Here is a 121,896-nt window from a genome sequence, read left to right on the forward strand (position 1 = left end):
AGTCTGCATAGAGATAGCAATGGAAGATTTTCCCACAGGGAATGATAAATAGCCCTAGCTTGTGTCAATATTTTGTAAGTCAGGCATTGGAAATGATACATAAACAATTTCCTGAATCTATAGTTTACCATTACATGGATGACATTTTACAATCTGATTCAAATGTAGATAATTTAGAAAGAATGTTTGAAGAAGTAAAGAAAGTTTTGCGTTGTTGAAGATTGCAAATTGCTTCTGAAAAAATACAAAGAAGAGATTCTATTAATTATTTAGGCTATAAAATAGGTTTACAAAAATTAGAACCCAAAAGGTGAAAATTAGGAGAGGTCAAACTCCACTACTTGCAGGAAGTAACTGATGTAGGAGGCCCTTCTGTCTATGCTTTCATTGGCTAATAACGAACTGCTTTGAACCTATGGCAGGGAAGAACAGAACTAGGTGGGGAAAGCTAGGCTGTATGCTGGGGGAAGAAGGGCAGAGTCAGAGGAATGCCATGGAGCTGCCAGAGACAGATGCTGGAAATTTTACCTGGTAAGCCACTGCCACGTGGCAATACACAGATTACTAAAAATTGGTAAAATTAAGATGTAAGAGTTAGCCAATAAGATGCTAGAGCTAATGGGCCAAGCAGTGATTTAATTAATACAGTTTCTGTGTGATTATTTTGGGGCTAAGCTAACTGGGTGGCCAGGACAAACAAGTGGGCCCTCCTCCTACAAGTAACCCTAAGGGTTCTCAAAGGAATAGAATCTGGCAGATGTATGTGTTCCATTTTGTAGAATTTGGAAAATTAAAATATATACATCACACCATTGATACCCATCCAGGGTTTCAATGGGCGACTGCTTTGAGTTCTGAAAAGGCTGATTCAGTAATTTTACGTTTTCTAGAAGTTATGGTCATCATGAATATACTTGGACAAATTAAGTCTGAAAATTCTCCAGCATATATCTCTAGTAAAATAAAATATTTTTTGCTTATTACAATATATAAACCATACTACAGGCCTATCACGCAATCCTACAGGGCAGGCAGTTAGAGAAAGATCAAATTGAACTCTAAAATATATGCTAAATAAAGAGAAAGGGGTAATAAAGATCCTCAAATAGATTGTATAATATTTTAGTAACTTTGAATTTTTTTAATGATAATGAGAAAGTAAAAACAGCTACAGAGAGATATTGGATAATAGAAAAAACAATGGAATTAAGTCATCCTATATACATTAAACATGGTTGACTTCAGAATGGAAACCAGGATATATGTTACATTGGGAAAAGGGTTTTGCTTGTGTTTCCACAGGAGAAAAAAAAGCTATGGGTATCAGCAAAATTGATACAGATTTGATTTGAACAAGAGAGACCGCTTGATTAGAAGAGGTGATAGTTCATCAACCAGTGTGACCATTCAGTCATATGACTAGCAAATGCTTCTCATTTGATCAGATATAACTTGCCAAAAGGGAACCTCCCCAAAATTAGGGTTGGAGCAGGGTTTTGTTTCTGTCTTTTCAGGAGAATAAAGGCATCCAGCTAAGAATCTGGAGACCACTGGACAAACGAGACATCTGAAGAAAAAGGACAAATCATGTTGGGGACTGCGGACCCTCAGACTCTGAATTTTCTATGACCCATTGCTTGCTTTCCTGTGCTTACAGCTGCTCTGGGCACAAGAACTTCATGAGTTCCTGATGGCAGGGGAATGGGTTCTGGTGGGCTTGCAGCTGAAAAATCCTGAGAACTAGGGCATGGCCATTAGTCAGGGAGAGCCCTATATAAGCTGCCCTGGAACACAATAAAATTGGCATTCTTGTTTCAAGAGTGACCCATGGCACTGTGTGTTTTTTAATCCCCAGACCCTTGCCCAATCACGGTTCCAAGTGGTGCAGGCACCACAGGTGGAGGCCCTGCTGCGGTTGGGAACTAGGGACACTCTGGGAGATGCCCTCTAGAAGACTGGCCAGCAGGAAAGTAATAAAGAAAAGACGAGAAGGTGAATTTTAAGGATGGGGGCGGATTCTTCCAAGTCTGTTTTCGTAAAGGAATTGCAGGTACTACTGAAAAGACAGGGTACAAGAATTAAACAAAGTTTTAAAGAGACAGTAAACTTGCAGAAAAAGTAATAGGGAAAAGAAAAATAAGCCACATAAAAATGAAATATACACAGAAAGACATTTTAATTGTATGGGCTGCTAAGATAAACCAGCATAAAGGTATCTTGACTTTAAGGTTTGAGTCTAAGGATATGTTATAGACCAAGACCCCCCTGAAAGGTCACTGTGAACACCCCCAAAAATTACTTTGCCCAATAAAAATCAGGAAGTAGTTTGGAGAGAACTATGCCCAAATTCCCTAAATGATTGTTTACTGAAGGTTGTAGGGTCAGGGAGAAGCTTGGGGAGGTCATTGAGCTTATTCCATCAGCCACAGCCAGCAGGTACGATGGGTCCTGGTCAGGAACCTGCCAGTGCTGATGCCGGTGGGCCTGGATAGTCCCGTATGGCTGTACTTTTTTTCCATTGATTGGGCTATGAGACAGTCAGCCATTCCCATTAATTGGGTACACAATAATGTTACTGGTATGTGGAACTTATCTGGCAGTTTGTGTTTTCAGACCTTTGGCTGTGCAGGATTCTACCTTGTTTAATGGCACAGCAAAATGGAATGCCACGAATATCTTTGAAGATACCTTACAGTTAAACCAGACCGAAAATAAGACTTCTCATGCAGCTGTCTGTAACTAATCATACCTTGAATGATTCTGCCCTTAACTGCTCTCAAGTTTCATGTCATTTAAGCAGCTGGAATGAGACAACTGCCACTGTGGTCCGGGTTCCAGATTTGGGACCTATCCCAGTGAATCATCTGGTGCTGAGCCAATCCCCGCCGAGACTTTGGGATCACTACAGCTATAGTGGCCACTATTGTCACCACTGTGGCCTGCACCACAGCAGCCAGAATTGCCATCAACCAGATGGTGGCTGTGACTAGCACTGTTGATCCCCTAGCTAGGCAGGTTAATTATATAGAAAAGAGGGAGCTGTTGGGGACTGCAGACACTCAGGCCCTCAGACCCTCAGACCCTGAATTTCCTATGATTCCTTGACTGCTGGAGTAAACAGCTTGTTTTCCTATGCTTGCAGCTGCTCTGGGCATGAGACCCTCCTGAGTTCCTGATGGCAAGGGAGTGGGTTCTGGTGGGCTTGCAGCTGAAAAATCCCAAAATCTAGGGCAAGGCCATAGGTCAAGGAGAGGCCTATGTAAGCTACCCAGGAACACAATAAATTGGGCATTCTTGTTCAAGAGTGGCCCATGGCACTGTGTGTTTTTTAATCCCCACACCCTTGCCCAATCACAGTTCCAGGTGGTACAGGTGCCACAAAATCATCCAGAAAAAAAAAGTCCCAAGAGAAAGAGTAAATTGGCCTACTGGTATATCACATTTCCAACAGAATAAAATTTCATAAATTATCCCAAATATTTGTTTCTGCTGTTCTCTCCAGACATATAATGCAAATGGTCTTTGTCCCAGTCCAATTAAAAATTAAAGCTGTCTTTGGAGTTGGAGTGTGGCTCGCTCCTTCTCTAAACCAAAGCATACTTGTTAAAGTAAAATCCGGAATCCCTGTTTCCTGTCAGAAGAGCCATCTGATGTGGGACAGAAGAAAAATCAAAATAAAGGGACTATTTTATTGCCACTAATCTCATAATCTTTTTTTTTTATTTTGACTCTTTAACAGTTTTTCTTTAGGTATAAATGTTATCTCAAAATTTATAAATATATATATATATATATATATATATATATATATAAATGGCCATATAGAATACAAACTAATTCCAGAAAAAGTCTTCATCTAGCTTTTGCACATGATTTCAGGTTTGAGTCTCTATCAGATAACTAGGAATTAAGTTTTTGTATGCTGGATGTACTTAATAAATAATGGTCCTTTAACCACTTTGAGATCTGCTGCACATGACATTTAAAATGTTTACGTTTTCTGCAGTGAACCAAGACCATGCCTAAAGTGATCTTTAAAGTCTCCAAAAGGAGGATGGAGTCCCACAATGATGATTTCATCAGGACTATAATAGCGCCACCAAGCTGACAATCATCATCTAAAGATCAGCTTTGGACTACACACTGCTCAGAACGATTTTGAGGTGACCAGCTGAGATGGTCCAGCCTCACAGACTGCTCTAGCCGGGACTTGAGACAAGCCCTGCACTTTTTCATTGTGCAGCAACTTGAAACAAATGATACAGCTACTTCTCCTAGGACTTGCCAATTAACCCATTTTTTTTCTTTTCAGATATCATTGGCCCCAGACAGTAGAAAATAAGTTTAAGAACATGATACCCACACTCCCAAGAGGTTGGGTGACTGCTTTTTGGCCTTTCATTGAGTTATGGATATTTGTCATTGTTTAGGGGTTTGATCACAAGTTGTTATTGGTAATGGTCAGGAAAAAGTTGAACAAAGGAGATTAGATTCAGGGTTCTTGTTTTGAATAAAGAAAGGGGAATATAGACATGATAGGATAAGGGTAGATTATTGAATCCGCTTTTAAACCAAAAAGCAACCAATAGTCTTAAATATTTTACATTGATATGGATTTTTGTATATTGATACAAATTTAAGATTATTTTTGTTAGAACATACTGTATATACATTTCTACGGCCGGGCGGTGGTGGCGCACGCCTTTAATCCCAGCACTTGGGAAGCAGAGGCAGGCAGATCTCTGTGAGTTCAAGACCAGCCTGGTCTACAAGAGCTAGTTCCAGGACAGGCTCTAAAACCACAGAGAAACCCTGTGTCAAAAAAAACAAAAAAAAAAAAAAAAAAAGAGAGAGAGAGAAAAAAAACATTTCTACTATTGTTCAAGGTATTGTACCTGTTCAGCTCATTTAACAATGTAATGCAAATTTCTAGTCCTTGAAAGTTATTATTAACAACTATTTAGGATAATAAGAAAATGCAGTTTTGTAATTAGTCACTTATTACAATCAAACTTATAGTCATATTAGGCATATTTTTTAAAAGATTTATTTATTTATTATGTACACAGTATTCTGTCTGTGTGTATGCCTGCAGGCCAGGAGAGGGCACTAGATCTCCTTACAGATGCTTGTGAGCCACCATGTGGTTGCTGGGAACTGAACTCAGGACCTTTGGAAGAACAGGCATACCACTAAGAACAGGCTTAACCACTAAGTCATCTCTCCAGCCCTATTAGGCATATTTTGAAGGTAAACACAGATAAATTTTAGAGAGGTAATCTTCAAACACTTCAAAGATCTACATAATATGGCATTTAAGATGTTTTAATAAATAGGTTCTAGTTTATGACAATGAGACATGTCTGTTCCTGGCAGTACCAATCTACTTTAGAGAAGATGATGGGCATCAAAGAGTCTCCATATGGAGTTTACTTTCTTGGTGGCAAAAGTAAGATATTGGGTAAAGAGAGTGCCCTTGACTTGACTGTCAACAGTATGCTGTCCAAATTGGACAAGCAGGACACAAAAGAAAGGACTGTTGAACATTGCCAAAATAAGGTAGGACAGCCCTTCAGAATATCCTGCTTCACAGAAAGGTCTGTTGGATATGCTAGGTCTGTAGATCAATGATGGATGCCCCAATATTGCAGAGAAAACTTGGGTGACTGTCCAGACAACCAGATGTTTCTATCATTTCTCATAGTTTTTGGAAGTCACTTACTTGTACTTCTTGCTTACTCAGGTAATATTTCTTTCTCGGGTCTCTGATGGAGCTGAAGACTTCATAGTTATAGCTATAGTTTTCCTTGTTACAAGATTCAGAAAAGAAATTCTCTAAAGAGGTGGAAAGTGTAGAAGGTTGAGGGACATTAAAAGATGGTTTTGGTAATGCAAATTAGGATAGAAGGTAAATTAGGTACAATCCTTTGGACTCACCAAGATAGGATAGATAATGGAGTTTTTTTTTCTCTGAATTTGTCAAATGCAAATACACTAGACATTGTGATGTATTTATTGCTTGAATATATTCTATATAGTTATTGTACTTATTATATATAGTTTTTCTTATATTAGTTATAACCTTTCCTTATTTTAGACAAACAAGGGGAAATGTGGTGATATTTTATTTGTGCTCTAACAAATAAGTTTGTCTGGAGAGCAGAGGGCAGACAGAGCTAGCCACTAGTTAGCCACAGAGGCCAGGCAGTGGTGGCACACACCTTTAACCCCAGCACCTGGGAGGAGGAAACAGGAAATGATATGGCTGGGTGGAGAGAGGAAGTGATAAGGCAGGTTGGAAACAGGAGCTTGACCCCTTTTCGGCTAAGAAGTTGACGAGGTATGAGGCCTGTGTCTTTTTCCTTTGTCTCTGATCTTTCAGCATTTACCCCCAATATCTGACTCCATGGGTTTTTATTATTAAGACCAATTAGAATTTGTGCTACAGTAATTCTTATTTGATAATTGTTCTTACTGTATGTAGTTTCATTTGTTAAAGTTAATACCTTTCCTTTCTATTTAGACAATACCTGATAATTGTTCATATTGTTGTTTGGCTGGGGGCTTCACTGCAGCCCCCTGGCATCCATTTTTGAATGTTAGGTGGCAAGCTCCATTTCAAAGCTCCCTTCCCTGGGAGTTGCCTCAGTCCAAACTCCACCTCCAAGAAAGCCTGCCAAACGATGACCCCTCCCCAGGGAGAGTCAAGAAGCCTGCCAAAAAGTGGCCCTTCCCTAGGGAGGGTCAAGACCACTCCCACAGACTATTTAAACTGCCCCCTCCCCCAGAGAATGAACATGAGGTCTCCCTTTTTCCTCTCTGGTGGTCTCCCGGTTTCTGTAGTCTTTTGGTTTTCTGTTCCCCTCTCCATGTTCTTCCAGGGGGTCACCCAGGAAGGCTGCCATCCATGAAACCTGGGCATCTTCTAATTTGGTCTGATCTGGTCTGATGGGCTTATTGCATTGGTGGAGAGGTTTGTCGGCCAAGGAAAATACTTAACAATTGTATGTAGTTAAAAACCCTTCCTATTTGTTTAGACAAAAAGGGGAACTGTTGGGGGAGAACTGTTTGTGTTGATTGATCAGAGACCACCAATAGAGTCCAACCTTGTTTAGAGAGTGGAGTCCATATTCTGCTGGCTGAGATGGACCATAGAGTCCCCTGTCGGACTCATCAGGAGATGAAGGACATGGGGAGGAGGAGGAAGAGGAGGGCTGAGGGGTTGTGTGGCCTTTCCATCTGGGAAGTGGAGAGAGGTAGGGTTTTGTCTTCATTGCTGTCTGGATCTCTTAGGTTTATTCCCTATTATTTACTCCTGAGTTTTATTTTTTTTAATAAAATGAAAAGAGGATATCACAATAGGCAGCTTATTGGTTTTTTTTTTTTTTCATTAAATCACTGCTTGGCCCATTAGCTCTAGCTTCTTATTGGCTAACTCTTACATATTAATTTAACCAATTTCTATTAATCTGTATATCACCATGAGTTTGTGCTCTACCTGCAAAGTTTCAGCATGCCTGACTCTAGTAGTGACTCTATTGTGTCTCTCTCTGCCTTCCTTCTCTCAGCATTCAATTCAGTTTTCCCAGTAGGCAGCTTATTGGAAATGTGAATTTTAGGACCTGCCTCAGACCTACTGCATGAGAATCAAGAGAGTGGAGCAATTCCTCATTTAATGTCTCTTTCAAATGTTTTTGAGAGCCATGGGGTTAGTCGAATTTGCTGTGGTCTATGTAGTGGGAACACTTGAGGACTCAACTGAGCTGCTTGGCAGAATGTCTTAGAACCAGCACTCTGGGAACTGGAGAGATGGCCCAATACTTAGGGACCCTTGGTAGAGCACACAAGTTCTGTTCCTAGCACCCACACAGAAGCTCATTATCACCTGTAAATACAGTTCCAGGGGATCTAGTACCCTCCTCTGGCTTCTAGACATGATCCTGCATGCAAGTAGAATACAGAAACTCAGGCAGGCACAGACATAGAAATAACTACATTTTAAAACAAACAAACTCCAGCACTCTTCTTAGTAAAACAGGTTAGAGGCTAGAGCAAACATCATCACACACTTGGTAGGGACTCTGGAGCATTTGCAGGCTTTTGACTCCTCTCCCCATCTTCTATCTCAGTGGTCTCAACTTTTCTAAGGCTATGATCCTTTATTATAGACCCTCATGGTGACCCCAGCAACAAATTATTTCATTGCTACTTTACAATTGTAACTTTGCTACTGTTATAAAATACAATGTAAATATCTGTGTTTTCTGATGGTCTTAGGCACCCTCTGTGAAAGGATTGTTCACCCTTCAAAGGGTCGTGGTCCACAGGTTGAGAAAACTGTTACACCAACCCTTTGCTTCTTTCCTTCACAGCACCCCTCTTCCCACAGCTAATTTAGCCACTTGTTCATTACTTGTTACTTATTTGTCCTCCAGGGCAATAATGACAACTTATTTATTTTTGAGACAGAGTCTCTCTATGTATTCCTGGCTGTCCCCGAACTCACTATGTAGACCAGGCCAGCCTTCAGATTCATAGAGATCCATTTGCCTCTGCCTCCTGAGTGGTGGAATTAAAGGCCTGGGCCACCTGCAAAGTTCTTTTTAAATGGGAGGTTAGAAATTGTTTTTGCTACAATGTACTTCTCAATTGGGTCACAGGAGAACTAAAAGAAGGTTCAAAGCCTGGCATCTCTGCCTTCATTTTGTTCTGTCTTTGTTGCTTTAGGATGTCCTGTTCCAGATGGGAGTATCCCCCCCTACCCCCAAACCTGCAGTTACCATGGATTCCAGGAAAACTAGAATTGTCATAAACACCTTTACACAAGGAGCTGAAATTATCACTAAGCAATCACAGGCCTCAAAGGACAGACCACTCCCCTACGAGGGTAATTATCTGTGATAGCAGGGCTGCTCCCGGAAGGGAAGACATTATCTCCAGGGAGACAACTCTTTTCCCTAGAGAGGAAGGTCCACCACTTCCTCCAACCTTGCAGAACCAGGACTGCTAAGATCCACCAGGACCACACCTTGACCAAGACTGCCTGATTGGGAATACCTCTCGCCCTTTGCCCCATTCTTCAACGAAATCAAAAGCTCATTCAGATGTTTGAAAGAATGGTGACTTCATTCAGGGTCTCACCAGACTTCCTTATCTGTTCCTCTTCCTAAGTGTGGCTAATGTGCTCAGGACAGCTCTGAGTGTGGCCCAACACAAATTGTACACTTGTTTGTCATGGGGGTTCTTTTGCATGTTTTGTTCGTAATTCCACCATGTGGCATTCCAGCATGAGTTTAGTGGATTAAAAACTTCATGCTGCAGGGCTGAAAGCAGTGAGTGAGTGATGTTCCGTGTGGTGACCAGGTTTATGCCTTGGTGGCACACACATCCCTAATTCCATCCCTCAGGAGCCAGAGGCAACAAGATCTCTGTGAGTTCAAAGGTCAGCCTGGTCTACAGAGTGAGCATCTGGCCAGCTGGGGCTACATAGTGAGGCCCCTGTCTCAAAGACTGAATTCCAAACCCAAACCTTTGTGCTGTGGTGTCGGTAGGTTGGACCTGCATGACAGCTCTTTTGATTAAATCTCCTCTCTGTACTGTTCTTTACTTCTCTCTTTAATTGGCTTATTGGGGGAAAAAACTCCATAAAAAACCCCCCAAAAAAACAACCTCTCCTAACATCTGTAGTAGACCTCAAGAGACCATCTTAAACATCAGATTAGATTAGAGTTACTGATCTCAGACTGTGTAGGAGCGTGTGTTATGACAGGGTCTCAATGGCCCAGGTGGGCCTCAAATTCATTTCAATCCTTCAGCCTCCTAAATGCTAGGTCTCAAAGTCGTGAGCCACCATGTCTAGTTCAGGGTTTTTTAACTTCATGAGAAATCATGCCAAATTTCTCAAGTAGATCTCTCTCTCTCTCTCTCTCTCTCTCTCTCTCTCTCTCTCTCTCTCATTCCTCCCTCTCTTACATTTATTTATTGTATTCAAGCGGGTGCAGTAAAAAAAACCCACTAAAATGGCCACTCCATTATGGGGAAGGTTTTTTTGTTTTTGTTTTAGTTTTTTGTTTTTTCAAGACAGGGTTTCCTTTGTGTAGCCCTGGCTAGGACAGCTAAGGAACTAGCTCTGTAGACTGGGCTGACCTTGAACTCACAAGGGTGTACCTGGCTCTGCCTCTTGAGTGCTGGGATTAAAGGTGTGTGCCACCACTGCTCAGTGCAGGTGGAAGGTTTTTATTGTGAATAAGAGAGAAAATATCTAGAGGCATCTGGAAGAGTCCAGAGCAGAGAGAAAATGTAGACTGGACATGACCAGGGCTATCTGCAAGAGAAACAAGAAAGTGGGGCAGGCTCGTAGGTGGGGAATGGAAATATCACGTGGCTTACTAAGAGGATGAGTGTCTGGGGGTGGGAAGTGATCCATGATTGGAACAGGCCTGGGGGTTTTAGGGTAGAGGAGAAGGTGAGAAGGGCCAAGATGCTACTGTGGGGTCTTTGAAATGAGTAACAGGAGCTTGTGAGTAGGGACTATAGGGCCCTGGGGGTTAGCATGTGTATGCTGATATTCTCCACAGGTAGAAGTCAATGAAGACCCACAGGTCCCTTTTGCCAGCGGAGAGCCACCTTGATGCTAGTATGATCAAAAGACAATTTGTGGGAATCTATTCACTCCTTCACAACTGGGTTCTGTCTTAGTCATTATTTTATTGCTGTGAAGAGACACCATGACCAAGGCAACTGTTATAAAAGAAAACATTTAATTGGAGGCTTGCTTACAGTTTCAGAGGGCCAGTTCACTATTATCATGGCAGGGAGCATGTCGGAAGAGTAGCTGTCTTAGGGCTTCTATTGCTGTGAGGAGACACCATGACCATCTCTCTCTCTCTCTCTCTCTCTTTTTTTTTTTTTTTCGAGACAGGGTCTCTCTGTGGTTTTGGAGCCTGTCCTGGAACTAGCTCTAGTAGACCAGGCTGGTCTCGAACTCACAGAGATCTGCCTGCCTCTGCCTCCCAAGTGCTGGGATTAAAGGCGTGCGCCACCACCGCCCGGCTTATGACCTCTCTTATAAGGAAAACATTTAATAGGGGTGGCTTGCTTACAGTTTCAGAGGTTCGTCCGTTATCACCAGGGCAGGGAGTGTGGCAGTCTGCAGGCAAACATGGTACTGGCTACATCTTGATTAGAAGGCCAGAAGGCAACAGCAAGTGGACTGTCTGTCACACTAAGTGACGCTTGAGCAAGAGACCTCAAAGCCTGCTCCCACAGTGAGGCACTTCCTTCAACAAGGCCACACCTACTTCAACAAGGCAAACCCATAACAGTGCCACTCCCTTTGGGATTATGGGGGCATTCAAACTACCACAGTAGCTAAGAGCTGCATCCTGATCCACAGAGAGACAAGAGACCAGGTCTGGCATGAGCTTTTGAAACCTTAAGGCCCACCCCCAGTGACACACTTCTTCCAACAAGGTCACACCTCCTAATCCTTCTAATCCTTCTCAAAAAATGCCGCTATCTGATGATTACACATTCAAATATGAGCCTGTGGGGACAAGTCTGTGTAGTCTTAACTATTCTGGAACTAACAGACCAGGCTGGTCTTGAACTCACAGAGATCTGCCTGCCTCTGACTCCTGAGTGCAAAGCGCTGGGAATGAAGGTGTGTGCTTCCACTCCCTCTCTCCCTCTACGAGGGCCATTCTTATTCAAACCACCACAGGTTCTGAGGATTGAATCCAGATCGATGGTCAGACGTTGCGGCAAAGCCTTTGCAGGTTGAATCATGTCACTGGCTCCTTGCTCCCATGTCCCTTAAAAATTAATTTATATGTATGTTTGTGTACCTATGTATGTGTATGCCATGCGGGTGTGGGTGTATCTTGGGAGTCCAGAAGAGGGTGTTGAATTCCTTGGTGTTGGAGTTACAGGTAGTGGTGAGCCAACCAAATTGAGTTCTGGGAAGCCAACTGGACTTCTCTGGAAGACTCTGGATCCTGCAGCCTCCACCGTTGTCACATCTGGCTCATACCAGTTTTGTTTCTTTTAAATCTTCCTAGAATTACTTTTAACTGGATGATAATAACGCAAAAGTAAGCTGTTACACTGTTGCTTCTCTTTTGTCCCCCTGCCCCGACTTTGTAAGTACCTTCCATACGACCCGTGGTTTGTGTCTGCTTTCTCTAGGCCTCTTTTCATCGATCTATGACCGCTTTTTGCTACTCTGCTCATTGGAACCTTTGTTCTCTGTTTTGTTCTATTAAGTATTGTCTGACTCTACAATTGAGGATGAAGCCAATTAAGATCGTGACACTGTTTCTATTTCGTCCTGTGACACTTTCTGATCTTAGTACCCAGAGCAGTGGACTGAACGAATAGAGGCCCCAGGAGAGTACAGTCCAGCCCCGCGGAACTTCAAGTCCGGTACCAGGGTTCGGAAAGGCGCTCAAAAATGATTTGCGGAATGAATGAGCGACAGAAACGAAAGGGAAACCACCCCTTTACCAAAATGGCCGCGCGTCCCTTTACCAACGCGGCCGTCCACGGCAGCTTGGGCGGGGACGAGGTGGGCGGGGCCAGCGAACCGTCAGGTGCGGCCCCGCCCTCCTCTGCCCTCACTTGATTCCGGATTGGTCCGGTTCCAGCGCCGCAGCAGGCCGCGGGCTGAGGCCGCCTGGTGCTCGCCACTTCCGGCGCGCAGGGCTGTTGGCTGGGGGTGGCCGCGCGGGGCTAGCGGCGGCCGCGGGCGGCGCGCAGGGATGCGGATCGGGGCCGTGGCGAGGGCAGAGGTGGCGAGGACTGCGCGGGCCCGTGGGCCTCCCTCCTGAGCCGGCCGCGCCGCCCAGGCCCGGGCAGCCTCCGCCCCTTCAGCCCCGTCCGGGCCCGTCGCCGCCTCGGGCCGGGGAGGCCGGGGAATCCCTGCCTGGGCCCGCAGCCTCCTTTCTGGGGGTCGGGCCCAGGCGGGGGGCCCCGCACAGCTGCCTCCTTACCCCATTTCCTGCTTTTGCGTTTGCCTGGGGTGGGCCGAGGTCTGGATGAATAGCTTCGGGGGTCCTCGATGAGGCCGCTGTGCTCCTTTTAAAGGTGCCGGCGGGACCCGGGTGGGGAACGGGTTGTCTTTGCATGGGCGGGGGACTCCCCGAGCCTGCCGAGACCATGACCTGAACTGTGCGAACGGGACGCGTTGGATCCCAAGAGCCAACTCACCTGAGCCACCCCCTCCCCGGCCAGCATGGTGAGTGGGGTCAAGGACCCGGTTGGAGGGGTGGTAGTGGGCCTCGGGGCTACTGAGTTATCGCTTCTCCCTGGGGCGGGGAGAGGCGCGTGCGAGCCAGGCCGGTGACACACGCGTGCCGGGTGTGCTACCGGCTGTACGCTCCCTTCCCCCCCCTCCCCCGACTGGGTGTCTGGTGGGGGGGAACCTTGTGAGCGCCGCGGGTACAACCCCCTGCCTCTGAGTTTGCTGTGCTCCTAGTGCAGCGAGTCGTGATTACCCGTATCAATTTATTGATGGCTTACTGTGTGCCATATCCTTTGCTAAGTGATTGACATATGTTTAGTTATTACACCACCCCCGGAAATGGGGGAGACTGAGGCACGGAGCTGTTAATTACTCTGCCCAAGGTCAAGCGACTCCTCTGGGACAGTGGTGCGATTTGAACATCAGCAGTCCGTTCTAACTGGCTGAATTTTTGGAGACCATTCTGCCCATCTGTAGGTTTGCATTTGGAGAAACCTAGAGTGCGATTTGCAGAGGTTACTGATAGAGATGATGGCAGAGTCAGCAGTGGGATCTTTGGACATCTTGGCCGCCGTTCTTTCTGCTTTATGTTCTGGTCCTTTCCCTGGAAAACTGCATCCTTTCAGATCCAGCTCAAAAACCTTTGGAAGGAAGATTACCCCTCTCCCCCACTTCCAGGCCCTCTAGCCGTCCATACTCCTTTGGGTTTGTGAACTCACAGTAGTTTGCTTTCGCCATTGTACTGTTTCTGAGTCTTATCTGCCCATCACAGTTGGCAAGGTGAAGTTAGTTGTCTGATTCCTTATCTTCCTCAGTTTGGCATCTAGCCCATGATGAGTGGTTGATTGCCCAGCCAGCATTTGAGCATCTCCAGGGATAGCACCCTACCCCTCCCCATTGCCTGGCAAGTTAGTGGTGTAGTGGAAATGTAATCGTTGGCACAGTTTTTTAATGCACGCTGGACTAGACTGTCAAGACTAGACTGTCCTGAGGGGTGGGTGGGTAGTGTGTAAGGTCCTGGTTTTGGAAAAAAATCTAAGGCACTCAAGTAGTCCTCCTGGCTTTACAAGCAAGCTGGGTAAAATACACCATCAAAGCTGAGTGGCATGGTGTAATTTGTACTACGGGTACTATATATGATGTATATGTTTATATATGGTGTATACTATAAAAGGTGGCAGATCTGTTGAGCTCTGAGTTCATTTGTACAATGTAGAGATGTTCTATAAAAACGTTCTCTAAAAATAATTCAAAGATGAGACGTCTATGAATTCTTAACATTTCTTCAATAATTTTATAAAATGTTTGAATTCAATCCCCCTCCTCCAAAGACAGTCTAACTATGTAGCTCTCACTGTCCTGGAACTCTCTACATAGACCAGACTAGAACTCAAAGAGATCCACTGACCTTTGTCTCCCAGGTGCTGGGATTAAAGGTGTTGGCCACTGTACCAAATGTTTGAAGTTTTTAAAATTTGTTTAATTTTATGTGCATTGGTGTGAGGGTGTCAGATCCCCTGGAACTGGAGTTATAGACAATTTTGAGCTATCGTGTGTGTGCTGGGAATTGGACCTGGGTCTTCTGGAAGAGCAACCGGTGCTTTTAACTGCTGAGCCATCTCTCCAGTTCCAAGTGTTTGAATTTTTAAATTGTGATACAATATACTTAATCACTTAAATTAACTTACAGTTCACTGGCATTATGTGCATTATATTGTGTAGCTGTCATGGTCTACATTTCCAGAACCTTCCCCAACTGAAACATTGTACTCTGAAATACTAACCCCTGCTCCCTCCATTAGTAGCTCTGTTCCCTGGACTCCCAACCACCATTTCCCTTTCTGTTTCTATCCTTCTAACCCCTGCACACTTTTTTTTTGAGGGGGGGTAGAAGGGTATTTTCTTTTTATTACTGCTTATTTCATTTAGTGGAGTATCTTCAAAGTCCATACGTGTTGTAGGGTGTGCAGAATTCCTTTCCGTCAGCATGAGTGCACCATTCTGTAAGTGTTGTAGGGTGTGCAGAATTCCTTTCCGTCAGCACGAGTGCACCATTCTGTAAGTGTTGTAGGGTGTGCAGAATTCCTTTCCATCAGCACGAGTGCACCACTTTTGCTTGCCCATTCATCCCTCAATGGATACCTGATTTGCTTCTGCTACGGTATGAATATGAATATATAAATCTTTTTTAAAATTTATTTTTATTTGATGTTCATTGTTGTTTTGCCTGCATGTGTGTCTATGTCAGTGTGTCAGAAACCCTGAAACTGGAGTTACAGACAGGTGTGAGCTGCCACGTGGATGCTGGGAATTGAACCCTGGTCCTCTAGAAGAACAGCCAATGTTCTTAACCTCTGAGCCATCTCTCTGGCTCTGAGTGTACAAATCTTTTGGTTAGTTTTAAGTAGTCTTTATATGCTGCACCCTAGAGAATGTCCATCTTTCTAGATAGATCAGTGCCTTGCCCTCAGGGAACTTTGCATGTTGCTGGGACAGAATTTTGTATATAGCAGAGCTAGTAAGTTGCCCTTGTGCTCAGAAGGCATTAAGAGCATGATTACCTTTGAATAATTAATTGTGAAGCTGTTGATTTTGTATGTAGAACTCTATTTAAGCATGCAGAAAGAAGCCACTGTGGGTGTGAGACCAATAGGGTCTACTGTCATAACCCTAATGGTTCATCAGCAATTGTTCCAGAAGAGGATTGGGCGGTGCGGTCTTTGTCTACTAGCCAGGGAGCCATTGCCTGGTTTGTGCCTGACAGAACAAGGGTCTTTTATTGAGAATCGCAGCCCTTTATTTCAATAATTATTTTTCTCTTCATTCATACCAGCTTGCAGTGCGACTCTGTGGAGATTGAAGGGTGGTTGTATACCAGGCAGGTCTTTGATCTCACTTTGTTGCTCAGGTTGGTCCTGAACTCCTGTCCCTCCTGTTTGAGCCTTCCATAGGTGTGTGCCAGTAGGCCTGGCTACATTATGGCCTTTAAGATAATTGTTGATCTAAATCTATGTGTTTTAAATGTCTTTTTTTTTTTAAATGTACATTGGTGTTTTACCTGTGTGTAAGGGTATCAGATTCCCTGGAACTGGAGTTACAGACAGTTGTGAACCGCCATGTGGGTACTGGGAATTGAACCAGGTCCTCTGGAAGAGCAGCTAGTGCTCTAAACTACTGAACCATCTCTCTAGCCCCTTAAATGGCCTTTTAAAAATGAGTAAAATGGCACAACAGGTAAAAATTACATCTCTGATCAGGTACAGTGGTGCATACCTGTAATCCTAGTATTTTGGTGGCTCAAAAGGATTGCCAAGAGTTTGAGATCATCTTGGTCTGAGTAGTGTGTTCCAGGTTAGCCTGGGCTCTTTGTGAGACCCTGCTTTAACCTCCACCTTCCACCCTCCATCATATGCCAGTTATTTTTATGTGCTGCTTTTACTTGTTCAGTATTAGTTAACTACAACAATCCTGCCCGGTTGTCACTAGCAGAGGGAAGGCAAACAGATGTAAGGTACCTGCTAGCAAGCTGCAGAGCTCTGCTGGAAGGCCTCTATACTTTGTTGCACTCTGAGCGGCATCATGGGAAGGGTAATTGGGAGTGTCACCCATCCTTGCTTTGTTAGCCTCTAAGATTGGCAGGAGTGGGACATGGGAATAACTGAGTTAAAAATAAACAAAACTATCACTGTAGCTGGAAGGATCTTGAGATGCACATATACTACCATCCATAGTTACAGAGCAGAGTTACTAAATGGCTAGATGTATTCAACTCCCTTTTTAAAAAAATTAACTTTTGTTTTATGTGTGTGAACTTTTTGTCTGCCTGTTTATCTGGATACTACATGTGTGCCTAAGGCCAATAGAGATCAGAAGAGGGCATCAGGTCCTCTGGAACTGGAGTTACAGACTGGTGTTAGCTACCATGTCGGTGCTAGGAACTAAATCCAGGTCCTCTTCAAGAGCAGGCACATAAGTGCAAAGACTGAGCCAGCTCCTTAAACCCTGTTTTAAATGACTGAATCATTTTTGGTTGACTTCTGAAGTTTAATTTATTGACTTTTTTTTTCCTTTGCTGAGAGTTGAACGTAAGCCTCACACATGCTAGGCAAGCGCTCTACCACTGAGCTATATTCCCAGCCTTTATTCTGCAGTTCTTGAGAGATGTAACATGTTAGTGGTTCCTATTAACCTTTCTGAAAACTGGTTTTCAATATTGAGTGAGTTGCTGCTTTATATAGAAATTTTGTGCAAGATTGAGCCCTTGCTTAAATTATCAACCTTTTTTGTAGAAGTGTGTGTGCGTGTATTTGTTTGTGTATCTTATGTATCCCTAGTACTTGTTAAGTCTATGTAGACTAGACTATGTAGACTAGTGGCCTTGAACTTGTAGTGATCCTCCTGTCTCTACTCCTCAGTAGAGTACTTAGTATTTAGGAGTAGAGACAGGTGTATGTCACCATCTAACTGGCATGTTTTCCCCTCCAATTACTTAAGATGGCTTTAGTGTGTGAAAGTACTTGCCTTGAAAGCCTAATGACCCAGCCCAATTCTATTCCTGGAACCCAGAGAAGAAGGGAAGAACCAACTCCACAATGTTGACCTCCACATGTGTGTCATGAGAGCATTTACCCACACTCTCACTCACACCTCCCTCCCTCTCTCTCTCACACACACTGGAGTGGGTTTAGGAAGATTGCTTAGTTGAAAGAGTACTTGCTCTGCAAACATGATACTCTAACTTTAATTCCCAAAATCCACTTTAAAAAGCAGTTGTAGCTGGACAGTGATAGTGCACACCTTTAAACCCAGCCAGCACTCAGGAGGCAGAGGCAGATTTCTGTGAGTTCGAGGCCAGCCTGGTCTTTAGAGCGAGTTCCAGGACAGGCTCCAAAGCTATAGAGAAACCCTGTCTTGAAAAACCAAAAAACAAACCAAACGAAAACAAAAACAGTTGTAATCCCAGTGCTGGTGATGCCCAGATCCTGGGCCTGCTGGCTAGCCACCCTAGACTTCTTAGTAAGCTCTAGGCCAATGAAGGACCTTGTATCAAAAGCAAGGGATCCACTGATGAATGACACCTGTGTTTGATATATGCACCCCCCTATTGTATAGATTAAAGGTTGTTTTTCTAATGTGGTCCCTGCAATGAAGACAAAATTAGACCTTTCACATGTGATGTGTTGTACTGTACACCGTGCTGTGGGAGGCACCATGTGACAAGACAGGAAGCAAGCAAAGTTCAGTAGTGCTCAGAGGTCCCATGTTTGGCTGTGCCATTGGAGACAGTCTAGAGAGGCAGTTCAATATCAAGAAATGACTAGCTAGGCTTTCAGTTCTTCTAGCCATGCCTTAACAAACTTTTTTACTTTATAATTTGTATGTAAGTGTGGGTGTGTGCACGTCATGGTGCATGTGTGGAGATCACAGGAAACTTTCAGGAGCCCCTTTCTTCTCCCATCTGATGGAGGGAGGGTCTTTCTGGGTTCTGCTGCTGTGCTGTATGGCCCTTGATCTTCTGGGTGAGTCTCTTCTCTTTGCCTCCTATCTCAGTATAGGAGTTCTGGGATTATAGATGTGTGCCACCATATCTAGCCTTATATGTGAGTTTTGGGATTTGAACTCAGGTTGACAGGTTTGTGGGATTGGCCTCTTTACTCTCTTGAGCTATCATTTCAGCCCCAAACTTTTTTCCTCTCTTCCTCCCTTTCTTATCTATCTATCTATCTATCTATCTATCTATCTATCTATCTATCTATCTATCTATCCATCCATCTCTATCTATCTATCTATCTATCTATCTATCTATCTATCTATCTATCTATCTATCTAATCTATCTAATCTATCTATCTGTCTGTATTTGTATTTTGAGGTAAGTCTCATTATGTAGACCCTGTTGGTTCCAAGATCACAGAGATATGTCTGCTTTTGGAGTGCTGGGATTAAAGGCCTGTGATACTACTTGGACAAGCTCTTAATTTTCTTAACCTTTTTTCTTTTAAAATTTATTTAATGAGTGCTCTATCTGCATGTATACCTTTATCATATCCCACTATATATGGCTGTGAGCCATCATGTGATTGCTGGGAATTGAACTCAGGACCTCTGGAAGAGCAACTAGTGCTCTTAACTGCTGACATCTCTCCAGTCCTTCCTTTTCCATTTTTTTTTTTTGGGGGGGGATTTTCGAGACAGGGTTTCGAAGCTTTTTGGTTCCTGTCTTGGAACTAGCTCTTGTAGACCAGGCTGGCCTCGAACTCACAGAGATCCGCCTGCCTCTGCCTCCCGAGTGCTGGGATTAAAGGCGTGTGCCACCACCGCCCGGCCTTCCTTTTCCATTTTATAGTTTGCATTCAAAGCATTGAAAGGTTAGGTATCTTCTCAAAGTCACACTGCAACCAAATGGTAGATAGCTGGGATTCAAACCCTTGCTTGCTGGGGTATAATTCAGAACATTTGCTTTTGGTATGCATGAAGACTCTAGTGCCAAAAAGAGAAGAAAAAAGATCTAGTCTCAAAACTTGTACTTTCATGGCAGTGTTCTACTTGCCTTGGAGGCGAGTGAGTGTAGTGGGGAGATGAGACACATTCTGATAGCTAGAGATGGCGATTGGAGTGATAGTAAAAGATCGCTTATGTGCAGAATCTTTTTGCCCAAGGAATGGCTGCTTGAGATTAAAGGAACTGGGAGAGGGCATGTTTGAATCTTAAAGCTAAGGGAGGCAAAAGGTCCTCCAGGTAAAAGTGCTTGCGTATGGTTTCAGGATCTCTCTCTCACACACAAGGAAAGAACGGTAGGTGTCAGGAGACTGGAGGGAGAGTTGAGTGCTCTAACTTTCTAGGCTCCCAAGGCATTACCTACACGCCTCACTCTAACACATAGTTTCTCTCATCTTTAAAAATCATTTTTGCCTTTCACTGTTTGAGATGTCTAAGCTATCTAAGCTGTTCTCAAACTCCTAATCCTCCTGCCATGGCCTCCCAAATGCTGGATACTTGGCATCTATCACCGTGCTCAGCCTGTGTTAAGAAAGCATCAGATAGATTGATTGACCCATGGTGCCGACTTGTGTGAAGCAGCTGGACAGTATGATGCTTAGGTCTTTTGTAGCTAACTAGTTGATGGAAGATTTCTAGAACTACCCTAGAGTAACTGGCGATTTCCCTCAAAGGAAAATAGACCATCGCTGTGTCTTGATTTCACTGGTGAAATAGATAATATTGTCTGTAGGATGTGCCAAAGGCCTGCTCTTGGATGTGGGATTCAGAGTGGCCTAGAATTTACTATGTAGACTAGGCTCCTGAATTCTGGGATTAAAGGTGTGTGCTACCATGCCCTGTGAGAATTGTCATTTTAAAATCTCTTCATTGATCAGTGAAGAAAGGGGAAGAAACTAAACTTAAGTTACTTAGGAAGCTGTTAGCATGGATACTGGGAATAATTACAAGTTTGAGTCAGTTGGTGATTTGGATTTGTAGGTGTGAAGGGTTGAAAAATAGAATTAACAGATTGGCCATGTGCTGACAAAATACTTGATTTGGCCTTGTCTATAATAGATGGGAGGCTGTGATTGAGGTGATTGGCGCCTTGCAATACAAGGTCTAGTTGAAGACAGCTGAAGTTGTGGAGAGTGTGCTGGTATAGGCAGGGGTGAAGAGGAAGTGTAACTGTTTCTCTGTTGTTTTTCTTCCATTGCTGATGTAGCTCAGAGCTTTAGGTGACTTAGGCAAACACTACCATATAGTTGAGTTGTGCCCCCTGTCATGTGTCTGTTTTAGCCTTCTTCTCCCCATTTCTTCATAATTCATATTGTAGATTAACCCCCTGCCCCTGAGACAGGGATTCTCTGTATAACAGCCCTGGCTGTCCTGGAACTATCTCTGTAGACCAGGATGGCCTCGAACTCACAGAGATCCGCCTGCCTCTGCCTCCAAAGTGCTGGGATTAAAGCCACCACTACCTGGCTGTAGATTGACTATTTTTAAAAAATTTATTTATTATGTATATAGTGTTCTGGGCACCAGATCTTATTATAGATGGGTGTGAGCCATCATGTGGTTGCTGGGAACTCAGGACCTCTGGAACAGCAGTCAGTTCTCTTAACCTCTGAGCCATCTCTCCAGCCCTAGATTGACTTTTAAAGGTATTCTTAGTATTTTATTTTGTCCAAGATTCTTGCTTTTTTTCTTTTTTTATCTTTCCCGTCCCCTCCGCTCCCCTCCCCTCCCCTCCCTTCCCTTCCCTTCCTTCTTTCACAGGGTTTCTTTGTGTAGCCTTGGTTGTCCTAGAACTAGCTCTGTAGACTATGTTGGACTTGAACTCAGAGATCTACCTGCCTCTCCCTTCCAAGAGCTGAAATTAAAGGCATGTGCTACCACTACCCAATATTCAAGGTTCTTGTAACACAATCATTGTACATGTTTATGGGGTACAGTGTAATATTGTACTCAGCATGTCTGTTACTTCTAATTACCATTTCTTTGTAATGAGAACTTTTAAATTTTTATCTGGCAGTGATTTGAGATGTACAACAATAAATTGTTAATCAGTAGGCAGACTTTTGGTCTGCAACTACTTTTTTAAACCTACCTATAACCTCAGTGTGTTGGGTCCAATATAAGGAACTTATGGTACATGGCTGTGGTCCCGCACTGAGGATACTGAGGATGGTGAGTTTGAGGCCAGCTTGGGCTACATACTATTATGTCTTAAAACAAAAACAAAAACAAAAGGAAAGAAAAGAAAAGAAAAAACTCATAACCTGTTTTTAGTCCTTATGTTTCTTAATTATTTATGGCCTCTGGTATTTGCTGTCTCCTTTTCTTGAAATAACTTTTTTGTGGCTCCCTTGATGTCTTTGCTGTTGCCTTCTTCATTTTACTAGAAAGCATTTTTTAGTTTGCATTTTGTGTGTGGGTATGTGCACATGAGTGCAGGTGCCTATGGAGTTGGAGTCATGAAGGTTGTGAGCCCAGTGTGGGTGTGGAGCATCATGTCCTTGGGAGCTGAGAATGGTGAGTTGTCTCCAGCTCTGCTGTTAAATTCTTGACTTAGTCTCCCTTGTTCTTTTCTGCCTATGGCTTCATTTGTGATCTGGTTACTGATTGGAATTAAACCTTCTTTGGACATGGATGTGTACTTTAGCATGCTGTGGCCATCAGTTAATAATATCTAAACCATATCTGTTATCCTTCCCTCAGAGTAGTGTTCTTTCCCCATGGCCTAGTTCTATTAATGACCTCATTCGTCCACTGTATACTCTTAATGTTGACTCATATTTTACTTCCTCTTCTTCTGTACCTGTGATGATATTGCCAGTATGTTTGTGTCTTAACCATGGCCTTCTAGTCTGCTTGCGTCAGGCTCTCAGCCTGTTTTCTTCCTCCCTGCCTCCCTCCCTCCCTCCCTCCCTGCCTCTCTCTCTCTCTCTCTCTCTCTCTCTCTCTCTCTCTCTCTCTCTCTTTCTTTCTTTCTTTCTGTAGGAACCTTGTATCCTGGCTGGATTCAAGCTCTGCCTGAGTGCTGGGATTACAGGTGCTCACCACACCAGCTTTGTGATGGTTAGTGTCAAAAACTGATAACTTGTCACACTCAAGTCATCTGGGAAAAGTCTCAGTGAGGGATTGTTTAGAACAGGCTGGCCAGTAGGCATGTCTGAGGAGTGATTGACTGTGTTAATTGATGTGGGAAGACCAACCCACTGTGGTGCTATTTCCTGGGTTTGAGTCCTACACTGTATTAGAGAAAGTGAACTAAGCACAAAAACACATGCATTTGTTTTCTCTGTTCTTGACTGTGGGTGTGACTAGCTGCTCACGTTTCTGTCTTGACTTCTGCGCAAATGGGCTATAACCTTGAATTGTAAGCCAAATACCCCAGACTGCTTTTTGTCAGGTATTTTATCATAACAACAGAAATGAAATAGGATAGGCTGCCTCCAGCTTCCAGGTTCTTCCATCAGTCCGCTACCTCAGGGAGCTCAAGGTGCCACATGATGTAATTCTGAGTAAGGGGAGGTTCCCTTGGTTGTTGGAGACCAGGCTTTTATCAGGGAGAGTAGTTAGAACACATGTGCTCTGGATTGATTCCCACAGGCAGTATGACTTTAGACTTCTCAGCAGGAAAGAAGATGACTTACTAGATGCAAAAAGTGATATCTAGAATATCTTTTAGACTTCTCAAATCATACCTTGTTCTCTGGTCACAGCCTCCCACTCATCAGTCTCAGAACACTTGGGACATTTTGGCCTTTTCCCCTTCTTTCTCATCTTGCCTGCTGCTTATGCTTGTCCCTTTCATTATTTTTGCAGGTAAGACCATCTTCAGTAAGATAGAGCATCACTTTTTTGAGGCGTTCTAGCTCATTAGTTTAATATTTTACCTTTGATTATAGTTTTGTTTGCTTTTATTTACCTTTATTATGTAATAATTAAAAAGGCTGCATACAGCCTTGTAAGTGTCAAACAGTTCAGAAGGTTGAAGCTCAACTTCTTTGTGTACTCACTCCTCTTTGCTGCTGCTGTACCTAGTAAGATCAGCATTTTGGATACTTGAGTCAGGAGTGGAAATAAACACAAGAAGGTTGAGAGATTAGAAATGGTAGTAGTAGTACTTGAGCTGTGTGGTAAGGACTGAAATAGAGTGTGGCTGAGTCAGTACTTGTCTAGAATCCATGTAATCTGTAAGCTTTGCCCTGGGCAAGTGAACATGTGTAGGAAGTGAGTCTGGGGAGTTAGGACCAGTGCTGTGTGGATCCTCTGATAAAGCCACAAGGCAGCAGAGTGAGGGGACTAGGAAGATGCTAGTAGAAAGGGAAGGTGACTGGGGCTTAGATGGAGAGCGTAGTGTATTTCTTACTTACATTTGGTGTACCCATTGCTTAGGGGCTCTAACTACTGCAGACTGCTTCCTCATGTAATCTGTCTTTGTGCTGTGTAACTATTGTTGTTCCCATTTTATAATTGAGGAAGATAAGAACTTTGGCTCAGGAGTAGTAAGGTTAATAGCTTGTCTAAAATTACATGGTGATTGACAGAGCCAAGTTTCAGAGCTGGTTCCAACTTCCAAAGCCATGTTGTACAGAGATTACTAGATTTCTGTAGTGCACAGTTACTTAAATGTAGCCTGTTCTAGAAAACTAGTGCATCTTGCCAGCTGAACTTAAAACCTGAGAACATTTCCTCCATAGTGGACAGATTGAAGTGGTCAAATCTGCCGACATCTTATCATTTCTGGCTATCCCATAATGTGACAAGAAAACAAACAACTTGTCTCTGTGTGAACATCTTCTTTCATGTTTCAGGTTAGATAAACCCATTAGGCTTAGCAGATACTAAGCATGAATCTCTCCCTCTGCCTGCCCCCCCCCCTCTTTGAGACAAGGTCTTTTTATATAGTCCCAGCTAGCCAGGAATTCACTGTAGCCTGGCTGGCCTCAAACTTGGATTAATCTTCCTGCAATCACCTCTCAGGTTCCACCATACTGGATTTAGTAGGCTCATTTTTTTTTTTTTTTTTTGGTTTTTCGAGACAGGGTTTCTCTGTGGTTTTGGAGCCTGTCCTGGAACTAGCTCTTGTAGACCAGGCTGGTCTCGAACTCACAGAGATCCACCTGCCTCTGCCTCCCGAGTGCTGGGATTAAAGGCTTGCGCCACCACCGCCCGGCTAGTAGGCTCATTTTTACAGTTAACAATGAACAAAAGAACCCTGGTACAGGACTCTAGCAGAAGTATCCAAGGGGTGTTTTATGAGTTGAATGAAGCTGGAATAAAAGATCCTTGCTTTGCAAATTAGCTGATCAGTCCTCGGAAGCTTGATTCCTCCTTGTCATCATTACTGTTTGTTGTTGTGAAGAGATACCATGACTAAGGCAACTTTTAAAAGAAAGTGTTTAGTTGGGTTGTATAGTTTCAAAGGGTCAGTCCATGACATGGTGCTAGAGTAGTAGCTGAGAGTTTACATCCTGATCCATAGGCATTAGTCAGGGAGAAAGTGAGAGACTGGGCTTAGTGTGGGATTGTGAAACCTTGAAACCCACCCTCAGTGACACACCTTCTCCAACAAGGCAACACCTCCTAAGTCCTTCTCAAACAGTTCCACTAATGGCTGATCAAACATTCAAACATATGCACCTGTGGGGGCCTCCTCTCATTCAAATCACTACTTCCCCCCTTTCTTTCTTCAAATAGAGTATCAGCTAGATAGATGACCTTAGAAGTGACCACATGCTTAATAAAACAAAAAGTGCAAAGAAGTTAACAAAAAGGGAGTGCATGTGATGTGTGTGCATGCTGCACATACAGAGAGAAGTACCCCAAATCAGTACTTATGTGGTAGTGATAATTTTCTTTCCTGTTTTCTTCACTTGCATTTTCTTCCTGTGTAGGTGTGTGTTTGTACCCACACATTTGGTAGGCAGAAGACAGCCTTTGGCACTGTTCTTCAGGCACTTTCCCCTAGTTACTGATCTGGAATTCATCTCATCTTGGCTGGGTCAGTTGTCTTGCTATCAGGGATCCACTTGTCTGCTTCCCCAATACTGCAATTGCAAGTGTGTGCCACCATGCCTAGCTCTGTGTGTATGTAGTGTGTGTGCGTGCGCGCACCTGCATGTATTTTGAAGATTGAACTGAGGTCTTCTGAGTAAGCTACCTTTCCAACCCTCTTTTTGGACAAAGCCTTATTATATATGTAGTTCAGGCAGCCTTCAGTTAGCTGAGCCTCCTGCCTTTAGTCTTGCCAATATCATTATCATAAAAGCTACAGTGCCTAGCTATGTTGGCTTTTTTGGGGGGGGCATCATAATTAAAAAAAAGTTACTGCCACTTAGGTTAAAAACAACCCTTTATTTTGAAACAATTCTGTGCTCACAGGAAGTTGCAAAACTGGTGCAAAAAATCCTGTGTCAGGCCGGGTGGTGGTGGCGCACACCTTTAATCCCAGCACTCGGGAGGCAGAGACAGGCGGATCTCTGTGAGTTCGAGACCAGCCTGGTCTACAAGAGCTAGTTCCAGGACAGGCTCCAAAACCACAGAGAAACCCTGTCTCAAAAAAAAAAAAAAATCCTGTGTCTACTTTACTAGGTGCCCCAGTGGTGTCCAAATCAGGAAATCAACATCTAATATATTCCAGTTGTTATTATATAAGTGTGTATGTATTTGCTTATGTATTCATGGGTGTGCAAGTGTATGCATTGTATGTATATGTACGTGCAGAATCCAGAGGCTGATGACTGGGTGCCTCCCCTAATTGCTTCCCAGCCTTAATTTTTGAGATAGTACCTCATTAAACCTAGAGTTCACAGATTAGGCTAGTCTGGCTGGCCAGCAGGTCTCAGGGATACTCTTGTCTTCACCTCCCAATGCTGAAATTATACATGCACATTGCCATGACTAGCTAATGTTTTGAATGAGAATGGCCTCCATAGGCTCATATGTTTGAATGTTTGGTTCCCAATTGGTAGATTGTTCAAGAAGGGTTAGAAGGTATGGCCTTGTTGAGACACACATTAGGGTGGTCTCTCTCTGCCTTCTTTTTGTGGATGAGAGGTAAGCTCTCAGCTGCTGCTCCAGTGCCATGCCTGCCTGTTGCCATGCTTCCTATCATGATGATCATGGACTCACCCTCTGAAACTGTAAGCCAGCCCCAATTAAAGCTTTCTTTTATAAGTTGCCTTGATCATGGTATCCCCTTACAGCAATCGAACAGTAACTAAGTTACCTGCTTTTCCTCCCTCCCTCCCTCCTCCCTCCCTCCCTCCCTCCCTCCCTCCCTCCCTCCCTCCCTCCCTCCCTCCTTCTCTCCCTCCTTTTCTCTCTCTCTTTTTTCTTTTTTTAAATATGAGTTTTAAGAATTGAGCCAAAGTTCTCCTCATGCTTATATAGCAAACAGTTTACCCATTGAACCAGCCCCTGTATTTTATATCTTGAAGGATTCAGTGTTCCTACTTCTCTGAGTTATCTATTTATTTATTTGGGGGCAGGATCTCCTGTATCTTAGGGTGTCCTTGGTCAACTATACAGCTGAGGATGGTAGCCATTCTGTTTCCACTTTCTGAGTGCTGGAATTACAGGCATACATAAACACACTTGGTTTCTGCATTGCTGGAGGTCACACGAAGGCTTTGTGCATGCTACTCCATAGATGTCATTGTTAGGAGTTCCTTAGAACTTGTTTTCCCTTGGTTTTTGAAGGACAGTTTGGTTAGATATAATATTGCTAGGTTTTAGTATCTAATTTTTTTCTTTTTTAAAACAGACTCTTACTATGTAGCCCTAGCCTGGAGCTTACTACATATACCTGACTGCCCCCCAACTCACAAAGATGCCTCATGCCTTTGCTTCTGAGTGCTGGGACAGAAGGTGTGGCCCATTATGCCCAGCTCGCATGACCTTTTATAAATGGTGTTAGGATTTTTGTTAACTCAGGTTGTCTGGAGCAGGTCACCTAGCTGAGCCAGGGAGTGTTCCTAGAGGAGAGTGGTCTCCAAGCTCCATTCACTGGGTCAGGGAAGAGTTACTGGTTAGTCAGAGAGTTGAAAGGAGTTTATGTCAGCGTAGGCGCTGGAGTGTGTGACATCTGTAGTTGGTTCCTAACAAGTACTGAGAATGTGAGAGCTCCCTTCCAGCAAGGCTGCAGAGCCTCACGGTCATCTCCTGCAGCTGGTAATGTAAGGAGGGGAAGATGAACAGAAGTTTTGAAAGTTTGAGTGTCCTGACAACTAGGTGGCACACACCTGTCATTCTAGTTCACAGACAAGGAAGGGAGGTCTGAAGTTCAAGGCCAGTTGAGTTCAAAGCCAGCTTGGCTAAATTGGGTGAGGGACAGTTGTAGCTAAGAAGGCTTCCTAAAGGAGAGGGTGTGTAGCTTGGACTTCAGAGCAGATATGGAGTCTCTAGGCAGATTTCAGGGCATTTGAAGCAGATGGTGTGGTGGGTACATGTGGAACAGGGAGCTAGATTGTGTGTTTAGACGTCATATGGATGAGTGGAAATGCTGGACAGGGTTTCTGCTAGGCAGCACAGACGTTTGATGGTGTGACTTGGGAAAATTTGTTAATAACTCAGGAAGGGAGCCTTGCTCCTCATGGTTACTCAGAAAGTTTTCTTCTTAGATCTGCAGTCTGCTTAGGAAGAAGAATTAAGTGTTCTGTCAAGGGTTTGCTTATTTTAGTTTTTTTTTTTTTTAAGATAATTTTAGACTTTAGGATAGTTCTTAAAGTCATTGAGGGTATCTGTATGCTTCTCTTCAGAGTCACTGAAAACAAAATCAGAGCCCTACAAGAAAGACACCTGAACGCTGGTTTGTGACCATCTTTAACTTGGTGTCTGGACCACCTTCACTCTAGTACTGATAAACAATTAAGCTGGTGCTGCGTGTGAACCTACGGGGGCTCTGCCATCTCTTGATTTTGCTCAGTAGCTATACCGATTGCAAGTTATTTTGAACTCTAAAATATTTGATAGCTAATTTAGAAAATAAGAAATTACTACCTCCTGATTAAACTTTTTGTAGCAGTTTGTTTGCTTCCTTGTCTTGTTTTCTGTATACTTTCTAAAGATTTATTTTTATTTTATGTGTATTAGTGTTTTGCCTGCATATATCTCTATGCTAGGGTGCCAGATTCCCTGGAACTGGAGTTACAGGCAGTTGTGAGCCATTATTTGGGTGCTGGGAGTTGAACCAGGTCCTCTGGAAGAGCAGCTCTCTGTTGACTTTCTAAGTGGTTACCCTTGTACTGTAAATGCACTTTTTCTACTTAACAGTATAGTAGACTTTTTTTTTTTTTTTTAGGTTGTTAAATGTGTCCCAAGTATTTATTATGACTGTGTAGCACTGCATTGCATGGATTCTTATGCAGTTAGGTTTTTCCATAATAAACAATGTGTGATTAATGTCTTTGCAAAAAGCTTTTTCTGAATTTTAGAAGTTGCTTTAGGAGAGATTCCCAGAAAGGCTCTAGGGTAAGGAGACTTTCCCCTCCCCCTTTCCTCATAAACCTCTTATTTTGGGAAAGTTTTAAGTTTCTGTTTTGTTTTGTTTTGAGACAGGATTTCTCTGTGCAAGAGTACTGGCTGGCCTGGAACTCACTTTGTAGACCACACTGGCCTTGAACTCACAGAGATTCACCTGCCTCTGCCTCCTGAGTGCTGGGATTAAAGGCATGCACCACCATGCCTGGCTTTAATTTTACGTGTAATGTAAACATTTTTAAGGTACTTCATTAAGTTTTCCAGAAGGTTCCAGTTCATTATTCCTTTCAGCTGTTAATGTATTCATGGCATTGATAATCTTAAGTGCTACAGCAAAGGTTGACGGCTTCTTACTGTTCCTCAGTATTGTGCATCTGTAGGAAAAGTTATTTCAAGTTAAAGTTTATTTTTCTGTTTATAGGAGGTAGCCATCCTTTTTTGTTTGCTCGCTTGTTTTGGAGATCCATATGTGTAGTGCAGGCTAGCTTTCATCTCACAGTCCTCCTCCCTCATCTCAAGTGCTGGGGGTTACAGGTGTGCACACTGTTATGCCTACCTTAAAACTTGACATCCTTTAAAGTGTGCCACATTCAGTGACATAGGACAAGGAGCACAGCTCACTAGTAGACCACCCGTTTGGATGCCTCGAGTTCAGTTCTCTATACCACAAACAACAGCAAATATGATATTGGGTACATTTTGAGCCATAGAGTTTCAAAGTTTTCATCTCTCCAGAGGAAGTCCTGTTGTTGTCTCTCTCTCTCTCTGTCTCCTCCAGGCCACTGACTTTTGTGTCAATGAATATACTTTCTGTGGATATTTTATATAAATGAACTCATACAGTATATGATCACCCAGTTTCTTTTCCTCTTTGGGGGGGGTCCTCACTTTTGTTGCCTTAGACTGGCCTTGAACTCCTGGAGCATTAGTCTCCCCAGCACCTAGGACTGCATAAGTAACTTTTCTAAATCATATAAAAGATGATTTTTAAGACTACATTTGAATCATACATATGTATTATAGTTAGAAAATTGGCAATTTGTCTCTGGCAGACTTAGTTGGGAAGGCTGCCTCCGGCTGTGTCATAAGGAAGAAGTAGGTTTTTACAGTTAGTATAAGAGGACCAACAACTGTGGGGCCTGAGGTAAGAAGGCATCTGAGACAGGGACAGATATAGCAACAATGTGCTGCTTTTGAGTGAAATGGCAGTACCTGTCATAATGGGGATAAGTAGGAACCTTCTAGACATTACCCTTGATTCAAAGTGTGGTTTGGAGAACTGGCAGGTGTTTCCTTTTGTGCCATCAAAAATAACCAACCTAAAAACAAGTGAGTCTGGGCCAGTGTCTAACACGTAAAACCTTAGAAAATGATGAACAAATTTTTGTCCAAGAATAAGAGTGGTCAGGTATGACATGGACAACCAGAGGTGGCCTCTGGTTTGAAATTTTCATGGGGGAATCCCTTAGTGGCATGAAAGGGAGGAGTATTATGTTTAAGGTGAATGGTTTTGTTCTTTAAGTGGATTCTTCCCCCTCCCCCAAATGGGAATGAGCCATCAGTTACATCAGCTTTGTAATACACTACTAAAATGGAGTGTTAAATACAATAGAGGGTTTTATTTCTTGAGCCAAATAATCACACATAGTGAATTCATATGTCATAGAATCAGTGTCTTTTGATTAATTCATTAATGGTTTTCTCAGAGCCTGATCCCCTGGGAGGTAAAGATGGAAAAGGCAGGTGTGAATCTGCAAAGCCAAGGACAGTGCTTTTGTAATGTGTGAACTTGGGATGCACCTTTAGTAAAACCCCAGGCATTTCACGGGATATCCCTTTATGTGCTAGCGAGTCTACTAATTGACTGGCTTTAGTATGGCCCTGGTCACCAGAAAAACCAGGCAGAATTAGAGGGTTGGGAATTTAAATTAAAGCCCTCAGCCTTGGGTCTGGGGCTGAATTAACAACAGTGGCAAGTAGCTAACCAAGTGGATCTATCAGGAGGGTGGTGCATGGGGGCGGGGGAGTCAAGTTTTGCATCTCTTCTTGAATACCTCGTTTAGTGCATGTCTTCACTTGTACCCTTTGTAAGTTTTATATACTATACTTCCAAGTCCCTGAAAATTGTCCTATGACCTTTATACACACCGTGGTAAAATGTGTACATGTGTACACACACACACACATACACACACTCATAAATAAACATAGATGTCCAGTTCCCAAGTATTTGGCTGTATATTCTCCATAAATTGCTTTCATACCTTTGTGAAAAATTAATTCTGTATTTGTCTGTATTGACTATTACTAGACTGTAGCATCCTGCTGAAATGTGAGTCTGTCCTTTTTCGTTGCTGTACTCTTCGAGGGCTACTGAAGATTGTGATTTTTCGTGGGAAAAATACAGCTGGTTAAACACTAGCATTTTCCTGAGTTTGGTGAGCCTCTTTTGGAATATTACTCAAACTGAAGGAAGTGGTTAGGGGAACCTAGATTTAGAGCCAGATAGTCAAAAGTACTGAAAACAACAGGGTGGGTTGCAGTGAGTAGCATAAGAGGTGGTCTTTTGAGATTAGCCCTGGCTCTGTGGAATATGATGCAGGAGGTGTGAGTGAGACTGAAGAGATGGCTCAGCAGAGTCTTTAGTCCCTGCAGCCTACGTGGTAGAAAGTGAGAACTCCATAGGTTGTCCCCTAACTTCCACGTGTGTGCTGTGGCTTGTGCCCATCATCCAGTAGATATCATTTAAAATGAAAAGCAAACAAAAAAGAAAAGTCAAACAGCTTTTGTTTTTCTTAGAATCATGGACACTCTACTATGTCAAACAAATGGAATTCTAGAGGGTACGTGCTGACATTTATATACTTAGTTTTTAACACTGGTGGGTAACTAAAAATGACTGGAGGGGCTCTGTGTGTAAAGGTGCCTGCCAAGAAGCATGGTGGAAGGAGAGAATGGCAAGCCTCCATATGGACCTTATAAACAGCCAAGTGAAGTGGAGCAAAGAAACATGTATAATGCCAATATTACAGTATAGTTTTCTATATTACATAAGTTATAGCTTTTTTTAAAAAATTACTGTTTTTTTTGAGACAGGGGTAGCCCAGACTGGCTTGGGATTCATTATCTATTTCCAGGCTGTCTTTAGACCTGTCTTAACCTTCCAGTATTGGAATTACAGGTGTGAACTTTCATGTCAAGTTTAAAAAGTGTAGTTGTCAGGGAGATGGCTTAGTAGGTAAGAGTGTTCTGCTCGCATGAGGATTTGAGTTCAAAACCTCAGCACCCACATTAAAGCTGTTCATGGCTTTGCCTGCCTATAACCGCAGCACTGAAAACAGGTGGATCCCAAGAGCTCCCCTAGCCAGCCTAACTAATCCAGTGAGTTGGTTCAGTGAGAGACACCATGACCACCACATCTCTTAGAGAAAGCATTTAACTGGGAGTGTGCTTACAGCTGGACTATCATCATGGCAGGGAGCATGGTGGCATTTGTGGTCCTGGAGTGGTAGCTGAGAACTACATCCGGATCCAAAGCCTGACTGGGTGTGGCATGGGCTTTTGAAACCTCACAACCCATCCCTAGTGATACTTGTCTTCCAACATGGCTACACCTACTAATCCTTTTAATACTTCCAAAAAGTTCCACTTCCTGGTGACTTAGCATTCATATATATGAGCCTATAGGAACCATTCTTTTTTTTTTTTTTTGGTTTTTCGAGACAGGGTTTCTCTGTGGTTTTGGAGCCTGTCCTGGAACTAGCTCTGTAGACCAGGCTGGTCTCGAACTCACAGAGATCCGCCTGCCTCTGCCTCCCGAGTGCTGGGATTAAAGGCGTGCGCCACCACCGCCCGGCCTATAGGAACCATTCTTATTCAAACTACCATAGCCCCTGACTCAGGGCAATAAAGAGGAGGACACCAAGTGCCCTGTTCTGCTTTGGCCTCTGCATGTGCACACCTGGGTGCATTAACGCAAATGCTCATGTGCATGCAGTGACCCTAACACATCACACTCCTTTCCCTGTAGTTCTAGTTTATTGCTTTTTGAAACCGGGTCTCTTACTGATCCTGGAACTCATCTTTTTGACTAGGCTGGCCCGTCAATGAACTGTCTATTTCCAGTTCCCCATCCCCACTGCTAAACTGAACTTGAGTTATAGACATACAACATTGTAGCCTGCTTTTTACATGGGTGCTGGGAATCCAAACTCAAGTCCAAGTGTGTATGCAGCATGCACTTTGCCAACTAAGCCATTTCCCTAGTTACCCTTAAAGTCATAGTTCATTTTTTTTTTTTTTTTTTTTTTGAGACAGGGTTTCTCTGTAGCTTTGAAGCCTGTCCTGGAACTAGCTCTTGTAGACCAAAGTCATAGTTCTTAATGAATAAACCATTCAGCTAGAACACATGGATTCCCTGGCTAGAATCTATGCAAACTTGTCCCTTTGTGCTAATGGTGATCTATGTGATGGCAGGAACTTCAGAGCCCCCAGCCAGTTCCTATTGAGTATAAATCTCTGCTCATGCAGCACCCCTCTTATTTCCTGTGGGGTGGCATCTAAGGGCTCTCAGCAGCTGCTACTGTGGTGTCATGGTCTTGATATGAAGCCTTTGCAGACGTGACTGAGCATCAATAAAAAACAACTATTAAGGTGGTGATAGGTGTAGTCAGAGGAATAAACTGGCAACAACTTTGTGCATTTTCCTTATAAAAGCAGTGGAGTAGTTCCTGCTGTATGTTAGACTCTGGGTTCAAGCAGATGAAATAAAGTGCAATGAAAGTGTTCATATGAAGTTCACATAAACAAAATCTGCAGTGAGGGAGATATTACACACTGAGGTATACCCCTGATTGTCATCAGAGTGCTCTGGAGGCATGCGGAATTTCCTCAAAAGTTACCCAGGCTTGAATCAGTGGACTGACTTTTTCTCCTGCATGCGTCTCTTTGAGAGAAGCAATGGTGCTTTTCAAACCTGCTTGCTGTGTGGACCGCTTCCTTTCTGTCTTCTTTCATTTTTGCTGTGGTCTCCATTTAGGGGTGGCCTTCTGTCCCTTGTGTGGGAGGAGCAATGGAATATATTCTTGTGGGCGGGCTCTTTCTTTGTTCAGGAGTGATTGCTTTTGATGTACTGGGGAAAGCGCCACACTGTGGGTCCACTCCTGGTCTGCCAGGTATGAAGTCATGCATCCGTGCACCAGAACCCTGCCTAGCCTTGTGCTAGAACTCTCACTGCCCTGTGCTCAGCTGTGCCTTGCATCCTTGCTGAGGTTAGAGCCAGCCCTCTTCTCTAGGATTGGGGGTGTGGCAGTAAAACCAGTTCCTATGGAAGAGGAGGCAGGTGGCTCTGCCAATGAGGAGAACAGTAGACTTTGACCTGCACTTTGGATCTTGAGATATAAAACCACTGGGTAGATCATGAAAGAGAAAGGACGTGATTATGTCCCCCAGTTCATAGCAGTCCCTTAGACCATCTGGAGGCTTTTGCCAAAATCAAGCAGGTTATTTACAGTATGAGGTTTGGTAATAGTTTATGATGACGGTATATGGGTTTAAAAAAGAGTCTTCTGTTAGATAGGACAGTTGGTAACAGTGATTGAAATTGTTTGCATGGGAGCAATGTTCTTGGTAGTTTTTCTTGATTACAGAGTTGCAGTGTGCTGTTATTGTGGTGATCTGCTAATGTTGCATTCATTACCTGATTGCATTCAGTGCAATGCCAGCTTGTTTATCTTCAGGCCCTTGGAGGAACTATCACTGGGTAGGCACTCTGGCATCCTGCTCCATATTTTGACTTCACTAATAACTAGGTAATCTTGGGCAAACAGCAGTCTGGACTTTATTTTCTTTCTTCCAGTACAAGGTTGAACTTGCTGCTCCCTGGGGACATTTTTTCTGTTTTAAGATTTTAAAAATTGCTGGACAACATCTTTGAGTTAACATGTTAGTAAATGTGATTGGAATTTAATTCATTAGACGTGTAGGTACATACTTCTGTCTTCTGGAATATGTATCTGGGAAAGAGAGGCAGAGGGATGATGAAGAGTGCCTATTGGTGATCTCTTACTTCTTTTGGACAGTTTTCTTACTGAATAACTTTTTATCATTCTTTTGTATGTCTAATTGAAGCTCTCTGGGTGGTATATAAAAAATAAAATTTATGCAGAGTATTATATTTAGTTTTTAGTGGATATGGTTGTTGGTTGTTACCCAATCAGCAGATATAACATTTTTTTTTTAACATTTAAGCTGTGTAATATCTCTTTTTCAAAAGCAGTGAGTGAAAATCTACCTGGTATCTGAGGAAGTTAATCTCTTCCTATTGTACCTTGCATGCCTTTCTTTTTCTCTTTCTCATTTGCAAAGCCATCTTGGAGCAGTGAGGAGTGAGGTGGAAGATAATGGTCCAACAGAAAATTAAAAGCCTCGTTAGTGGGACTGGAGTGAAGGTTCAACAGTTAAGAGCCTTGACTGCTCTTCCAGAGGACCTGGGTTTGACTTCCAGCACCCGCATGGTGGCTTATAACCATCTGCAACTTCAGTTCCTGAGGATCTGATGGCCTTTTCAGGCACTGCATGCATGTGGTACACAGACAGACATGTAGACAAAACACCCTCACACATGAGATAAAAACAAAACAACAAAACACCTGTAGTCCTTATTTTGGCAGTACATACACTAAACTTGGAATGATACAGAGAATAGTGTGACCCCTGTGCAAGGAGGTATGCATTCCTGAGGCATTTCATATAAAAATAAGTACCTTCTTAAAGATATTGGATAGCGTGAGCAAGAGCTCTTGCTGCTCTTCCAGAGGACCCAGTTCAGTTTCCAACACTTATACCATGTAACTTACAATTGCTGGAAACTTTAGTTCCAGAGGATCTGACACCTCTTCTGGCCTCCTGTAGGCACTCTGTTGTGTGTGTGTGTGCGCGCGCACATGCATGTGTGCACATGCACACACACACACTCGTGCACAGCAGCAACAATAATAATCTTAACAACAGCAACAACAAAAAGCATCCCATGGGTTGGGAAGATTGCTCAGTGGTTAGGAACACTTGCTGCTTTTGTGGAAGAACCAGGTTCAGTTCCCAACTCACAGAGTGACTCACAAATGCCTGTAACTTCAGTTTGAGGGGATTTGACAACATCTTCTGGTCTCTGTGGAAACCAGGCACACATGTGTATATTCATACATGGAGGCAAAACACTTGTACATAAAAATGAATCTTAAAAATGATCTCCTTGCTAAAGCTAGGCATGTTTGTGTACACCTGCAGTTCCACTGCTTGGGAGGCTGATGCAAGAGGGTCATGTGTTCTAGGCCAGCCTGGACTACATAGTGAGTAGTAGCAAACAGATCCTAGCACTAGGGAGGAAGAGGCAGGTGGATTTCTGAGTTTGAGGCCAGCCAGGGCTACAGAGTGAAACTGTCTCAAAAAAGACACCTCCACACAAATGAAATAACCCTTGTTAGTTGGAAGTTATTTCAGACACCTCCAAACAAATGAAATAATCCTTGTTAGCTGAAAGTTTTTTACAGTTAAGATTGTGACTAGTAGGTCCAAACTAGCCTAGTAACACTTTTGATGTTTGCTTTATTGTAACATGAGGACCAGCTTGTTGGGGTTTCTGTCCTGCCTGGTACCCCACAGCCGGCAAGTCCCAAAGAAAATCACACAGAGATCTCCATAAGTTATAAAACTGATTGCCCATTAGCTCAGTCTTCTTATTAGCTCTTGTAGTTTATATTAACCCATTATTCTTATCTATGCTAGCCACAGGGCTCAGTACCTTTCTCAGCCTGGCAGGTCACATGTTGCCTCTTTGGTGGTCTGGGCTGGAATGGGAGGAATGGGCTTCCTCCTTTCCAGCATTCTCCTGTTCTCATCGCCCCGCCTCTACTTCCTGTCTGGTTGACCCGCCTATACTTCCTGCGTGGCCAGTCAACGTTTTATTAAAATACATGATTGACAGAATACAGACAATTCTCCTGCACCACTTTCATGGTTTGTTCTCTCTGCCTCTGTCACAGGCACATGTATAAATATATTTTGACACATGCTGTTTTTCTGAAGTATGTAGTATAGTTCTTAGTGAAGATAGTCTGTTACAGTCGTATGACTATACAGTTATCAGCTTCAGCTCATTTAAATTGGTTTAATACTTTAATCTGCCAACAGTGGGGTTGAAGAGGCTCAGTGGATAGAGTGCTTGCCATGGACTTGAATTCAGATCCCCAGCATCCAGTAAAAGTGTGGTGTGATAGTGTGTGTGTATGTGACCCCAGTACTAAGGAAATGGAGAAAGGAGGATCCCCGTGGCTTATTGGCTAGCTTAACCCAAACAGCTGCAGGTTCAGTGAGAAACTGTATCAAAAAATAAGGTGGAGAACTGGCTTAATGTACTTGCTGCCAAGCCTGACAACACGACTTCAATCCTTAGATTCCACATAGTGGAAGGAGAAAAAGAATTCCTCTGGCCTCTTCATGCATATTAGAACATGTATGCACACATGCACACATACATGCACATGCACACACACACATTTGAAAAACAAAAAGTACTGAGTGTAGAGAGTGATAGAAGATACCTCATATTAACCTTTTGTCTCAAAATGTATGCTGGTACATACATTTGAACCCATGCACCACACACAGTCTCTCTGTCTGTCTGTCTGTCTGTCTGTCTGTCTGTCTTTCACACACACACACACACACACACACACACACACACACACACACACACACACCTGCAATCACTATTTTGGTTTTGTCAGTAGACCCAATATAACTATTTTCCCTCTAGTTCAGGATCCAGTCTTTTGGATCAAGTGTAGCATTTGCTTCTCATGAGTCTTTAGTCTTTAGTTTTTTGCTTTGTGTGTGTGTGTGTTTAAAGCATACATTTGTGCATTGGTAGCTAGTTGGTTACTCTTGTTTTTATGTATTGTCCAGTAGTACACAGGCAGGTTTTCCCAGTAGAAAATATACTGTCCTCTGTCTACAAACACCAGCTCTATTGGTCTCTGTGGGGGATAGATTATGTCACCTTGACTTTAATCAGTCCCACAGTGGGACCAGTGAAACTTTCTAGCTCAGACGCTTGGCATTCTTGTTTCTAGCTTCTGGTTCTCAGCAGTGATTGATCTCTTCTGTTCATGGAAGAGACAGAGAATCTGACTGGGCACTTTGTATAAACCTAAGAAGCACTCGAGGAATGGTCTGCTGCTTAACGTCTTTGTAGATGTCTTAGTCTGAAGCTGAAGAGTAAGTTTAGATGAGGTCAGAGTGTGTGCTTTAGTCATATGGATCCACGCAAAGATTCTGTGTGGTATGTCTGTAATTGTTCCTGAAGGGCAAATACTGTTGAGCTTTCAACTGTAGGCAGACAAGGAGCCTTCTGAGCAAAGGTCACTTTGCTCTTTGATTCCAGGTGATGTTCATAGTGTGGTGTGCAAGCCTTTGTCCTGGCTGAATCTTTTTTTAACTGTTGAAACATTGGTTCTCTGCTTTAGTAGCTCTTGTGCCTGTTTTACATTGTCTGTTCTACTCTATCCGTGGCCTGTCACTACTCTTTTTGCTCTGATCATGTAGCTGACAAAAGGAAAGAGAAGGATTTATTTTGGCTCACTGAGGATACAGACCAGCATGATGGGGAAGACATGGTGACAGGAGCTTGAGGAGGCAGTTGGTTTTATTGAGTTTGCAGTTAGGAAGCAAAGAGGTAATTGCTAGTGCTCTGCTAGTTTTCTGCTTTTTTTTTTTTTTTTTTGGTTTTTCGAGACAGGGTTTCTCTGTGGTTTTGGAGTCTGTCCTGGAACTAGCTCTTGTAGACCAGGCTGAACTCGAACTCACAGAGATCCGCCTGCCTCTGCCTCCAAAGTGCTGGGATTAAAGGCGTGCGCCACCACCACCCGGCTTAGTTTTCTGCTTTTTATATGGTCTGGAAGCATAGCCCATGGAATGGTACACTCATATCTGAGGTGGGTCTTCCACCCTCAACCTATTCAGATAATCCTTCACAGCCATGTGTTGTGGGGTATTTGTACACTATCTGAAAGTGTATCGCTCTGATTGGTGTAATAAAAAGCTGAACAGCCAACAGCTAGGCAAGAGGTATAGGCAGGATTTCTGGGGAGAGAGAAGAAAAGGAGTCTAGGTGTGCAGGAGATGCCAGGAGACACGGAAAGGAAACAGGAGGTTCAAGTTGGAAGAGAGGTAGAATATAGATTCATATAAATGGGTTAATGTGAGTTATAAGAGTTAGTGGGACAAGCCTAAGCTATAGGCCGAGCTTTCATAATTAATAATAAGTCTCTGCCGTTATTTGGGAACTGGCTGGTGGGACAGAATACTTGTTACAGCCATGTCCAGAGGTTTATTTCTGTGATAATTCTAGATTGTTAAAGTGTCAATGAACATTGCCACTGTACTCTTACAATACTTAAGAATCCACCACCACCTACAGTGCTGGCCATTCCTCAGCAGAAGGCTTTTGAGTGAGTCCTTCAGAGTCTCTGAGTGAATGAGAGCTCCTCTGACTTCCAGATCAGCTGGTTTCGACTTACTTAGAAAGAAACACATTATGACTTCTAGTTCAACAAGATGCAAGTTCGGGTTTTAGAAATGAAAGTACTAGGTTCTGACATAGAGGAACAGTGAGGCCTGAACGTAGTAGGAGTTTGGAGGGTGTGTCTCTTGGGACTAGAGCTTCCTTCCTGCTCTTTGCTACTTTCTAGCCTTTTGAGCCTGGTGGCACTGCAGCACTGGTGCCAGGGAGGGGCACCCTCACATCGATTGCCATGTTTTACTTGAAGCTTTGGATCTTAACTTACAGTCATACAGCATAAGACACCCTTTTCTTTCCTGCTTTATTTTCTGTGATGAAAGTATAAGGAGGGAGTGTTCATTTGAGAGTGGAGACGTCTGTGGTGGTTATGTTACTGTTGAAAGTTTTCTTGAGATTGAACGTCCTTGCTAATTCTGTATATTTTTGAACCTTGGTTGGCAAGTAGTGTGGAAGCAGTACAATATCAGTGAGACTGTGAGCTTATAGGAAGGGTGTCTGTGGTCCACTTCCTAGTGGGGTGCACAAGGTATAGCTCCTAGGAAAGGAAGCTGAAAGTGTAAATCTGGAGATTCACCAGAGAAAAATCAGTTCCATCATTTTGGCCAAATTTAAGCAAGCTTTTATCAAAACTTTATATACTGACCAAGATGGAATTTGGTCAGGACCACTCCTGGAAACTCTCTAGTTGAGTGGCCCCAAGACACATATTATTGGGACTTATATGGACAAAGTTCATAAGGCCACTGTACTTTCCCATGAAGCTTTGTTGTTATTTTCCAAGAACTACAACTCCCAGAATGCTAGGAAGTTACCTGGTCCTTGGGCAGATGGGACTTACAGGTTAACTTAGGGTCTAACAAAAATATGATAAAGGTTTCTTTTAAAATCAAGGGTTATGTTATAGAGAGGATTACTTTAATTTCTCTTCATGCTTATTTATGTATTTTGTTAGCATGTGTATGTGTGGGTGTGTGTCCCATGGTGCACATGTAGAAGTCAAGGGGCTATTTGCAGTATGTGGGCTTCAGGGATCATGCTCAGGTAGCCAGGGTTAGGCTAGCATTTTACCCAGTCTCTCCAGTCTGAAATGGTTATTTAGAGGCTATTAGGCGAAACAGTACAGATTTAGTCAGGGTTTGAAAAAAATGTATGTATTGGCTCTGTTGCAGAGGCAAAGTCTCATATAGACTAGGGTTTGAAAAAAATGTATGTATTGACTCTGTTGCATGGGCAAAAGCTCATATAGACTATCTACCATCAGGGCTTCTGTTAGACTTTGTTAAAAATAGTTTTAGAAAGTATTCACATTTTTTTTCTTTTAAAAAAAGATTTGTTGTTGTTTGTGAGCAAAGGTTATACTTAGAGCTTTTTAGGGGGAAATTGCTATCACTTGTGCCTCTTTGGGGCATCAGCAGTCTTCCCAAAAAGCTGAAAGTGATAGTAAGTCTTGTTCTTTTTACTCACCTGGATTTGATCTGCAAACTATTTGAACTCTACTCCTCAGGCATAATTTCCATGTAGTTTTTTTTTTTTTTTTTTTTTTTTTTTTTTTAAACTCTGTGCCCTTTGGGGGCCCACGACCCAGCTCCCAAATAAATACACAGAGATTTATTCTTACTTATGAATGCCTGGCCTTAGCCTGGCTTGTTTGTTTCTAGCCAATTTTTCTCACATTATCCTGTCTCCCTTTTGCCTCTAGGCTTTTACTTTTCCCTATTCTATATACCTCTCTTTCCTTCTTACTCTGTGATTGGCTATGTGGCTGTGTGGCTGGACCCTGATGTTCCCTTCTCCTCCCCTCCCCTCCCCTCCCCTCCCCTCCCCTCCCCTCCCCTCCCCTCCCCTCCCCTCTCCCCTCCCCTCTCCCCTCCCCTCCCCTCTCCCCTCCCCTCCCTTCTCCCCTCCCCTCCCCTCTCCCCTCCCCTCCCCCCTCCTCTCCTTTCTTCCTAGTCTTTCTATTTACTTCTCTTTGCCTGGCAGCCTTACCTATCCTTCTCCTGCCTGGCTATTGGCCGTTCAGCTGTTTATTAGACCAGTCAGGTCTTTTAGGCAGACAAAGTAACACAACTTCACAGAGTTAAACAGATGCAGCATAAAAAAACATAACACATCTTAAACTAATATTCCATAGCATTTCCTCCTTTTTGTCTGAATAAATAAAAAAATGAAAGGTTTTAACTTTAACATAATAGAACTATATACAACAAAGTTATATAAGAAATTACATTTACAGTATACAGTCCATTTGTTCTTAGCAAATTCAGAGAAAATACCACCACCATCTTAGTGATTCCAAAGTTTTACACTAAATTTACTTTCTATCATAACTAAGGAAAACTACAACTCCTAATTTAGTCTTTAATGCCGTTAAAGACCTCAGAAGGATATAATATAACTTAACAGAGATATCTGGCTGCCTGGACAGTAACCCAAAGTACCTCTGCAATGCTGGGGCAGCCATCTTTGGGCCTACAGGTCTAGACTATTTGGGAAAGTTTTCAGTGAACTAAGAAATTTGAAGGGTGTCCTGCCTTGTATTGGTAAAGTTTGTCAGTTGCCTTCCTTTGTGTCCTGCAGAATATCTTACACACTCTTCTCTGAAGCAGGAATCTTAAAGGACTGTTCTGCCTTGTGCTGGCAAAATTCAACAGTTTTCCTATGTCCCACTTGTCCAGTCTGTACAGCATGCTGCCAGTAGTCAAGGCAAGAGCATTTTCTTGCCCAAATGTCTAGCTTTACCACAGTGAAAGCAAACTCCATATGGAGTTTCTTTGATGCCCATCATTCTTTAACGAAGTAAATTGGTGCTGCCAGGAGCAGATGTGTCTCATTGTCATGAAAAACCTTAGGTTATTAAACATCTTTCATGCTGTAGGTCTTTGAAGTGTTTAAAAAATCATCTCTCTAAAATATACCTTGAAAATATACCTAATGTGACTACAAGTTTGATTATTATAGCTATTAACCTCATTTCTTAATTATACATTGCATTTTTAAATGAGCTGCATAAGCACAATACCCCAAATGAGAGTCGAAACAAACATTCAGTATAACAAAAATAAATTCAAGTTTGTATCAAATACCAAAATCCATGCCAGTGCAAAATATCTAAGATTAATAGTGTCTTTTTATTCTATATTCCTGTAGTCCCCTAAATGATAACAAACATCCATAACCCACCAAGTAACCAACAACCACCCACCCCACTTCTTGGGAATGTGGATGTTGTGGTCTCCAGACTGCTTGCTGTTGTCTGTGGGTGAAGGCCTCTTTAGGGGCCTCTGATAAAATTCAGCTCATGACCAAGTCCTGGGAAGACCAGATGTAACCTTCATTGATTTATATCACCTGTCAAGATGCAGGCGGTCTCCCTAATGGGGGGACTCTGTAATAACCCTGATCCATGTCAACCCTGAATAAATCCACAGCCCCTCTCGTTTTCTATGGAAATAAAAGCAAAACCTCTTCTCTGAAGCAATGCATTTTTTTTTTTTTTTGAGTTCCATTTTAAAGTTAAGGCATTCTTCAGATATCCAGGCTGGCTTATTTCAGCAGTCCTTTCGATCCCAGGCCTTTTTGCTTATCAGCAATCAAAGAGTTCAAAATTAACATAACACTATACAGGATCCAGACTCCCTGTGTATTTTTAGTCATTACCTGGCTTTTTTTCTTTTGTATTACTTTTACTTTCTCTTTAAAGGCTATTATTTTTTAAACTATTTATGGTTTTCTATGTCTATCTATATCCTTCCTCTTTTATTTCTTAAACCTGTGCACATTGTAAAGCATACTGGAACCTGTTTAGAGGGTTTTTTTCCCAGGCGAACCTACTTAACTGTATATCTCTATCCTTTTCTGACCACATGCCCACTTCTGGGGTTCTGAGAGCCAAGCCTAAAGTTCGCAGGCTAGGTCGGGAGGTGTGTTTGACCAGGAACTGCACCCAATTCTCCAACTTGGGAATGCCAGTGCCTTGCACTGTAATAGTTGTTTTTTACTTAGTTCTTTATTTCTACTTAGCGTGAAAAAGGCTGTTTAAGTGCTCTGATGTATGGCAGAACTTCTTAAAGGAGCTGTGTCTGCTTGTTTGTTATTTTAAACTTTCTCAGGCAGGCCCTGTGGAAATTCGAGTCTCACATTGGAATGCCAAAATGTAGTTTGTTTTTTATTTTTAACTTTTTTATGGGCCTGCCACCCAGCTTCCAAATAAATACACAGAGACTTATTACTTATGTCCAGTTTTAGCTTAGCTTGTTTCTAGCCAGCTTATCTTTTTTCTTCTTTTTTTCTTTCGTTTTGTGAGACAGTGTTTCTCTGTAGCTTTGGAACTTGTCCCGAGACTATCTCTTGTAGACCAGGCTGGTCTCGAACTCACAGAGATCTGCCTGCCTCTGACTCTCGAGTGCTGGGATTAAAGGTGGTCACCACCGCCTGCCCCCCCCCCTTTTTTTTGCTAGTAAGCTTATCTTAAATAATCCACTTACCTTTTAGTCTCTGGGCTTTACTTTCCTCTGTTCTATATACCTGTCTTTCTTACATCCATCAAAGACAAAAGATGTAAAAAGGGAAATAGAGGAGTCCAGCCTATAATCTTTGTGAGAAATTTCATGAAGGCTGAGCTGTAACTTCTCTTTCACAGCAGTCGGGATGGAAGTCCCCATGAGTCCATGAGTGTTCAGATACCAGGATGGCTTTTCTCTTAGGGAGTCTTGAACTGGAAGGCTTTCACCTCTTTCCCTTTCTCCCTGCAGGACCTGTGCACAAGTTCATATATGCTCATATATGAGCACTGCTGTAGGATGGCAACCATCAGACTCCACATTTCATTCCTAGCTCTATTCTCTCCACCCTAGGCTGCTTCTGATTCTTTTTAAGTCAGGAACTCTTATTTATCTTCACATTCCAGGAGAATCAAGCTCATTTGTCAAATTAACAACTCAGTTTCTCAAGTCAGCCTAGATTAAAAGGCTCTGTAAAGCTAGAGTTAGAGGAGCTGGGGTTGAGAAGTCTGCCTTTAGGGGAATTTATTTGTTTAGGAAGAACAGATTGGATCAGAGTTGGGAAAGTAGGTATCAAGATGACCAACCAACTAAAATAGAGAGTGGTAGAAATTGTGCTGAGGAAAGTCTTCACACAGAGAAAGAAAGTCATGTGAAACGAATCTGCAGGCCCAGTGGAGCCATAGACAATATCAGAAAATTCTGTGACCTTTCTCTTCCTTTCAGGTTTTCTTTGATGAGGTGATTCTGAGCCTTGACTGGCTTTGTGGTTCTTTAATAAGTGAGTCAGAAGCACAGGTCTTTGAACTAACTGCTGCTTATCCAGAAGCAGAAATAGAAATCCAGGCAGGCAGCTTTGTACACGCTATCAATTCTGCAGCACAGAATGTAGGTTTGTCTTAGAGGATTCTAAGGCAGCCATAATTCATCATCCCATTTTGCTCAAAGGTTTTTTTTTTTTTTTTTTTTTTGGTTTTTCGAGACAGGGTTTCTCTGTAGCTTTAGAGCCTTTGCTCAAAGGTTTTAAGTGTGTGTTCCTTTTTTTGTGAGGTGAGCCGGGTGACCTCTTGATGACATAGGCAAATGAAGCAGACATATATGACATTGTAGTGGTGGCTGTTCTGAACATATAGGCAACAGTGTACCTCACAATCCAAGGGGATCAGACTGAGACTGCAGGTCTCTCTCTACACTGTAGTGAGTAGTACTAACAGATGAAAATGCAATTTACAACTCATGGTCTAAACTTGAAGATGCAGTTTGGAAGCTCCAAGTACAGTGTGCAGTACACATACTAACAGAAAAGTAGTAATAGCGGTCGCAGTGTGTAACTCCTAAGCCAAGAGTAGAATATTCTTGGAGTGCCAAGGTAATCCCTTTTTCCCGAAGTACCCACTGCTCTGATTATAACAGCATAACTTAGTTTTGTTTGTTTAAAAATTTTGATATATTTTCGTTCCAGCACTTGGGAGGCAGAGGCAGGTGGATCTCTGAGTCTGAGGTCAGCCAAGGCCATACAGAGAAACCCTGCCTAGACTGGGATTGTGTGTGTGTGTGTGTGTGTGTGTGTGTGTATAAACAAATAATGAAAGGGTTTGTTTTGACGTCTTTGATTTGTTGTGTTTGAGATTCTTCACTGTTGCTGTCAGATTGGTTCATTCATTTTGTATTGCAATATTCTGTCGAATAAACAAACCACAACTCACTCATTCCATTGGTGATAGACATTTGAGTTCTTTTTATTTTTTATTTTTTAAATTCTCTGTAGTGTCTCTGTGAGTATGTGTGTGCATTTTATTTGGTATACATGCACAGATTTCCACTGGTTAATTGCGTCCATAAGACAAAATTTTCTCAAATGGTGACACCTATTTATGTTCCTGTGAGCAGTATCTGCATATCTCAGTTTCTTAGCCAACACTTGGTCTGTCAGTTTAATTTTTCTGTGTATGGATGTTTAGCCTGCCTGCATGTCTGTGCACCATGTGCATGTCTGGTGCCTGAAAGGGCCAGAAGAAGGCATTGGATCTCCTGAGACTGGAGTTACAAATGATTGTGAGCTGCCGTGTGGGTGCTAGAACTGAACAGCCAGTGCTCTTAATTACTGAGCCATCTCTCCAGCTCACTGACTCTTTCTGACTTAGCTATTCTGATGGCTGTGTAACAGCCTCTTATATTTTAAGTTTGTTCTCTTTGAGGAGGTGAATACTTATTTAGGTCTTTCTTTTATAAGTAACTTTGTTCAAAGGTTCTTGTCTTTTCTTTGTTAAGTTACTTTATACTCTGCTGTGAATTCTGTTGGTTAGTTACAAGTGTCTTCTCCATTCTGCAGCTTTCTTGTGCCATCGGAGGAGCAGTCAGGGTTGTCATTCCCTTTCTTTGTGTTTAGTGCTTTATGTATCCCCAACAGTAGGAAGAAACTATACCTCGGTCATATAGGCATTTTCCTCTGGAAGCTTTATTACTTGACTTTTCACATTTTGTGGCTTAAATTTAAGGGTTTTTCTGATCCATCTTTTTTTTTTTTTTGCATTTATGTCAATGTGTCTCAGTGATTTTTTTTTTTACTTTTAATACATTTAAAATTGAGTTTATTTTAAATACATTTATTTGTGTGTTTATTCGGGTGCACAGGTACATAGACACCACAGGACATCTTTTGGGAATCTGTTCTCTCTGTTGCATGGGTTCCAGGGGTTGAACTCAGATTGGTGGAAAGGTCCTTTAACCACTGAGGCATCAGGAGAGCCCCTCACTTAGTTTTAAATTAGTCTTTAAGACCTGAAGCAGAAATCTCGGCATAAGATGTGAAGCTAGAAGATTGATCTTCTGAATCCTGAGATATTGTCTCTCATTACTTGAAAGTATAGTGTTGTGTGGTGTGTTAGTACTTTCTTACTGTTGTTAGGTCCTTAACCCATCTGTCTGGATCTGGCCTTGCCACTTGCTTCAAACAGCTGGTAAAGGTTCTAGTGGCCTTCCTGCTAAGGGGGTTGGAAGATCTGCAGTATCCTTTTGACCACTCGCAGGTCTGAACATATCCTGTTTGTCTTCTACTGTTCTGAATGTTTACTCAGGTGAAGCCTGGGACTCCTTTTTATCCACTGTAAATGAACACAGTTTGATTTTGGACTCTTGTCTGAGAAGCCGAAAGTATGTATGAGTATAGTTTCAGAGGTCTGACGACTTTTGTTTTGAAATGTTCCTGCCTGTTTTTGTTTGATACCAAAGACCAAGTAAAAATCAGGGTAGCCATCTTTGCTAGGTATATAATTCTAGTTATCTAGTACTTGTACATATATCATCCTCTTTGACACTTGCAGTGTCCTGTGAAACATTCCAGCATTAGTGTTGGGGTTATTGAAGTGATCAGAATGTAAACAGCCTAGATTTGTGCTTGTTGGGAAGTGCTTGGGGATGTGCTCAGCTGGTTCTAGCACTGTCTCCTGGAACAGCCACATGTCTTTGTAGTTGCTAGAGCATCTTGATTTACACCTTAGCCTCTTTGGTTAGGGTGGAGTGTGCTGGGTTGGTAGACTGACAGTGGAGACCAGTAGGTTCTTGGGAGAGGCTGCCAATGATCGTTTAGATGTCAGAATGGCAACATATTGTGCTATGCTTGGGTGCTTTGAAGGGGGTTTCTCTAGGACCCACTTCTCTTTCCCTTGAGCTCTCATCTTCCCTTCTCATGATTCCCTTTCTGCTTTCATGTCTTGTATCTTGTATATGTGTTTATGCGCATGTGTGTGCACACACATCCACAGACACACATGATACTTATTTTTTGGGCATTGAATTACTTTAATACATTCTAATTTAATTTTTTTCTCTAAATTTTCCTACAACCTTTAAATTTTATTTTTTTCCATGCTGAGCTTTATTCCCTTCTATCCCCCCACCTCCCCGCCCTGTACCTTGTGCCATTATTAGCCTGACTGTTCAGGCTGGTCTCAACCTCTCAGCCTCATGAGTACTGGAATTAAAGGTGTGCATCACCATGTCTAGACACCCTGTCTTCTACTTTTATTTATTGTTTTGTTTTTATTTTTTGTATTGTTTGTTTTGAGATGATCTCATATTACCTAGGCTGGCTTCAAAGATGTAATTTTTTTTCATTCTTCATTTTGTGTGTGTGTATGATGTGTACAGTATGTACAGGTGCCTGAGGAGATCAGAGAGGTCAGATCCCTGTGCCACTGTAGTTATAGTAGTTATATATAGTTGTGAGTCACCCAGCATGGGTGCTGAGAGCTTAACTTGGGTCCTCTGCATGAGCAGTACGTGCTTTTAACCATCGAGCCATCTCTCCAGCCCCCCAGACTTCAAACTTTGTAGCTGAGGATGACTTTGGATTTCCTTCTGCCTTCATCTCTCTAATGGTTGGGATTATAGGCATATACTACTGTGTCGTGGGGAGGGGTGTTGGATATCAAATCCAGGGATTCATGCATGCTAGGCAACCACTCTACCAACTGAGGTGCACCCCTAGCCTTTACTCCATTTTGAGATAGGGTCTCACAAGGTTGCCTAGGTTAGCCTTGAACTTCCCACCCTCCTATTTTAGCCTCTAGAGTAGTGTGGGTGATGACTTGTACCAAGGCATGGCTATAGTTTAAATTTTAAATAGAAACACTTCTCTCTCTCAAATGCAATGACATACCAAACTTGATTAATGAAACAGACCAAGACAGTGTCCATACAGTCTCAAACTACTGGGCTCAAAGATCACTCCTGCCTTAGCCTGTCAAATAGCTGGATGTGTACCATTCACCTGGCATATAGGTAATTTTTATAGAACAGGTTGGCTTGCAAGCCATAAAATTCAGACAAGAATGTTTCTTTGAGTTACAAGTGCTAATACTATTAGGGAAGAATTTATCACTCAGCAGCCCAGTTCTTTTATCATCTTACAATCAGCCTGGTGTGGGATGTCCTTCTGTACACTGTGAATATGTGTTGTTTTTATTGGTTGATGAATAAAGTTGCTTTGACTTCTAACAGGGCATAATATAGCTAGGTGGGAAATCCAAGCAGAAAAAATAGGAGAAAAGAGGCAGAATCAAGGGAGATGCCAGCAACAAGATGTGAGGTAACAAACCATAAGCCTCGTGGTAAAATATAAACTAATAGAAATGGGTTAATTTAAGTTGTAAGCGCTAGTTAATAATAGGCCTGAGCTAATAGACCAAACAGTATGTAATTAATATTAAGCCTCTGAGTGGTTATTTTAAAAGTGACTGCAGTACCAAGTGTGGTAAGAAACCTCCAGTTACAATAGTCTACTGTGCCAGCAGTATGAGAGGCACAGCTATGCCTGTCACTGCCTGTGCATGGCCAGTGTTGCTATTGTACGTGGGGCTGTTTGTAAACTGACTTAAGGAAGATGATTGAAGTTCCTCAGTCTCCACAGAAGTAAAGGACTGGCTGGAGGTCTGCAGACCTCTCACAGTTAAACACAGGCATGTTTAAATGTGATCCTGCTGTCCTAATACTCTAGGGATAAAGGAGGAGGTTTGGGAAAGGGAGGCATGTAGGAAAAGAATTAAGAACTTACTAAAAGCCGGGTGGTAGTGGTGCTCGCCTTTAATCCCAGCACTCGGGAGGCAGAGGCAGGCGGATCTTTGTGAGTTCGAGGCCAGCCTGGTCTACAAGAGCTAGTTCCAGGACAGGAACCAAAAACCAAAAGCTATGGAGAAACCCTGTCTCGAAAATCCAAAAAAAAAAAAAAAAAAAAAAAAAAAAGAGCTTACTAAAATAACAGGAGTTTCCAGATAGATAATGCCAATGATGGTTCAGATTTGTCTGCAGATACTCACCTTTTTGCTCACAGGCTTTATGGAGTGTTTTTTGTTACTATTATTACTTAAAACTTTTTATGAGACTGGGTGTATAGTCAGGGTTGGTCTACAGTCATCTTCCTGCTTCAGCCTCCCCACAGGCATGCAGCACTTGACTTTGTGTGAGTTTAGACTCAGGCTCATTGCTCAGGCAGCTGTTTTCTTGCCTAGTGAAAAGGAAGTGGAGGTGGGAGATCCATGTGCAAGAGGGAACCTATTAGTACTCAGGATCTGTCTCTCTCTCTCTCTCTGTCTTTGTCTCTCTCTCTCTCTCTCTCTCTCTCTCTCTCTCTCTCTCTCTCTCTCTCTCTCTCTCTCTGCCTTTTAGACAGGGTTTCAGCCAGGGTTATCCCTGGCTGTCTTGGAACTTGCTCTGTAGACTAGGCAGGCCTCAAAAAGAGATCCGCCTGCTTCTGCCTGCTGGGATTTAAAGACTTTAATAAATGGCCTTACTCTTACTTTGGGCATCCCTGTTTAGTTTGTTCTCTGCTGGTCAGTGGAGGTTGACCTTGAAGTGCCTGGCAAACTTTGTTCTCAACTGCAGATTCATCTTTATTGGCTGTTTCTGTAAGACTGAAAGCTGACTGCATGCAGGACTCCTGAAGCATCTTCAGAAACCCCAAGAATTCATGTGGCTTGCGTTTCTCTGGATTAATTTGGCTAATTAATCAGGCAAGGGGAGCCCAGATTATGTGTGGAGGGTCTGTAAGCCTCTCAGAATCTGTTTGTTCTGCCTATTCAGGCAGGACCAGACCATTAATTTGCTTTCAACATCTTTCTACAGTTGTATTTTGAATTGTTTTTCTCCATAGCATAAATAATTAAAATCACATGGCATGCATTTGTAGAAGATAACCAAACTGGATTTTAAACCAAATGGAAAATTCTCTTGTTTTTCTGACTTGCATTGTGCATTTGAAGAAAGTTGATCCAAGGTGTTTTGGAAAGTTAATTACTCTTCTTGGGGATGGTACCTGGAAGGAACCAAGAAGGAGAAGCTGTTTATTGATGTTTTCTCAAATTCTTTTGTTAGGCATCTGAAGAAGCCTCCCTCAGGGCACTGGAAAGTCTGATGACAGAATTTTTCCATGATTGTACAACCAATGAAAGAAAACGTGAGATAGGTAAGTGAAATTTGGGGAAGAAGGAATTGATACCCTTGGCTGGTCAAACCTGCATGTGCCCCTTGAAGTCTTGGCTTTGCTCTGGTTTTGCTGGTTGGTGGCAGGTAGGGCCTGCAGACCTAGCTGCGAGGGCATAGTGATTGGTTTTCTTTCTTTCAGTCAAGTGGGAAAGCCTCTGTTTTGTTTCTAATCTCAGCAGTGTTGTTGAAAGAAGCCCACAACCATTAATTTTAAAACAAGAACAATTTAAAATGTGTCAGGATGAGCCTGAGGCAGAGGTTTTTTTGAATTCCTTACCTGGTCTTCCACTGGAGACTTCTAGCCTTTTTTTCCTTTTCATCGCTGAAGAATGTTTTCTCATTCTTCAGTTTTCATGAATAAAGGCTCTGCCGCAGAGAGAACATGTAGGAGTAATCATTTGCTGTCTCGGGGCCTCAGCATATTTGAGAACCCACGTTTGACTTTTGTGTTCATTAACACAATTATGTTAATCAAACATACTAGGAAGAAGATAATTTATTTAAGTGTCACGTCCTGCCTCAGGGACATGATCCACTGTGCTGCTCAAGCAGTCTGTTCTCTTTTGGATCCTCTCTTAACCCTGAATTTGAATGAAAGGCGCTTTCTTACGTGTGTGTGTGTGTGTGTGTGTGTGTGTGTGTGTGTGTGTGTGTGGAGAGAGAGAGAGAGAGAGAGAGAGAGAGAGAGAGAGAGAGAGACTACTCTGTACTCTGTAACTGTACTTGTTAACTTCCCTTTCCATAAGGTTTTCCATAAGGTTTTCCTCTGGCTCAGAACCCTAAAGGCCATTTCTGTCTCCATTGGCTTGACTCATGTTAGCCAGTTAAACCTCCTGGTGTAGTCTGAGTGCCACCCAAAGTCCGTCTGGGGTTGAGACTTTTCCGGATAGCTAGGACATCTTTGGCTATAGCCAGTTTTTACTAGCCTCCTTGAAGCATCATGTCATCTGATAACTGGTACTCCCAATAGCCTGCACCCTTCATACCTTTCTTTGCTGAGGGAGTACGTTGTAGAGTAGTGGAATAGATGAAGGACCACTGACGGTTGCTGAGATTAGGAGATGAGCAGAGCCTGCCTAGGAGACTTACCTTGCTTGCTACTCTGGTTCTCTATACTGATTATCCTCCTGACCCAGTGTTATCTCCTCGTTAGTTTTATGGGTCTAGTGTACCTTATATTTATAGTGAAAATACTAGACATATTTTTTTTGCCAAAATGGTAGATCTTCCTCTATGTTAATCTTCTATAATTGTCCACTCTGATTTCTTTAAACTCTTGTCACTGCAATAGAAATGCCTTTGATTTTTCTTTGAATATTTGATTTGCTCATCAAATATTGCTAACATTTGTGCATTTGTGGGTTGAAAGTGGAATCTTGTATAAGGTATTCATATCTGAATCAAGCTTTTATGCGGAATGGGGGTATAGCTCAGTCAAAGAGCACTTTCCTAGCATGGACTTCATCATTAGCAACACAAAGAGTCCATAAAACAACTCATACTGCAGATGTTCAGTTGAAATGCTGGCTAATTGGAACCGTTCTCTATCAGTTGGCGGGTCTTTTGCTTCTCTTTGTACCTGGTCTTTGTTGTGGCTTAATTTGAGTGCGTGGCTGGAACTTTTTTTGTTATTTTTTTGTTGCCTCGGGAGAAACTAAAGACTTTGCCTATTGAGGTAAGGGAACAGAAGGAAGCCATATCTTACTTTCTACCTACCTACCTGCCTGCCAGGCAAGTTACAGTGCTCGAGAGATTAATAGAGAGTGGATGGTGGGGACTAATGAGGCCAGCTGTGTTTCACCAGTGGAGGAATGGGCAGTATGTAGAGCAGTGGCTTGCTGGGACCAGCTTAGGGATCAGCTGACTTGAGCCCAGCATGCCATTCCCAGCTGTAACTCAAATTGTCTGGTTTGCTTGTATCCCTGGGTTACATAAAAACTTTTGTTTAATTATCAAGACACGCCATCATCTTTCACAGATTTTTTTTCTTGAGACAGGGTTTCTTTATGTAACAGTCCAGTCTGTACTGGATCTCGCTTTGTAAACCAGGCTGGCCTCAAACTCACTAAGATCTACCTGCCTCTGCCTCCCAAGTGCTGGGATTAAAGGTGTGTGCCACCATCGCCCAGCCTTTTCACAGAATTTTTAAGACTTAAGAAAATTATTTTTATTTTACATATATGAGTGTTTTACTTGCATGTATGTCTGTGTACTATGTGCGTGGAGGAGGTTAGATGTGGGTGTGGGATCCCTGGAACTGGAGTTGTAGAAAGTTATGAGCTGTCATGTGAGTGCTTGGGATTGAACCCAGGTCTTCACCAAGAGCAGACAATGCTGAACCATTTCTGTAGCCATTCTGTAGAATGGCTAGTGAGGCTGTCTTGTTGCACTTAGTTAGGTTTACAAGACAGGCATGATGTGTCTTCATGGTGACCGTGCACAAGCCAGCCTTGCTGGCAGAGGTCCATGGCTAGCACATGGATCAAGGTTGGTTTATAAGCAACATAATAGTGGGTAGCTAGACAATTAATGCTTGCTAATTGTGGCTTTTGGCTTATGCTGTCAGTAGTCTGAGAGGAAAAGAGCCATTTTTAGTTGACTGAATGTACTGGCAACTCTTAGGGTTCTTACTTTTGGTTTTTTACTTATTTGCATATTTTGTGTTATCATCATCATCATCATTTTGTTTTTTCAAGACAGGATTTCTCTGTAACAGCTCTGGCTGACCTGGAACTCACTTTGTAGACCAGGCTGGCCTCAAACTCACAGAGATTTGCCTGCCTCTGCCTTCTGAGTGCTGGGATTAAAGGTGTGCACCACCGCCACCCAGCTATATCTTATTATTTTTAAATCTTATTATTATCTATCTTATTATTTTTAAAATATATTTGATATATTTTTATTTTATGTGTATGGGTGTTTTGCTTTTATGTATGTACACTTTCATGCCTGGTACCTACAGAGACCAGAGAAAGGCGTTCAGTTACCTGGAACTGGAATTGCAGACAGTTGTAATCCATCACATGGCTGCTGGGAATGTTAGTTTTCTCTTCCCGATTCTCTAGCCTTCATGTCGTATGAGTGCAAGCAGTATGAATGTCACTTAAGACTGGTAGAACATTGTGGTGTGTATAGCTATGCTTGCAGGGACTGGTTGGTGTCATTTACATTTTAGATAGTATTGCTGTCCCATATATAGCTTAAATAAGAGCTTGAGCAATAAGACTCTGTTCTCAAAAAGTATCTTTAGAAAAGTCAGTGGCCTTGAGATGTCAGGGTGCACTGCCTGTGTTGATGATCACCCCAGAGTCAAGTGTACTAACTGTATAATCCATTTAGCCGCAATTTGTGCTTGTTTTTTTGTTTTTTTTAAACACCATTTGCATTATATGGGGAGGTAGGTATGTTTTCAAAATGATGGCATCCTGGGCTTGTATCAATTTCATGTATTTTTATAGTTGTTTTGTTACTATTTAACTTTTCCAGAAGAGCTTCTTAATAACTTTGCCCAGCAAGCAGGAGCCTGGAGATTCTGCTTGTATTTTCTGTCCAGCACAAGGAACGACTATGTAATGATGTACAGCTTAACGGTTTTTGAGGTAAGTTGTTGGGTCATTTCATATTCCTGAAAACTGCAGTGAAATTGTACACCACGGACACCAGTCTTTCCCTTTAATGCACAGATGACTGGGAAACAGTAGCTTGACCCACCCACATTGGCACCTCTGTCTAGTTGCCTACTGTCTGGGACACCTTTCTGTCCACCACTCCAAAAGGATCTGGTTGGTGGTTGGCTTTCTGGCACTGTTAGGTCATGTTGGTGACTTAACCTTTTACTTTTATCATTTGAAAGACAAAGCTAACTAAATATTCTATATGGAGAGTGGTTGTCCTGCCGTCATCTTCCAACCACAGACAGATTCATGCTAGCTCTCGTCCAAACTTTGTCTCCGGTGTAAGCTCACATCAAACTCTTTCCCACTATCTTCTCTGCTACATTCACACAAGTGACTGCCTTACTTTTTTTGTAGTAAAGAGTAGCATCTTGGTTATGTACCTCAGGCTGGCTTCAAACTCACCACCCTGCTGCCTCAGTTTCCCAGGTGATTGGATTACATGTGTGTGCTGTCATATATGGCTTGTTCACTTATATTTGCCCTAAACTATTAGAGGAATGTGTGTGTGTGTGTGTGTGTGTGTGAGAGAGAGAGAGAGAGAGACAGACAGAGACAGAGACATATTATAGCTAACTATAGAATAAAAACCAGTTGTTTTGTTTACAGCTCATTAAAGGGTATGTATTTGTTTTTCAGAATCTGATCAATAAAATGTGGCTTGGGGTCCCATCTCAGGACAAGATGGAAATCCGTAGCTGCTTGCCCAAACTTCTCTTGGCTCACCATAAAACCTTACCTTACTTTATACGGAACAAACTCTGCAAAGTTATTGTTGATATTGGTCGCCAAGATTGGCCCATGTTCTACCATGACTTCTTCACTAACATTTTACAGGTAAAGATCTACCTGGGGAACTATCTTATAAATTGTTTGTTTGTAGAAGTGATTATACCCCTTGACTTGAGTTTATAGTTAGTTGTTGGGACTGCAGTAGTAAATGCTGTGGACTGGATTAGTACTTTGGCTTCCTTTATGCTCTTGTACCTTTGCATAGTGAGGAGAAGGAAGAAGAGTAAGCCTGGCTGCTTTGTTAGCTCCTGTGACCTTCTGCTCAGCAAGCCTTTGAAAGCATGGCTCCTGATAGATACCCTGGGTGTTGAGGTGAAGGGAGGGTTCCAGTGGTTTCAGAATTGATTCAGGAAATAATCTCAAGCAGTAACTAAGCGTTCTTAGGAGAGTCACTGTGCTGCTGAGCTTGTCACACAGTCTAGGGAGCTGTGGGAGAGTAGTAAGGCGTGGGCAGGGCTGGGTCTTGCCGTGCTTCTATAGTTCTTTCTTTGGACCTGAGGAAAAGTAGTTTCTGTTTTTCTTTTCCTTTAGTGTTGTAGCTTTTAAGATAGGGTCTTGTCAGGCAGCACTGGAGGGGTGGCTGGGTACCTCTTCCCTGATGGGGCGTGTAGTGAAAACCATTGAACCTTTTCAGGCTCACTAGAAACCAGAGGTGCTTGTCTGCTACGTCAGGTTCAAAAGCTGCATTAAAATAAAACACAGAAACTGAACTGTGTTTAGAGTTTTAATTATATATTTAATTAATAGCCTTTCTGGATACAAGAGCAATGAAGATGAAAAATTACACATTTTGAATTCTTTTAAGTAAAGGATTGTGTGTGGAGGGCAGTAATTAAAGATCACCTTAGTTTCTTAGTTTATTCAATTGATCCTGTGTTGCTCTCTTGTTCTTGCTCTTTGAGACAGAATATCACCACAGGGCTGTTTAGCCTGGAAGTCACAGAGATCTACCTGCCTCTGCCTCTGCTTCCCGAGTGCTGGACTCAAAGGAGTGTGCCACCTCACCTGACTCCTTTTCAGTTCTTAGTTATCTGACAACATTCTCATGTTTTAATCTTGATTATATTTTAACTTAAAAAAAAACCTAACAAACATCAATGGAAACTTCCTGGAAAGAAAACAAAAATGCCCAAAAACCATTAACAGTAAAATTTGCTTTGGAATGGTTCCTCACCGAAGTATCAGGTACTACCTGCAGTTGTGTCTTGGAAACGGAAACTCCAAATGTTTGACAAGAACAAAATAGAAGCAATTGCATTCTACTGTAAACCAGCTAGAGTAGCTGACAGGAAAGAAGAGGCCAGAGAAAGCAGCTGCAGCTATAGAGATAGCTGAGCAGTCTACAGGAAGTGCCCTTTCTGTTGAGGAGGGGGAGGGTCACACACCCATTCTTTGAGCCTCAGGAAGGAAGAAGTTAAAAGTCAGTTCAGCTTTGGTTTGTAAGCCAAGCTAGGGGGCATAGGAAGGTGGAACCTTGGGTTAGCTTTGGCGGAATGAGGCCCAAGATCAACCCTGGCTAGAGGTCAGGGGTCAAGGCAAACAACTAGGCCCAAATTCTTAAGCCCTCAGAGGTGAGAAAGGTCTCAATAGCAATAGACAGGGAGCTTGAGAGCAGCAGGAGCAGGACCTCTGTTGTGGCAAAGGGTTTAACCAGCCTCTTCTCTGCTCTGTAGGCTATGTAGAGTCTGGCTTAAAGGCCCCTGGATGATGAAGTAAGGAAGTAAGGAGAGAAGACAAGAGTGTGTCTGTCCCCTTCTCTGTTCTCTTCAGAGCCTGGTAGAGGCTGGTTAGCATTTTCACCCAATATATTAATGTGGGGGGCAGCTAGGGCAGTGGTCCAGTCATTCTTATTATTATTATGATTTTTAAAAAGATTTTTTTTTGTGTGTACAAACACACACACACACACACACACGCCCCGCCGTGCCCTTCAGAGGCCCTTGGATTCCATGGAGCTGGAATTACAGGGGATTGTGAGCCAGTGTTGTGGGTGCTGCCAATGAACTCAGGTCCTCTGGAAGAGCAATATGCACTCTTTTTAAACTTATTTGTTATTTTTATTGGTGTATGTGTGTATGTACCTGTGTGGGTCTATATCACTGTGTGCATGCAGATGCCCTTGGGTGTTGTCACATCCTCTGGAGTTGGTGTTACAGGCAGTTAGGAGCCACCTGATATGGGTGCTGGGAATCAAGCTGGGTCAATTGCGTGAACAGCGAGTAATCTTAAGCGTGGAGCCATTTCTCTAGACCTACAATATATATTCTTAATTGCTGAGCCACCTCTCTTGCATTCTTACAATTTTTATTGAGGATTGGTGGCCATTGGTAGGATCTGCTCTTTGGTTCTGTCTGAGCTGCATCCTTCTCGTCCTCCGCTGAGCTTTTCATCTTCTACCAGCTTTCTCATTAGGAATTTGTGGGCTATGTGTAGAATGAAGGAGGCCTAGGAGCACAGCCTTTGTCATCCTCATTGTGATACTAATAGCAAAAAAGGTGAGAAAGAGAGTGTTTCATTGAGTATGCCAAGGTTCAGAAGCCAGAAGGGCAAGGAAACCAGCCAGGCGATGATGAAAACAGTGGCAAAGATGAGATAGGTGGTTTTCCATGGCCTGTAGTTAAAACATCTTGGCAAATGCTAGCAGATAATCAGAAAGTTTGATAAGATTCCCCACTCAGACAAAATTGACAGACCAGGAGAGGCTAAGATGGTGGTGGCCAGTTAGTGGATGATCTGTTCCTTAAGATCCATTTGCTTGACAGTAAAGGCACCCGGAGAAGCAGGGACCAGTAGAAAGGCAGCTGAGAAGCGTTTCCAGTACTGGGGATTTGGGTGATGCTCTAGATGGGGTGTCCTTCCCAAACTTTGCCCATGCCTTAGAGCTAAGGTTTAGCCATAAGGACTATAATGCCAACAACAAAAGGAACCAGGTAAAAATGCTTCTGAGTACTTTTTGAGAAAACTGGGCCAGTACTGGATGGAGCAGTGGTGGAATCATCATTATACTTCTGACCTGAGCGCTCTCTTTGCCAAGACAGAAGCCTTATCTCCTGCTTGAGCTGCTTCTGGTGGTGAGGAGAAGTGTCCCAAGGTGGGCTGCTCACAGCTAAGCTTATTCACCATTCAGTAGGGCAACTGATAGCATAGCCACATAAGCTCAAAGAGGTATCAGAAAATGAAAAAGAGCAAGGTGGGGGTAGTGTGATATAGAGGTCCGAGACTTTGGAACCAACTCATCCACCACAGTCTTTGGGATCAGTACAGGTTAATTTCACACGCAGGGTAACCATTTCCATCAGATGTAATCATATATGATTTGGAGCAGAGTAGAGTAGAGTAGACTAGCCTAGACTAGGCTCTGTCCTTGTCTGAACTGTATAGGCCAAGTGTTCTCCTCCCTGTTCTGTCCTCTTGCCAGCTCCCTCATTCTTTCTTCCTCCTGCAGCTAGGGAGAGAACCAGAGCTGAGTATAGCACAGTCAGAGAGAGAAAGCAAAAATGATTACTTTCTTCTTTATTTTTGTTTATTTGAGACAGGATCTGACTGTGACCATGGTTGGCCTGTAATTCTCTATGCAGACCATTTTGTCCTTAACCAGTGGTTCTCTACCTTCCTAATTCTACGACCCTTTAATATAGATCCTCATGATGTAGTTATCCTCAACCATAGAATTATTTTCATTACTACTTATAACTATAATTTTGCTACTGTTATAAATTGTGAATATTGGTGCTTTCCAATGGTTTTGGTCAAGACCCACAGGTTGAGAACCACTGCCTTAAATTCACAGAGGTCTGCCTATCTGCCTCTTGAGTGCTGGGATCACAAAAGTGACTTTGTCTTTGTTATGCTTCAGGTCCTGTGTATTTAGTCTCTAGCCCTACCCTACCCCTGCCCCACCCCAAGAAGAAAAAGAAGTCAGGAAGAGTGTCTTCCTTCTACCTACCTGCCTACCTACTATCTCCTCCCTCAGGATGATGGACCCTAAGGCCATGCAATGATAGACAAACCCTTTACCATTGAGCTGTATCTCCTGTTCTTTTGGGGAGGCAGGCAGGATCTTGCTGTGTAGTTCAGGATGCCCTCCAATTCATGATCTTACTGCTACCTCTACTTCCTGAGTGCTAACATTACAGGCATGTGCTATCATGCCTAGTGGTTGCTTTCTTTTTCACTTGATTTCTTCTCTCTCTCTCTCTCTCTCTCTCTCTCTCTCTCTCTCTCTCTCTCTCTCTCTCTCTCTCTGTCTCTCTCTCTCTCTTTCCCCTTCTCCCCGCAAAACAGCACAGCTGACCTGATAGAAAGATGGAATGAGCTGGCCAGTTAGGTGACATTGGTGTGGAGGGTTGGGGAAGGGGTCTCCAGAAGGCAGTATATGATATCACTTGATTTCTTACCTGACTTTTCTTCCCTCTGAATAAAGAGAGCAAGATTGATTTTTCCATATTGTAGGGTTTCTGTTCCGCCTGGTCCCCACAGTCGTTAAATCCCAAAGAAATCATACAGAAGTTTATAACATTAGTTATAAACGGATTGGCCCAGTATCTCAGGCTTCTTATTAACTCTTATAACTTACATTAGCCCATTATTCTTATCTATGCTAGCCACATGGTTCAGTACCTTTTTCAGCGTGGCAGTCACATCTTGCTTCTTCTGTGGCTGGGCCAGGACTGCAGAAGGACTTCCTTCTTCCCAGAATTCTCCTCTTCTTGTTGCCTGCCTCTACTTCCTATCTGGTTACTGGCCAATCAGCGTTTATTTAGAATATAATTGACAGAATACAGACCATTGTTCCAGCAGTAAGGTGTCCCACATACGTGAGTTGCACAGAGGCATTTCATAGCTGAAGGAAAGTGAACATCTGAGCTGGAGAAAGAGGCATGGCAGTCAAAGTGCTTACTATTACAGTAGAACACGGTTCATTCAGTTCCCAGTATTATCAGGTGGCTCACGGTTTCAGGGGCGATGATGGACTCTGCAGCAGGCACTTGGTCACTTGTAGTGCACATAAATTCACATAGTTGCGTGTACACACACACACACACAAATCTTGAAAGTAAACCTTGCCAAGTAGAATATTCTCAGCTGAAAGGATAAGTACTTAGGGACTGGAGAGCGGTGGCTGGTGGATAAGAGTTTTACAGAGAACCCAGCATCCATGTAATGGCTTACAACCATCTGTAAACTGCAGTTCCAGGGGACTTGATTTCCTGTTGTGATCTGAGAGGGCATCATGTTCCCAGATGGTGCTCAGACATTATTCACAGGTAAAACACTAATATACATAAAATTAAACTATTCCCTCCTAAAAAAAGAGTAAATTCTTAGTTCAAAATAGAGACAAAAGAGGAAAAGGAAAAAGGAAAGGAAAGTCTCAGAATAAGGTTGAGAACCCAGAAATCTTCACACAGACTTAATGAGGATCTTTTCTACTTTATTAACAACAAAAATTACACTGAGGCAGATACTGTTTGTGTTAGAAATAGTTGAATTTTGTATAAAAAATAGAGAAAATGTGGAGGTAGGAAGTTTTAGCATTCAGGAGAGCTGGTTTTTATAGGGAATACCTCCCTCCTTCCTTCTTCCCCTTTCTCTTCTTTGCCTTTTCTGATTGGCTCTTGGAAAGTCTCCTGAACTCCTGCCTCTGTCTCTAGATTGCTAAGATTAAAGGCAACTGTTGGTTGGCTTTCTTGAACTGCTTCTGAGCATAGTGGAATTGCCCTTGAATTTCCTTTACAACTTTCAGGAATAGGTTTCTCTTTCCATTGGATTTTAAACTTTGGCTATGTCATCAGTCTTGTGCAGCAAGTGCTCCTCCCCCACCCCCAGCCATCTTGTTATTCCCCAGATTTTTTTTTTCCTCTTTCTGGTTGGATGGACAGTTTCTGTAGTCTGTGATGGGAAAGGTGGTATGCCTCAGGTTGGTTGAAATGAAGAGTGTCTGGTTTGTCTTGATGCAATTCCTAAGTGTCTCTTTTTCTAAAGCTTAGAAACTTTATATATATAAGTAAAACAGTCAGGGATGAGCTTAATTTAAAGTGACTCTGGAAGTTGTTTGCTTTTTAGTTGTGGCAAATATTGTCGGTCTTTGTAATAAAAGTAACAGCTTACTTTTGTGGTGCTGTTTTGAGTCTTGTGAAAATAAGTAGGGCACTATAAGTAGCATCAGGCTTTGAAAGTGTGTCTTCCCATCTTCTGGAAGACAGTATCTCAGGAGACAGAAATAGTTACTGAATTTATTACATGGGTATTTGCAAAACTCTTAACTGTAGCCAGGCATGCGTGTAATCTCAGCATCTGAGAAACTGAAGCAGGAGGATGACCACAAGTTCTAGGACAGTCTGGGCTACATAGTGAGACCTGTGTTAAAAACTCAATGATCGTGACAGTTGTTTAATGTCTTGGATGTGTGTGCTCTGCCACATGTTTATTTTCTTTTCCTTTTTCGTTTAAACTTTTGAGACTACTATGAGTCTGGCTGCTCTTAAACTCTTTTTTTTTTAAATGATATTTATCTGTTTTTGTCAAGGGAATGATGACTAACATGTATGTAGAGGTCGGAGGGAACCTTGAATGAGTCAGTTCTGTTTCCACCAGGTGGGTTCCAGGAACCAAACTTAGATTGTCAGCTTGGAAGCACCTTTGCCTGCAGAGTCATCCTGCTGTCTCTTGCCTTAAATCCTTGATTTGTTTGCTTTGGTCTCCTCTGACTGCAGGGATTCCAAGTGTGTGATGCCATACCTAGCTTCACCACGTGTTTAATTTTAAACTTTCTTGAAATATGCTAAGGTCAGAAATGTAAGACTTAGAACTATAAAGTTGATTTAACTTAAATGTTGAAAAGAGCCAGGCGGTGGTGGTGCATGCCTTTAATCCCAGCACTTGGGAGGCAGAGGCAGGCGGATCTCTGTGAGTTCGAGACCAGCCTGGTCTACAAGAGCTAGTTCCAGGACAGGCTCCAAAACTACAGAGAAACCCTGTCTTGAAAAAACCATAAATAAAGGACATTGAGACTATTAAAAAAAAAAAAACCCACAAATTGATGTATATTGTTTATCACTGGTATGTACAATATTTGTATCACTAGCACTTACTTCATGGTCGGCAGAGCCTGCTCTATACCTAGGCTGTATGTTATAGCCTGTTGTTCCTTGGCTACAGACTTGTACCACATCTTAACACACTGAATACTACAGGCAGTTGTGACACTGTTAAGTTTTTATATGTCTTAAATGTCTCTAAACATGAAAAAAAACTACAGCAAACCTACCAGATGATAGGAATTTTTCTGTCCATGATAGAATTGTCTGTCATTCAGTATATGGATATCTCTGTATCTCTTGGTTATTATGCAAATAAGCAAACCTTGGTTGGGAATTGGGACTTGAATAAAAATTGTCCTGTCTATATTGGAGAGGATTGTTTCCAGCTCCTTTTTAAGTTTCTTCTGGTAGAATTTTACCCTAACATGAGAATAAAATTTGAATGGTTGGTAAAGCAAAGCTGCATAAATGATCTTCTAAATTCGTTTTCAAAAGTGTTGCTTGAGGTAGTCTGTCCATAGGAGGAGGTTCAGCACCTGTCAGTTGAATTTTACTAATCCTCTGTGTAGCTTCTTAGTTCTATGTTGCTTTAAATTTGTTTTTTCTTGTCAGTTGATCCAGTCCCCTGTGACAACCCCCCTTGGGCTGATTATGTTGAAGACAACTTCGGAAGAGCTAGCTTGTCCTCGTGAGGACCTCAGTGTGGCTCGGAAGGAGGAGTTGCGGAAGTTGCTGCTGGACCAGGTGCAGACAGTACTTGGGCTCTTGACAGGTGAGTGAGTGCCATGATGGTGCCTGGAGACAGGTTGGCTGCAGGTATGCAGAGCCAAGGCCTTCTATAGTCTGGTACAAGCTAAGACCTCACAGGGGATTTGTAGCTTAATTTTCTTTTAGTCTTTTCTTAATTGGTCCTCACTATGTGACTAATGAGGTATATATATAGGCCAAGTTGTAGGAATGTGATTCACATGCTGATAGTATAATTTAAGTAGGTAGGTAGCAAGCTCTTTATTTCAAATAATTTGAATTTAAGATTAGGAGAAATAGCAAGATAAAAAAATTCTCTGTGGAGAAGTGAGACAAGGTGATGTTGGCCCTTGTGCCCTAGGCTATAAATGTATGTGGCATCCCAGCTATCTGATCAGAGTCTCATGACAGTGTGTGAGGGGAAAGGAGAGGAAGCCTGTCACACAGTGAGGCAGGAAGGTTAGCAAGAACATCCCCAGAGACAGGGGTGCCTTGCTGTTGGCACTTACACAACTTCTAGACTGCTGGCCACTAGACCTTTGAGGTGCCTGGAAGTCACTGCTGCTTGAGTCTGTAGTGTGAAGGCGCTGTTATCATCTTGTGTCTTTTCTATTTGGATATTCAAGGTGTTTTTTTTCTTTTTTCTTTTGTATGTCTGTTTTATTGGTTCGCATCTGGTGGGTACTTTAAAATAGATTGAAAGAATGATTAATGACGGTGAACTTGTGTGCTTCTTTCCCTGGATCCCAGATAGAAATTCAAACCTTAGAATGTATTCATTCAAAGCAAACTTACTGCTATCAACTGGGCATTTGTTTTAGTTGGGACTATGACTTATGCACCTGCCCTGCCTTCTATGCCTACAGATACGAAACAGTCCAAGAACAGTTGTAAGACACATGCACATGTCCACTTTAAACTGTGGCAGTTTAGGGGCTTATGTTTTCTTTGAAAGTCTTGCAGCCATTGCCTTTATTCCAGAACATTTTTCATTAGCCCAGAAAGCAACCCTGAGTCCACAAGAGGTCACTATTATTCTCTCCTCCAGTCCCTGGCAATTATTCATCTAACTTTGGCTCATAGAGATGTGTCTGTTTTGAACCTTTCATAAAGTTATTATCTTATATCACCATATCAATGTAACCTTTTGTGTGTGGCTTTCTTTACTTAACAGGTTCTCTAGGTTTATCCATGCTATAGCAATAAATATTTGGAGGCAGATTTTTTGTTTGTTTGCTTTTAGACAGGATCTCACTATATAGCTCTCACTGGTATGGATTTCACTTATATATAGATCAGGCTAGCTTCAAACTCAAAGAGATCTACCTGCCTTTATCCCCCAAGTGCTGTGGTTAAAGGCATGAGACACCACACCTGGCCTTGGGGAATACTTTTATAAGCTTCTGTGGTGATATTGTGTGCTGGGCTCTGTCAGGGTACATGGAGGACCAAAACAAGTCCTGGCTTCTGAGAATCTGCACCCTAGTGGGAGAGGCAAGTGAACAGTTAAAGAGCAATGTTTAAGAGTTGTAGTTGATGTAATGTGTGGAGGCTGCCTGGGACAGCTGAGTGGAGCTGGGAGGGACAGACAGACAGCAGTTGGTGGAGGGAAGGCTGAGATTTAGAAGAGGGGAGCAGAAGGAAGGTGGGGAAGGAGGATGGTGTATATTGAAGGCACAGCAGATGGATGGGTCAGTACTGGAAGACTGGATCAGGTGAGCCTGGGAAGGGAGGTATAGAGGCAGGTGCCAAGTTCTGTGACTCTGCTGCTTACCCAGTAAGGAATGTATGGGGATCAGTGGTAGATTTGTAGGGGTAAAGAACTAAGTTTGGGGTATGCAAGTGTTACCACCCAGGAAGCATTTGGCTATTCTAAATCTGTGGCCGGATACCTTACCTTCTTTCTGAATGCCTGCCATGTAGCAATAGAGCTCATGTGTAGAGTTGAAATTAGTTTTGGGCTGGGAGACATTTGATTGAAGCAAAGCCACAGCAGTAGAGAGTTTCTCGAGCAGAGAGAGAGGCAGGAGAAGAATGGGAACTAGAGGAAAGATAAAAGATCTCAATGATAGCCGGGCGGTGGTGGCGCACGCCTTTAATCCCAGCACTTGGGAGGCAGAGGCAGGCGGATCTCTGTGAGTTCGAGACCAGCCTGGTCTACAAAAGCTAGTTCCAGGACAGGCTCCAAAACCACAGAGAAAACCTGTCTCGAAAAACCAAAAAAAAAAAAAAAAAAAAAAAAAAGATCTCAATGATGGATGGGCAGAGGGTGACTGTAATGATGGGAGACAGACTCAGAACCAGAGGAAAGCTGAGAAAGAACGACACCACATGTCAGAGAAGGGTTTGGGCAGTGTCCCAGAACACTGGAATGTCCAGGAGGATAAGAGACCCTTGGTAGATGTGGTAATCATGTGGCTTTGACAAAGAGCAAGGTTGGAGGAAGCAGTGGGGAGAAGCCACACAGCAAAATTCAGATGGAGCAGTAGAGATCCTGCACTGGGACAGAAATCTGCAAAATCTAGCTGGGAACATGGCTCAGTAGTTAAAGCACTTGCTGTACAAAATCTAGCTGGGAACATGGCTCGGTAGTTAAAGCACTTGCTGTACAAAATCTAGCTGGGAACATGGCTCGGTAGTTAAAGCACTTGCTGTACAAAATCTAGCTGGGAACATGGCTCAGTAGTTAAAGCACTTGCTGTACAAAATCTAGCTGGGAACATGGCTCAGTAGTTAAAGCACTTGCTGTACAACAAGGGGACTAGAGTTCACATCTCCAGAACCCACACAGATATCGGGTGGGTGTGACGCCCCACCTGTAATTTCCTCAACTTCCAGAGCAAGCTGGCTGGTGATACTCGGAAAGAGGCCCTGCCTCAAAAGAATAAAATGGAAGAGCAATTGAGGAAGATTGTCCACGTCAACCCTGAGCCTTCACATGCACATGCACACTGTATACATAAATGAATGAAAAGAGATAGCTAGACGTGGATTAGAGAGGCACAGCCATTAGCTGGAAGTAAATATACAGAGAGGAAGGGGGTATGTGAGTACTGATGTTGGATGAATGATAGTGGGAGATTTTTGTTTTGATTTTTGTATGTTGAACTTAGTATTTCTCAAATTGTTTCTTTCTTGTTAGGTATCTTGGAAACTGTATGGGACAAACACAGTGTTACTGCTGCCACCCCACCACCATCCCCGACTTCAGGAGAAAGTGGTATGCTTTGTATGGTTAGGGTCTCACCTGGGAATAGCAATAGCTAATCTGCATAGGATTCAGGTGTTTATTCTCCCTAGTCTGTTCTGTTTTTTCTGCCCATGTTTTTTGAGAAGCTGGCTTTCTACTGTTTTCTTCTGAGTACATGTATTTTCTAATACAGTATTTTGAATATCACATTTTGCTTCTTGCTTGTCTGTCATGAAGACGGCACCTTTGATCTTGTGCCATCCATCTCTGTTCTGCCGATTTATTATTGAAACTTTTCACACCTGCTTTTGTTGTACACACTGCCCATGTACAGGCCAGAAGACCACTTTCAGAAGCTGGGGATCAACTCAACTTGTTAGGCTTGAGACAAACACCTGCTGAGCTGCCAGTTTAATAATTGCTGTCCTTTCTTCTTTGTTATATATATATTTTTTTTCTTCAGGTTCCTTGGCTGTTTCATTTGTACTGAGTTTGTTATAAGCTAGGGATTTCAGAGGTCTGCTTTGTTTACAGAGCTGCAACCTGAAGGAGTGGACGTAGGAAGGGAAAGCTGTTCTCCCTGTTGATGGGACAAAAGTCATTATTGCCAGGGCAAACTGGGGACCAATGTGCAGTAGTTAGTGCTGAATTTACATTGTTCATGTAAATAATTGCACTTGTAAGAGTAAGTCAGTGAAGTCTTTAAATGGTGTGTAAGTGCTTCTGCTTACACCAGAGCCAGACAAGCTTTCCTGTAGAGCACAGCCTGGAGTAAGCACATACCTTCCTCTCCTGTAAAAGCTGATGTGATAATGAGAAATGTTTTTGCATTTCCTCACACCCTTGGGGAAGTGGACTGTTGAAATCAAACCTCTAAGCCTTGGCTATTCATGCAGCTTGTTGATATGAACTAGGGATTCTTGCAAAAGTCCTACAGAACTGAGAACCACGCCATGTGTTTGGGTTGAGGGCTGCTCACAGAATACTACTTATTCAATCTGCTTGTTCTCAGATAAAAAAAAATTTGTTATTTTTCACACTACTTAGTAATGGAATTTTTGAACCTATTTCAAGCCTTCAGTAATGTGTGAACTTTGTGTTTAGTGACAAAGCTTTCTTCTTGTAGGTATTTCTGGTGGCTCAGTAGGTATACATTTTGCAGTATTTGAATGATTTAAAAATTTGCAGATGTAAAGAGAACTGAAGTTTTGTCGCAATACTTGAATTTAAAAGTTTAAGCTATCAGTATAGTATAGGTAATGAACTTGTGCAGTTCGTAGTACTGAGTCACTTGGTATGTGTGTGTTCTTGTTCATGGGTGCATGTGTACCAGGCTGTACATGTGGAGGTCAGAGGACAACTTGTCAAGAAGAATCTGTTTTTATTTCCCCCTTGCCTGAGACAGGGTCTCTCTTATTTCTGTGTCTGTGCTGTGTATTCTAGTCTGGCTGACCCCTGAGCTTCTAGGTGATTTCTCCTGTCTCAGATTCTGTTCTTGCCATAGGAGTGCTGGAATTAGAGCTGTGTACAGTGCATTTGGCTTTTTATATGGGCTCTGGGGTTAGACTTAGGTTGTTAGGGTTCCATGGCAAATGCTTTTACTCAGTAAGCTGTTTCCATAACCTCTACCTCCTCTTCTTTATTCTTTCTCCTCCTCTTTTCTTACTTATTCCCTCTGTCTCTGTCTTTGAGTCTCTGTCTGTATGTCTCTTCTCTTCTCTCTGATTATCCAGAGGACAGTTTTACCATGTAGATTCTAGGTATTATATTTAGATTGTCAGACTTGGCAGAAAGGACATTTACTTTCTGAGCCATTGCATGCCCACTTCATCTTTTGTGTGTGTGTTTGTTTTTTCTTTAATTCTCTTTCAAACCTATTCTCCCATTCACTCTTTCCCATAACAGACAGAAATGTATATGATGTATGGCCTTTTGCAAAAAACTGATTGATATCCATATCTTTTCACTGTTTAAATAATGTGGTAGTGTTGTGTTCTGATGCTAGCCTTTCATTCAACCCTTGTCTTTTTACTTTCTCTCCTGCTGTGTGACCTGTGCCTTTAGACAGAAACCTCTGCTTGCTGCAGGAGACATATGTCCTCAGTGTCTTGATGATCTTCTGACTTCACTAAGGAACCTTGATTGCCTCCAGCTGCCCCTATACAAGAGCCTCTATCTGTCTCCTAGATCTGTATGAGGGTTGCATTGGAGTATTCTAGGAACAGAACAGTCAATTGTCAGAAGCAGTGGTAACAGGGTTCAGAATGCTTGATCTGTGGCAGAGCTCTGTGAGCGTTCTTGGTGCTTCTCTTGTCTGTGTGATCTTTGCCAACAGTCCTGTTTTTTTGTCATTCGTTAGATTGCATTTCTAATAACTGAGCTTGACATATCTTCATAAGCCAGCTGACCTGCATTTCTTTAGAAAACTTTATTCATAACCACCACTGACCTATTTGTATATCTGGATATAACTAGTGGTGGGCAATAGTTTTTCACATTTGAATTTTTAGTGTTAGGGATTGTGGCTATCTTATTGCTGTTTTCCTGGTTACAGTCCTTTTCATCAGTGAGAAACTATTATTTGGCAATGTGTTTCTAAACTCATCAGTATTTTTGTCAAGGTTTGTGTTCTGGTTGTTTGAATAAATCTTCTCTTTCACCATGGTCAGATTCGCATGTCTAATTTTTCTTATGAAACTTTGTCTTTGGTTTAAGTCTGTAACTCACTTGGGCAATCTTTTTTTAGTATATATGTATTTGGTGTTCGGTATTATTTGTAGTTGGTATTGAATATAGAGCATATTGGTTTTAGGTTTCGCTTTTCTAGTGACTAAAATGTTTTTGTGGGGAAAGGAGAATTCATTGCAGTGTTTCCAAGAGGTTTGGTACTGGGTGTTGTAAAAGCATGTTTTGAATTTCCAGGTGATTTACTGAGTAACCTGTTGCAAAGTCCTAGTTCAGCCAAACTGCTGCCCCCGCCCATCCCCGTGCTGGATGTGGAGAGTGAGTATATCTGTTCCCTGGCCTTGGAGTGTCTGGCCCACCTCTTCAGTTGGATTCCTCTGTCTGCCAGCATCACCCCATCCCTCCTCACCACTATCTTCCACTTTGCTCGATTTGGCTGTGATACCCGGGCCAAAAAGATGGCATCAGTGAATGGCAGCAGCCAGAACTGTGTTTTGGGTCAGGAGCGTGGCCGACTTGGGGTCTTGGCCATGTCCTGCATCAATGAACTCATGTCCAAGAACTGTGTGCCTATGGAATTTGAGGAGTACTTATTACGAATGTTCCAGCAAACCTTCTACCTCCTGCAAAAAATCACCAAGGATAACAATGCCCACACGGTGAAGAGCAGGCTAGAGGAGCTCGATGAGAGGTAATGAGAACAGGCGGGAGTCGTGCCCCGAGAAAGGGCCTGGCTGCTTGGCACACCATGTCATGTGGTGTCTGTAACCCCCTTTGGTTTCAGAATATGGGGCTACTGATAAATATAGAAAGGTAGGTGTTCCAGAATGTTCAGGCTGAATTAGAAGGGCTAGGGTGGTTAAGGGAAATGAATTGAGTGTGAAAATGTTGGTGTATTGTGTAGGCCTGCTGTCTCTTTTCCCCATTCATCCACCTCCTGTCCTCCTGTCCATGCTCTGTCCCTCTTCCTCACTGTCTGCCTGCAGGTCTCATGTATGCAGGAAGGGAGAGTGCGGCTCCTTCATAGTCGAGAACAGAAGCGGTCTGCAGAGGTACAGGGTTACATCACCCTTCTCACTTGGTACTGCTTGTTGGTTTTCACTATTGGACTTTTCCAGAGTGGACATCTTGCAGAGTATAGGAATGCTGTTAGTATTGTGAGCTATCACATAAATGATAGCTGTTGGTCCGAGATAGGAGACATGTTCGGGTAGGTATGATTCAGTGACACATACTTGAATTCCTTGGCTACTGTCCTCTTGGCCTAAAATTCCTCAGGCCCATTTTTCCTGAGTGCAAAAAGTGACATCAGTGAAGTAGGTTGAGTCAAGTTATTACCTTTTCAGGTGACATCTGTTTATCTTAGGGCTTTCTGCCTCTCCCCTTCACCCCCAGTGGTGCTAGGGTGGGGCCCGGGACCTTATGCCTGCCAGGCAAGTCATCCTGCCGCTGTCCACAGCCTAAGCCCAGCATCTATCTTCTTTGCTAAACATGGTGCTACTACTACTATGTAAAGGTGAAGGGCAACTGGCAGCTTTCAGTTCGAACAATCATTGGGGCTGTTGAAGTTTCAAAGCAGATGCAGCGTATTATATTAGTAACTAGTTTAGGCTTGCTGGTGCAGAGGCTGTTAACATTTTAGTGGGTTTTCAACCTGACTGTTAGTAAGTGACAACAGAGCTTAGCTCTTTGCTTTGTTTAGACAAAGTGTGGTAGGCTATAACGTCAGCTGCCCCAAGTCAGGATAGTTCTACTGCCCTTTTAAAGTGGGGAGCTTTAAGTTTTTCTGGTTAAAAATTGAGTGAAGGTTAGTTTGGTTTGGTTCATTATAAGTAAGCTTTGTGACATTTGCCTTTTATAATCACAAAAGTACTAATAATCCAATAGGATCTTTTCTTAATTAAAAACATTTGTTACATTTATTTATTTTGTCGTTGGGTTGGGGGCACATGCCATGTTGTATGTAGAGGTCAGAATTGCTGGAATTGGTTTTCTTTTTTACCATCTGAGTCCCTAGGATCAAGCTTGTATCTTCAGATTTGGCAGTAAGTGCCTTTTCCTGAGCCATCTCTCTACCCTCATTATTTAGTAATACCTTCCTATATGAATTTAAATGCCTCACAATTCACACAATTTCATATCCTTTCTAGCATTGATAAAGGCCATCTTGTCTTCATATGTTAATAAAAATGTATATAGCTGCTTAAATCAACTGTGTTGTTTTGACTTGTCCTGGATCCGAAGTGAAAGCTGAGAGGTGCCTGGAAGCAGAAAGGTGACAGAAACAGTGTGTGCTTGCTTCTTAGCTCTTGATCCCTGACTAATTATAAACCAATTAGTTTGTGTTAGTTGTTTAGGAGTTGCTTAACCAGGTCCTTGGCTTCTCTTCCTTCACGCCCTTTTCTAACTTTTTACTGTTTGTTAGCATCTGTACCAGGAAGGTGGGTGGGTGGGGCAGACAAATGAGGTGTAGGCACATCTCTAGTGTCAGCTGTGCAATAAGCCTTGTTCTTGTTTGGATGGTATCTCCCCTCCCCCCCATTTCTTTTTGGACAAGGTCTTTGTACTCTGATTGGCCTGAAATTTGTTGTTTAGCTCAGCCTGGCCTTGAACTTGTGGCATTCTTCCTTCCCTAGTTTTACTGGGTTCCTAGGATTAACAGCATGAGTCCCCATAATTAGCTTGCATTTTTCAGTTTGGGTTGAAGATTAAAATAAACTTGAGATTGCTGGGTACTTTTATGGGTAACAAGTATATCCTCCTTAAGATCAGTAAGCTGACTGGCTGCTGTCTCTGAACATCCATGTAAAACCATGGAGCAAGCAGTACATATGCTGAGTAAGAAATGAGGACTTGGTGTCCTCAAGGAGTCCCTGGCGATGGCAGAGAGAAAGTGCTTTGTACTTTGCTTTCTCAGAACAACCAGTTTTAATCCTATGCCTGCGGCTCACATTTGTAACCCCAGCACAGGGGAGGAACAGGAAGGAGAGTCAGGCAAGAGGGTCACTGAAAGGTTGAAGCCATCCTGGTCTACATAGTAAGTTCCAGGACACCTAGAGCTATATAGCAGGACCCTGTCTCAAGAAAACAGAAACAAAACCCAGTCAGTTGATTTTAATGTTTTACTGTGTGAGCTAGTTTTCTAGAGGCCAGGCAGGCGCTGGCTTCACTGAGAGAGCAGGGCTCAGGAACAGCAGGAGACGCTGAAGTTCTGGGCCAGTGGTTCTTTTGAAGGATGCTTGTCGTTTTCCTTTTATTATTTTATGTGTCTCTGCTTTTTCAGTCAATGATTTCAGGATTGCTTTTAGACGTTACTTAATATTCGGCCAAAGCCTAGTATGTCTAGCTATTTTTGTTGGTCTCTGAAATGAGATTTATGAAGGCAAGTCCATCTTGATTTCTGTTCTCTTTTTGGTATTGAGGGGGTTAAAATGCCAGTTTCTGAAATGTAAACATGATAATATACTGTGTTTAATAACAGAAACTTCTTCCCCTTGTAACTGACTCACTCTATTGTGCAGTGGCTTGGGGATTATGGGTCAATTGAGGAACTCCTGCACAGTGCACAGAAAGGGCACTGCATTACCATTGAGTGATGACGCCCTCTGCTGGAGGGTGGCTGAGTGACCTTGGTGGGTCACTTTACCTTCTGGAGCCTCATCTCTGGAGGCTTGTCTAGATCTTAGTCTTCCTCCCTTATATTTGGAAGTCGATTTTTAGAATGGAGTAAATGTGCAGTCCTTCATTAGTTCTGGGTGTCAGGGAGGAGGACAGAAATTGGATTGACTGTCCTAGATGCTGTCCCCTCTAGATAGACTTCGTCTTCTGTCTCTCACTAGTATATTTCAATTTAATGTCGGCCCCAGCCAAGACCTGGCTTTCTAAATTTGTCAGGTTTGTAGACACTGTCATCTTCCCAACACGTTTTAGCAGCAACTCCTTTCCTTTAATTGGGTCCTAACACTAATGAGTTAGAACAGAGGTGAACTTGAGTTTGTAACAAGTAGGGCAGATAGTGTCTGAGGATTAAAGCTGCTTCTCTGCTGTGTTTCAGGTGATAATGGAATGAAGGGTTGCCTGTCTCGTAGGTAATTGTTGCAGGCCTTTGTGTTTTTAACTGGAAATGTGTGTTTGTATAGTTCTGAACTGAGAAAGTGTTTGATTGAATTTAATTTTTTTCTGAGAAAGTGGCTATATTTCTTATGTTACCTTCTGTCTCCTTGTCTCATGTAGCTACATTGAGAAGTTTACTGACTTTCTGCGGCTCTTTGTGAGTGTTCATCTAAGAAGAATTGAATCCTACTCCCAGTTCCCTGTGGTGGAGTTCCTGACCCTTCTGTTCAAGTACACATTTCATCAGGTAAAGCACCCAAACTGGCCTTCCTTCGTAAGAAAGAAATCCCCCACCCCAGGCATTTACAGTAGTCTTTACTATAGGAAGATCGAGGAATTCAGTCTTTCTAAGAACCCAGTGTTGTTGCTCTTGCTGTGTTTGCATATGATCTCCATTTTATAGATAAAGAGACTGAGGCACAGATAGCAAGGTTTTCAGGGACATACAGTTCTGTGCATGGAGCCAGTATTGGGTTATACAGTCCTGTCTTTACCACGGTTGTGTTAGACAAGTAGGGTTGAGGAAAAGTCTAAGGTTAGGGGCTTATAAAAGATTTATTTCCTTTCTTCTTTTTGAGATTATAATATAATGACATCATTTTCCCCTTCTCTCCTATGCACCCTTTTTTGTTCTCTTTCAAATTCTGGACTTTCATTCCCCCCTTAACTGTTGTGGTTGTGGGGTGTGTGCATGTGTGTGTGTACTCTAAGATACATTAACAACTACTTCTCTCCAATTTTGTCACCATGTAACAGAGGTTCTTTGAGTTCGTTTTGGATTTTAGGAGCTAGATACCTAACCTTCTACATAGCCCAGAATGGCCTTGTATTTGTGGTAATTCTCCTGCCTCAGCCTCCTGAGGACTGTCTTTACTAAATTTGTATCCCAGTTGCCTACTACTGGGTAAACATACACACAGGTCTCTAAAAGACTGTGTTAAGGTGTAGTTTTACATGCCATGGAATCCCCTCACTGTAATTGAAGAGTTAAGTGAATTGAGTGTGTGTGTCCGTCACTACAGTCTGCCTTTAACACTGATAAGCTCTTCTTTTGCCTGTAGTGTGTTTTTCAATAGGCTTTTCATTCAAGTATGTTGTTTGTCTTAGCTACTGTTCTATTCCTGTGAGGAGACATCATGACCAAGATAATTTTCAAAGAAAGTGTTTAATTGGGGACTTGCTTACAGTTTCTAAAGGTTAATCCATGACATGGTGGCAGCCAGGTAGGCATGGTGCTGGAGAAGTAGCTGAGAGCTCGCATGTGATTCACAGGTTGTAGGCAGAGAGAGCAGGAGTGGGCCTGATGTGGGTTTTTAAAACTTTGAAACCCACCCTCAGTGGCATACCTTCTCCAACAAGGCCACATCTCCTAATCCTTCCTGAACAGCCCACCAAGTAGGAAACAAATATTCAAATATGGCTTATAGGGGCCATTCTCATTCAAAGCACCACAGCATACACACAAAAGAGCACATCAGCCATACAAGTACAGTTTGATGAATTTTTCTCAAAGGGACACAGCTGTTCAAACTTCTACCCAGGTTAAAAAAATAGTATGTACTAGCACACCAGAAATCACCACACATATTTTCTTCTCGACCTCTCCCTCCATTCTCCCTAGAGTAACCCTAGGCTTGGTCTTAACACCACACGCTAATTTTGCCTTGTTCTAGAGTTTCTCTAAAGGAAAGCATGTAATGTGTATTTATTTGGTCTGGCTTTTTTTGCTTGACATTGTGCTTGAGGTATGTCTGTTGTGTACAGTGGTTTGTTTCTATTTATTATATTCTAGTAAATGAAAACTATTCTGCTGATTTGACTCTTTCTGGTTTTGGGGAGCCATGAATCATGGATCAAATAGTCTTTCCTGTTTTGTTTTGGGTTTTTTGTTTTGTTTTGTTTTGTTTTGTTAGTAGAGACTCACTTAGCCTTGGCTGGCCTTGAACTTGCTATGGAGCTAAGGATGACCTTGAGCTCTTGATCTTCCTGGCCTCACCTTCCAAGTGCTGGCATTACAGTTGTGTACCACCATCCCATCCCCATTTTTCTTTCTTTCTTCTCTCCCTCTCTTTCTTTCAAGATAAGATTTTCTACATAGCTCAGAGTGGCCTTGAATTTGTAGTAATCCTCCTGCCTCAGCCTCTCTGGGACTGTTTATAGTTATGTAACCAGCCCACCTGGCATATTCTTGAACATACTTTTTGATGTAATTAGGTAGTTCTTTCTGTTAGTATATCCCTGAGATGGCACTGCTGGGTAGTGAAGGCATCTAATATGAAAAGTTGACTTAAAAAAAAAAAATAGCAGGAAAAAAAAAAGAAAAAAAATAGCTTTCCCGTTTATCGGGGCTAAAAGATTCAGGGGTCTAGGCTGGAGTGCTGTATGCATATGAAAAGAAATTGTTTGATGATCTGAAAAAGGCCTTTCTCAGAGAGGATCAAGGTGTGTAAAAATACCTGGAGGTAGCAGTGAGGTGAATCATTCCTGGGAGCAGACAGTGGAGCGAGGTCATAGGAGGAGCCAAGCTGAAGAATTGTCAGGGTGAAGGGGCCAGTGCAAGCAGAACAGGAAGAAAACATGCTGAATACATTAGACCTGTTGGGATGGGGAGAAGAGCTAATGAAGAGATTGTAGAAGGTGAGGATGGAGGAGAAAGGCAGTTTTGTAGTGAGAAAGAAGGAATAAAGAGCCAGTATAGAAAATGACTTCTAGGGGAAAAAGGAACAAGAATGTCTTAAACTCGCTTGGACTTAGTTCTCTTTGTAAGCTGTGGGTATTTCTGTTCAGTATGTGCCCTGGCACAACCCATTTCTGTTTAGGTTTCCTCACCTCAGAAGATGGACTGCAATGGGGATAGTGCAGGGCCATCCCCAGTGTGTATTTTAGTAGGCGTGTGTGTGTTTGCCACTGACCTGAAGGTGACAGTTCTCTATATGTCATTTACAATTGGGAAAAGAGTCCGACGCTGTCAAGAAGCAAACAAGCCTCCTTCCCTCCTTTTACCTGGAGATGGTTCTCACTCCAGCTTGCTTCTTTCTCCAGGCCTCCCATATGAGAACTTTCCTTCTAGATGTAAGCTGACCCACTGTAGGAGAGCTGCTGCTGTGGTAAACACCATGACTACAGCATGGAGAGGAAAGGAAACATGGGCGAAATAGGTTATATATAGTCTCATTGAAGGAGGGCAAGCCTAGAACTCAAGACAGAAGCCTGAAGCAGAAAGTACAGAGAAGTACTACCATTGGCTTGATCTTTCTATATAGTCCAGTCTCACCTGCCTAGGGATGGCATTGCTCGCAGTGAGATTGGTTTTCCTACATCAATCAGTAATTTAGAAAAGAGCCTTGAAGATATAGCCATCGACCAGTCTGATCTGGACAGATATTCATTTGAGGGTCTTCTTTTCCCAGGTGACTAGGTTTGTGTCAGGCTGACTACTGAAGCTGACTGACTCAACTACTAGGCTGTGCTGGCCAGTTTTTTGTCAACTTGACACACACAATCTCAGTGAGAAAATGCCTCCATAAGTTCAGTCTGTCTGTAGTAGGCAAGCCTGTGGGGTGTTTCCTTGATTGGTGATTGATATGGTAGGACCCAGCCTGTTGTGGATAGGTGGTCCTGGGTGTTTAAGAAAATGAAATGAGCAAGCAAATAAGCAACTTTTTTCCATGGCGTTTGCTTCCCTTCATGATGGAGGGAACTAAGAACTGTAAGCTGAAATAACCCTTTTCCTCTCCAAGTTACTTTGGTCATGGTGTTTACTACAGCACTAGAAACCTAACTATGGCACAGGCCACGTTAATCTCTACTCCAAAATGGCATCATGTTATGTTAGGAGGAAAGGGGCACCATACACTCGGTGTAGTCAAGATGAGGTAGAGTACAGCTTGGGGGATTAAGAAAACAAAATGAAGGCATCCTCAGGGTTTACAGTTTTGTGCCCACTAATGGTGTGTTCTTGCTTCGTCATAGGCTCCTATTATGAAGTCGGAAAGGTTTCTTGCTTAGACTGTATATTGGAGTATACTCAGTAGCTTTATCTTTTCCCAGATTCATGGTCATTTTGTTACTTTACAACATTTTGAGAGGAACAGTTTTTTTTCTTCCTTTCTTCAGCGATTTCTCCTTTTCTACTCCCTTCCTGCATTCTTTAATCTGGACTCTGCCGAGACACTCGCCTCCACTGTGACTCTCCTTGGCTGCCGTACTTCTTGGGTAACTCTGTGAGCCTGAGGTCCCTATCTTCCAGCCCCTTGTTTCACAGTGTTTTCACCAGGTCCCTCATGGCCTTGCTTGCTTCCTTTTACCCCTTCCCCTACAGCCCTGTCTAGGGTAGCACAAAGCAGGAAAAGGGCTCTGAACTGGAAGCTGAAGTTCTCATTCTGTCTCTTGGTTGTCCTATTATCTTGAGCAGGCAACTTCCCTTTTGAACCTTGGGTTTCTAAACTGTAAAATAGGAGAAACAAGTGTTCACTTTCTAAGGCTGCTATAAAGATCAGTGCAAATGAGGAATCACCACTCCACACCATGTGGAAGGCATGACTTGGTATCTCAGTTACAGAACCCTGGCAGGATTGTGAGTGATTAGTTAGCCTTAGGATAAGAAAATTAAGTCTGTATACAGTTACTTTTAACAAATGGATTAGGGAGGGTTGTAAAAAATTGAGTAATTCCAAAAGTCAGGTCAGCCTGTCTAACCTCTTTGTTTCCATGGCGGATGTTAAAGGCCAAGTGCACAGGCCTCTTAGAGTGGGTTTATCAGATGCAGGAGTGATGAATGGTGCTTCCAACGGTGCAAAGGTAGCACATGCACTTGTTTCTAGCCATAGCCGTGTATCTGCACGTTCATGAGTATAATATGTATATTGATGCAATGCAGTGCCATAAGTTTGGCTTGTTTGTTTTTGTTTGTAGTAGCTTTTAAAAATCATTTCCATGAAGCTGGGTGCACGCCTTTAATCCCAGCACTCGGGAGGCAGAGGCAGGCGGATCTCTGTGAGTTCGAGGCCAGCCTGGTCTACAAGAGCTAGCTCCAGGACAGGCACCAAAAACTACAGAGAAACCCTGTCTCGAAAAATCCAAAAAAAAAAACAAAAAATCATTTCCATGTACATCTGATCAGTCATGTCCTTTTGAGGGGACCAGTGGCTATTCTCAAATTACCAAAGACAGTGAGGTGATTTACTGAGGGAAGCTCAGCAAACCAATGCTGTAACAAGACTGCCGGTGTGTGGGCAGCCTCAGTGGCCGATCTACCAACGCTCTGTTACTTCCCTGTGGTTTGATAGTTGGTTTACCTGGTGGTTCTCTGGGATGGTTGTATGGATCGACCATCCTGGGTGGTGTTAAGGTCTTAACAGGTATCCCTTTAGCTTTCTTTGGGTTGTGAGGTGAATGGAATCTACATGGTTTTTATCATCTTGTTTCTTTGTGGTCCTGGGGCTGAATAAGTTGGACACATGCTCTGCTGAGCTATGCCCCTGTGGCTTATTTTAATTTTTTTATAGGTTACTTTTGTTTTTTTTAAAGACAAGATCTCACTTTGAGTTCCTACTGACTTGGAACTCTCTTGCCTCAGACTCAAATGCTGGGAGTTCAAGAAAAAGCAAACTTTCCCTGCATTCTAGTGGATTTTTAATTATAATTTTACTGCCTGAGATTTCAGTTTGGTTACCTCCTCCATGTGTCCTTCTTTATTTATTTATTCATTATTTGTTCCTTGAAAAAAATGTTATTGAAAATTTGGATTTCCTTGTGAATCAGAAATAGAAGGAAACTTCTCCTAGTTAGTTTTCTGTTGCTGTGATAAACACATGACCAAAAGCAGCTTGGGGAGAGGGTTTATTGGCTTGTGTATCCCAATCACAGTCCATCACTGATGGAAAGGGCAGGAACTCTGCAGGACCAGAAGCAGGAACCATGGAGGAAGGCTGCTTATTGGAGGTGGCACTGCCCGTAGTGACCTGGACTCTTCTACATCAGTCTTTAAGGAAATGCCCCACAAGATGTACTCACAAACCCACTCTGTTGGAGGCAGTTCCGTGGCTGAGTTTCTCTCTTCCTAGTATGTGTCAAGTTGACAAAAATTAACTAAATCTGATAGAAAATCTAATGTATTCTTTCCTTCAAAAAGTAAATTTATGTATTTATTTGTGTATATGTGTGTATGTGATGTGTGTATTTATGTGATTGTGTACACTCATGGCACAGCATGCATGTGAATTGAGAATTGGCTCTCCTTCCACCCTTGCTGGGGTCAGAGGATCGAGAACTCAGGTGATCAGGCCTGCACAGCCATCACTTTTACTTTGAGCCATCTCCAGCCCTGTTCTTTCTTTGCTTTTTCGGGTTTCAAGGATAGAACCTAGGGCCTCACACATACTAGGAACAGCCATGAATGACATCCCTAACCCTTTCTTTTTCTTTTGTTTTGTGGTGTGTTTTCTTTCTTACATAATCTCAGGCTGTCCTTCAACTTGCCATGTATTGGAGAATGACCTTGAGGCCCTTCCTAGGAGTATAGGAATGTGTTATCATGCCTGATTTAGGGTGTGCTAGGGATCAAACCCAGGGACTTATATATGGAAGGAAAATATTTTGCCAGCTAACATCCACCCCAGTCCAGATCTTGTTTTCATTTTCCCATTTTGGGACAGGGTTTGGTTAAGTTGCTCTGGCTGACCTCGAGCTTACTCTTTGGTCCAGTAAGGTTTGAACTTGAGAGAGATCCTGCTTCCTTAGCCTTCAGATCAGCTGGGATTATAGGCCTGTACTACCAAACCTCCTTCCCTCAAATATGGGGCATAGTGAGATGGTCAAGTAGCAGAACTGAAGGAAAGAAAAAGAACCATGGTGCCTAGATTTTGCACTAATAGAATCTTAAGGTTTTTAAGAAATTTGCCAAGGTCGACTGGCCAGGTGGTACCAGGACCCCACAAAGACATGCTTTTCTCCTCTTGTTGTTTTTGTTTGCTCCTGGTTTGAGGTTGCTATTGGCCTGTTTGCAAATGTCATAAATAGACTAGAATGATACTGAACAGCTCCTTCTCGGTCTTCTATGTAGAAAGACCGACCATTGTTAATTTCCTTATAGTCAGATGTGTGAACTGTTGCCTTTGAGGCACTCTGACTTCTATTTGCTTTTTTGAATTTGTAGTAGAAAAGACAGGTGTGGTCCTGCTCCAGTAAGTGACTGTGAATGTTTCCTGTAGAGCATAAGTTGCTTTCTCAAAAGTTGATGCAGAGTAGGCAGTTTGTGGGAGCCTCTCTGCACAGGGCTCAGACAGGTTCCTTGGCACATTCTGCAAGCCCTGCGCAGTTCCCTCACAGAGTGTCTCACAATGCCCTTGTCTGGTTAGATATAATAGGGTTCTCTGGTGAAGACTGACTCAAAGTCCTTAGTGGAGGTTATGAAGAACAGACTGTAGGCCTTTGGTGTTGCCATTCTGGTGTATGTGTTTCTAAGCACAACAGTTGCATTAAGTAATTTCATTGTCTGGATTTCTTTTGTATCATAGCCTACTCATGAAGGTTACTTCTCTTGTTTGGATATCTGGACACTGTTTTTGGACTATCTGACAAGTAAAATTAAAAGTCGTCTGGGAGACAAGGAAGCAGTTCTCAACAGGTAAACTTCAAAACCCTGATAAACAGAGGTAGTCACTATTGCCAGTTCCTCTTGTGCCCTGAGGGGCTGCCATGCTGCTGGGCCTCCTCAGTAGAATGAGGCAAGGAAGCTGCCCAGGCAGGAACGCTGTCTGAGCATTTTCTTTTTAAAAAAGTAACATTCGTTCAGAATTTTTTAGGTATATGCTTTTGTGGTTGTTTTTTAAGGCCCTAGTTTTAGAGACACAAGTATTTATTATATGAAGTGATATTACACCTGGGATTTACTTTAAAACAACCCACTGGAAGTGTAGAGTGCTTGAAACATAGAAGATTCAGGGCTGACCTCACAGCTGATGAGTGACATGGAAGGAGCTCAGGGTTCATTTTGTCCTTAAAACTAGAGATGTATCAAAATCTCTCTCTCTCTCTCTCTCTCTCTCTCTCTCTCTCTCTCTCTCTCTCTCTCTCTCTCTCTCTCTCTCTCTCTCTCTCTCTCTCTCTCTCTCAGATAGGTTTCTCTGTGTAACAGCTCTAGCTATCCCAGAACTCTGTTAGACCAGCCTGGCCTCAAACTCTGCCTCCCAAGTGCTGGGGTTAAAGGTGTGTGCCACCACTGCCTGGTGTGTCAAAGTTTCCTAAATTGGTAAGTAGTTGTCATGAAACAAATAACTAGGAAAAAAGCTGACCATGACAGAGCACACTGGTAGTCCTAGCACTAAGGAGGCTGAGGCAGAAGGCACAAGTTAGAAACCCTCTACTTCAGAGATAAATGCAAATCAACAACATTTTCCTTGCCAGGACAGAATGCCTACAGGAGCAGCTATCGAAAGAAAGATGTGCTGATTTGAATGTGAGCGGCCCCATGGGCTCATATATTTGTATGTTTGGTTCCCAAATGGTGAACTGTTTAGCAAGAACTAGGGGTTAGGGCCTTGTTGGAGGAGGTGTGGCCATGTTAGAAAAGGTGTGTCACTGGTAGTGAGCTTTGGGGCTTCAGAAGCCCATGCCAGGCCCAGTGATCATGTGAGCTCTCAGACTCTGCTCCAGCCATGATGGTCATGAATTTATAAGCTGCAATTAAATGCTTTCTTTTAAAAGTTGCCTTGGTCATTGTATTTCCTCACAGTGATACAACAGTAACAAAGACTAAAGGTTTGTTCTGATTCAATATGTGTTGAGGGAGTATGCATGTGTGTGCTTGCAGGTCAGGGCAGCTAGTCACTTTGTATCCAGGGGCGGGCAGGCGAGAGGGAGGGAGGGGGAGAGAGATGGGGGGGGGCGGGGAGTAGATGCTAATGCTCAGTTCTTCCTCTTTATTCAGCCTGGGACTCTGTCCCTGGCAGTTAGGGTGGGTCTTCCAACCTCTATTAGCCCAGTTGAGAAATTCATTTACAGTCATGTACAGAGGTTTGTTTCTTAGGTGACTACTATTATTACTACTACTACTATTTTGGCTTTTTGAGGCAGGGTCTTACTATATATCTCTGGTTGGCCTAACTCATAGAGATCTGCCTGTTTCTGCTCCCAGTCCTGGGAGTTATGGCATATGGCACTATGCCCAACTTTTATTATGGTTTTTAACTTGTTTGTTGCTTTTAGACAGGGTCTCACTATGTAGCCCTGGCTGTCCTGGAATTCACCGTGTAGATTAGGCTGGCCCTGATCTCACAAAGATCTGCCTTCCTTTACTTCCTGAGTGCTGAGATTAAAGGTTTGCTTTACTACAACCAATTCTTAATTATAATTTTTAAATACAGAAAATAGAGAATGTTTTTCTTGCTTTATAGACAGAACACATTTTTCTTGTCTAGTATAATGCTTTTGCCGTGGGCCAGAGAGAGGAAGAGAGAAACTTGTGAATTCATCATGCGAGCAAACAATGACAGGATCCACACACAGAAAAGGTCAAATGGCAGCTTTTCTTAGCATTAGAATCCATTATATTTTATATATTTTCCTATGGAGCTGTGTTCTACTCCATATGGAATTAGGTAGGTCCAAAGATGGCAGCTTCCCTTTGTTTTCCATTATGACAGTAGATCAGTGTGCCACCCTGTTTGTTACATTTTAATATATTCACTAGTTCATGACAGGCACGTACAGACGGGATACAGCTCTGGGTGCTAGTATGCTTACTCAGGGGAGAGGCTGCAGGTGGTGTTGGTTTGGCTTTAGCTTCTGTGTCGGCACAGTACCGATGAAAGCAGTCTCTGTGGTCACCAGGACACAACCCCTGGAGCAGCCCTGACTCTGAAAACTCATTCTGGTTGTGTTTAGGGAAATTCACTCTGGAAGCTTTTGTTTCTTTATGGGTGGTGATGGTTGTTGAGCCATTAAGTGGTTAGTAAATGGAGCTAGTGTGGTTGTGCTGATTCGCTGTCACTGCAGTACGACACCCGATTAAAAGTGCTTCAAGGGGGAAAGGGTTCTTTTGGCTCATGACTCAGAGGTTTTTATCCATGGTCACATGGTTGGTTCTCTTGTTTCTGGGCCGTGGTGAGGCAGAGCATAGTTGTGGGAAGTATGGGTGGAGCAAGACTGATCACATCATAGTGGCCAGGGAAGGGGTAGGCCAAGAACTGGTAGAAGGAAGAAGAGGCCAGGGACAAGCTGTACCCTTCCAGGTCATGTCGCCTCCCCGCCACAAGACCCCACCCCTAAATAGTATATCTTCCATGTCTGAGTCATTGCAGGATACTTCATAATAGTGGTAGAGGACGTGAGCACCATTTCCCAGAGTTAGGGCCAAATGGATGGAGGTGGGTCCTCTCTTCTGGGTAGACAACTGTGCTAGATCTCTAGAGCTCTTCTCATTGCTAAGGTCTTGTGGATTTTAAAATTTTACAGAATACTGACACTCGAAATTTAAACATTTGTTCTTTTGTTTACAAACATCTTTTGATGGCAGAATAGCTTCTGAGCTGCTTTAGTGTCAGCTTGATTGAGGTTATGGGTGCAGGGTGTGTTCATGCAGCAGAAACCTAAGGTCTGGTGAGGTTACTGACTGACAATTGTTTTTGAATGAGATTCTTCAAAGAAAAGCTATTTTATCAGAATGTCTTTCTTATATGCCAAACAGGCAAGCCCTTCGGTTCTGGGGTTGTACCCCACTCTCCCATGTTTAGTGATAGGTAGTCTTTTATATCTTGCAGTTTAGTTGAGAATGCCCTGGAAAAGTGATCAGTATGAAAATGCTCTTTAAAGCCCAGTAGACAGAAGGTGTGGAGGTTGTGACGCTGCTGAGGAGATTGCTAGCATTGAAAGTATGGGTTACAAACCAGTAGATGGGATGGTGCTATAGGGAGTTTAAATGCCTTGTCTGCTTCAAGGATTCCTTTTGGTTGGGTGCTAGACTATCACATTTCTTCCTGCACAGTGGATGTCTTGCAGGAAGGTTAGAATTTTGGAAGTCATGGATCTGAAATATAGACACAATGGTGAGATATATATTAAATATCCTAATGATCACAGTGATGACAATGAAAAGAAATAATGTAAAATGCTGCTGCCACTTGACCCTTGTGATGACCATAGACAGCTAAAGACGCTTTTTACCCACCTTCCTGTATGGCAGCCTGCCATCTGGTAGCACAATGCTTAGAAATTTTACTGACTCCTTTAAATGGTAGGAAATTTTCTCATTGATAGTTTTATTTTTCCTAAATGCAACCTTTATTTATGTGTGTGTTTAGTATACGTGCATGTATGTATGGAGTAGAGGGTGCCCATGGAAGCCAGAAGATGTTCGGTTCCCTGGAACTAGAGTTACATGCAGTTGTGAGCCTCCCGATATGTGTGCTGGGAGTGCTCTTACCAGCTGAGCCATTTCTTCACCACCCTCTTAACCTATATTTTTTGACATTTATTTTGTATTGTGTATGTGTGTGAGGGAGGGAGGGAGGAAGGAAGGGGGAGAGAGAGGGAGAGAGAAAGAGAAAGAGAGAGAGAGAGAGAGAGAGAGAGAGAGAGAGAGAGAGAGAATATATATGTGTGTGCAGGTGCCCATAGAAGCTAGAAAAGGGTGTCAGATCCCCCAGAACTGGAGTTACAAGGAGTTTTAAACTACTGCCTATGGGTCTTAGAAAGCAACTCAACTCTTCTGGAAGAGCAGAACCATTCTTAACTTCTGAGCCTTCTTCACAGCCTCATGATTTATTTTTTAAATATGTATATGTACACACACAAAGCAAAAAAATGAAATCCTCAAAACTGGTCTGACAGTAACTACCCCCTCCCTAGGATCTGTTTTTCTTGCTTAACACTCTAGCGGTTGAGGGAGTGAACTGGAAAGAAGAGCACCAAGATAGTGCACTGGGTGTACAAAGAAAGAACATTGAACTTTGGCTTATGCCATCCCTTTTATTATACGTCTCTACAAGTATGTTCGGTGTAAACGCTTTTAAATTAAGGGTTTGAAGGTTTGGAAGTCACTGTTCTGTCTGGTATATCAGAGATGTACTATTTATAGGAGTGGCTGATAAAGAACATTGGTGTTGGTAATTACCATACTTATTTTAACTCTGAGCATGCAAATGTGATCAAATGTTTGTCATCCGACAACATGGGCATGCTTTTGGAATCACATTTGTGGCTTAAGCCGGAACTTCAAAATTGACTGATCTGTAGGAAGTAGTCAGAAATTGTTTTCTTGGTGTCTCAAATGGGAAACGTAGGTGTGGTTAGGTCACAAAGGCAGCACTCATTTCCTGTCCCTTGTGGTTTTAGAGTTTTGCATCATTTGTTACAACAAAGTGACATTGCAGGCTACGGACTTCGAAGCACAAATGCACTCAGATTTATTTGTGGTCCTAGGAGCTTGGAAACTGGAGGATGTTGGAAACTGCATATTCCTCGCTCAGTGAGAATGTTCAAGTTTCTGCCTGAAAGCTGTTAGGACTTCAGTACTTGGTCCCAGTGTGAAGAGAAATGTCTGCATCATGCCCTGCTTAGCAGAATTGTGGGTCGAGTTGATTGTCCTGCTCATCAGTTAGAGATCATAGCATAGAGAGCCCGAATCTCAGGGTGCGTTTGCACCTTTGTGCTGGGTGTGGTTGTGCCTTCTTCACACTGTGGAGGAAACCAGCTGAACCAGCACGTGGGGCCTTGTCTTGCAGTTGGTGCCCCCTGAGAAAGTGTTTGCTGCCTGTTCTCCCCGTTTTCTTGGTGCTCATCCAGGGATCAGAGACTTGTGTAGAAACTTAGGTTTTTACAGGAAGAGGAAGAAACCAGTGTGTGAAGCAACCTAAAGTTATTGTGTCATGTCCTGGGAGCCTCTGTCACAAGAGTACTGGCAAATGCTGGCTACAGACTAGCACAGGAATTTGAGTGTCCTTAAGTCAGGCTGTAAAACAATGTGGATTGTTCTGCTTAATGAGGAAGTAAGTGTTGCTGTCTTACATGACACTGTATACAGTTAATAAAAAGTGTCAACAAGATAAAGGTCAGAGTTCAGTAGCTATTTAGCCCCTATATGGAGATATTTATGCCCAGACTGCACTATAGATGGAAAATTTATCTGGAATTTTGTATCCTTCATATGCAGTTACTGACTTGGAACTGTTTATTTTCTGTGTATTGACTCACTTACATCCTCACTTTGCTTATTTGTGTTTATTGGGCACCGACTTTCTAGCTGCTTTAACTTGGCTAGTTTTGTCTAGCTAAGTTTTTGTCTAGTAGGGTTTTTCTTCATTTATACACATACACTTTGTTTTAAAGGTTTTTATTTCGTGTATATTATTGTCAGCCTGTTTGTATGTGCACCACATACATGTCTGGTGCCCAGAGAGGCCAGAAAAGCATCATATTTTGGAACTGAAGTTACAAACAGTTGTTAGTTACCATGTAGATGTTGGTAACTGAACCTAGGTCCTATATAAGAGCAGCAAGGCCTCTTAACTGGGTCATATCCCCAGCTCAATATATATACATTTAATGTTATAAATTTACCCCTAAACACTACTTCAGCTTTATCAGAGTTTAATATATGCCATGTCACTTAAATTATTATCAAATTTTACTTTAAATCTCTATTTAATTTCCAAATATTTGGAGTTTTTTTTTATATATCCGTGTTAGTGTTTTCCAGTTCACTTTTGTTATCTGGATATAGTTGTATGATTTTTGGTTCTTTTAAGTTTTTTAAGGAGAAGAAGAGATAGCTTGGCAGTTCAGTGCACCGAATGCTCTGAGTTTGATTCCCAGCACTCGTGGTGGCTCACAGCCATCTGTAACTTCGGTTCTGGGGGTTCCGAACTTTTTGGTCTTCTCAGGTATCAGGTATGCATGTGGGAGACAGAGATAAAGGACCCTGTCTGTTCTTAGGAGGGCAGCAGTGCTACTGGGTTAAGATATCAACTCATCCTTTCTTACCCCTGGCCCCAAACACAGTTACATTGAGGGTAGTTCTTTTTACATGTGGGCTAGGGTGGGGAGAGACACAGTTTAGCACCTTTCATCTGAAGAACCTCATAGAGGATCATTTCGATAACACTAGTGACTACTGGTCAACTTGACATGGGGATCTACTTGTCGTCTCTCTCATGTCGGGCTCAGGCAGTGAAATGAGAAGTGGAGAGATTGGACCAAAACTACTTTTTAGAAACCCTACTGCCTTAGGTTTCTCTTGCTAATAAAAGACCATGACCAGAACCAACTTGGAGGGAAAACTTTATTTCAGCTTACAGCTCCACATAACACCCCATCACTGAGGGAAGTCAGGGCAGGAGCTGATGCAGACATCATGGGGAAATGCTGCTTGTTGGCTTGTTCTCATGACTTGCTTATATACCCCATGACCACCCACAGTGAGCTGGACTCTTCTACATCAATCACTAATTAAGAAAATACCCATAGACTTTCCCCACAGGCCAATCTGGTGGGGGCAATTTCTCAGTTAATATTCTCTCTCCCAATGACTGTAGCCTGTCGAGTTAACATAAAAATGAGCTGGTACACCTGAGTTAGTAATTTTCTTTACTATCTTTGTGTCCACTGGAAAATGTAGTGTTTTAGCTGTCTCAGTGCCAGCGTTCAGTTACTCAAGGTGGGAATGGAGGCCGTGAATAGGTATAGACAAGCAGCTATGGTGTCTTGTCTATCTTGTCCACACACCTCTTCCATGCCTGCCACACACTTTGGGAGATTGGATACTTGTGTGCCTTTAGCACAGTTCCTGATGGGGTTTATTTAGCAGTGCCAAAATCTCTCTGTGCTTTAGTCTGAAAGGGATTTTCTTTTTGTAAGAGTGTTTTGATCTTATATAGCAGTTTATAGCAAAACGTGTATAGCCTTATGGGTTATGTCACAGGTAAATGGGAGGTAATGTGCTCCAGGCCTGAGTGTTGATTATCTTCCTGGGACATCCACTTAAGTGTGATTTTCCCCACACATGTCAATTTTATTAATAATTTCCCCAGCCAGTATTCTTTCCTGTGCCATACTCAGTTTCTATTCTATTCTAGGCCAGTGTTTGCTATATTGTTAAATCACTTGAAAACAATGGTTCAGTCTTGTGGAGAAGGGGCAATGTGTACCCACAGGTAGGAAACGAGCTGTTGTACCCACCTAGCTGAAATGTGATAGCTCAGGATTGCTAGACGTCTGTAGACTGTCTCTACAGAGATTCATCTTACGGCTGGCAATGCTTGGACTAGATGGACTACAGTTGACCTTGGTTTGACTCTTTCAAGTTTGGCTCTCTTGGATTAGGTAGCAAAATGGTTAGGGTACTACTCCAAAAACAGAAGCCACAAGTATCCAATGTAGATGGCTGGTTAAATAGGTGTTAGAAGACTAGGAAAACGGTGAGGAAGGCAACACAGTTGATAACTACATGAAGCAGCTCCACCACTAAGTCAGGGGTAGGGAAAGGGGATCAGTGGGTTAATTAAGTTCCATGTAGTTGGTGAGGGCTCAGGATTTTAAAGATGTAGCCTCACCTCTTGTCACAGGAGCTCTAAGGAGGCCTGGGAAGCTGGTATTCAAGCGTTCCTTCAGGAGCTCTTGACTCACTGGGAATGCTTGTGAGACAGGTGCTGGGAATGTAGAATGAAGTTGGGGTGGGGGCGTGGGATAGCTGTTGCTGGGCAGCATTGTCAGGGAGCAAACCTACAGGAAGGATGAACCCTTCATCCTTCTTTCCACCTTGCAGTCTTCCTTTAGCATCCCAGCAGCGAGTCCAATAGTCTCAGGATCCCTGTGCTTTGTTGAGCCTCAGCCACACCCACACACTGACAAGTGGGAACCACAGTTTAACTGGTCTTAGATTTTCAGGAGAGGAAGCATTTAGGTGCATAATCTTTTCTTAAAAACAATAGTTTTTTTGTTTGTTTTCCCCCTACGTGATACCAAGTATCCTATAATAACTTGGTATCTTCTTTGCTAAGTTATTATTGTGGAAAGTAGCCACATGTGGGGCTTGAGGTATTTCTTCAATAAATTACTTTTAGATACAAACCAGAGGGTCAGGATTTCCCCAAGGCCCTTTAAATTTTCCCTTTAGTTTCTGAGTGATCTTAAAATTAATTGAAGGTTGAGTTTTAGGTTTGACTTAAAGCCACTGGTAGTTTATGTGTGGAGAGAACACGAGGCTTGAGTTAGGGAGCCCTAACTTCAAAATAGCCTTCTTATTGATCTTGAGCAATTTAATTTTAGTTTTCTCACACTTTACCTCTTACAGCTATTAAAAGTGTTAACCTGGATGTGGTGCACACCTTTAATCCCAGCACTCAGATGCAGAGGCAAGTGGCTCTTTTGAGTTCAAAGCCAGCCTGGTCTTCAGGACTACATGGGAAAACCCTGTCTCGAAAACAACAGAAAAGGTGTTATTTGTTGATACTCAAACACAGGACTAGTAGTTCCCAGAGAAATTATTTTTAAAAAAACCTCAAAAATATATAGTAAGAAACTTAAAATGTTGGTCTAGAAATATGTATTTGATACAAAAGAAGGTAGTGATTGAAGAAAAATGGCAGAAATCAGACTTACTTTATTAATAATTATATTAACTATAGTGGATTAGATTCTGTTGTTAAAAGGCAGAGATGGGCAGAATGGATTTGAAAATTTATGATTCAGTTACTAAGAAACTCATTTTAGATTCAAATAAGGAGAGGTTGAAAGTCAAAGGATGGAAAATTATATTCCATGCAAGCAATAACCACAAGAACTCTTAACTGTAGAAGAGAGACCATCAAAGATGCATGATGTAAGTAGTCAAGTACCACTTCTCTCATTTACGCCCATGCCAACTCAGAAACAGCACCAGAGTTGAGGTGTGTCCACAGCAAGTACTGTTCCTCCAGTCCAGGAGGCCTCTGAAAGCATGCTTTCCCTTGATGTTGGCTCTTCCCTCCTCCCTAGGTACGAAGATGCCCTGGTCCTCTTGCTCACAGAGGTATTGAATCGAATCCAGTTCAGATACAACCAGGCCCAACTGGAGGAGTTGGATGATGAAACTCTGGATGATGATGTAAGAGGCATTTCTCTTCTGTTGGTTTATCTTATCTCATTGCTTCTGAAAAAAATGTTTTACAGGCATTTTACCTCTACAGACTAGGAATACAGAGAGACCAGGTGTGCATGGGGAATGCTCTAAGGAGTACTGACTGTCTACCTAGCTGGGATCTGGTGGGAATAGTTCAGTAGGTATTTAAATGGGAAGGCTGGAATGATAGTCTATGTAAGGCATATGCCATAGGCTGTTATTTTTTTAAACTGAATCTTGAGTATATTGCTGCCGGTCTGCACAACATTAATAAGGAAAATATTCTTATGGAACAACTTTAGCGTATCTTTCCTTCTATCAAACACTTGAAAATTTTCTAATATTAATATCATACTCAAAGTTAGAGTGACTGGTGGCATGATCCTAACCTTGAGAGTAGATTCTTAGGATAAGAAAAAGTACACTACTTAGAACCAGGTGGCTTTCATTTGAATCTCTGCAGCTTTGGGCACAGAGATGTATTTTTGAGGTTTTCTGAGCCTTGATTCCCTCGTCTCCTTAATAGAAATGGCCTGTTTTGCTGACTTATGTTGACAGTTACTTGAGGCAATACAGTATGGAAGGGTGAGTTGTGCTACTGACTGACTGAGGTGGGATTCCTCACGTTAGCTCTTCTAAGAATCTCTAGCACAGCTTGTTGCAACGCATCCTGATTCTTGGACCAGAGTTTTATGTTAATGACTGGTCCCTGGGGACACTGATACTGCCTATGAGCCATGCCTTGAATGGTGATAATTGAGTCAGGTATATGTAAAGAAATGACTGCTGCCTATCAATGGGATAATAGAAAAGTCACCCAAACTTTTCACATAGAGTTTCTGAATTCTATGATCCTGGGAGGAAAAGTGAATTGTTCTATGTGAATTATTTGCTTTCTGAAGAAGTTGCTTATTAGGAAATGAAATAATATTTTAAATAAATAAATAACTGGGCCCTTTCAAAGTTCCAAATTCCTGGTTTCACTGTTTCCTATTTTCTCTAAAGTTAACATCTGAGAATAGACTTAAGGCTAAAGGGAGGCTGGTAATAAAGAGAACAGGGACCTACCTGCCTGTCTGGGAGAGCTAATACCTTTGTTTCTTCCCCACAGCAGCAGACGGAGTGGCAGCGGTACTTACGCCAGAGCCTGGAGGTAGTGGCCAAAGTGATGGAGCTCCTTCCTACACATGCCTTCTCAACTCTGGTAACTCACCATCTGAAGGGGAAGTCTAATTTGTTCCTGGCTTTTGTTCTGAAACATGGCTTTTGTACTTATCGGTCTGTCCATCTTTTTCTTTTCCCTTGTTCAGTATCTATACATAAATAATGATTTACTTATGCTCGTGTGTGTTCATTCATATGTGTGTGTGTTCTGTCCGTTAAAAGCAAGACAGGTTACTGGGGTCAGCTTCTGCACGTAACTGCAAGCCTCTACTTGGCATTCTGTCACAGGAACTGACAGGTCACTTTGCTACCTGCCTTTCTTAGGCAAATTTAAGTTGTTATCCCCCCCCCCCCCCAGCAGGTTTTTTCTGTGTAGCCCTAGCTGTTCTGGAATTTGCTCTGTAGACCAGGCTAGGCTTGAACTCACTGAGATCCACCTGCCTCTGCTTCCCAAGTGATGGCGTTAAAGGTGTGCACCACCTCTGCCAGCTAAGTCTTTTTTTTTTTTTGTTTTTTTGTTTTTCGAGACAGGGTTTCTCTGTGGTTTTGGAGCCTGTCCTGGAACTAGCTCTTGTAGACCAGGCTGGTCTCGAACTCACAGAGATCCGCCTGCCTCTGCCTCCCGAGTGCTGGGATTAAAGGCGTGCGCCACCACCGCCCGGCCCGGCACTAGTAGGTTTTATCTGTAGGTCTTGGGAGGTCACTGAAAGGGAACCATGCTTAGCATCTGTATGTGTATGTGACCCTGTCTTTCTCGTGGGTACTTAACGCTTTAATGTTAAAAAATAGTATCAAAACTTGCACTTATGATTTTTGTTTTAAACTTTGTCTCTTTGTTTTCAGTTCCCAGTTCTTCAGGACAATTTAGAAGTTTATTTGGGATTACAGCAATTTGTAGTTACTTCGGGGTCAGGTAAATTGGTCTTTACTTTCAAATTTAGTTTAGCATTAAAAAGACTGAACTATTGAGTTATTGCCACCTCTGCTGTAATAGTGTGATTTGCCTTGTACAACTTCTCTTCCCATCTCTTCAACTTCTAAATAGAAGTTTTTAGAAATTTCTACTACAAAGAAGCTGTGGGGGAAAGCTAATCAGGGCTCGGACTAAAAAGCCCTGGAGTGTTTCCTTATATTCCTTAAAACAGCGGGTATGTTAGAAATAATGGCTGTGGGATTTCACTAGGGCAGTATCTTCCTCTGACTTGTGATGTGAAGCAGCCAGGGTAGCAGCTCCATTCATTTTTGGAGTGCTCCTGCAGTTAGCAGTCTGCAGGAGGCTCTGCCCACAGCTGGCTGCAAAGACCCTTGCTGTCCCTGGTTAGAGTGGAGGGTTAGCACTTGTTACTCTTCAGACAGTAATTACAACCTCTTTGTAGAGCACACATTGCACGCCAGGCACTATGTTGTTTACTCTGTCATTCCTTTTTCTCCTCTGTACTTTGAGATAGAAGCATTGTTACTAGTTATTGTTATTTTACAGAAGAGGATAATGCTCTTCAGAGATGTTGATTTATCCAGGGCCACATAGCCAGCCAGTTTGTGCTAATAGCAAGATGGAATAATGGGGAATGATGGAAAGATGCCGTAAGCTGACGTTCATTTTTGCCAAGTGAAGACACCAGTGACCTTAGGTCCGTGCATCACCCCACCTTGCCCCTACCCTACCCTGTTTATCCCACTGTGTACTGCTCTTCAGCATTTCCCTACAGGCTGGTCTGACCTCTTGTCTGTACAGAAGGCAGCTTCATCCTGGGTGAACTTTCCATTCTTGATAGGGCCTCTTTGTGAGGCTGCCCTGGCAGCCTGGGCCTCAGGAGGGTGATGAGTCTTGGCATGCCTCAAGTTCAGGCTCTGGCTCTGTAGCCTAGATGAGAACAGTTTATGTAAACTTTGAGAAGGCACTTTACAAAATGAATATGTGTGTTTGCACTAATAAGATCATTTGATGTGAAATGCTGGATGGTTCCAGAACTGGTGGTCTCTCCTTGAGGGCCATTGCAATTAGAGTTGTACTCTAGGCCCTAAGAATGTTATCTTTTTAAAAAGAGTGTATCCAGACAGGTGGTGGCGGCACACACCTTTAATCCCAGCACTTGGGAGGCAGAGGCAGGTGGATCTCTGTGAGTTTGAGGCCAGCCTGGTCTACAAGAGCTAATTTCAGGACAGGCTCCAAAGCTACAGAGAAACCCTGTCTCAAAAACCAAAAAAAGGGGACGGGTATCCTGCCCTCTTCCATTGACCCATAAGGTCAATTCAGTGCTGTAGTTGACTTCTTTTGGTGGTGTTGATGGTTTATCATTTTGTAGTCCTGGTAGACCACAAATGTGCTATATAGACCAAGCTGCCCTGCCCTAGAACTCACTGAGTGCTGGTTTTAAGGCATGACTCCACCATGCCTGGCTGTCATTGATTTTTGTGTCTGGGTAAATGTCTGCATGGGTTTTTAATCCTTTTCAGAGATTGCTGGTACTCAGCTTCCCATCACAGAAGGCCGCAGGTAGTCTTATGTCTCCCTGCATTCACTGAAGCCCATCCTGGGCCAGTTTCACAGAGCACTTGGTTCTTCTGTTATCTCATTCTCTGTGCATATTCTAGTGGTAAAACCTCTCAGACCAGATAAATAATTATTTCTTGGTTTAAAGGGAGTTTTCTTGCCCATGGTGAAGCATTCCTCAATGCCTTAGCGACTTGGAAGCCAAGTTTCCAGTGGAAAGGTTATTTAAAAAATTAAAAATGTTGAACAGTTTGTTCTCTGGTTCCCATGGCTGCTTGCTGCTTCAAGTAACCTCCTTGCTATGCTGGTCAGTCTTGGTGGGCTGTGAAGCTCATGCCTTTCATTGCTTTCCCCTTTGTGGGGCCTTTACTTCTTCAGTCTCAGGGCTGGTGAGGAGTCAGGTACAATTTCCTTTTCATTTGACAATTTACAACACTTGAGTGTTTTGTAATTGGTAGCTAAACCAGTAAGGTTACTGTGCAGTCAGGGATGCTGCCCATCCCTGCCCCCCAACACACACTCCCGCCAGGCACGGTTTTGTTAGCATATTTGCTACTGCTATATTTCCTGCTAATGCTCTTGGTAAAACAAACAAACAAAGCAAAACACGTCCATGTCAGCTGCTGTACATCTCATGTCCCTGACAGGTCAGCTTTTGCCCTCGCTGTCAGTCTCTTCCTGTGTGTGGATGGTGACCTTCTTTTTGGCTGTTCCCTTATACCTATTTTCTATTTGGCTTCTTTTGTTCCTCACTGAGATTTTTCGTTAGCTCTGAGTAACTCAACTCTTGGTTTAGCTACACAAGCTTTTTTGCTGAAGAGATTGTTGCATTTACAGGATAGAAAACTTTCAATTTATGATTTTTTTTTCCCGAGACAAAGTTTCTCTGTAGCTTTGGTGCCTGTCCTGGAACTAGCTCTTGTTAAGTGAAGGTTGGTTTCTGATTTGTGTATTCTCTCACAGTAGAATACCTTAAATGTTCATATTTATACCTCTACTCCTTCACCTCTTGGTCAAGGAAGCTGCTTTTTAGACTGCTTCATGGTAGCTTGGTTTAGCAAGGAAAGAGGACTTTAAAAACTTGTCTAATTCAGTATGTAGTAGCATTTCCATTTAAAGGTTCTACCTCACAGACATTTAATGTTCTGTGTACTGGGTGTGGCTCATGTGAGGGATCTGGAGGCAGTAAAGGGATAGGCTTGCTGATTTTTGTGGAGTGACAGGGAGGAGGTGTGCCCATGACCTAGCCTTGGCCAAGTAAGAGAAAACGTGTCAGTGTGCACAGGACTCCCTTCCCCTGCATGCTGTGTGTACTTCTGAGATCAGGGACAGATTTCCTAGAGGAGTGGGACAAGGCTGGAGAGCATAATTGGGATACTTCGTGCTTCTGTGTCTGTCTGCCTTGCAGATGGCTCGGGAAAGGATCAGCTGCAGTGCTGACTGCCATGAACCTTGGGTGGGACATGTATTAGATTGAATTAGACAGAATTTGTTTTATTCAGTCCAAAAATAGTCAGCTGTCAGCAGTTTCATTTTATTCAAACCCACAGTGAAAAACACATATGCAGCCTGTCTGGGCTGTTTCCTATTCAAGGTGTCATTCACATGGCTACACAGATGCAGGTGTGCTTAACAGGGTTGGTGTTGAGGATCCTCAGGGAACAGGGAATGGAGGTGTTCTTCGGTGATCTGAGTTTAGGAGAAAGGTGCAGACACACAGCAGATGACTCATTCTTCCTAGTGTCTACGATAACTGCTGGGCATAGTTCCACCAAAGGGTTTCATAGCAAGACAACAGATGGTAGTGGAGCAGACACCAGCAGAGGAGGTTTGGTGAGAGGGTGAAGTCCAGGAGTGGCTCTGGGAGGACACAGATTTGAAAAGTGCTAAGGGAATGTGGGTTTGCAAGTGTCCAAACCTGGGTCTTAACTATGGCTTCCACACTTGATATCTCCCACGCGTGATAAGCATGGTCTTTCTCTAGACTGAGTCCTGATGCTCTTTGGTTCTGTGGGTGGATGTGAAGAGACTGGTCCGCAAGATCAGTCAAGGGTGTTTTGTCATTAATCGTAACATCATGCTTGCTAGGTTTAGTTTTATGTTGAAAAGTAAGAAAGTGTCAGGCCTTAGAAAACTTTTAACTCATTGTGATCCATAATAATTATAAAATGTAACCATGCCTGCAGATTGTAGGGTTTTAATGTGCTCTGTCTTATAGTGAATTAGGTGATAGTGTCTTTCCCATTTTAAGGTTGACGAGGCAAGCTTGGAAGGGTCGATGGTACAGTGAGAAAGTAGCAGGGATTGTCTGCTGGGCCCAAGTCCTAGGCCATCTTTTCCTGTTGTACTGGCCTAGATCCTGGGATGGAATGCAGAGCTGCCCTGGAAATAGGACCGTGGTGGGCATGTCACTTATTGGATTCACCCATTTGCATGGCCTGTATGTAGGTTGGTAATGTCATAACTGCCAATGTCAGAAGGAATCTAATCAGGGATATACCAGGCTGTTTGTCTTTGCCTTGGGTCCCTGGAACAACATGGGTAAAGTCATAGGTAGAGGCTGTTCCAGGATGTGCTGTTCTGTCCTGGAAAGGAACTAAAGATTTTTATTGCCTGGAGCATTAGTTTGCTCTGTTTGGCTTGTTAGGAATGGTTGTTTATTACAATTAAAGTTTGTTCTTCTCTGGAGAACTAAGAGATATTGTATTCCAGGGCACAGGCTGAACATCACAGCGGAGAATGACTGCCGGCGCTTGCACTGCTCGCTGCGAGACTTGAGCTCCCTGCTGCAGGCTGTGGGCCGTTTAGCTGAGTACTTCACTGGGGATGTGTTTGCTACAAGGTTCAATGATGCTCTCACAGTCGTGGAGAGGTAGGCTGGCTGGGCCCTGCAGCCCCTCCTTTTTATGGACGGGTGGTGTGTTGTGTGTGCTCTTGTCTTTTGCCATGTGTAGGTTAATATGGAGCAGATTGCCACTTGATGTACTGAGCTTTAAGGCCTCCATCTGTAAAACCGTGGGAAAGAGTTCTTGTAGTTTTACTGTAAGAATTGAATAAGGGGGCTGGAGAGATGGCTCAGCGGTTAAGAGCATTGCCTGCTCTTCCAAAGGTCTTGAGTTCAATTCCCAACAACCACATGGTGGCTCACAACCATCTGTAATGAGGTCTGGTGTCCTCTTCTGGCCTGCAGACAGAATATTGTATACATAATAAATAAATATTTTTTAAAAAAAGAATTGAATAAGGTACTTAGCATGGTGAATAAAACACATGATGGATAAAATAATAAGCCAAGCTGTTAGTTTATTGACAACCTGTATAATCCAGGCACAATCAAGCTCTATGTCTTTCCTGACAGGATAAAGAAACATCAAAAAAGCCCTACTGGGGCTGGGAAGATACCTTGCAAGAGTGACCTGGAGTTTGATCTTCAGAACCAATATTTAAAAACATAACAAAACAAACAAACAAAACAAAACAGAGAGGGGGAAAAAACCCAGGCACAGTGACACATACTTGTAATTTCAGCTTTGGGGAGGCAGAGACAGGCTGATCCCTGGGGCCTGCTGGACAGACAGTGGGCTTCAGTGAGAGGCTTGCATGCCCCCCTTCCCCACCATCCGCGGGGGGGCGGGGGGGTATAGAATAAGATGACAGGAAGGAAGAAAGGGGAAAGAAAGGTGGAAGGTATCTGAGGAATAACGCCCAGGGTCATCCTTTGGTCCTCCACACTGATATATAATGCACACACATGAATTATGAATGTGCACAGACATATTCATGTACGAGAAAAGAGGGAAAGGGGGAAAGATTTCACTAGAAAACAGCATCAAATTGAAGAATTCAATTCTTGTCATGTTGGCCACAGGTATTAGAGGTATAGGCTATTGATGCTTTGTCTAGTCCAATTAAACTCCTGAGAAATGGGGCAGTCTCCAGTCTTGGCTAGAGTTTGGGTCCCTGGAGAGAAATGCAGCTGTTTGCTGGGAAACATCTCATTTAGATGCCCAGTCCTCCCACTAAACATTTTAGACACTGAAAGTCAGGTGGGAATTATTGGGAACTTTAGACCTGTTAGTCTTGGATTCCCAGCTGAGTAGGTGTCTATAATGAAGAGATGTTCTAATTTGTATGATGTCTCATTACTGGTAACATGCTAGGAAACAGCCCCCAAGAACTGAGTTACTTGCATACCAAATTTCTTATTTATTTTGCTTGAGAGAGTGTCCCACTGTGTAGCCTGAATGACCTAGAACTCACTCTGTAGACCAGACTGGCCTCTAATTCATAGAGCTCCACCACACCCAGCTCATACCAAATTTAAAAAAAAAAATTACATCTGGGCTTAGAATGAAAGATAACTAAGAGTTTTAAATCTTAACAACAAAGTTAAAATTAATAGTAGTAGTATGTAGTATTAAGAATTTTACAAGTAGTTTTTTACTCCTTGTCTCAACTCATTTTTTACTTTGAGAGGTGAGTCTTGCTGTTTTGTTTCTCAGTAGATGTGGCTCAGAGGCAGTGGGTACTTTGTTTGGTTTATGTGCTCAGGAGAGGGAGCTTTCTCTAAACTATGGAATTTTGACTTTCAGAGTCTAATTTTCTTCCCGGTCCTGTACTAGGTCCATTTCTACTGATGACTCAGTAGGGATAGAATGCATTTTCCTGTCTTAAGTTAGATAACCAGTGTTTGAATTTGGTTCAGTAAACAATTTGGATATGTATATCAGTCCACTTTTTTTCTCCAATAAGATGACAGATCAGAGAGCCTGGTTTGTCTGAGGTCTTATGCTTACGTATTTGTCTGCATTTAGACTAGTTTGTAAAGCTGTGCTTGGTGGTGCATGCCTATAATCTCAACATTCAGGAGGCAGAGGCAGAGGGATCTCCGTGAGTTCTAGGACAGCCAGAGCTACATAGAGAAACTCTGTCTCAAAAAATAAACCAAGGGGGCTGGAGAGATGGCTCAGAGGTTAAGAGCATTGCCTGCTCTTCCAGGGGTCCTGAGTTCAATTCCCACAACCACATGGTGGCTCACAACCATCTGTAATGGGGTGTGGTGCCCTCTTCTGGCCTGCAGGCATACACACAGACAGAATATTGTATACATAATAAATAAATAAATATTAAAAAAATAGATAAACCAAGACTAGTGTATGAGAGAAGGCTTTCCCTATAGTTTTGTGATTTGACTAGCCATTAGCACTGTTGTCTGATATTATAGTTGCTGAACACAGATACATCTAATTACAGGTTTAGTGTAGAACACAACTTAAGGAGCTCAACACCAGAAGGTAGGGAAATGACTCAGGGTGGTACTGAGTGCTTGCTATATTATGGAGCCAGACAGGAGGATGACTGAGACTTGGTGGCTACCAGCCTAGACAGGTCTATCAAGAGATTCTGTTTCAAGGGAATAAGGTGAAGAAAGGTAGAATGGGATACCCATAATCCATCTGTGGCCTTTGTGCTTGCAGGGAACATGCATACCCACAAACATGTGATTTTAACACATGCTTAACAAATATAACACATGAACACACATTGTTGTGTCATAGTTCCTATTTTCATTCCTGTTTTACAGAAATTTTAAGGACTTGGGGTTAAGGACTTGGCTCTTTACTCCTGCTTTCTTGTCTCTGTGGGGGTGCCCTTCACGCTGCCCTCCAACCCTCAGTCCTTTTATGGTTTCCTTTTGGAATAAAGTCTTGCATTCCACACATCTGAGAGGAACATTTCCCAGAGTACAATCTTCCTTTCTTTAGTGTTAAGCTCTTTTCAGAGATTGTGACACATACACACACACCATGCCTTGGGTTAGGACCAAGCAGCTGCCCCTGTAGTGACCTCTGCAGTTGAGGGGTATGCTTGCAGGGTTCTATGTGGAGTTGGCCAGAACTCAGGCAGTGCTGCTCTGTTCACTCAACTCAGAAGGACAGAGAACAATGGACTTCTTGCTTCCTAAAGGAGCTCCCTGCTGTGCCTGATGCTGGACATACAACCATACACCGTGGGCCTTGAATAACTGGCACTCTCAGCCACTTCCCCTTCAATGTAACCATCTCAGTTTATTCTAGAAAGATTTACTCCTCTCTTTCTGCTGTGGGAGAATATTCTTGTACACTGCAAAGATATGTCACTCATATTTGTGTATTAAAAAGCTGATTAGCCAATAGCCAGGCAGGAAGGATAGGCGGGACAACCAGACTAGGAGAATTCTGGGAAGAGGAAAGGCAAAGAAGCAGTCACCAGCCAGACACACAGGAAGCAAGATGAGAATGCCTCACTAAGGAAAGGTATCAAGCCACATGACTAAAGATAGACAAAAATTATGGGTTAATTTAAGTTGTAAGAGCTAGTTAATATAATAAGTCTGAGCCAATAGGCCAAACAGTTTATAATTAATATAAGCCTCTATGTGTTTCTTTGGGATTGAATGGCTGCGGGACCAGGCAGGACAGAAACTCCTGCCTACATTTTTCTTCCAGCATTTTATCATCAACAATTTCTAATTTTCAAAGAAGTTGTGAGAATCATACAAGGAGGGAAGGAGTGGGGGGAGAGAGAGGATGAATATAAGTCCATCACCTAGATAGACTACAGCAGACATTTTACTCTCTTTTCTTATTATGTATTGATCCATTTGAAACATTGAAGTGATTTTAAATTTGTCGTGTGAATCTTAAGATAAATTGTCAAAAAGCAGGCTTGCTTTTTTAAAACATTTTCCCCCAGGGGCTTAGAGGTTAAGAGCACTGGTTATTCTTTTAGAGGTTCTGAGTTCAATTCCCTACAACCACATGGTATTTCATAGCCATCTATAATTGAGATTTGGTGCCCTCTGCTGGCATGCAGGCATACATGCAGGCAGAACACTGCATAATAAATTAAAAAAAAAGAATCTTACAAAAAAGGGAAACTTTTTTCCCCTCACATCTAAAAATAGTTTATATAGCTTGGCATAGCTCATGTGTGTAATCTCAGCACTAGGGAGGCTGAGACAGGATGATCAGAAGTTTAAGGACAGTCTGAACCACATAGCCAATATAATACAAAAGAGAAAAGTGTGCACACATGTACACAGTGTTGAATATTTATAATGTACGATTCAGGAATATAGAAAAGCAGAGAGGAAACAGTAGTCCATAATCTACCTACTCCATCCCACCTCTAGAGTAACTGGACCAACATGTTCTGGTGATCTTTTTTCAGAGGAGAGAGATATTAGAGAACAACTTACAGAAGGCTGTGTTCTACAAGAACAAACTCTGGCGACTAGACCTGGTGGCCAATGCCTTTACTCACTGCACCATCTCGCCAGCCTTTGTTTTTAAAATTTTTGACATAGAAGTGATGTGATGTTTTAGTAAGTGCTCTTGTAATTAACCTTTAATGCGCAGTCCTGGCTATTTTCTTGGGAAGAATTGGAGATCAGATTTTTGTTTTTGTTTTGTCTGAAAGTCTGACCTTGGGGTTATATTTTGCATCTTGTCCCTTTTGTTTGTTTTGGCTCTCAGGCTTAATGTCCTTTCTCACCTGCTCCTTTGTCAACAGATTGGTCAAAGTTACTCTGTACGGATCTCAGATAAAACTGTACAACATTGAAACAGCTGTGCCATCAGTGTTGAAGCCTGACCTCATTGATGTGTAAGTAGAGTATGAATTCAGTGTAATAAACAGCGGTGGCTGCCTCAAATTGAGGGAGAACTCTTGAACTCTGACCCTAGAAAGACAGATTATTGGATGTATGTCTGGGATGAATGTAATTGGTTGAACTAAAGAGACCAGGGATGAAGTGGGCTGTGAAGTTAGGAACTGGTGAGCACCATGGTGGAAGAGGAGGCTGAAAAGTACACAGGGGTGGTGTAGAAGCACCTGAAACATGCATCTCTCACCCTACACCGACAGAGTTGGTGCATGCGAGAAAAACCAGTCATCTCACATGAAACTGATTATGCTCTAATTAACCTCACTTCTGACATTACTTGTAGCATCATGTTGAGGGCTCTATCCCCAGGAGTGTCCCTTCTGCATCTCCTTTCCAATGGCAGCTGTTGCCCCCAGCTGTGCTTTTTGTGCTTCTGTATGATGACTAGAAGTTGGGATGCCCACATCTTCCTTTGAAAGTATGTGTGTGTGTGTGTGTACTAGATATTAGTTTGTAAGGTTTTAAGTGCTGACAATAGTAATACAGTTCTAGAGAATGGCTTGTTCCTAGGAGATACCTAAAGAACTCACAGGTGAAGTAACGTGCTATCTACAATTTATTTCCACTCACTCTGCTATTTATTTAATCTGCAGCTGTGGTGGCAAGACACATCTAGGTCTGTTAGACGAGTGCCGGATGAGATGAGTAGAGCAAGATGTTCAGAGCTTGCTGTCCTTCCTGGCATTCCCCTCCAGGAATCTATGCTTCGGAGGCTCCCCCAGCTTACCTAGTCCCCTCAGGATTGATATAGATGCATGACTGATTGGTTAAATCATCAGGGAAATCTTTAGTCCCTTTACTCTCCCCAAAGGCTGAGGGTGTGGCAAGAGTCACAACCCACAAAGCATATGACCCCATACCCTGGCAGTTTGACCATACCCTGGCAAACTAGGGACTTTGCAGAAGTTGCCTTGCTTAACATATGCTTAGGTGTGTTTGTAAGGACTGTTAAAAGTAACAAAAACTTTGGCTGTTCTGAAGATAATGAAAGACTGAGGGCAAAAGACCAAATGTTTTCAAGCAAAAGATGTCCTTTTCAGGGACATTGTAAAGACTGTGGGAGCTGTAAGCCAGCAACTGGTCCAAACCAAAGTAGATGTCCAAAAGCAACTGGAGCACAGAAGGCTTTTGGACATCTTCCTACAGATTTTAAGTTTGGAAGGATGACACAGGGCCCATCTGTATATTAAATAAGAATCTCAGGTTGCTTTGACACTTAACTCAAGATGCTCAGATAAAGTATATACATGGGGGAAGCTCATGAGAGAATGACCTGGAAGGATAGCATCTGGGGACTGTAAACAAGGCCTTATCCCTATTGTACTGCCCAAAAGGCTTGCTGTGGACTAGAGCAGAGGCTGATAAACCATGACTTGTGACACAGAGAGACACACACCTCCCCTACCTTAAGAAGTGGTGATAAGAAGACCAAGCTGCAACAGTTGAGAGACCTTTTCCCCTACCCTGGATTAAGCAGCAGTTAATGCAGTAGAACAAGTGTCCCAGCATAAGCAGAAGAGATTGACAAGTGTTGAATCTGAAAAGAAGGTGTGGAGTGGGTGGGGCAGGATGCTCAGCACCTAGTTACTTCAGGGTGCCTTCTGTGTAAAGATAAGGCAGAGGAAACTCAGACTTTTTGAAACTTCCCTCTGGGAAACTTGACTGTCAACTTTGGTTTTGCATCTTACAGACAGATAAACTGCTTTGTTTCAGCCTGGAGGGAGCCTTTTAGCTGAGTCTGTTGGACTTAGGACAGGACTTGGGTACAGACCAGTGGCCACCTGCAGTGTCAGCATAGTTTCCTGGAATACAGCCGTGCCCATTCATTTACATAGTAATTTGTAGCTGCTCTCTACACCACAGCTAACTAGGAGTGTGTAGTCCCGCAAGGCCTAAAATACCCACACTTTGTTTTTTATAGAAAAGGTGCATCCGGGTGGCGGCGGTGCACTCCTTTAATCCCAGCATTCCAGAGTGAGTTTGAAGCCAGCCTTATCTACAGTGCTGAGTTCCAGGATAGCCAGGGCTACAGAGCATCCCTGTCTCAAGAAAAACAAAACAAAACAAAACAAAAAGTGCTGTTCTCTTCAGCTGCAGATTAAATAAATAGAAGAGTGAGTGGAAATAAATTGTAGATAGCACGTTACTTCACCTGTGAGTTCTTTAGGTATCTCCTAGGAACAAGCCATTCTCTAGAACTGTATTACTATTGTCAGCACTTAAAACCTTACAAACTAATATCTAGTACACACACACACACACACACACACGCACGCACGCGTGTATGTATGTATGTATGTACACTGCTTAAGATTTAATTATAAACCTATCTCCTATAATGTAGAATAGTCCCTAATTATCCCTAATTATATATGATGTATGAGCAGAGATGTGTGTCAGAAAAGGAAGAGGCGGGGAAGGTGGAGGGAGTGGGAACTGGAATTGATATGTAAAATGAGAAAAGATAGTTCTCAAAGAGTAAATGAATAAATAAATAAATTTTTTAATGAAGAGGAAAAAAATCACATGCGGGGGTAGGGAGGGGAGGAAGAGACAGACACCTTGCAGCATCAGACTGTAAGTTTACTGTTTAAAGAACATCCTGCAGTCCAGAGCTGGCAAGTTTTTTCCACTGTGTCAGCCTATGTTACATGTTTGTAGCAAGGTGGCTGCATTCTGTGAAGTCTTTCCTCTTGTATCATATCAGTAGGCACTTGGATCGTTGTTGATGCTGTTTGATTGTGAAATGATGTCTGTCTACACCCTAGCACTGTCCCCAGTCAGGTTCTATAAGCCATGGCACTTGGGCTGCCCCTCACATTTAAGCCTTGCTATTTAACCACATAATCTCTCTAACAAAAGGAACCAGAACTCTTTTGGGAAAATGCACTGTTTTGGACAGGATGATGCTGGGGAATGCTGTAGAATCAGTAAATAAGGAAGTGGCTTCTGAATGTGTCTGGAATATGCAAGAACACACAGGAGCTGACTTGAAGGGAGCATTCCTTGTTAAGACTTGATCAGCAGTTAAAAATGACAGTGACTTATACTATTTTGAGTAAAAAAAATAATCCTTTTGACCATATTTTTTTTTTCTTTTTAAGAATCATCAGTTTACAGTTTAATAGTGACAGAGAAGGGGACTTCATAGTGACCACACCATGGGGTGGGTCATGTATATAGGTCATGTCAGGATATCAACTCAGATTGCTTAGTGGTGACTACAGGAAAGGAGCATTTGTGTATAGCTGCGTGGTCTAGTGTTTTGAACTAGACTGCTGCCTCTGTAAGACCGATTATTTATCATCTTGTTGAGCTATGAGCTGTTGGGGTTTTCTGTGTTCTGACTGACCTGGAACTAGCTATGTAGCCATGCTGCCCTTGAACTCAGAAATGTGCCTGCTTCTGCTTCCAGGAGCTAGGAGGATTAAATATGCATACCACTGTGCCTGGCGTGTTTTAGTGTTTTTGTTTGGTTGGTTTTAATTTTAAACAGGGTTTCACTTTGTAGTTAAGGCTGATTTGGGAGCTGGAGTGCTTATTTATTCTCATCTCAGCCTTGAGTGCAGGAGTCACAAGTGTGTGCCACCACACTTGGTTTCATTGTAAACTTTTAAGTGTGTATTTTGTTAATGTGTGATCCAGTGCAGCCTTTGCAGAAGTCAAACACCTGAACACTCCAGGCAGACCCTTCTGGAATCTTCCGTCAGAGCTGTAATATACCCATTTCTCATCTAGAATGTAGTTTGCAGCCAAGACTGCTAAGATTTTTACTTTTTTGGGTTTTTTGTTTGTTTGGTTGGTTGGTTTGGTTTTTCGAGACAGGGTTTCCCTGTAGCTTGTTCAGGAACTAGCTCTTGTAGACCAGGCTAGCCTTGAACTCAAAGAGATCCGCCTGCCTCTGCTTCCCGAGTGCTGGGATTAAAGGTGTGTGCCACCACCACCTGGCACATTTTGCTATTTTTAAAGTTAGCATATTTCTTCTTATGTTTGCCATCTTCTTAAATAAACTTGTGTGTCACAGAAAGAGTAAGATCTGCAGCTGTTCAGAAACTGCCCTGTGTGGTCTCAGTAGTGGTGGGCATGTAGAAACAATGCGAGCAGGTAACTGATATGTACACTGTCACCATGTCCTAGAATGCCCTGCAAGTGGATAGGGTTCTTGTTTTACAAGTTCATGCCACTCTGTTTGCCTGACCCTCTCAGATCACTTCTTCTGTCCTTCCTGCAGGCATGCCCAGTCACTTGCTGCTCTCCAGGCCTACTCCCACTGGTTGGCACAGTATTGCAGTGAAGCCCATCGACAGAACACCCAGCAGTTTGTGACACTCATCTCTACCACCATGGATGCGATCACACCTCTTATTAGCACCAAGGTCTTGCGACAGAAAATGCTGTACCTGTTTGTCCTTTCCATAGTCCTGCTTACCATAAAACTAAAACAGTGTCCTTACTAAGAGTGATACAACTATATTTCATGTTCCTTAAAAAATTTGTTTTATTATTTATTTGTGTGTGCATGGGCATGCACGAGCGCCCTAGTATGCCTGTGGAGATCAGAGAACACATAGTAGAAATTAGTTCTCTTTTTCCACTCTGCTGGTCCCTGGTGGCAAGGACCTTTCCCCTCTGAACCATCTTGCCAGCCCTCATGTCCCTTTCCAGTTGTAGTCTACACGTGTTCGAATATGATTTGGGTTTTGCTCATGGTAGAAGTACCTGCTCAGTTTTATTGCCTGAGAAGGTTTTTTGTTGTTGGATCTTATTCCTTGAAACAACATTGTTCTCAGGATGAGCATGGTCAGGATTGGTGTCAATCCTTTTAGACATGTTTCTGTTTTTACAGAAAGTTTGTAGATATAGAGGTATTGCTGTTCATTCCCACTATGCCTTGCTTTCTTCTAAATACACAGATCAACTTGAGTTGTCATACTACCCAGTGCTATCTTCTTATGAGGATGGGTTTGACTTTCTCATGATAGAAGGAGGCTCCTTTTACGTCTACTCTTCTACAAATGATAGAGGGCCTGTAGCGGGGTTCTGGAAGTGAAACTGCTAAGTGAAGGTTATAGTTAGATAAGATGGGCAGAGTCTCGTAAGTCCTCACCCAAGAAGACTGTTAACTTGAATGAGGTGCATCCAGGTGTTCTTACTATCTTTGCGCATATAGGAAGCCTGTTCGAATAGAGTTATGTTGACTTCCATAAACCTACTGTATTTGTAATGGTAGTTTCTAAAGGTTTTGATGCCCATAAGGAGTGTGTTCCATAATTCACCTCGCTCTTGCTCCACTTTTAGTTTGATTCCATTACAGGTAAAATTGGGCTGGGAATTTAACTGTATTAGTAGAGTGCTTGCCTCATGCAAATGAAGCCCTGGCTTCAGTCCCCAGCACCACATGCAGCATTCAGGGATAGAAATAGGTTATCTGGGTTATATGAGACCCTGTCTTTAAATTAATAAATACTTCTGAAATACGTAGATTAAAGAATGTTTATCCTGTTATGTCATTTTCTTAGAATAATTAGAGATTATGATGTTACAGGTAAGCAATATTTTATGATTACCATATTAGGTAAATATTCAGAAATTACCATAATACCACCTTCCTAAATAGTTCTGCAGACCTTGATTCTTTGGTGTGATGTTTGACCAGTCTTACCGTGTTTAGCCCTTACTTATAGGAAACTTTCTTGAGTTTAGGCCTGACTTCTTGGTAGAGTGTGTGTTTAACACAGTTAAGACTGAGGCCAGTTTCTAACTATTGTTTTCCAAGAACTTTTTTTTTTTTTATGGATTTGAAGCTGTCAGTAATTTGAAACAAGTTTTTTTTCAGGCATGTTAAAATGAAAGAAATAGGAGAGACTAGGAGATTGGCAAAATACAATGCAGGAAGGAAGGGCTGAGTGAGACCTTGACTTCTGGGGGAACCAGAGCAGGAAACTGAAGAAGAATACTATGGTGTTTGAGGGGAAGACTTGGACAGCATGCCAGCGAGGACACTGTGGGGTATCACAGAAATAGATGAGTTGAGGAGTGATTGGGAAGAAGGAGCAAGAAGTGATGCTGACTGAGGGCAGAAGCTGTAGGTGTTTATAGAAGACATTCATCTTGTTGGGAATTATCCTCAATGAATGGTATAGTTTAGCAGTCATTAGTTACAGCTGCTTTAGGAAAGTTTCTCTAATACCAATCTCCCAGAAGATCAGTAAGCCAACATGTCACATTTCTGTTTTAGGTTCAAGAAAAGTTGCTGCTGTCTGCGTGCCACCTACTTGTCTCACTAGCCACCACTGTGCGACCTGTCTTTCTTATCAACATCCCCGCAGTACAGAAGGTCTTCAACAGCATCATTGATGCCTCTGCCCAGCGCCTAGCCGATAAGGTAGGACACACTCCCTGGGGCATTCCCGAAGCTCTGTGGCTGAGACCTGGGGAAGCTAAGGTAAAAGAGGCTAGTTCTGCTTTTACATTCGAGTTGAAAGCCACCTCAGCTACATGGACTGCCTCTGTGGGTAGCACTGACACAACCCACTGGCTTGTCTCACTCAAAGACAGAATCCTGATTCAGATGGGAAAGCTCCTCCCCGTCCATGCACAGAGGCATCATTGCCCCCTGTTGAGAGCCCCTGTGCTCTCCTTGGTTCAGGCCAGCCTGGTTTACATTCTGGGTTTGAGATGCCACCTGGCAGACTCAGACTACTTATGAGCAGGAAGTTGGTGAGGTGCGTGGATTTACAGGCAGGTTCTTAGCAACCTGAATGTGAGAGTATGGTGGTAAGAGTGTCCTTGTGAGCCCATTCTCAGTGGCTTCTTGGGGGTCGGAAGGCAGTATCAAAGACTGTACTAGACTCCGTGTCCAGTGGGTTCCTCACTCTGTGAGGATTCAGATACCATATTGAGCAGGGTGAATACTAGCTAGGCTTCTTAAGGCTGACACTATACATTGAGACCTAGACTTGGGGTTACTTCTGTCTTTCTTTTTCCTGCCTGAGTGCCTTAAAGGTAGAGGATGGCCAGGCTATAAGAAAGACACATAGGACCTGAGGCAGAGTTAGTCTTGGCTACCAGCTTTTGCCTACCCTTTGACCTCTGATGGATGCCTTTGGGTTCCTTCCAGGCACAGGTTTTGGTTTGCCGTGCACTCTCTAACACCTTGCTCCTTCCATGGCCAAATCTTCCTGAGAGTGAGCAGCAGTGGCCCTTGCGTTCCATCAATCATGCCAGCCTCATCTCTGCACTCTCTCGGGACTACCACAGTCTGAAGCCCAGTGCTACTGCCCCCCAGAGAAAGGTGCCATTGGATGACAGTAAGTAACTCCTGTGTAGACTTTGCACCTGAAGCTCCTCATGTGACTTCATTTGCTTATAGTGACATGACTACTCCACAGAAAAACTGTTACATCTGCTGGACACCCCTCCTGAGTACGTTCCTCCTACCTGTTAAGTAACTGTTGGAAACCTAAAGGAAACATCTGTGGACGACTCTGCCAGTGGTGCCGTCCATCCATAAGCCCTAGGCTCACAGAACCCATTTCAGATGCTTCACAGGAACCAACCTGTATTTCAGATCTGTCTTCTGAGCAGCTTTAACTTTTTCCAAATAGAAACATTTCAGAGGTTTTAGAAGAACACATATCTTCACAAGGAATACATGAGGAGAAAAAACTGAAACAATTCTAGTTCATGTAAAAAGGATCAAATTTTCTTTGACAATAACAAATATCAAAATATTTTTAAAATAAAATCTTTCACAGTAAGAATGATGAAACATGGCCGGGCGGTGGTGGTGCACGCCTTTAATCCCAGCACTCCGGAGGCCGAGGCAGGCGGATCTCTGAGAGTTCGAGGCCAGCCTGGTCTACAAGAGCTAGTTCCAGGACAGGCACCAAAGCTACAGAGAAACCCTGTCTTGAAAAACAAAAACAAAAACAAAAAAAGAATGATGAAACACTATTAGATGGTGTTGCTTATGATGTCAGCAAGGATGCTTTGTGAAATATCACAGATGGTAATGGAGACTGTCCTTTTTGTTAGTTTGCTTGCGATAGGTCTCATTGTATATTTCAGACTGACTTGAGATTCAAATGACCCATCATGGGCCAGAACTTGTGATCTCTCTGTCTTCTGACCACTGGTATTACAGGTGTGTTTCACAGTAACTTGCTTTAACCACCATTTTTCTTTCGTTTTTTGAGGCAATTTTTCTAGGTCTCGCCACATAGACTAGGTTAGTTGATCAGCCTTTTTCAAGACCTCTTCATCACTGGGCCACGTGTGCTCCTCCCTGCTCAGCTTTTAGATGTAGGTTCTGGGAGATGGAACTCGGGGCCTCCTGCATATGTAGCAATGACACTGCCTCTCCAGCTCTTAGGCTTTCTCTTTAAAAAGACTTTTGTTTTGTTATGTGTTTTTCTTTAAACCATTTTGTATGTGTGATGAGAGTGTATATTCATGAGTGTGGTATGTGTTCCATGTGAGCTCAAGTGCACACTTGTAGAGACAGGAGGACACTGTCTTACTCCTTTAAGTTAAGATCTCTCTGAACCTGGAGCTCACTTGTTTTTCAGACAGACTAGAGGCCAATAAGCCCCAGTGATCCTATCTCCATCCTCTTTTTATAACTTTATTAGCATACTCTATATTAAAAATTGGAATAAAATAACTTAAAGAAAGAGAAGGGAACTCCTAAGTCTCGGCTGTGTCTGTGTCATGAAAAGCAGTTGTTTTAGCTGGGCTTTATGCTTGTATCCATATTTTTACTATGTAGAATTGTTAAGTGACAGACATAGACTCAGTGGCTGGTGTCTTGAGAATGTGCTATATACGAGGTTCTTGCCTTAGTTTTATATCTGGCATCAAACCTGGCTTTTCCAATAACAACTTTTAAACAAGTTTGATGCTTGTTTTTTTTATTCTAAAGTATTACGAAAAAAAGTAGTTTTTAAATTCTCATTTTAGCTTTATGATGGAGAGGATATTTGTTAACCTGATTTTATCTGGTGTAGTGGCTTGACACAAAGGAAGAAGTTAAGCCTTGCTCCTGTTGCGTGTCAAGCACATGATGCTCAGGACTGCAAGAGTGCTGAAGGCCACAGGCTGCTGAACTTCACTCCAGTGTACACTCTCCCTGGGAGGGGCGTGTGGAGCCTTGCCACACTTTAAGGCCAGAATAAGCTGTATGACCATGACTCAACCTCAGAGCAGATAAGGGGTTGTAAGGCTGTTAGCTGGTATGGTTTCTGTGCATAAGCTCTGGCCTTAAAACCTGGTGTGTGTAGTATCTTTGGCTTCCTCTTCTCTGGAACCTTCAGGCATAGTCTGTTGCCTTCTTTGTTCTTTAATGAGATTAATGTTTGGAAAAGGGTTCCCTTTCCTTGCTTTACATTTTCAGAGTTGAAATAAGAATTGTCCTCTGAGCTGGGCGGTGGTGGTGCACGCCTTTAATCCCAGCACTCGGGAGGCAGAGGCAAGCGGATCTTTGTGAGTTCGAGGCCAGCCTGATCTACAAAGGGAGTTCCAGGACAGGCTCCAAAGCTACAGAGAAACCCTGTCTCAAAAAGCCAAAAAAAAAAAAAAAAGAATTGTCCTCTGTGAGTTTGCAGTCAGCCTGGTCTATATAGTGCGTTTCAGGTCAACCAGAGCTACATGGAGAGACCCCATCTCAAAACTAACCAGCAACACAGCAGTAAGAACTGTGTATCTTATTAGTCACTCTGGGTTTAATCTCAAATATCAGGGGAAGAAGACAAGAACAGTGCTTGCCTTTCTCCTTGCCTCACCATCTGCTTAGTTTGCTACATTGTGTTCTCTTCCTCTAAAATACTTTTTATAAAAACCCAGGCAATTATAGTAAGTTGTAGACCTTTATATAAAACAAGGAGCTGACACTGTCTTCAAACCAAAGCACTGTTCCCACTGGCCAGCAGTGGGACAAAACATTTAACATTTGAACCACATTAACAAGTTACCCCAATGCTACCAAAAATGTTTTTGGTTTTTCTAAAAGCTCAGCATTGTATACTGTATTTGGCTGTCATTTCTCTTCACCCTCCTTCAGTATAGAAACATCCCCATCTTTGTCTCTCATGACCTTGGCATTTCCTTAGAGTCCAGGCTTGTTTTTTGGTAGACTTTTCCTTAATTCTGTTGTACCTGATTATTACCACCAGATTAGGTAGAGTGGTATGTGTTTCTTATTACATCACTTCTGTTTGTCTCTGACTTTCAGGCAATGTCTGGGGAAAGCTGTCTCCCCAAGGGCCCCTGAGAAAGTGAGGTTAGAAGTTCGAATCTGGGACCATGTACCACTTTTCCTCATTGTTTCTTGCTTTTTGAAAATAAAGTCTTAATGGTTTGGAATTGTTGTATTTATTATTATCATTATTACTGTTATATTATTTGACATAGAGACTCTGTACAACTCAGACTGTCCTGGAGCTCGTCTGCCTCTGACATGATGCATGTACAGGCACCTGCCTGGCTTTCATGGTTTATAATGTACTATTTGTGGACAGGTCACAGTAACACACGTATAGGGGTTTTAGTTTCTTTTATGTTTTGGTAAATAAACATCGATTCTTTTAAAAATTTACTTGAGTGTCAGACAGGCCAGATTCTTGTCTCTTGACTTCTGAAACTGTCCTTCGTCTCTGGTACCCTGTCTGTCTTAGTTAGGTTTTCATTGCTGTGAAAAGACACCATGACCAGGGCAACTATAGCTATAAAGGGAACATTTAATTGTGATGGCAGCTTACAGTTGAGAGGTTCAGTCCATCATGGTGGCGAGTATGATGGCATGCCAGCAGACATGGTGCTAGAGAAATTGCTGAGAGTCCTACATCTTGTAGGCAACAGGAAGTTGACTATTTCACTGAGTGAAGCTTGAGAAAAAGACCTCGAAGCCGTCCCTACAGTGACACACTTTCAAAAGAAAGTGTGGCCCAGATTAAAGAAAGGTACTGTCATCCAGTCTCCTCCAACAAGGTCACACCATATTTAAACTACCACACTGTCCTTCATCCCTGGTGCCCTGTGCTTCATCCCTGGTTCACTGTCCTTCATCTCTGGTGCCCTGTCCTTCATCCCTGGTTCACTGTCCTTCGTCTCTGGTACCCTGCCCTTCATCCCTGGTGCCCTGTCCTGTCCTTCATCCTTGTTCACTGCCCTTCATCCCTGGTGCCCTGTCCTGTCCTTCATCCCTGGTGCCCTGTCCTTCATCTCTGGTACCCTGTCCTTCATCCCTAGTGCCCTGTCCTTCATGTCTGGTACCCTGTCCTTAGTCTTTGGTGCCCTGTCCTTCATCCCTGGTGCCCTGTCCTTCATGGGTTCCTAGCCTCATCATAATCTCTGAGTTATCAGTAGTTTGTGGTGAGCTCTCATCAGTAGCGTGAGTGCCTTTTGTTTGCTTTCTTGCGTCACTGTCACCAGTCTTCAGAGATCAGCCTGTTGTGAGTCGTTGCCTTCGTCCTCAGTCCTATGAGGGGATATTTCTGGCCACAGTTTCAGATAAAGAAAGTAGAACTCAACAGCTAATTAAACCAGAGGAACAGTCTAACTTTGCACATTTCCTAAGCATGTCTTCTTTCTCCCACACCCTCCTTTGACTGAAGCTTTAGCTCTCTTCAGCCCCCACACTCCTCACCCAGGAGCCAGTGGCCTTTGTGAGGCTCAGAACAGCCCAGAGTGTACTACAAGTTTGATAGTGGTGAGTCTCAATCTGGACCGGCCTCTGGAGATCATCAAAGTTGGGCCTACTAGGCTTGGGCTGAGCCAAATATTCTTCATTCATACAAGAGGATTATGACAGCTTTCTCTTCTTAGACCTTGTATGTCAGGTGCCCTGTTGAAACCTCTGACCCTCACAACAACGTAACAAAGATGGACCTTTGGGGCTGACTAAAATCCTACCCAGGGTATGTGCTGACTACTGACCCTCTCTCTGCTGCAGTCAGGGCTCTCACTTCAAATATTGTCTGGTATTTGCCACCACATTCCCTGAACTGTGTAGAATCACAATGTGAACTCATATGTCATACATTGTTAGATGTTTATATAGTGCTAGTGATATATAACAATCATGTGTACATTATCAGACTACAGGCCTGATACGCCAGAGATTGATCCGGCAATATTTCCTATATTGCATGGTAGGCTGTGCCTGTGTGTTAGCAGGGTAGGTACTGCCTGTAGCTCAAGGGTGATGAGTTTGTTCTCCTGTGCTAATTGCCTGGTCATTTGTCTCACCAATCACTTCCCCAGCTTATATGGTGTTTATTGGGCCATTTAGTGTTTTTTAGAGGGGAGTGAGGTGGGTCTCCTGGAGCTCAGGCTGACCTCAAACTTTTACTCCTACCTCTTGAGTGCTGGAATTATAGGCAAGTGCCAGCACATCCAGTTTTTATGTGATGCTGAGTGTTGAACGCAGGACCTTGTGCATGTTAGGCAAGAACTTTATCAATTGAGCTATACCCCCCATCCTATCACCTGTTTGGTTGCTAGTGGGTAAAGTAGGGAGTGGGGAGGCATAAGCCCAAGTATGCAGACAGGCAGACAACTGGGAGTCTTGGGTAAAAAAGGAAGAGGAGATACATGGTGCTTATGGGGTCATATAATGAAATAAAGACAAGCCTTCTTGGTTAGCAGGACTTCCTTTTGTGTGAGTGTCTTCCCGGTGTTCTTCTGCAAGGTTCTTCCCTCCCTTGTGTCTGTTCCCACTAGCTGTACTCTGTCTCAGACCACACATAACTGAAGCTTCATCTTGACTTGCAGCCAAAGTGATTATTCACCAGACACTTAGTGTCTTGGAAGACATTGTAGAGAATATCTCTGGCGAATCTACCAAGTCCCGACAGATCTGCTACCAGTCACTGCAGGAGTCTGTTCAGGTCTCCCTGGCCCTCTTTCCAGCCTTTATCCATCAGTCAGGTAAGAATTAGCTCAGAGGCCTGCCTCGTGGATGGATGGTGTTCGTAAGAGACAGTACCCGCTTAGATCTGTAGGACATGCTAAGTCAGAGCAAGCCAGCCTGGACTTTGCTCAGTGAAGGGAAGCATAAAGGCAAAGGTGTGCTGTCATTGGATAGTCTGGAAAGATGAGCAGAGTTGATGTGTCTGTGTTACTGTCACCAACCGGTACTGCTCTGTCACTCTGAATGTGCTTGTCTGGCTCTGCTGAGAGCCTTTACAGTGGCCTTGTCAGTAGACAGCAGGGGCTTTGTAGCTTAGATGCACTGATGGTGTCCTGTAAGCACTTTGTGTGTAGTAAGAACCAAAATGTCCCATGCAAGATGAAATCTGGTTATGGAACCACACTAACCAGAATGATTAAATTAATTTAGTAGCCCAGGGTAGTGTGACCTGAGTACTACATCATCATCTACTTTTAACCACTTAACCTTGACCTACTACAGGGATGATTGGTCTTAGAGAGAAATGCCAAGACATTCAGGTGTTGACCCAGTTGGATAATTTCTTGAATATGAGCACAAAGTGGTTCATTTTCAGTGAGAATGCTGACCATGCGGGTTTGCGGGACAGTACGCTGGGCTTCAAGATAAGACAACTCCATTTCCTGCCGTGAGCAATCAGGCAAGCATTCCTAGGACCAGAGCCGTGTTCTCAGCAGGCTCTTAATCATTTTTCACTTTCCGTCATTGGCTCTGATGGTGTCGGGGACATTTCTTCCAGTGGGATGCATTAGAGAGAGATGACAGTGCAGACTGCAAAGGAAAATTGATCAAGCTGTGGGTGCATTAGTCCCTGTGCACATGGTGTTGACTGTTTGCTTTGTCCTTCGTTTAGACGTGACCGATGAGATGCTGAGCTTCTTCCTCACCTTGTTCCGAGGCCTTAGAGTACAGATGGGTGTGCCTTTCACTGAGCAGATCATCCAGACTTTCCTCAACATGTTTACCAGGTAACCACATACCTGCTACCCAGGCCTTTCAGAGTCCGGACCAGCCTGGCTGCAAAATGCAGGACTTTCTGCTCCTTTTCCTCACTTGCTACAAGAATTGGTTGTTGAGTTTTTCTGTGGTTTTCTTTTGCCTGCAGAGAACAGTTGGCTGAGAGCATCCTGCATGAAGGCAGCACTGGCTGCCGGGTGGTGGAAAAGTTCCTGAAGATCCTACAGGTGGTAGTGCAGGAGCCTGGCCAGGTGTTCAAGCCCTTTCTCCCCAGCATTATTGCACTGTGCATGGAGCAGGTGTACCCCATCATTGCTGAGGTAGGTGGAGCCAGGGAGATCCCTGTGGTACCTCCTGACTGGGAGGGAGGGAAAGTGCCTTGTGTTTAGATCTCACTTGTGAGTTCTCCCAGTACTCTTGTAAGTGATTTTTCATGGTCTCTCCTCCCTCCAAGGAAAGGATACATTGTGCATACACACACATACACACACACACAAATGAATAATTAATAAAAAGAATAAATGTTTCTGGATACTTAGGGCTTTTAAATGCACCTCACTTGTAGCTGGAGAGGTGGCTCAGCAGTTTGTGCGTACCGCTCTTCCAGAGACCCTTCTTTCTCTCCCTCTCCTGTAAATAGTCTTTTTGGATGCCTCTTCCCAAGAAAGAATGCTTTCAACTTGGTAGTCTTGATAAAAGCAAATTCTTGCTGACAATTCAGGTAGAGCTTTTAGTGGTCTAGGAAAGTAAAAGGGTAGGCACTAACTGCAAGACCCAGAGTAAGTACAGATGCAGCTTGAATGTTATAGCAATGTTTAGGGAAATAGGAACTGATCTCGAAGCTGTCCCACAGCCAAAGTTCAGGGTGCTGGGTCTTGAGAAACACATGACTGTGCAACTGACAGTCACAGAATTCTACAGCAGTGTTGGAATAATGTGGCTAGTGTGCTCGCTGGTAATGTGGACATTTGGGTTTAAGTTAGGAAATTATGCTTCAGTAACCCCTGCTCTCTCAGAATCCTGATGCCGGCTTAGGAAAAGGAGCCACACCCAGGCAGCAATTAGCACAGCATTTAACATCCACTGGGATGTTAAAGTGCTCTTCAGACTTGCCTCTCTTGGGTAACAGGCTGCTTTCAGGGTGTCTTGCTTTTGTTAGCCTCTGGGGTTGCTTAAAGCTAGCAGGTTAGCCAGCATACCGCCTGCATCCTGGGAGAGGAAGATAGGAACAATCCAACTGGCTAGTTTCTGAATAGAAAAATAGACATTTTCATTATCTTTGCCCCTTGTGACCTTTCTTCTGAGTGTTTAAGCTTAGTGATCCGTTAGAAAGAGCTTCCTGGTACTCATCTTTTTTGGTTTTTCAAGACAGGGTTTCACTGTAGTTTAGAGCCTGTCCTGGAACTAGCTCTTGTAGACCAGGCTGGCCTCGAACTCCCAGAGATCCGCCTGCCTCTGCCTCCCGAGTGCTGGGATTAAAGGTGTGCGCCACCACCTCCTGGCCCCTGGCACTCATTTTAACGTTGTCTCATGTGTAGGCCTATCTCTTGAAGCACTGCTGGATGAACTGCCCCCTCTCAGGGGTGGACCTTCTGCACAGGAAGTGGCAGAAGTGTGGGTGGGATGTGAATACTGGCTACTATCTGGTGGCTTTTGGGCTCCTTCGGTGGCCTACACTGGCCAAGAGGCCCCCAGGCTGCATGAAGGAAAAGTATAGTGCCTTGTGGCTGTCTCTATAGCGCCCGTCACCTGACGTGAAGGCTGAGCTGTTTGAGCTCCTCTTTCGGACACTCCATCACAACTGGCGGTACTTCTTCAAGTCAACTGTCCTGGCTAGTGTGCAGAGGGGCATTGCTGAGGAGCAGATGGACAATGAACCCCAGTTCAGTGCCATCATGCAGGTAAGGGGGAAGGGCTTGCCTGTGATACTTCAGTGTGCTGAGAGCAAGTGGGCCTTGTTCTGGGTGCTGCCTGCATCCTTGGCCCATGTCCCTCGGGTTCTTCTAGCTATGTGACCCACTTCCAACCTGGTCCTTCAGCACGTGTGGGGTCGACACTGAGCTTTGCCCTGTTAGTTTCTTGGGGCTTCAATCTCTTCCTCTGTAAAGTAAGGACAGTACTGCTACTGTCATACACTTACCGTGAGATAAACAACATAGTGTACATCAAGGACACGACACCAGTGGATGTGTGCTAAAATGTCCGCTCCCTTCATTTGAGAGCAGTGTAAGGAGGAATCTGTCTTACTCCCCAGGCTTTTGGACAGTCCTTTCTTCAGCCCGACATCCACCTGTTCAAACAAAATCTCTTCTACTTGGAGACTCTGAACACCAAGCAGAAACTATACCACAAAGTAAGTGCCCTTCTCTCCTGGGAGGATTCCTCCTCATCTTGGAGTTCTGGGCTAAGTCTAACTCCCTTGAGTCTGCCTGGGAAGTACTTTGGGGAGCACTCTGACCCTGGGTGGCCCCAGTCTGAGTAGGCCTCCTGGCCCATGCTCCTGTTCCTCTGCTTGCAGAAGATCTTCCGGACCACCATGCTGTTCCAGTTTGTGAATGTACTGCTCCAGGTCCTGGTTCACAAGTCTCATGACCTTCTACAAGAGGAGATTGGCATTGCCATTTACAACATGGCTTCTGTCGACTTTGACGGCTTCTTTGCAGCCTTTCTCCCAGAGTTCCTGACCAGCTGTGACGGTGTGGATGCCAACCAGAAAAATGTGTTGGGACGGAACTTCAAGATGGATCGGGTGAGGAAAAAAGGCCAAGCTACAAGGGAACATGCGTGTGGGTTGGTGAGCCTGTTGTCTGACTGTTGAGGTGCCTTTCTAGATCTGGGCATGGTTATACCCACGGATATACCTGAGTAACGTGACGCTGTCGTTGGGTGTGGAGGGCGTACTCTCTTCTCTGAACTTGGCTTGTGTAGCTCACGTGTTCTTTGTCTTCGCCATTGAGGCTACAGGACCTGGCCTCAGCAAGCCACACATCTTAACTTCTTTGTCCACATCCCTCACTCCCTCAACACACATCTGCCTGCCACAGGGCTCACATACTTAGTGGTCTAGAAGACAACATACTGCCTCTCTGCCCTGACTTTCAGGCAGACTAAAAAGGTTGATACAGCTTTGGGTCTCCAGAGATGGCCCTGTTGCTTGGCTACCTGGATTTTTCCTGTCACTCTCCACAACACAGCACTAGCACAGCTCAGACTCATCGAAGGAGTGCTCACCCTCTGTGCTAATGAGACCTCAGGGGAAGTCACTGGGGAGAGATGGGGCAGCTGGGGCGCTGATTTCTGCTATCAAGCTCTGTACTGTCCTCTCTCTGCGTCAGGTAGCTGTAGCCCTCCCTGATCTTTGCGTGGTAGGCCATCTTTGGAATTTGCAAAAGAAAGTTCTTTAGGGAAACCTTTTTCTTCTTTGGAAGAAGCACTGCTCCTCCTGTCCCCTTGGGTGGAGAAGTGAGAACTTCTCTCTGTCTGGGTGCTCTTTACTTCTGTGCTGGAACAGCCATACTGGGCTCAAGTTTATGGCCATTGTGTCCCCTCATTTGTCATGTGCCTTAGGGAAGCTTTCTTAGACTCACCTCCTTTTTTGTGTCTTAGAATTGTCCTTTCTTGGGGGGATCTGACTTTTTCTCTCTTTCAACCACTTGAATGTTTTTTCTATAGACCAGCTCTTAGCATCTCATGGTTGCTCTGTAGTGCCATCAGTATTGGCTAATGCAGTGGGTTCCAAATCTAGTTAGTCAGCAGACTCCTGGGATGCATACTGAAAATGGATGATAGGTTCCACCAAGGTGTTCTGTTTGGGAGCTGCTGATTGAAGAGATGCTGCTTGGTCGATTTTTGACTTGGTTTGGTTTGGGTATTCTGAAGTGAGGTAGCAGTGTAGCCTTTGCTGGACTTTGTGATCCCCCACCCCTACCCCCCCTGCACAGGGTCTTTCTTTGGCCTGAAACTTACTGCATAGGTCAGGATGGCCTCAAACTCATAGAGACCCTCCTGCCTCTGCCTCCTGAGGACTGGGATTAAAGGTGAACACTACCAGGCCCTGTGCTGTTCTTCAGGATGAAACTAATCACACTTTCCATGTGGTCATCTGTTCATTCACCACGCTGCCAAGCACCGTTCCCTGCTTCCATGCAGGCTTTTGTTTGTTGAAGACAGGCTGTGCCGTTTTTTGTTTTGTTTTGTTTTATAAGCCATGCTGTTCCTGGCACTTCCTGCTCTTCCAGGCACCTTTTGAAGTGCAACTATTAGCTTCATTTTTGTAGATGGCCTAGGCTTAGAAGGCCTAGTAATGGGTAGTTATTGAACTTGGAAGTAGTGGAGATGTGGAATAGTATCTGAACTGGGTGTTTGTTTGAGAACAGGCAGTATGATTGATCTGAGGGTCAGCCACAGAAGTGCTGACCAGACCAGCTAAGGCAAGACAGGCAGTGTCTTTGGCCATGCAGGAAGGACTCTATGATATGGGTCATCAAAGGCTGGCCTAGGGGAAGGAGAGGGCAGAGGAGCAGCCAGGCTGGTGCTGTAACACACGTCCCGTGCCCCCCCACACCACAACCCGGGTCCAACCATCAGGCCCACATTGCTGTGGAGCCCTGAAGAAGAATTTTTGCATGTTTCCCCCACCCAACTGTATACCTTGCCTGGAACTTGGAATCTTATTAAATGTTTGCATAGAACCAAAAGCACAGGTGTGGGGCAGCTAAGTTTGGTGGGTGGGTAGTTAGGAGTCTGGTGGACCTTCAAGAGCCAGGCTTCAGCTCTGCCCTGCCTTTCAGGACCTGCCCTCGTTCACCCAGAATGTACACAGACTGGTAAATGACCTCCGTTACTACCGACTCTGCAACGACAGCCTGCCCCCTGGCACTGTGAAGCTCTAGGAACACCTGCTTGCCTTCCTGGCTGCTCACTGCCCCAGGGACGTGCCTGCTGCCACCGCCACCTACACCACCTGCACCTGTGCCACAGACGTCTGTGACAAGCCTTGGTCACTCTATGGATGATCATGCCCTGAGCAAGTGGCCTGCCTTTGCCCTCTTCTGCTGCCACCAACACAGCAGGCTTTGGGGTCCATTTGGCACTGGTAGAGTTTCCAGGCATTTGGAGCAGGCAGAGGGTCTTATGGCCGGATGCCCAGGAGGCACCCAGAGATCGTGCAGCGTGGTCCATACAGATCATGTGTATATCAATCCTGAGTCAGAATCGCCAAGGACCGCTTACGACAGTGCCACCTTCTCACCATTCCACCTCCCCACCCCTCCTGGCCCAGCCAGCCCAGGAGAAACTTGACATCAGAACTATTTATGTCAAGCCTCCTGCCCTCCGATTGCCTTGAAGTCTCTGCTCTTTGTCAGAGATTCGCGAAGACTCGCGGTTTTTTGTTCATTTTCTCATCATTCCATTGTGATACTAAGAAGCTTAATGGATAAATAAAATGCTTAAGTTGTTGTTATATAAACACTAGTTACGGGGCATCTTTCCACCTGAGCCTCAAGGCCAGGGTCCAGTTGCCAGAAGTGTGTTTTGCTACCTGATCCTGGCCAGAAGTAAAAAGAGATTTACTTCTAAGTGAGTATAAGGTCTGAATTTCTGAGAAATTGGGGCACTGGTGGTTTTATAAACTGCTATTTTATTAATTACTTTTTACACACTAAGGTAGTATGATTGTTCCTCATCAACATTCTACAAAACGTGCTTGTCACAGCAGGCGGTGCTTCATTGCAGGGATTGCCATCACTATAATTTTTAATAAAGATACTCAGTGTGTATGATTGCATGTGTACATGCACATGTACCATGGTACATGTGTGGAGAGAGGTCAGAGGACAACTTTGTGGGTCATTCTCTCCTACACCTATGGGGATCCTGGGGTTGGAACTCAGGTCATCAGACTGCAGCCTGACAGTCTTGGCCTGCTAAGCCATCTTCACAGGCCATCTCCATGGCTTTTTATTTCTTGTGGCTCTGCTTCTCTGTAACATAAGCCATAGCGCTTGGGGCACCT

General features: G+C 43.1%; 1 protein-coding gene across 1 annotated transcript; it reads left to right on the plus strand.

Moving 5' to 3' along the window:
• Positions 1 to 12,679: 12,679 nt before the first annotated feature.
• On the plus strand, positions 12,680 to 121,590 carry Xpo6 (exportin 6). The gene is made up of 24 exons (XM_057777800.1): positions 12,680 to 13,234; positions 51,159 to 51,249; positions 54,756 to 54,868; positions 55,583 to 55,780; positions 63,391 to 63,550; positions 66,668 to 66,745; positions 69,638 to 70,091; positions 73,634 to 73,760; positions 81,031 to 81,140; positions 90,485 to 90,593; positions 91,720 to 91,812; positions 92,616 to 92,685; positions 96,979 to 97,138; positions 101,821 to 101,913; positions 106,206 to 106,350; positions 108,213 to 108,359; positions 109,095 to 109,284; positions 114,746 to 114,901; positions 115,777 to 115,891; positions 116,029 to 116,200; positions 117,620 to 117,781; positions 118,135 to 118,233; positions 118,399 to 118,629; positions 120,671 to 121,590. Exons 1-24 carry the CDS (start codon positions 13,232 to 13,234, stop codon positions 120,770 to 120,772), a joined length of 3,378 nt encoding a protein of 1,125 aa, XP_057633783.1. The 5' UTR covers positions 12,680 to 13,231; the 3' UTR covers positions 120,773 to 121,590.
• The last annotated feature ends 306 nt before the right edge of the window (positions 121,591 to 121,896 follow it).

This window comes from Chionomys nivalis, chromosome 8 (assembly GCF_950005125.1).
Source record: "Chionomys nivalis chromosome 8, mChiNiv1.1, whole genome shotgun sequence".
NCBI classification, from domain to species: domain Eukaryota; kingdom Metazoa; phylum Chordata; class Mammalia; order Rodentia; family Cricetidae; genus Chionomys; species Chionomys nivalis.

Excerpts from the sequence above, each read along its gene's own strand:
- Xpo6 (XM_057777800.1), top strand. Across the intron at positions 109,285-114,745 it reads AAAGGTGCCATTGGATGACA|CCAAAGTGATTATTCACCAG; the intron begins GTAAGTAACTCC and ends CTTGACTTGCAG. Across the intron at positions 114,902-115,776 it reads AGCCTTTATCCATCAGTCAG|ACGTGACCGATGAGATGCTG; the intron begins GTAAGAATTAGC and ends TCCTTCGTTTAG.